General features: G+C 44.4%; 1 protein-coding gene across 1 annotated transcript; it reads left to right on the forward strand.

Moving 5' to 3' along the window:
* Positions 1 to 29,665: 29,665 nt before the first annotated feature.
* Positions 29,666 to 121,600, forward strand: NINJ2 (ninjurin 2). Its single transcript, XM_063447703.1, has 4 exons — positions 29,666 to 29,808; positions 116,901 to 117,135; positions 119,416 to 119,586; positions 121,471 to 121,600. Exons 1-3 carry the CDS (start codon positions 29,776 to 29,778, stop codon positions 119,571 to 119,573), a joined length of 426 nt encoding a protein of 141 aa, XP_063303773.1. The 5' UTR covers positions 29,666 to 29,775; the 3' UTR covers positions 119,574 to 119,586; positions 121,471 to 121,600.
* Positions 121,601 to 121,896: the final 296 nt, after the last annotated feature.

Genomic DNA, 121,896 nt, shown 5'->3' on the forward strand with positions numbered 1-121,896 from the left:
ATATTTATGGTTTACTTGCTTTAGTATGCTTATTCTGTTGACTTATTTAATCCCAGCCCTATTTATCTAATTGTATTGGCGATTATGTGTTCCCTTTACTTGGGCTTGTTTTTGATTATCCTATATCTGGCATTTTGCACTAGACAACTATAAGACCAGGTAATATGTTACTATCCTTATTCGTCTGAGTTACCTAGGTATTAGTGCTGTGAATATGTACATTCTTGACACCCTTCAACCCTATTGTTTTAACATGTTTTAGAATATTAACAACTCAACCATCTCCCTACCATAGCTTGATGCTGTCAGTGTGTTAGATCCTAATATAATTTATCACAGGTATCCTCCATGTTATTTTATTTGCCTCATATTTGCAAGTAATGTCATATTAATAAGATAATTGGATAATTAGCACAGAAATTCCAAAACACAGTGCAGCTATATAGCCAGTCAGGCCCACACATGCTAAAAATTAATGCTGAGCTTTGTAAAAATATTGCTGATCAGCTGTGAAAATTCTGATATTTACCATGATCCTGCTGATACATTGCATCTTAAGGGTGTATTGCAAGGAAGTCAGTTTTCAGTGTTTAGCATAATTCTATTTCAAACACACTTGTTTGAATATCTGCTCATTTCTTTATTTTTCCAGAAATGTTTATTTGTTTATATTTCAGGGACCTAATTTTAACCTTAATGTATTGCTTTTAGGACTATGACTCAGCTGCTTAGCAAATAGCTGACGGATTATGAATATTGATCCTCTGTTTAAACAGCAAAACTTTTCAATACAATTTTGCTATTGTGTTTATGAGACGTTTAACAATCCAAGCACCATAATCAGCGCAGGGCTGTATTTGTGTGCAATGTGTGTGTGTTTGAGTTTAAAATTGTTTTTGTATGGAGTCGATGTATGAATGTAGGTATGAATTTGTGGCGTAGTGTTGGAGTTTGAATACAGTTTGTGTTGGCATGCAGCTTTGGCATTTAAATGCAGGGGTGTATTTATATGTAGTGTTGGTGTTTCAATGAAGGGGTATGCTTGTAAATGGTGTTGCTGTTTGGCCATATTGGTGTATTTGTATGAAGTGTTGACGTATAGCATGCAGGGGTGTGTTTGTGTGTAGTGTTGGTGTTTGAATGCTCAGATGTATGCCCATATAAACATACACAGATACATACACACTGCCACAGAAACACAGATACACTCACAGACACTGCTACATAGACACACACATACACTGCGGCAACCAACACATTTACACACTCATACAGGGCCAGTGCAAAGATTTTTGGTTACAAAGTGTCAGCACCTGTGTGCCTCTCATCTTAACACTGACACCACCAAGACAATTTATAAATGGGATGCCTTGGTCCCCCAGGTAACGTAATAAATAAAAACCCACCAAATACAACTTAGCACAGTATTTAAGCAATTGCAAAACACTAATTAGTCTCTCCAGGTAACGTGATTCTTAACCACACAAAGGCAGAACTTAATAAAGGAATATTTATTATGAGCAAAAAAGTTACAGTGCATACAAAAAAAAGATGATAAATTATTGACACCAACAACAGATAAAACCGAAAGGGATAAAATAACAGAAGTCCTAATCACTTACTCAGGTTTTCAAAGTAAAACTTTTGCCCAGGGGGTCTCTGGCAAGGAAGATGCTGACTCACTCAAAATTTGATTTTGGCCCCAAGCAAGTACAAAACACATTTCAGTATCATTAGATATATACCCTGTGGATTACCAATCCTGGCCCAGAGGTGGAGATAAGGCATACCTATGGAGACAATAAATGACCACCCCCTTGTGTTCCAGACCAACATCATTCCGAATGAAAACATTTGGCTCTATCTCTATCTATCTATGTACTTGCGACAGAAATAATAATTGCATCTATGAATTTGTTACCATTTTGCCATTCCATAGATATGTCATACTTCTTACTTCTGACCCAATATAGTGGACATCACAATCCCTTCTTATATGGTTAGGTTACGCAAATCATGTTTAGGCTTGATTAGAAGATTGTGCTTGTCCGATTCTAAAGATAATAAAAATGAGGCTTAATTCTTAATGTTTCTTTTGGATATGATACAACACGAGTTGTTTTTTTTAAAAGCTAATTACCATTCATATCAAAGGACTCCCCATCTAAGAGGGAATCTAGACATATGGCAAATTGGAGAGTTAGTTTATGTTTAAACCAAACTTCCAGGCCATTTATGTGTGACTTCTCACACCTTACAGAGTAGCTCTGTTGGGGTCCCAGCTTCAAAGAGGAATTTAGGTTGTAAGCTCTGACCACCCAAACAATCAAATTAACACATTTTGGAATTGACAGTACCACCTCTACCAAGCAGCAGTTCATCTATGCACTACACAAATTACATTAAATGACAATATTCAATAGTGCAACAATGAATTATGCACCCTGGCCATTTTGTGTATATCTTTATCTACTCCCCCAGCCCATTTGAATGTCAGTAACTGCCTCCCCAGCCCCGTGCTTGCCTTGCGGACCATGGAAGAGAGTCTTCTTTATCCTCTACCTGGTCTGACAGCATGCTGCTTGTTGCTCCCAACTTCCTATAAGACCGGGTAGAGGATAAGTAAGATCCTCTACCACAGTCCTTGAGCCCCTGCTACATGGAGTGACTGATAGTATGGGGTGCACTGTGTGCTGCCTCCTGCCAGTTACCTGGATATTGCATTCATGTGTCTCTGTGCCCTGCACATATTAGCAAACATATATACACAGAGATACACACTCACACAGACACATACCTCCCAAGTGTACCTCATTTCTATCCTAATGTCACTCTTCTCTATGAGCTCTATAGTGTTGATATGTCTGAGTGTATAACAAAACTCCACTGCAATAATACTCACAGTAATATGTCTTTAAAGCACAATACATGTGTTTAGAACTCTATGTCTATGTAATAAGATACATTGTTCTTATTCTAAATTATATTTTAGTTGCATAAATTGTTATTAGCAAGACACCTAATATTTCTCAGAGCAGCCCGCCCCTTGCTACAACACTAAAATTAAAGTGTCCCTCTTTGTCCATTTGAAATGTATGAAGGAAGGTATGTATAATTTAATAGTTTTAACTACCCTCCTTTTTGCATACATTTTATTGTGTGGGAGGGTAGTTTCCCTGGGTTTTCTGTGATTCTTGCTGCTGGCTATGACTGATTGGAATCTTGGGCTAGTGCATACTCCCCCTCGTGTGCGCTCACTGTGAGGAAGTCACCTGAGCTCAATTACTCCCAGCATTGTTGGTATGACAGAGGCCTGGTTGCACCATTAAATGAATGTGATACACTTTTAGTCCCATAATCAGAGATGCCCATTGGGTGGCCCCAAAGGTGAGGGCCATCCAAAGGGCCCCCTGCAGCTTGCACAGTGTGGTCGCATCCAAGTAACCTGGTGGAACACTATACTACACACCTTTATTCTCACAGTAGATGGCTGTCTTGAGAAGAAGGTGCTTAATATAACAATAGAGAAACACTTATATCCTCCTTTTTAGCCCCCTTAGCTCCAATGGCTACTAGTGTCCAAATGGAGAATTAGAATGGCAGTAACGGCGGGCGGAGCATAGCCAACAAAGAGAGAAGTCGCACGCCACTGCAGCTCCGATCCAAAAGCTGACAAAATCGCAATTTTCAGGGCCATTCCCTGCTATACCGAGACCCTAGACATCAGACCCGTACACCTGACCACCATGGGACGTAAATCAAAAAAGCCCAAACAGGATCAACCTCACCTGGGGATGAACATCGGAGAAATGTGGCGCCAAGCACATGGCGCCGTCGGGCCCAAGATGGCGCTGTCGGGTGGTTGCTCTGATTTCTCGGACGATCTGGCCTTGGAGGAGGAAGAGACACCCTCACTCATGCCGGCTAAACCCCCGCCGACGAAGCCGGACACATCCCTGGTCACACTATCGGCATTAAAGAGTCTCCTTGCTGACCTACAGACCGCCCTGCAGGCCGACATTGCCACGATCAGGGGAGGGACTAACAGGCCGAATCGACACGCTAGAAACTACCACTCACCAGGACTCCCAACGTATACAGGTGCTGGAAAGAGCGGTGCAGGACCTCCAGCGGCAAAACCAGACCCACGAACGCCGCTTTGCAACCCAAGAAGACCTACGGCGGAGGAATAATTTGAAACTCCAGGGGGTGCCAGATGCTGTCCCCGAAGTGGAGCTGCCGCACTTGGTGCGGAGAATGATGGGGGACCTACTACCACACAAGCAGGCAAAAGCAACACCCCTGGACGGGTTTTTTCGTATCCCCAAACCAGCCAGAGCCCCACCGTCGGCATCAAGTGACCTGATAATCCAATTCAGGCACGGAACAGACAAGACAGCGATCCTGAAGGCAATCAGGGGTAAGCCAAACTATCGATTTGAAAATATGGGACTGGAATTTTACAGTGACTTGTCCGGCACCACAATGGCCTGGCGGAGGACACTCAAGCCCCTTAAATCACTGCTCCAACAGCGCAACATAGGGTACCGCTGGCGGCTGCCCCGCATGCTCCAGGTCATACACGGAGAGACCACATACCAAATTCAGGAACTACGAGACTCAGGCACACTCCTGAGGGATTTAGGACTACCGCAGGACATTTTATTAAACCCTCAGCCACAACCCGAGCCCAGGCCCAAGCATACCTGGGACCCAAGCAAAATCGCCCCGTTTACACCACGACGAAACACAGCGACCACATGAAGTCTCGATAGACTCCCTGACCGGGACCGATGGAGACTGAAAAGGCCCCCAAGCTATTTCTCATTGTTAATTTAAGTTTTGTGTTTAACGTTTAGTTAGATTTGACAAGGCACACCACACTAGGAACTACATACCTACCGACAGGTTGGCGGTATCACACATCTCATAGGCTAACCCCGGCCGACACAGCACCATACACTCCCAGGCTGGGTCCACTAAAATGCCGGAATTACGGCAGTTCTTGGCTGGTATCCCTTACACCACACAGGCATACTCTGGATCTGCCCGGCAGTGTATAACTCGCACGTGTCTCATGTACACAATATATTCGCATACCTCACCGAATACATGCTGCCAACCATCGTGGCACGACCTGTAGTACCCACAGGAACCCAGAACATGCCTAAGCGACACACACATCAGCTCACCTTAATAAGCGATAAGCTACTCCGCTGAGACATCCACACGATACCAATCAACAAATGTCTACGAATGTATATATGCATATATAGCTTGAAGCGCGCAGGACACACCATAGGCATCGCTGCACATGTTGTGCCACTAGCTTAAATCAGTTATAACAGACGGGGAATGTACTAAATGTTCTTGTGTCATTTCTATCAGATGTTGCATGCTCTTTGCAATCTAGTTGTTTATTTATCTATTTTTGTTTAGGATGCGAAATAGGCATATGCCTTACATGGTTGCTAGCTGAACATCGTATAATGGTGCCTATTCCAGAATACCAAACCGTCAATCATGATTTTAGGCTCTCGAGGCATTTCAGCTATATCGCTAGCAAGACACGCAACCACAACCTTAAGCGCTTCCAGCATACCTATAAGCGACTTTACCTACGCAGGTTATTCTGCTTAGGCAAACTGGTATGCATATATTAGGCACCTAGGCATTGGCTAAGAGTTGTATCTAGCATTTTAAGCAAAATGCGATTCTCGTATTATTCTTTAGTTATAAACCTAGCTCAGGGACAAACTAATCCTGCTTGCTGGATATTACCAATTATTTTGTTTAATAAATATGATGGTTATGCTACAGTTATTATATTATATTGCATAATAACTTTGCCTCGCTAAGCCTCTAGAGAGATTAACTGTAATCTAAGTTTTTTAGACGTACCCTACTCTTAAAGCTTCAACGACAACTAACTAAGTCTACCTATTTCCTAAAAATACCATTAGTCTAACTAAACAGCAAACATACTTTTCTATAAGCTACCGCAAACCGTACTTCTAGATATAGCAGTATCAGAGCTTAAAATGTATAGCTTCCCTAGCTAGTACCTACTTAACCACACTCTAGCGATAGTTAACCCTTGTTATATTTACTCCTCAAAAATGGGCAGGTCAGACAGGAAAGCTCACATGTTAAATGCTATGTATACCCACGGTCTATGTTCCTCTCAACAAAATGTAAAAATGTGCCATATATTCATATGCCATAGTCGAATTGTTATACTTGTTACCGCTTACGACTGCTATCGTGGCTGAGTAAGCCTACTGTTATATCATGCACAACAGAAAATAAGGAATAAAAAAAAAAAAAAGAATGGCAGTAACATTGCTAATGTTCAAATAACCAGACTCTTGACATGAACTGTATACCATGGTCTATAAGATGCAACAGCATATTAGACTGCCTATAGCCCTGTATGGAACCCAGTCTCTAATATTCCAGCCAGTATAATTTTTATAGGTCTCTTGATCTTTGCTGGAATAGTATGGATTAAGATACCTTTGGTTTGCCATTTGAACTGCCATGTTTTGGAGAAGATGGCTTCCAGCAAGAGACTTTGCTCTGGTGCCCAGTATCTAGTCCAACCTTGTGAAATACATCAGCCCACTAAATCTCACAAACTTGTCTGCCATGAGTGAAGAATTGCAATAAATCTGACTGCATTGTAGGGTTCTAGGATCATACTCTCATAGTACTAGTCCTGTGACAAACCTGTTGTGTATTTGTGAATGTTTTGCATCTTGCACTATTGTTACTTGCATATTACAATTTTTTTTGCGTTATGTTTTTGTCGTGCACCTTTTACCTTAGTTCCTGTCTAACTCTGTCTCTCTCATGCTGGCATCACAAACCTGTTGTGCCAGTATCTTTCTTTCGTCCTGGCATCACACACATGTTGTATGAGTCTGATGTGATGCAAACTCAGGTATCTGCCCTCCTCTTATCATGCAGGCATCACATTCTTGCTGAAATTCACACGTCTATATTTAGGATTCCCATGTTCCTTCTTATATTTAACAGACACAGGACAAATAATAGAAATACAGCAAAATAGTTCAGTGAAAACACTATATATGTCCTTCCTTTCTGGTAACACAGCCCAAAATATAAATTGGGACAGCATTTAAAGATGCCATAGTCAGTGGATTAGAATCAATCATACCGGCATAAAAGTAATGCCATTGTGAGGTGTGTATATATAAAGAACAGGTTGGTCTTTAATTTAAAAAGGCCCTCCCCTGATTGGTTATGATAGTGCTTGATGCTGTGTCCAATTGTAATTGAAATTAAAGTTGTACTCAGTGTGAAACATAAAGAAAGAATTGTAGGACATTTTTTTCAGCACACTATTTTTGCTGTGGTTTGTGCAAATCTTTTGTTAACTTATCGCAGCTCAGTGTTTAGTAAAATAACTGCTGCAATTTTGTACATTTAACATTGATCATGCAATGCCACAATAGCAGGCAACAATAAAGACCCCAAAGAAGAGGCAGCTCTAGGCGTTACAAGGCCTTAGGCGAAAAGTGAAAATGAGGCCCCCACTGACACTCCTAATGGAAATAAATGCAAGCAATAATCACATTAACTGGCCAGGGTCCCTGGTGTCTAGTGATGGTTCCTCGTTCCTGTTTCCCCTTTGCATGTGACACACCAATGCACCTTGAGCCCACACCAAGCCGCACATACTCACACACATGCTTCCAGACACATACAGTTGTAATCTTATTCAGCCCTCTTTGAAAATTAGGTCTATTGTCAAAATGTACAGACTTTCAGCTATTTCAGCTGTTCAATGAATGCATCAAACAAAAGCAATTGAAATAGCTCAACACAACAAATGCTTCAAGTAGTTTCTCCAAATTCAACTGAAAATGCAATTTACAATAACTTCTCCAGTCTCAAAATTTTTCAACCCCCTGAACAGAATCCTTACAACAGCACACATATTCAAAACAGGTGTTGTCTCAAGCACAGCTGATGCAACTAATCAATTACTTCATTAGTTGCACCAGGTGTGCTTGAGCTGGAACACTTTAAATATCTGAACTGGCCAGGGGTTTGTTGAGTGTCATGTTTGACTGCACATCAAAAATATGGCTAATTAAAAAAAATATGGTCCACAAAGTTAAGAAAAGAGATCACCGCCCTTCACAAACAAGGAACAGGATGCAAAAAGATAGGGAAGGCACCTGAATATTCCTCGAGACACACAGTTGGAAGCATAGTTGGCAAGTACAAAGTTGAAGGGACAGTGGTTACACTAACTGAACTGGACTGAAAAAGGAAGCTATCAATGGCTGCAACCAGATTTCTGATTTCTTCTGTAGCAGGACTTTGTGGCAACAGGCACTGAGGTTTCAGTGAGCAAAGTTAGGCACGTAATAAATGTATAAAGCTTCCATGACAGAACTCCAAAACGCTCACCATTACTGACCCAAAAGCACAAGAAACTTTTGCTGTAATATGCTCAAAATCATATAAATAAGCTGCAGAAAGTTTAGGATTCCGTTCTTTGGAACGATGAAACAAAACTGGAACTTTTTGCCCAATGAATCATTGGTATGTCTGGAGGAAGAATAATGAAGCATATACTGAAAAGAACACTCTAACCTACAGTTAAGCATGATGGTGAATCAGTGCTTCTTTGCATCCTCTGGCACTAGAAGGAAGGCTAAATGGATTCATTGAAGTATCTGGAGATTCTAGAAGAAAACATCTGTGAGGAAGCTGGAGCCTTGGTGTCATTGGATCTTCCATCAAGACAATGATCCCAAGCTTACCTCAAATTCCACCAAGCCTTGGTTGCAGAAGAAGTCTTGGAAAAATCTACAGTGGCCATCAGTCACCTGAGTTAAACTCCATAGAAAATCTCTGGTGGGATTTGAAGAAGGCGGTTGCAGCACGCAAAACCAAGGATATTACTGAACTGGAGGCCATTGCTCATGAGTAGTGGGCTAAGATTCCTCAGGAACGCTGCCAGAAACTGGTGTCTGGCTATGCACCTCATTTGAAGCAGGGCGTAACAAAAGGGAGCTTTAATAAGTAATAAAGATGCTTGCCATGAAGAGTTTGAACAATTTTTTTAAATTCTTTATTTTTTGCCAAGACGGTCATCAATTTTCATGTCAGTTACAATCAGATGACCCAATACACAGTTGACATATACAATCAAAAAACATGTCCTAATACAGAAAAGCATAACAAAGTCTCTTCAAACACAAATATTAGACATTAATAGGTATACATGCATAGGCGCTGGACCTAAAGACGATCCGTCAGGTTTTTTTTAATAGAATATACAACAATATTAACAACAGGGAAGAGAGTATAGCTTGGTGCCTAGCTTAAGAACACCGGTGAGTAGTAGAAAAAAATTAAGACGTATGTGATCTCCCTTCCACCAGCCCCGATGCCTTTCGTCCCACTGGTAGACAAACATGGAAACCACAGACCCACCTTTATGGATGGTTGGCACCACGGGAAGAAAGAGAGAGGAGAAAGAAGTAAGGGGAAGAGGAGGGATGCTGCTGGGGTACGCAGAGAGAGGGTAGGAGTGGGGCCATAGAGGCGCACAAAGGTGATCACTCCTCTCCTCCACTCCTCAAAGGTGGTCTAGACTGGGGGATATCCCACAGAGGGATCCTTAAAGTCCCCCCAGTAGGGGATAAAGGACGAATCCACAACCATATCCAAAGGCAGATTAAACTATATATGTAATATGCAATGGTGTCACACAAATTTTTACTTGTATGTTCACTCATTTAGAGATCTGCATATCTCGACCAATTCTTCATTCTTTCTCGAATCTGAAAACTGCATGTTTTTTTTCTTCTCCCTCATACTTACCGCATGTACTCACAATGTAAGTTTATAAATACTTTAATAAAAAGATATAAAAAAAAAAAAAGGAAGTGTGTAGGAACGGATAAAGTGGGGGACTGAACCCACTCTGCTCATCCCCTAGCTGCCCACATTGCTGGCCATCCAAGGGGAGGTTGAATCATTTTGAGACTGGAAAAGTCATTATAAGTTGCATTTTCAGGTAAATTTGAGGAATCCACTTAAAGCCTTTATGTTGAGCTATTTCAATTTAATTTGTTTGAATTGTTCATTGCAAACAGCTGAAATGAGTCTGTGCCATCACTGGATTCCACAATGTGGTCTGTTGCCCAAACAGACCATGTAGCATTACAGGGCCCCTTGGAATCCCAAAGCATGATTATGGGCTGTACCCTCCTGATGGTGGCCCTGGGAGCCTCTGGTTACAGTTAGTAACTACCTCACTTTCCCCAGCTCAATCTTCCAATCTCCCTTCCACTCCCCTCTCACCCCTCAGCTTAATCTCCCTCTCTCACACCCAGCTCCATTTCCCTCTCTCCCCTCCATCCCCCCTCATACCTCAGCTCCATCTCTATCTCTGCCCCCACGTTTACCATCCTCTCCTGTAAGTTAATCAACCTCTCCCCCCTCCCAGCCCAATTTCTCAAACCCAGATCCATTTCTCTTTCTCCCACCCAGATTTATCTTCATCTCTCCCCTCTCTTGTCTCAGCTCCATCACCCTCTCTACCACTCAGCTCCATTTGCTTCTCTCCCCATCTCCATTTCCCTATCTCTCCTATCCTTCTAGCTCCGTCTCCAATCTCCATCAACTTCTCTCCCCATCCAGCTGCACCGCCCACTCTCTTTTCCACCCAGCTCCATATCCCTCTCTGCCCCATCCACCGTCAGCTCCATCTCCCTCTCTCCCACTCAACTTCCTCTCCTTCTCTCCCATCTGCTCCATTAACCTCTCACCCCTCGCAGCCCCCATCTCCCTCTTTCCCACCCAGCTCCATCTCTCTATCTCCCCCAAAGGTTCATTATCTCTGTCCACGCCCAGCTCAATTTCCATTTCCCCCCGCTTCATCTCCCTTTCTCCTCGGATCCCCATTTGTTTCTCTGCCCAAGATCAATAAATTGTAAGGCCAATAACTTAGGGGCCAATAAGGGCCCCTAAGTAATTATGACTCCTTATCTAACATTTATCTGTTCCCAGGTAAGTTCCAGCACCACTGACCTGCCATGGTATTCCCAGATGTATTCTCTGTTGCATTGTGACATTTCTAAGATGGCCACTACGGTAGCTACAAGCAGTTTCTAAGGCAATCTGCTTCTTTAAAGGTCCACTTCATGGATGAGTGATATCACATCCCATTACAATAAATGTAAAAGACTTCACCCATGAAGTTTATTTGTTTGCGGTACTTCAGCTTTACCCTAATGTAAATCATAAACTGACTGTGGTCAAATAATGCAAATATCAAATTAAATCAATTTTTCCTAAATTTTTGGGCAGAACGGGATGCCTATACCAGGTCTCTAATTTTATTTCTTTAGCTATTACTGGATATGACACTATTTTTGTTTACATTCCTTTGCTTCAACAGAAAAGTTTAGCTGATAAATCTTTTACTTTCTTCAATCTCTCTATGTAACTATAGAAATATGTCTCCAAATATTGTCTTTGGCTCCTGGCAACAGCCATGGAAATTGCTACTTTATGTCATTATTCTCCTCCATCACATTCTCTAGTAAACAAAACAGAAACAAATAGTATATATTTACTTGTCCCTCAAATTCCACATAACCTTTAGTTCCTTTATTCACCTGACTTATAAGTCATCGGTGAGCTGAGTTATATGTCCATCTAGCATTACCCCTTAACCCCTTCTTTTATTCAACATAACCTCTACAAATAAGCAGGGCCGGACTGGGGATACAAAGCAGCCCTGGAAAAGAAAATCAATGCCAGCCCCATAAGTCATTGTGCTATGTAGTGTGTGTGTTTTAAAATGAATGTATGTGTATATGTGTACATTTCTTTTTCTAATTCAAAATATTAGTCCTTTCAGGGTAATTAAATTATACAGTAAAGCATACTCACATGCAGTCACAGACAATCTTACAGACACAAGCTCATTGATACACAGATTCACAGACAATCTCATTGATATACATGAGCTCAGTTACATAAAAACACAAGCTCACTGATGCACACAAATAGGCTCACTGACAGACAATCTCAATGACACACACAGGCAAGCTTACTGGTACAAATTTAGTACAGACAAACTCTGATACACACAGAAGCTTACTACAGACAAGCTCACTGTCACACACATGCTCACTACAGACAAACTCACTGATGCATACACTCTCCCTACAGACAAGCCTATTGACACACACATGCTCCCTACAGAAGAGCTCACTAAGACACAGATTCACTACAGACAAGCTCACTGACACACACATGCTAACTAGAGACAAGTTCACTGACACACACATGTTCACTGACACACACGGTCGCTACAGACAAGCTCACTGTCACACACGATTAGTACAGACAAGCTCACTGCATACACATGCTCACCACAGACAAGCTCACTGACACACATACAAGCTCACTCACTAGCAGACTGTCAGGGTACCTGAAGTCTCTACCTCTGAGAGAGGTAGAGACTTAGAAGTTTATCCGTCCAGAAGGGCTGTTTCCTCCGTCCCTCGCGGTCCTCCCGGTCATTTACACGCCGGCCGCGAGGGATCCACTTCCTTTTGTAACACGACGCCCAGCAGTCGACGTCATGACGCCAACCCGGACCGACCTGTCACTCAATTGTCTGGAAACTAATCAGGACTCGTCGGAGGCGTGTCTACTCTCCTGAGCCAGGGTATTTAACAGTGCTTCTTCCATTTGCTCATTGCCCTGTCGTGGTTCTAGTCTGTCTAGTCACTCAGCGCTCTTGTATTGCAGTTATCCTTTTGGTTCCGACCCGGCTTGTTTGTATTACTCTGCTTATCTCTGTTACCCTTTGACTCGGCTTGTTCCTCGCTTACCTGTCTTCTCGTTCCCTCGACCTCGGCTTGTCTTTGACCATTCTCTCTATCTCCGTACGTTAGTCCGGCCATTCTAAGGTCCGGTATACGTACCTTTCTACTGTCTGTACTCTGCGTGTTGGATCCCTGTCCCGATCCTGACACAGACAAATAAAGTTCACTCACTAGCAGGCACCCATACACAGACACTCCCTCACTAGCAGGTGCACACACAGAAGCTCCCTCACTAGCATGCACACACACACACATAAGCTCACTCACTAGCAGACACACATACACACACAGAAGCCCACTCACCTGCAGGCACACACACAAACTCACTCACTAGCAGATGCACACACACACACAAAAGCTCCCTCACTAGCACACACACACACACACACACACACACAGAAGCTCCCTCGCTAGCACGCACACACACAAGCTCACTCACTAGCAGGCACACACACACACAAAAGCTCACTCACTAGCAGGTACACACACACAAGCTCACTCACTAGGAGCCACACACACACACACACACACACAAGCTCACTCACTAGCAGGCATATACACACACAAGCTCACTCACTAGGAGCCACACACACACACACAAGCTCATTCACTAACAGGTACACACACACACAAACTCCCTCACTAGCAGATTGTCACGGATCCCCACGATTCTGCCGGCATGACCGCACTGAAACATAGTTGCCATGCCAACAGAAAAATATTATACTTACCTTGGTTGTGGCATACCACTGCTCGACCTCCTTCTATTCCGGTCCCCAGTGAGTACTGCATTCCTAGAGACATCGGCCGCTGCGGTTCCGGTTTTAATAGGAGACTTACCTCCGCCCACATCAAAGATGGCGCCAACGTGCGTGCGACGTCACGCAATAGACGCGCACGCACGTTTTGAGGTCGGAGGTCAGTGACAGCCAATTACAGCCTCAGGAGGGTTATTTAACCCCTTAAGGACACATGACATGTGTGACATGTCATGATTCCCTTTTATTCCAGAAGTTTGGTCCTTAAGGGGTTAAACCCAAATGACCTTTCTGTCAATATGAAGCTGGAGTAACTAAAACAACCAGTGTGAGGGAGTTGCTAAGCTTGGTCCTGTATCTGATTGTATGGGCAGCAGTTTAAACAAGGCAGGGGTATACGTATCTTACAGGTGAGAAAAGGATCTATCGTTACTTATGCACAATGATAAAATTGACAACGCTGAGTTATGTTATAGTTGCTGTATGGTTGCTGTGTTGTGGCTAAGTCCTGCTTAACCCTTGCCAGTCCTGGGTGTGATGATGCCTTGAGGTGTAGCTAGTGTCCAGGGAGCCCGCGGCTTTGGCATGGAGAGGTGAGAAGGGTGCTCGGGTTGCTCTTTTGGTGGTGATGCCGGGTACTGTTGTTGCAGTCCGAGGTTTCCGGGCATCCGCCCAGGATTTGGCCCCTTTCTCTGGGTACACGGTGGCTGGTTATAAGGCCTCTGGGTGACTGCTGGTGGGGCTTTAGGGTAGGGGGACGTCTTGGTCGTTTGGTGTTTCGGAGATGGGAGGTTGGGCTACGGGAGTGTAGTGCAACCTTCAATGTCCACAGTGTCCCCTGGTACGTCGGACGGTGGGGTAGGCGCGCCATCTTGTTGGGCTCTGGCCTCACGCCGGGTCGGCAGCGGCAGATTTTTGCATCAGCCTGCTTCTCTTGTGCTGTAGGTGAGTTGCTGTGGGGAGGTCTGCACTCCAGGCGTCACCAAAATTCTTGACATATGCGGTCAAAGTTGGCATTGAAGCGCTCCCTCCAGGCTTCAGGGTTCTCCTGGGACCTCGGAGGTAGTGGCTCGGTGGCCATCTTAGATGTAGTGTGTGGCCTACACTTAGGCTGAGTACTCCTCCGTTGCTGGTGTGAGAGTCTCTCCAGCTGGGACCGGGATGACCCCCACCGATCCTTAGGGAGAGGATGCAGGGCGTCAGGATGGTTGCCGCTTGGCGCGGTCCCCACGGCGGGAGAGCGTCCGTCTCTCCCAGCCATTAGGCCGCCTTCCGCGTTAGGCCTCAGTGCGGGTTGCTTTATGCCTCGGCGGAAATACTCGGAGTTGGTCTCCTCTGATTCCCACCCGTTTGTGCCGTGAGCCATCCTTGAATTAGGCTACTGGAACCCCGGTTACAGGTTAAATTTGTCACTTTTAGGCTCGTTTGGGCCAGAGCTCTCAGCCTGTGCATCTGGTTAGCTCGGCTGTCAGGCCCTGCCCCTCCTTTTGTTCATTTTGTTGCCCGTCTCTGCACTTTTTCTAGTGCCATAATATCCTTCTTTAGAACAGGTGCACAAAATTGCACAGCATATTCAAGATGTGGTCTTACCAGCAATTTATAAAGAGGCAAAATGATATTCTCATCCTGAGAATGAATGCCCTTTTTCATGCATGACAATACCTTACTGGCCGTAGCTACTGCTGATTGACATTGCACATTGTTGCATAGTTTGTTGTCTATAACAATTCCCAAGTCCTTCTCATGTGTGGTTCTCTAATTCGCTTCCACTAAGGGTTTAAGTTCTTGATGCAGAAGTGCATAACTTTGCATTTTTCTACATTACATTTCTTCTGCCATTTGAGTGCCCAGTCCCCCAGTCTATCTAAATCCCTCTGCAGTAAAGTAATATTTTGCTCACATTGTATTACTTTACAGAGTTTTGTGTCATCTGCAAACACCGAAACATGACTTTCAATGCTTTTTTCAAGATTATTTATAAACATGTTAAATAGAAGGGGTCCCAAAACTGAACTCAGAGGGACACCACTTGCCACCTCTGTCCAGCTTGGAAATGTACCATTAATGAGAACTCTCTGTACGCTATTTTTAAGCCAATGTTCTACCCAAGAACAAGAATTTTCTTCTAGGCCGATAATCTATTGTGTGCAACTGTATCAAATGCCTTTGCAAAATCCAAATAGATCACATCCATTTCAACACCCTGATCTATACTTCTACTTACTTCTTCGTAGAATGCAATCAGGTTAGTTTGACATGACCTGTGCTTTATAAAACCATGCTGATTTTTCTGATAACCATGTTCTACTCAAGGAATTCTTGAATATTATCCCTTAATATCCTTTCAAATACTTTCCCAGCCACAGAAGTTAAGCTCACAGGTCTATAATTCCCAGGCAAGGATTTCAAACCCTTTTTAAATATAAGAACCGCATCAGCCTACCTCCAATCCTCTGGAACATTTTCTGAAAGAAAAGAATCTTGAAAGATTAAAAACAGAGGTTCCCTTATTTCCACACTTAGTTACTTAAGTGCTTGTGGATGAATACAGTCAGGCCCTGGAGCTTTGCTTATATTAACTTTCTTTAGTTGCTGCAGCACCTTGTCTTGAGTTAGATAATTACAATTTTTGCATTTGTTTTTGCAGCAATTGCCACAGGTTCTTACTTAATGTATACAGATGAGAAATAGTTATTTAGAATTTCTGCCTTTTCCTGGTCTTCATTAACGAACACCCCCATTCCGGTTTTTAGTGTACCTACAGTTGAATCTTTTAGTTTTTTTTAGAATTTATGTTCTTAAAAAAATGATTTGGGCTTGGCATGGCAAGGTGTTGTCAGGCATATTGTAACCGGGCTTTTTTGTGGCATTGGTGCAGTAAATGTTTTTTCTGGCAACTCGACCATGCAGCTCTTTTTTGTTCAAGTATTGTCCTCCTTGAAATTACCATACCGTCTTTTTCCAGAGCATACATTTCTCCTGAAGTTACCTGTGGGGTTTTCTTGCATCCTGAACAATTCTTGCAGTTGTGGCTGAAATCTTTCTTAGTTTGCCTGACCTTGGCTTGGTATCATGAGCTCCCCGAACTTTCCACTTCTTTTTGTAAATATAATTTTTATTATTTTCGGAATAAGTATTGTCAAACGTAGAAATTTAACATGGAGACACGCAGGTCTCTAGCTCACATATGTATACATGGGCTCGCAGGCCCGTTTATCGTCTGTTCTTAATTTTGGCTCGCAGGCCTCAAGTGATCTTCATAAGTAAAATGTTAATAGAGAGACAGACCGATCTCAGTAGGATGCTATTATATTCGACATATCTAGACGTTTCAGGTCTCTGGAACGGCAGCTCATAGGAAAACCTTTACTACCCCTGGTTTGGTTATCACTCTGTTTCATGATGTTTGTGGAACAGCTATTTTCGCGCGGCTTGGCCGTGTCAGTCCCAGTCCCATCTGTGCTCTCTCTGAGTGTCTGGTTAGAGGTGTCGGTTAGCGTCGGCCTGCCTATGGCCACCGTTGCCTGTGCTAGCTTCTAGGTCGGTCCGCTACTCCCGTCAGGCCTGTCTGTTATTTCCAGGTCGTGGACTTGGTCCTTCTTGGTCGGGGTGAGTGGGAGAGGTCAAGGATAGAGGGTTAGGGTCATGAAATTAGGGGGGGGGTGTCGGGTGTGTCTGTAGTCCCTTATGGTTCGTTTCTGTCTATCAGTCTCAAGCGGTCCATAAAGTCTGGTTTCGAGGTCTGTAATATCCAGTGTGTCCATGTGTTAAAGTATGTCTGTTGTGTGTTTGCTGCTGTGTGTTGGAATTCCTCTAGGATTCGGAGGTCTTCCATATGGGCGAACCAGGTGGTCAGTGGTGGGGTTGTGGTTTGTTTCCAATATTTGGGGATAATGGATTTGGCCGTGTTCAGTATTCGTATGGACAGTGATTTTTTGTATGCAGATCTTGGTATCTTAGTGTGGTGCAGGAGCATTTCTGCAGGTTTAAGGGGGGGTGGGTCGTCTGAGAACAGTTGCAGCATTTTGTGGATTCCCTGCCAGAATGGGATGATTCCCTTGCATTCCCACCAAATGTGCATGTGTGTGCCCCTTGCCTCTTCACATCTCCAGCATTGTGGAGAGTGTGTCTGGGAGATCGCGTGTAGAGTCGTTGGCGTGCGGTACCAGTGTGTCATGATTTTGTATGCCGTGTCCTGAGTCTTGCTATAGCTAGCGCAGTGGTGCGTGAGGTAGCAGATTTTTCCCCATGCTACTTCGTCCAGTGTGTGCCCTAGTGCCTCCTCCCATTTTCCCATGAAGCCTGGCGTGGTCGTTGGTGTGTGAGTCAGCAGTAGGTTGTATAGGAAAGAGACGCCATGTGTTAATGGTTGGGGTTCCAGGCATTCTCTTTCGAATGCTGTGGGGGTTCTCGTGAGCGATGTGCCCTGAGGGAGTGTGGCAATGTAATGGCATAGCTGTCGGTATTTGAATTGCGTCAGGAATGTGATTGGTGTCTCTCTTCTAAGCTCCCTTAGGGTTTTAACGCCGTTGTGTCTGAGGATATGTCTGAGCCTGGGTATGTGGTTTGGAATTATGTCCCTGAAAGCTTTCGGGTCTTGGCCTGGGGGGAACTCAGGGTTGTATGTCAGAGGTAGCATGGGTGAGGGGTGCGTTGACAGGTTGTGTTTGCCCTTCGCCCTCTGCCATTCCTGGATGGTGGCTCTCATGTATTGTGATTGTGTGAGCGTCTGACTCCCTGATCCTGGTGGTATCCATGGTATTATCGCTGTCGGTATCCCTGCCTCCCCCTCCTCTGCCTGCTTCCATAGCTTGTGCACCCCCTCCTTGGACCATTCCAGTATCCGCTGGAGATGGCAGGCTCTGTAATATAAGTGGAAATCCGGGAGAGCGAGACCGCCTCTGTTTTTGGGAAGGGTAAGTGTGCTGTGGCTAATCCTGGGTCTTTTCCCGTCCCACACGTATCTGCCCAGAGCGGAGCGTAATGTGGTGAAGAACTTGCGAGGAATTGTTATGGGGATGGTCTGGAACAGGTACAGCAGGCGTGGCAAGAAGTTCATCTTGATCACCTGTATTCTGCCCAGCCAGGATATGTGTGGGTATGCCCATTCCCTCATGTCTGCGTGTAGTTGGGCGTGCATCGGTGTGAAATTCTCCCCGTACATGTCCCCCGCCTTTCTAGTTAGCCAGATGCCCAGATAGCGGATCTTGTGTGCTGCCCACCTGAAGGTGTAGCTTTGTCGCATGTGTGTTGTCCTGTGTTCCGGTATGCTGATGTTAAGTATGGAAGATTTTGTGTTATTGATTTTTAAATTAGATATGGCCCCGAAGTCATGTAGTGCCTTCAAGATGTTGGGAAGAGAGACCTCCGGGTTCGATACATAAAACAGCATGTCGTCTGCGTATGCCGCAGTTTTGTGGTGGGTCTTTCCCACCATCACCCCTGTGATGTCTGGGTTTGTCCTGATGGCCTGTAAGAGTGGTTCCAGTGCAAGGACAAAAAGTAATGGGGATAGGGGGCATCCTTGGCGGGTGCCATTTCGAATATCGAATGCCGTAGTCAGTGCCCCGTTCACCACTACCTGTGCTGATGGTTGCGTGTATAGGGCCTCTATCCAGCCTCTGATTCTGGGGCCCATGCCAGTTCTCGCTAGTGTTTGAAACATGTATGACCATCCGACTCTGTCAAAGGCCTTCTCCGCGTCCGTGGACAGCAGGAGGAGGCCCCCGTGAGCGTGTTTCTGGCTGTGTATCAGAGTGAGGGTGCGCATAGTGTTGTCCCGTGCCTCTCTCCCTGACACGAATCCCACCTGGTCCGGGTGTACCAGGTGGGGCACGTGTGGTAGTAGTCTGTTGGCCAGGATTTTGGCCAGAAATTTAAGGTCACAGTTGATGAGAGAGATGGGTCGGTAGTTTCCGCAGTAGTCCCCATCTCTACCTTCTTTCGGGAGGATGGTGATGTGAGCTGCGAGTGATTGTTTGGGGAAGTGGTGGCCTGTCCTGATAGCGTTGTATGTGTCGACTAGTGGGGTGTAAAGTATGTCCGCGAATGTTTTGTAGTAGCTCCGGGGTAAGCCGTCGGGGCCTGGGCTTTTGCCCGGTTTCGTCTGTTTTATTGCGAGGGCCAGTTCCTCTAGCGTGATCTCCTCCTCTAGAAGGTCTGCGGTGTGTTTGTCTAGTGAGGGTAGGTCTTGTGTAGTGAGATAGTCATTTATTTTGTTCATCAGGCGTTCTTCGGCAGCCTGTGTCGGTGGGTGGGGCAGATCGTATAGGTTGGCATAGTATGTTCTAATTATGTCTTGGATCTTCATGGGTAGTCGGTGTAGTGTGCCTTTATCGTCTCTAATGCGCTCTATGTATGTCTGCTGTCTGCGTTTTGCTAGCATCCTAGCGAGTAGTTTGCCACTCTTGTCGCCATGCAGTGCAAAAAACGCTTTGTGTCGTAGTGCGTCCCTGAGATGTCTCTTCAGTAGGAGTTGGGTCAGTGCCCTGCGGAGTGTAAGAAGTTTGTCTTGTAGTGCGTGTGTTTGGGTGCCCTTGTTTTGTGTGTCTATCTCCTGGATTTCGGTGAGTATTGCGGATATTTCCGCTTCCCTTCGCTTTTTCAGCAAGGCTCCTTTTTGGAGGAAGTGGCCTCTCACTACACTCTTGTGTGCCTCCCATAGTATGGTCGGTGTCGTTTGTTCGGGTGTGTTTAAGGTGAAGTATTCCCTTAGTGTGGTGCCAATGTCTGCCTTAATGTCCGGTTGTGTTAGCAAGTGTTCATTCAGGCGCCATTTGGTTACCCTTGGTCTGTGCATCGGGGATGTTATCGTGATGGAGATAGGTGCATGGTCCGACCACGTCACTGTGCCTAGCTCCGCTCGCTCCACTAAGGGAAGGTGGAAGTGTGTCATAAAGAAGTAGTCAATCCTGGTGTAGGTGTTGTGGGGGTGGGAGAAGAAAGTATAATCTCTTTCATCTGGGTGGTGCGCCCTCCAGCAGTCAATTAGTTTTTGTTTAGATAGGAGAGTTTTAAGTGCTGTTAAGTGTTGGGCCGGGATGTGAGATGTCCCCGATGAGGTGTCCCATTTTGGGTCCATGGCTACGTTAAAATCACCCCCTAGGATGAGTATTCCTTCCGCAAATTTCTGAAGTTTGCGCAACATGTGGGATAGGAACCTATAGTGTCTCTGGTTGGGGGCGTAGATGTTAGCAAAAGTGTAAGTTTGGTCTACAATCTTCCCTTTCACGAATAAGTACCTGCCTTCCCTGTCCGTCAGTATCTCTTCTTCAATGAAGGGGACTCTTTTGTGCATGAGGATCGCGACCCCCCGTGCCTTTCCCCCCTGGAAGTCGCTATAAAACCCCTTCGGGAATCTGTGGTCGTGGAAGCGGGGTCGTGCCCCTTCTCTAAAGTGGGTCTCCTGTATGTATGCTATGGACGCTTTTAGAGTGTGTAGTTCGCGTAGTGTAGTCGACCTCTTTTCAGGTTTATTAAGCCCTTTGGTATTGATGGACACTAATGTGAGGTTTGCTGGTGTGAGTGACATGTTTGGTGTGTGGTAGTGTGTGTGTCTACGTCAGCGGTCGGTCAGTCTCGGGGCGTAGGATGGGAGGGGGGGTGGGAAAGGTGGGGAGGGTGTCGGGAAGTAAGGGGGTAAGTAGGTGTAGGAAATAACCGTCACCTGGGTGACGTTAGGGTTATGGCGTCGAGGTGTATGTGTGGGCCCGGGCCGTTTTGCGCGCCCAGTGCCCCACTCACCTGGATGTGGCGCCTATCCCGTCGGGGTGTGGGAGGAACACCGAGAAATGTCGTGACCACGTGGGAAACTCCTCCCCCAGGTGGTCCGGGTCTCGATCTCTTCCTAGTCTAGGTGGTCTGGGGATGTCTGCCTCCCATGCCTCCCTGTTCATTGGCTCAAGTCGTGATCGTATGTGGCTGTCTCCGCCTTTGGACGTCTCTGTGGTCGGGTCGTCACCCTGGGCATATCTTCAAATAACATAATAACAAGAAACAATAAATCATACATTAAACGATTCTATTTACCCTCAAGCTTGCAATGTCAATACAATAAATAAAACCAATGCCGCGCTATAGAATTATGTCTATACAGAGCGTTGTAGTTTGGTCAGAGAGGTAGCGCGTTCTGAAATGATTGGAGAAATACAAGTAACACAAGTAAACCTTCATAAACATTCAAGTTATTTCTGTGCGGCTTTATGGGCCGGCCGACCCCCCCTCTCACCCTCCCCTTCCACCCTAAGATAGTGGTGCTGTGATGCCATAGTGTTGCCACCGCAAATACCTACAAAGTTGGTTATAAATCACTCCCTGCCCCCAGTTATTCCCAGTGACCCTAGCTCGTGGTGAGAGGTGCCCCTGTGTCCTGTCAGCTCTTCCGTGCTCTGGAGGGGTATCTTGAGTGGTCTGGGCATGTGTTGGAGCCTATGTGTGAGGTGGTCCGCATGGGGTGACATGCGGTCCCCTTTCCTGTGTATCTGCTCTCTAGGCTTCATGGAATGTCCCCCCCTCCTCCCTCCTCTATCCTCCTCCTCTACGGGTCGATAGCGGCCCTGTCAGTTCCCGAGTGAGCCGGGCCCACACCTCTCCTCTCCCGCCCGCTCCTGCTGGGTTCATCACGGGTCGGTGTAGGAGAAGCGTTTGCCCAGCCCAGTCGGCCCCATCTTGTGTCCGTCTCCCTCCCGGCCCTTGCGTAGTCTGTTACTTTCGGGCTTTACCTTCCTACCCTTCAACCCTCGCTCCCTCCCCAAGTGGTTGGGCTAGTCCCTTGCCAAAAGTCCAGCATATACTTGCGAGTCCTTCGGTATGGGCGTCGTCTCGGTTGTGGCCGGGGGCGGCAGTCCTGTGATATATCGAATGGTTTGCAAAGTCCGGGCCGCACCCGGGGTTTCGTAGTTCCGAGGGCGGGTGTCTCCGGGGGAGGGGTGTCAAAGTTCTAGACAGGTCATTAGGTATTATCTTCAGGTGGGTATTCCTCGTGTCCAGGTATGGGGAGTCCATGTGAGTTGTGATAGTCCGTGTCAGGTTAGAGTTCTGCTATTGTGGTAGGGGAGTCTCTACTGGTGGTGGTCGGCCGATGTCGTCCGCCATCTTGGCGCGTGGCGTCGATCCCTTCAAAGTTGGGCCCCCGAGGGCCTCAGAGCCTGTTGCCGCGTAGTTCTCCGGGTCTGCGTATTCTGTGGTTGGGGTGGAACCCCTCGAGTAGGCGTGTATGGTGCTAACGGGTCCGGCCACTGTAAGGGTGCCGGCGTGATTTGGAGTTCTGCTGCTAGGGCATTTAGGTCTTGTCTGTCCTTCATCAGGAAGGGGCCGTTTGGTGTCTGTACTTGTAGCCCCGTGGGGAAGCACCAGCGGTAGCGCAGCTTATTTGCTTGTAATTGTTTGGTGAAGGGGCGTAATGCTCGCCTATAAGCCAGCGTGGCAGGTGCCAAGTCGGGAAAGAGTTGTACTTCGGTATCACCAAGGTGTACCGTTCCTGCGTCCCTGGCCTTTCTGAGTATGTCCTCCTTGAGTTGGTAGCTCATCAGACAGCATATGATGTCGCGCGGTGGGGTCCCTTCCGGACCTTTGGGCCGTAGAGCCCTATGTGCCCGTATAAAGTCAATGGGATCATGTTGTGTGCGGCCTAGTATGGAGTTAAAAAGACCGGTCAGCGTGGTCTGTACTGGGGTGGAGTTGTCCGCTTCCTCGGGGATCCCCCGGACTCTAATATTTTGCCTCCTGCCGCGATTGTCTAGGTCTTCCATGTGGCCCGCCATTTGCTGTAGTTGGAGGGTGTGGAGTCGTAGCGTGTCCGTGTTCGCAGATTGCGCCGCTGACATGTGGTCGCAATCCGCCTCCACTTGGGCGACTCGCTGGTGTAGGCCTCGGATTTCCTCCTTGAGCGTTTGGAGCTCCGTTGAGATGGAGGTGCGGAGTTCCGAGTTGGCCGCTTTTAAGTCGGCCTTTGTGGGCAAGTTGCGTAGCATTTCCATCCAGTCTGGGTGGTGGGCGGCTGGATCGGTAGGCAGGTTGTCCGCCATGGTCCCGTCTCCGCTTGGTGTAGGTGGGAGCGGGTCCTCTGGGGCCGTTTGGCTCGTGTAGGCCTGAGGGTCTGCGTCCGCTTGTGCGGTCAAGAAGTGCCTCATGGAGGGGTTTTGAGACCTCCTGGGGATGTCCGCTTGTTTAGGGGGTTGAGAGGGTTTATTTGTTTTGCCCATTTTCGGGGTGAAAGTGTGCTTTAGGCGGTGATTTAGCGGAGCCTTACAGGGAGCTCTAGGTCTATGCTGCCATCTTCCTCAGCGTCCAGGCCACGCCCCCAACTTTCCACTTCTTAATACTTGATTAAACAGTACTGACTGGCATTTTCAAGGCTTTGGATATCTTTTTATATCCTTTTCCATCTTTATAAAGTTCCATTACCTTGTTACGCGGGTCTTTTGACAATTCTTTTCTGCTCCCCATGGCTCAGTATCTAGCCTAGTCAGTGCATCCATGTGAGAACTAACAAACTCATTGATTATTTATACACAGACACTAATTGCAATTTAAAAAGCCATATATTAACCTTTAATTGCCATTTTAACCTGTGTGTGCCACCTTATGTGTCTGTAACAAGGCCAAACATTCAAGGGTATGTAAACTTTTTATCAGGGCCTTTGGGTGATTTCTGTTATCATTATTTAACAAGGAGCCAAATAACTATATGATAATAAATGGCTTCATATGATCACTGTCCTTCAATAAAATACTTTTCTTTTTTTTGCATGATCAGTCATGTTTTCAAAATCAATGCCAAAATGTCACAATTTCTGCCAGGGTATGCAAACTTTTGAGCACAACTCTAAATCTCCTAAGTGGATCTCTAACATTAAAAATAAATATATTTAAGGTTAAGTTAGAGTCTTCCTTTAATATTCTTCAGTTCTGCTGATACATACATTTGTGAGAAAGTGCTGATGTCACTGATAATGATGTGTGTGCATGGACAAGGTGCCAGATGTGGCAGACATCTCTATACATTTGTAACACCCCCTCTCCCCCCACATCCACAACAATATTGTATAATTTTCTACAGTACCATCTGGCAAGGCTGTTCAAATGTTGGGGTTTAAACACAACTGATTGTTAGGAGATAGAATACTTTGCAGTTATTTCAATAGGGGGTACCAAATTCAAGAAAAATCTGGAAATATAAGTTAATAGATGGTTGAAAATCCTCAAACATCAATTAAAATATATTTTTTAAATTCTTTACATTTAGAAATAAGTATATTGGAAGTGTAGGAGCATGTCACCACAAAATGACCACGTGGTAATTCAATGTGCTGGTCGGATATTAACGTGATGCCAGCATTTTCTTGTGAATGCCAGATCTTTGCATTATTTCCTTAGATGACAGTAGATAAGCTCTTTTAACTTTTTAAAAAACGTTTTCATTGCTGGTTATCAGTGAGAGTATAAGGAAAATAAAAACATTTCCCAGGAGATGTGCATGGCCTTCTTTCTTTTGAAGTATAATGCAAATACAACAGATTTTTTGTTATTGCAGGTTTACACAGAGCAGCAGGAGTGCTAGCTTGAGCAGCAATTGGTCTGATATCAGTACAGTATTTCCCAGCCAAATACACATCACATAAAAATTTATCATTAGCTTTCATTAAATGTAATAAACGTTTAAAAAACGCGAAGAGACAATTTGATGACAATTGTCCTTTAAGGCTGTGCACACAAGAAAAATCATGGCCACAAGTCACAACAGGCTGAGTACTAAGCAAAAAAGGGAAGTTGTTAATAAAAAAAGATTTAATAAAACCACAAACAAGAACAAAGAAATAACTTCTCAAATTAGTTCTTTATTTTAAAATAATTAGGGCGGATAGAGAATTGTCTTCTACACACCACTCAAAACTGGTAAAACCGTCCGAAGATCCACAGAAACATATATAAAAACAGCACAAAGAATATATTTGTAGTCTAGTAGGAGCAAGTATCTAGGGAAAAAAGAGAAAGAATTAAAAAAAACATCAAGCAATGGCTACCTAAATCCCAGTATGTAGTACACCTATAGCTCAGTATTCCAGGATATGTGAAGACATGTTGTACACCACAGTCCATTCAAATGATTCCACAATAGTAAACAGTGTAACTATTTAGCTACAATATATCGACAAAACTGGCAGACTCCTGCTATTTGTAAACTGGAGTCACCAGGGATTGACTGTTTTATGTTTTTATTGACTATCATAGGAATCAAAATATCATATAGTACAGCATTCCTTTATGTTCTAGTGAGAGATCAGACCACTAAAGCAGGTCTTATACTAAACATAGCTGCAGTTCTGCAGTTCTAAAGAAAAAAGCAGATGTGTAGTGCGCTCTGTTTAAAAATGTATTCATATTAACAAGAAATATTAAAAGCACTCACAAGACTCCTTAAGTCAGGGAAATGCAAAAAAAAAAAAAAACAAGAGTATAATGCACACACTAAAAAAGGGGGAATATTTCCTGCAGGGTGCTCCAGAAAGGGAGGGCAAATCCCTGGAGACATCAAATGGAAGAAAATAAATATCCACCTGAAGTTTCTTCTAAAATACACTTTTTGTTTCCTCTCTGAGCCTTTATCAAGAACTCAAGTGAACAACTATAACTATAATAAGACAGAAAAAAAGCATGTTACTGGGCATTAATGCTATATAGAATAATATAATACAGACCAAGATCATGGAGACAGAGAGGAATGTAAAATGAGTAGAAAAGCCAAAGCTCAGGACAATAGAATGGAGAATGGTCAAGATACAAGCCTGGGTCAGATAACGTAAATACAACTAGGAGGCGGGTGATTGACTGGTTGCGGTCATGTGCATCTTTATTTGAGCCCGGGAAGAATGGTGGTGGAGAGCCCCACTGCAGAGAAGGCAGACGCAAGTGGCATTATGGGTTAGGCGATGTCCTAGGAATGTGCCATACAGGAGCAGACCAGGCGGGTGCTACGACAATCTGTGTGAGTGTCTAGGTAAGTCCAGTGGTGTATCCTGGTTTTGTGCTGCCCTAGGCAGGACAAAACTCAGGCGCCCCCGCGCGACACCCCCACCCAACCCTTCTCCCCCCCCCCGTCCCGCCTTCTAAATACACACACACACAAATTCACTGACAGATACGCATACACTAGCTAACAGACACACACACACTCACTAGCAGACACACACACTCACTGTCAGACACACACACTCACTGTCAGACACACACACTCTCTGATATATAATATAATATAATATATATATATAAAATATAATAATATATAATATAATATATATAATATATAATATAATATATATATATAATATATATATATATATATAATATAATAATATATAATATAATATATATAATATATATATAATATAACATATATAATATAAGATATATATATAATATATAATAATATATATATAATATAATATATATAATATATATATATATATAATAATATATATATAATATATATATATAATATAATATATAATATAATAATATATATATATATATAATATATAATAATATATATATATATATATATAATATATATATAATAATATATAATAATAATATATATATATTATATAATATATAATTAATTTAACCTACCCCCCCAGCCTCCTTACCTTTGGGAATGCTGGGGGGGGGGGTTTCTTTACCTCCCTGGGGTCTAGTGGGGCTGCCGTTCGGGCTGCTGGGCGGGCAGCTGGCGAGGGAGCTCTTCATCTGAGCTGTCTGCTCAACTCCCTCGCGCGCCGCAGAGTGAGGCTGGGAGCCGGAAGATGACGTCATCTTCCGGCTCCCAGCCTCACTCTGCGGCGCGCGAGGGAGCTGAGCAGAGAGCTCAGAGGAAGAGCTCCCTCGCCAGCCGCCCGCCCAGCAACCAGCCCAGCAGCCCGACCGGCAGCCCAGTTAGCTGCAAGGCTAACAAGGCATTTGCCTTGGAAATTTGGGGGCGGCGTTTTTTGCCGCCCCCTGGAAAATGCCGCCAAAGGCAAATGCCTTGTTTGCCTCGCGGCTAGTACGCCCCTGGGTAAGTCCGTGTATGCATCTGTGAGTGTAGGTATCTCATTGTATGCGTTGAGTGTGTAAGTATGTCAGTGTATACATCTGTGTGTATGTATGTTCATGCATCTACATAAGTGTTAGTTTATGAGTATATGGAGTAAATGTACTTTTTATGTAGCGTTTTGATTTACACATTTGTGTAAATGTGTGGGAGTATGTATCTAAGTTTTTCAGTGTGTGTGTATTTTTTTAAGAAAATCAAATTAATTTTTTGAAAGGATAAATCAATACATATCAATATATATCAGTGCATATCAGTACATGCTCTCATGTTTAAAGTGTAGAATATACAATGCTTGTTCATAACTTTATATACGTCATTCCATTCATCTTTACTCAAAGTACCATTCCTTATTGTAATCGAAATTGGTGTCACAGGTTTTCATCCAGTGGACATTGCATACTAGTGTGTGTCCTACATAGAGCAAGAACCCTGAATCATAGTGCCTGTACTTTGACGTCTTTTGGTATGTGCTATAGTCCTTGAGTAGGTTTGTTTTATCGCTATGGACTCAGCATTTGGCTTAGTCTATGTGAGCCTGAGAGTCATGTTTAGAATTAGAACCTAAAAAAAAAAAAAAAAAAAAGGAAAGAAAACCAAACCAACTTAACGGTCACATTTATAACATCTATCACATCCATTGTAGTACCTTTGTGTCACCAGCCTCGTCATGAGATATAGTGCCCTATCTGAACCTTGATTTAGGTATATGGTGTCTTGGCCCTGCTGGGTGTTGAGGTTGGGTCATATCTATGGATATCTACTGGGGTGGTGTACCATTGTGAGACAAACTTATAGTTAAAGGGACACTATAGTCACCTGAACAACTTTAGCTTAATGAAGCAGTTTTGGTGTATAGAACATGCCCCTGCAGCCTCACTGCTCAATCCTCTGCCAAATCCCTTTGTTTATTAACCCTAGTCACACCTCCCTGTGCATGTGACTTGCACAGCCTTCCATAAACACTTCCTGTAAAGAGAGCCCTATTTAGGCTTTCTTTATTGCAAGTTCTGTTTAATTAAGATTTTCTTATCCCGTGCTATGTTAATAGCTTGCTAGACCCTGCAGGAGCCTCCTGTATGTGATTAAAGTTCAATTTAGAGATTGAGATACAATTATTTAAGGTAAATTACATCTGTTTGAAAGTGAAACCAGTTTTTTTTTTTCATGCAGGCTCTGTCAATCATAGCCAGGGGAGGTGTGGCTAGGGCTGCATAAACAGAAACAAAGTGATTTAACTCCTAAATGACAGTGAATTGAGCAGTAAAATGATCTATACACTAAAACTGCTTTATTTAGCCAAAGTAATATAGGTGACTATAGAGTTCCTTTAATTTCCTGCAGAGGGATGCTGGAGTGGCAATGAAAGATTGTTTTAAAGATAGTGATCCTGTGTGTGTGTGTGTGTGTGTGTGTGTGTATATTTGTGTGGGATTTATATACCTGTTGGGAAAGCAACAATGCTAAATACACCACATTACATAGTGGCAATTAACAATGGGGAGACATTTTTATTTCACTGGGACTCTGGAAGCATAAACCCTACATAAGTTAATAATAATACAATGTACCACTAGCTAGTGTTTCAATGTAGTTTGCTGCCAAATGCCAATATTCACATTTCAATAACTTCCAAAGTGAATATTCAGCACCCATTTTGCAGTAAAACTGGCACTGGGTAAATGTAAGTAGGCAGAGCAGCAGAGACATATTCCTCATATATAGACAAATATATATTTCGTCTAACTCGCTCCTACATGCTCCCCCAGTACAGAACCATTCCTTTCGGTACTTATTAAAACACTTTTTATCTCATGCAAAATGTAAATGTAGCAGTCTAAAAGAATGAAATGTGTGAGTGCTTTCACATACAAACAATGACGAAACTGTGTGTGCTGCCCCCCTTGCTCCCTAAGCCGTGGATGGCGTCTCACTCCAGCTGGATGAATAGTACGTGTGTGTGTGTGTGTGTGTGCATTCAGTTGTCCAGAAAACCTCTCCCAGCCAGAACCCCAAAACTCAGCCAACAAGCCAGCAAGGCATGAGCTCACAGGGGGAGCAGATCAGTATGGAGGTGAGTGTGGACCTGGGGCCTGGAGGATGATAACCCTCTTTTCACTGCCCTTTCTACTTACGGTGTCTAGAGTCCCTGAGTAGAATATTCCATTTCAGCCTGTAAGTCTCTCATAAGCCTGGTATTTAGAAGATAGTGAGTGTCTGGTTTCCATCGCAGGATAATCCCTGCAGAGATAGACCCTAGGAACTCACCATCTCAGATCAGAAACTTCAGAATCTCTGCTTCTTCATATCACCCACACAGAATAATAATGTGATTTGCACCGTGTTACGTCTGTTTTTTCAATTCACTGTTCGCTGTGAAAAAAAAAAAATCTTCTGGCAATCAGTTTTGTAAGCTGCCTTTTCCTTTATAATGGCTGACGACGGCTCTCTGTTGCTCTATGATTTATTTATTTTTGGACATATAGAGCTAAAGCTTTAAAATATGTGGTTTGATAATAATTTCCTTTTCCCATGAAAAGCAGTAGAACTTTTTTTTGTCGCTGTATTTTCCATGCTTGACCCTGTAGTTTTCCTCTGTTTCTATAAAGTTTCCTCTATGTTTTCACTTACTATTAATTCCAGGCACTCCTCTTCTCAATTCTTTCTCTGTGCTTTTTATTTTTATACAGCTCAGAGCTGGTTGTGTGTCAATACTAAAACAAAATACTGGTTCACAAACCATTCTCTCTCTCCCTCTTTCCCTCATGCTTTCTCTCTCGACGGACTGAGAGCAATCGGGGCAAACTTTGGCTATATAGAAATATACTTGGATTTATTCACTAAAGAGTGCATTACAGTGAATTGAAAGCTAAATTACTGATTTTGAAAAATGTACCACTCAAGATAAATTTTTCTATTTTAGTCTGAATTTTGCCATTCCATTTTCAGTTTATTCTTTAGTGAATAATAATTATAACAAAGTATTTAACCAGGTACATTCAGATTACTCTGGTTTCCAAGTATGTCCTGGGGATGTTACCTTAGCCCAACATCCAGGGGTTGTTACTATCACCCAATTTAATAGTACTCATTTTATCTACCTCGGAAGGATGAAGGGCTGAGTCATCCCTGCCGGGATTTGAACCTGTGACCCAAGGGTTAGAACAGATTCTGCTGATGCATTTGCCCATACATTAAAGCTGTTTAGCAATAAATACTAGAGAATTGGCAACAAACTGAAAATTGAATATCAAAATAGCCAAACTGGGAAATTACCTGAGTCACAGATTTTCCAACTTGGTTAATTTAATCTACAAAGTGTGATCCCCATTTCAGAATGTCACAATTACCTGTTCAGTAAATAAACATATATATATATATATATATATATATATATATATATATATATATGTATTTATATGTGTCCATATATTGTGGCGATATATGTCTTAATGCATGTTTGAATGAGTAACATATTTGTGGATGCATGTTTTTATTTTCATATATTGTCAATGTGAATGTATATGTGAATATGTAGTGCCAGTATGTGTGAAATAATTTGAATGTGTAAATGCAGGGATGTTTTATACATTGGTAAGTCTGTGGATGCAAATGTATAAGTATGTGTAGATATGTGTATATCTGTCACGGCTCTCGGCTCTCCTGTCTGCGTGGCCTCACATAAACCACGCTGAAGAAAGGTTTCAAACTTACCTTGGTCACGGCGGGCAGCTGCCCGGTCTCCCTCCATTCCGGTCCCCAGCGGGTGTGACATTCTTAGTAACGCCAGCCACTGCGGATCAGGATTTTATAATAAACTTACCTTCGCCCACATTAAAGATGGTGCCAACGTGCGTGCGATGTCACGTCATAGACATCCAATTACAGCCTACAGAGGGTTATTTAAACCCAAATTACCTTTTTGCCAGTGTCCTGACATGGTTTCCACTAGCTGGTTTTCATAGAGTCTGTTCCTGAGCGTGTTTTTTCTGGTATTTGACTTTGGCTTTGTTTTGACTTCCCTGATTTCTAGTATCCTTGACTTCTGGCTTTCCTCATCATTGTGTCTCATTCTGTGTCCCTGACCTCGGCAAGTATTTTGACTATTCTATGGTACGTTAAGTCTGGCCATTCTAAGGTCCGGTTAGACGTTATCCTTAGTCTTTAGGTGTTATACAATTTTGCATGCTGGATCAACTATAATCCTGACATTACGACACAGCCATAGATCCTGCAGATTTTCAGCACATAGCAGCTTGCGAGTGAAAGCTAGAGGAAAATGATCATTGTATGGATCAATTTACACAGGCTTTCAATATGCTCCAAATACTTACGGCTCATTTACAGCCTGAAGTTCCTTCGGCAGTTACACCTCTGCCTACTGTACCTACAGCTATAGTGTATAAGGCACCTACTATCTCCCTATCTCCACCCCCGCATTTTGAAGGAAATACTCAAGAATGTCGGGGATTGCTTAATCAGATTGAGTACCATTTTGAAGCCTCACCTGGGTCCTTCCCCATGGATAGAGCTAAAATGGGGTACCCAATGAACCAACTGAAAGGAAGAGCCTTAGCTTGGGCCAATCCATTATGGGAGAGTGATAGGACTATTGCCCGTAATTACCAAGAATTCCTTGTGGAACTCAAATTAACGTTTGAACCATTGGGAAGGGAAAACAATGCTTCCACTGCCCTAATGTGTATCAAACAAGGGAACCGTTCTGTCTTAGATTATGCCATAGAATTCCGCACCTTGGCTGCTGAGGTAGACTGGACTACTAATGGATTAATCACTGCATTCGCAGAGGGATTATCTGAAGCTATGCTTGACGAAATTGCAGCCAAAGAACTACCAGGGAGGTTAAATGAATACATTACTTATGTGATGCGTATCGATAACCGACTTAGGAACAGGGAGATAACTACAATTGAACCAGACGTATGAATATGTCACTAGCATCTCGATTCTCCAATCCTGTTGTCCCTAGCCCTTCTGTACAGTCTGAACCTATGCAGTTAGGAGACTGTCAGAAGCAGAGAAACATTTTAGGAGAAAAGAGGGCCTCTGCTTATACTGTGGCAAGAAAGGACACATAAGAAATTATTTTCCCATACGTCCGGAAAACTTACGCTCCTAAGAACCATTAGGGGACCGGCCTTAGGTGTGATGTATATGTCCTCTGGTACTACCCAACGTAGATTTCTCCTTAGTGTTGCTGTTTAATACTTTTTATGTGTAACACCCTGATTGACTTCAGCACTGCAGAAAACTTTATAGATATACAATTTGCCAGTAAACACTTCCTACCCATCAAGAAGAGAGCATCACCCCTGATCGTCGAGGCCATTGATGGGAGACCACTCTCTCTGCCTTTAATTACCCATGAAACACTACCTCTCACTACCATGATAGGAGTATTACACAAATAACTTATCACATTTCAGATAATTGCTTTCCCTTCTTGTCCCATTATACTTGGATTCCCATGGCTTGTTAAGCATAACCCTGGTGTTGATTGGGCTAAAGGGAAATAAAAATGGGTACAGAATGTAAAGAGATATGTATGTCACCTATTTCTAAAAGAGTGGGTATCGTTAATCTACCGACTTCTACGCCTCAGTCTACCGAAATTCCTGTGCATTATAGGGAGCTTAAAGAAGTGTTTAATAAAAGTCACACTGATACGCTACCCCCTCACAGATCCTATGATTGCTCCATAGATCTGTTACCCAGTACTATACCCCCTAAAGGGGGATATTTCAGGATCTCATTATTAATGTCCTCCGAGACTACATTTATACTTTCGAATTGGTGTATCTGGATGATATACTCATTTATTCCCCCAATATCCAGACTCATCATGGGCATGTTAAACAAGTGTTGCAAACTTTGCTAAAAAACGGGCTTTATTGCAAACTTGACAAATCTCTATTTGACCAGACGGATGTTCAGTTCTTGGGCTATAATATCTCGACCTCTGGTTTTCAGATGGACCCACGTAAACTACAAGCAGTTCTACATTGGCCATTACTCAATGGGTTAAAAGCTATTCAAAGGTTTATTGGGTTTGCAAATTACTATATGAGATTCATCAAAGTTTTCTCTACTGTGAATATCACACGTAAGGGGGTCAACTGTAATATATGGTCTAAAGAAGCTAAAGAAGCTTTTGAGCTACTTAAGAAATTATTAGCTCCTGCTGACATTTTTGTACACCCTGACACTAGCAACCCTTCATACTAGAGGTAGACGTCTCTGAGTCCTTTCTCAGAAGGAGAGTCAGGATACCCCTTTGCATCCTTGTGGGTTCTTTTCTAGAAAGTTGTCACCAGTGGAACGTAACTATGATATTGGTAACAGGGAATTGTTGGCTAGCTCTGAAAGAATGGCGACATTTTTTAGTAGGCTCCAGGGATCCACTCCTGATCATAACGGATCACAAAAACTTGGCATACATTGGTGATGCTAAAAGGCTGTCTTCTAGACAAGCTAGATGGTCGTTGTTCTTGTCACGCTTTAACTTTATTATCATGTACAGACCTGGTCCGAAGAGCATTAAGGCTGATGCCATATCTAGGCATTTTGACCTAGAGGCAGAACAAGAACAAGAGACCTCTCCCATTTATACCACCTGAATGTATCATTGCCTCCACGGCTCTTTTCTGGTCTATTATTCACATTTTAATATGCGGATGAATACGTGATTAATTACATTTACTGTTCTGACAGGAAAAGTTGTGCCGAGCAACATTACTGTCTTGACAGGAAAAGCTGTGCCGAGCAGCAATCAAATCCACAGGAGGGTTTGTGCTGAACAGCAGTTATGCAAATGGGAACCTGGTAACTGCCTTTGGGGTCAAAGGCCAATTACAGCCTATCAGAGCCCTGTTGTGGTTTCCCTTGTGGTTGTCCGAGAGCTCGTTTATTGATTCTTTTAAATCTGGTATTTTGACTTTGGCATTGTTTTTGACTTCCCTATTTTCTGGCATCCCTGACCCCTGGCTTTTCCTTACCATTGTGTCTCTTTCTGTGTCCCTTGACCTCGGCTATTCCTAACTATTCTTTGGTACGTTAGTCCGGCCATTCTAAGGTCCGGTATAAGTTACCTATTAATCCTCTGTGTTACACAATTCTACGTGCTGGATCATACTGTAATCCTGACACTACGACAGGGCCATAGATCCTGTAGAATTGTGTAAGCACATAGCTGCTTGCAAAAGGAACTAGAGGAGAATGATCAATTTACCCAGGACTTCAGTACGCTTCTTACCCGTACAGCGCATCTGCAACCTTGCGGCTGCTCCTACTGTCTCACCTCTGCCTTATGTACCTCCGTCTATAGTATACAAGACACCAACTATCTATCTATCTATCTATCTCCTCCTCTGCATTTTAATAGAAGTCATTAATAGAATGTGACGGCAGATAAGAACCATTCGGCCCATCTTGTCTGCCCAGTTTTCTAAATACTTTCATTAGTCCCTGGCCTTATCTTATAGTTAGGATAGCCTTATGCCTATCCCACGCATGCTTAAACTCCTTTACTGTGTTAACCTCTACCACTTCAGCTGGAAGGCTATTCCATGCATCCACTACCCTCTCAGTAAAGTAATACTTCCTGATATTATTTTTAAACCTTTGTCCCTCTAATTTAAGACTATGTCCTCTTGTTGTGGTAGTTTTTCTTCTTTTAAATATAATCTCCTTCTTTACTGTGTTGATTCCCTTTATGTCTCGTCTTTCCTCCAAGCTATACATGGTAAGATCCTTTAACCTTTCCTGGTAAGTTTTTTCCTGCAATCCATGAACCAGTTTAGTAGCCCTTCTTTGAACTCTCTCTAAGGTCATAGGCGTGCGCACGGGGTGTGCCGGGTGTGCCTGGGCACACCCTAATCACACCTCCGTGCTGCACTACCTTTGGGCAGACTAACATGTCGGGTCCTCGGTCTATGACCGAGGACCCGACACAGGAGGGGGCCGGCGGCGTGCACACAATGCCGCCGGGTGAGAGGCCCCTCCTGTCCGTCTGCCCTGATCCTCAGTCTGCAGCTCCGCCGGGAGTGAGCTGCAGACTGAAGTATCTCGCGATCTCCAGCCTGTCAGAGCGTTGCCACGGCAACGCTCTGCCTGGAGATCGCGAGACTCACCATGTGGTCTGCAGCTCACTCCCGGCGGAGCTGCAGACTGAAGAGAGAGGGCGCCCACTGGACCACCAGGGCAGGTATTTAAACCCCCCTCTGCCCCCTGTCACTCACTGCCCCCCCACCCTGCCTCTGCACCCATACCCCCCCTAACCCCTGTCCCTAGCCCTCTAACCCCCTAACCCCCGTCACTCACTGCCCCCCACCCCCCCTAACCCCTGTCCCTACCCCTCTAACCCCTGTCACTACCCCTCTAACCCCTGCCACTACCCCTCTAACCCCTGTACCTAACCCCTGTCACTACCCCCCAACCCCTGTCCCTAACCCCAGTCACTACCCCTCTAACCCCCTAACCCCTGTCACTACCCCTCTAACCCCTTTCACTACCCCTAACCCCTTTCACTACCCCTCTAACCCCTGTCACTACCCCTCTACCTCCCTAACCCCTGTCACTACCCCCCTAACCCCTGTCACTACCCCTCTAACCCCCTAATCCCTGTCACTACCCCCTAACCCCTGTCACTACCCCCTAACTCCCTAACCCCTGTCACTAACCCTCTAACCCCTGTCACTACCCCCTTAACCCCTGTTACTACCCCTCTAACCCCTTTCACTACCCCTAACCCCTTTCACTACCCCTCTAACCCCTGTCACTACCCCTCTACCTCCCTAACCCTGTCACTACCCCCATAACCCCTGTCACTACCCCTCTAACCCCCTAACCCCTGTCACTTTCCCTCTACCCCCTAACCCATGTCACTGCCTCTCCAACCCCCAACCCCAGTCACTGCCCCTCTACCCCCCTAACTCCTGTCTCTACCCCCCCAACCCCTGTCACTACCCCTCTACCCCAACCCCGTTCACTGCCCCTCTACCCCCTAACCCCTGTCACTACCCCCAACCCCTGTCACTACCCCTCTACCCCCAACCCCTGTCACACCACTCTACCCCCCTAACCCCTGTCACTGCCCCTTTACCCCCCTAACCCATATCAATGCCTCTCCAACCCCCTTAACCCCTGTTACTGCCCATCCACTCCCCCAACCCCTGTCATTACCCCTCTATCCCCAACCCCTGTCATTACCCCTCTATCCCCCTAACCCGTCACTACCCCTCTACCACCCCTAACCCCTGTTACTACCCCCTAACCCCTGTCACTAACCGTCTATCCCCGCTACCTCCTGTCACTGCCCCTCCACCCCCCCACCTCCTGTCCCTCTACCCCCCCAACCCCTGTTGCTGCCCCTCCACCCTCCTAACCCCTGTCGCCCACACAGTGCACCCCTCACAATCATACACACTGTACCCCACACACACTGAATCCCTCACAATTACACAAACTGTACCCCTTACAATTATATACACTGTACCCCTCACAATCACACACACTGCACCCTTCACAATTACACCACACTGTACCCCTCGCAATCACACACACTGCACCCCTTACACGCTGCACCGCTCACAATCACACACACTGCACAGCTCAGCTCACAATCACACATACACTGCACCTACGTATACTTGTATTTGTCTGTGTGTATGTATATATATATATGTGTTTATGCTGAATTGGTCCTGATGAAAGCCACAGGAGTGGCTGAAACGTTGATGATGATGGCAGCAACTATATTTTAATGAATTGAAATAAACAAGAAATTTTATCTATCTACAGACCGTGAGTGCGAGCCTACATTTATTACTTATTATAATTTTGTGGCTATGGCTTTGTAAGCACCCGGCATTTTTTCAAGTTTTTGAGTGTGTGTGCTGGGTAACATTGAATATTATATATGTGTGTGTGTATATAAAAATACATATACACGCGGCGTGTGTGTTTGTGCTTTAGGGTGCACACCCTAATGCAACAGGCTGCGCACGCCTATGTCTAAGGTATCAATATCCTTCTGAAGATATGGTCTCCAGTACTGTGTACAGTACTCCAAGTGAGGTCTCACCAGTGTTCTGTACAAAGGCATGAGCACTTCCCTCTTTCTACTGCTAATACCTCTCCCTATATAACCAAGCATTCTGCTAGCATTTCCTGCTGCTCTATTACATTGTCTGCCTACCTTTAAGTCATCAGAAATAATCACCCCTAAATCCCTTTCCTCAGATGTTGAGGTTAGGACTCTATCAAATATTCTGTACTCTGCCCTTGGATTTTTACGTCCAAGATGCATTATCTTGCACTTATCCATATTAAATGTCAGTTGCCACAACTCTGACCATTTTTCTAGTTTACCTAAATCATTTGCCATTTGGCTTATCCCTCCTGGAACATCAACCCTGTTACATATCTTAGCATCATCCGCAAAAAGACACACCTTACCATCAAGACCTTTTGCAATATCACTAATAAACATATTAAAGAGAATGGGTCCAAGTACAGATCCCTGAGGTACCCCACTGGTGACAAGCCCAAGCTTCGAATATACTCCATTGACTACAACCCTCTGTTGCCTGTCACTCAGCCACTGCCTTACCCATTCAACAATATTGGAATCCAAACTCAAAGATTGCAGTTTATTGATAAGCCTTCTATGTGCAACAGTGTCAAAAGCCTTACTGAAATCTAGGTAAGCAATGTCTACTGCACCACCCTGATCTATAATTTTAGTTACCCAATCAAAAAAATCAATAAGATTAGTTTGGCATGATCTCCCTGAAGTAAACCCATGTTGTCTCTGATCTTGAAATCCATGTGTTTTTAGATGTTCAACAATCCTATCCTTTAACATGGTTTCCATCACTTTCCCCACTACTGAAGTAAGGCTTACTGGCCTATAGTTGCCCGACTCCTCCCTATTACCTTTCTTGTGAATGGGCACAACATTCGCTAACTTCCAATCTTCTGGGACTACTCCTGTTGGTTAAATAAATCTGTTAATGGTTTTGCTAGTACACCACTAAGCTCTTTTAATAGCTTTGGGTGTATTCCATCAGGTCCCATTGACTTATTTGTCTTTACTTTTGCCAGTTGAAATAGAACCTCTTCCTCTGTAAACTCACGTGTAATAAATGACTCATTATCCTTTTTCTTAACTGAGGTCCCTTTCCTTCATTTTCATCTGTAAATACCGAACAAAAATATTAATTGAGACAGTCAGCTAGACCTTTATTCTCATCTACATACCTTCCTTCTTTTGTTTTTAATCTAACTAATCCTTGTTTTACTTTTCTTTTCTCATTTATGTATCTAAAAAAAGTTTTGTCCCCCTTTTTTACTGACTGTGCTATTTTCTCTTCTGTGTGTGATTTGAAAGCTCTTATAACTTGCTTAGCCTCTTTCTGCCTAATCTTATAGGTAATTCTGTCTTCCTCACTCTGTTTTTTTTTTATAATTACTAAATGCTAACTTTTTGTTTTTTACTATTTTGGCCACATCTGCGGAGTACCACAGTGGTTTCTTGAATTTTTTGCTTTTACTGACAAGCCTAATGCAATTTTCTGTTGCCTTCAGTAGTGCAACTTTTAAATAAACCCATTTCTTTCGGACTCCATTTAAATTGCTCCAGTCTGATAATGACTCCTTTACACATATTCTAATTTTAGAAAAGTCTGTTTTTCTAAAGTCTAAAACTTTTGTTTTTGTGTGGTGTGACTCAGTCACTGTTCTTATATTAAACCACACTGACTGATGATCACTGGATCCTAAACTTTCACCTACAGTAATATCTGATACCAAATCTCCATTTGTTAACACTAAATCTAGTATGGCCTCTTTATGAGTTGGCCCCTCAATGACTTGTTTTAGAGACAATCCCAGTAGGGAGTTTTGAATATGTGTGCTCCTGGCACAAGTAGCTATTTTTGTTTTCCAATTCACATCAGGAAGATTAAAGTCACCCATGATGATAACTTCCCCCTTCATTGTCATTTTAGCTATTTCTTCAACTAGTAGATTATTTAACTTTTCAATTTGTACTGGGGGCCTATAACACGAGTTACTGTGTGATTACCAAATTCGAACGTAACCAAAATGGACTCTATGTTCGCATCACTAACCTTTATTAGGCTAGATTTTATGCTATCCTTCACATACAGGGCCACCCCTCCCCCTTTCTTGCCTTCCCTGTCTTTTCTATATAAAGAGTACCCTGGTATTGCTATGTCCCAGTCATTTTTCTCATTATACCATGTCTCAGTAACAGCGACTAAATCTACACTATCAGTTGCCATTATTGCCACAAGTTCATGGATCTTATTCCCTAAACTGCGAGCATTTGTAGACATCACTCTAAGCTTATCATTTTGTAACACACTTGCTACAGGCACCTTCTGTCCTTGTTTTGGGGGACAATTGGATTGATGTTTTATCACCCTTTTGCCCCCCCCTCCTAGTTTAAATACATCCTAGCAAAACCTCTGAACTGCTCACTGAGAACATTTGTTCCCTTTTGAGAAAGATGCAAACCATCTTTTTTGTACAGTTTATTTCCATTACAAACAGAGCTACCATGATCAATAAAGCCAAATCCTTGCTCCCGACACCATTCACCAAGCCACACGTCCTTGTGTCCTTGTGTCCCCAATACGCATCCGCCTGTCATTCTGAGTGTTATGCACAGGCAGAACTTCAGAGAATTACAGTGTGGAAGCAACCTGCCGTATATCATTGGCAAAACCACGAAAAACTTCCTTAACCTCTGAAACCTCATTGCAAGCCAAGTCATTTGTCCCTAAATGGACAAGTCCATCCAATTCCCCTTCCTGCTTTGCTTGCTTAACAATATTACAGATACGTCTCCTGTCTCTGTGAGCAGTAGCTCCGGGAAGACACCTCACAAGACCACCATTGTCCATCTCCACACCTCTTATGATGGAATCCCCCAACAACAACTGCTTTCTATTAGGCGTCACCATAGTCTTCAAGCCTCTCTGCACAACACCACTAGCCTCAGTGCCTCTCTGCACAACACCACTAGCCTCAGTGCCTCTCTGCACAACACCACTAGCCTCAATGCCTCTCCCCACAACACCACTAGCCTCAGTGCCTCTCTCCACAACACCACTAGCCTCAGTGCCTCTCTGCACAACACCACTAGCCTCAATGCCTCTCTGCACAACACCACTAGCCTCAGTGCCTCTCTGCACAACACCACTAGCCTCAGTGCCTCTCTGCACAACGCCACTAGCCTCAGTGCCTCTCTGCACAACACCATTAGCCTCAGTGCCTCTCTGCACAACACCACTAGCCTCAGTGCCTCTCTCCACAACACCACTAGCCTCAGTGCCTCTCTGCACAACACCACTAGCATCAATGCCTCTCTCCACAACGCCACTAGCCTCAGTGCCTCTCTCCACAACACCACTAGCCTCAGTGCCTCTCTCCACAACACCTCTAGCCTCAGTGCCTTTCTGCACAACACCACTAGCCTCAATGCCTCTCTCCACAACACCACTAGCCTCAATGCCTCTCTCAACACCACTAGCCTCAGTGCCGCTCTGCACAACACCACTAGCCTCAGTGCCTCTCTGCACAACACCACTAGCCTCAGTGCCTCTCTGCACAACACCACTACCCTCAGTGCCTGTCTCCATGACACCATTACACTCTGAAAGTGCAGAAAATGAATTATGTAGAGAAACAGACTGTGCAATATACCTTTTATCCACAACTCTAAGTCTACCAGATCCTACAGTAATCCATCTGCCATTCCTAGTATGTATCTGCGACAGTGGCTTTGCAGCAGTTCCAGCCTGAGTTTGTTTACCAGATAATTTACAAATCTCAGATTTCAAAAATACAATCTCCTGCCACAAGATAGAGAACTGTCTACAGATTAGACAACAACCAAACCTCCAAAAACTTTTGATGGTAATTTCCAAGAATAACAGGGATTCCTTAACCAAATAAAGTATCATTTTGAGGCCTCATCGGGTCTTTTCCCACAGACAGAGCTAAAATTGGTTACCTGATGAATCAATTAAAAGGTAAAGCTTTAGCTTGGGCCAATCAATTATGGCTGAGTAATAGAAGTGTGGCACACAATTACCAGGACTTTATTACGGAATTCAAACTTATGTTTGAACCTTTAGGCAGAGAGGAGGACACCTCTACTGCCCTAATTCATATCAGACAAGGGAACCGGTCTATCTCGGAATATGCCATAGAATTTCAAACCCTAGCTTCCGAGGTAGACTGGACTAACAGTGGGTTAATCTCTGTATTTTAAAAGGGATTATCTGAAACTATGCTTGAGATTGCCGCCAAAGATTTACCCTCGTTTATCCTGACTTCTGGCACCCTCTGACCTTTGGCTTACCCACAACGATTCTCCTGCTTATGTCCGTATCTGTACTACGACTTGGAGCATTATCCTGCACAGCCCCCGTTCACAGACTCACAGACCAGGTGAGTTCTTACCTGACCACCTTGGCCTGTGTTTAATTGCAAGGATGAGCACAAATATCTGCATACCGGACTGCCACTAAGGTAAGCCATGACAGATATGTATTCGGGGGGAACATTAATGCATAACTGCGGGTGTGCATTTGTGTGTAGTGCTGGTATACAGCAGTGCTTTTGTATACAGTGTGTGGATGCGGAGTATATTTTTGCAGAGTGTCAATGCATTTGTAATGCAGTAAGGTATTTTCAGATGTTTGTGAATTCAAATACGGTTGCAAGAAAAAGTATGTGAACCCTTTGGAATGATATGGATTTCTGCACAAATTGGTCATAAAATGTGATCTGTTCATCATCTAAGTCACAACAATAGACAATCACAGTCTGCTTAAACTAATAACACACAAAGAATGAAATGTTGCCATTTTTTTATTGAACACACCATGTAAACATTCACAGTGCAGGTGGAAAAAGTATGTGAACCCCTAGACTAATGACATCTCCAAGAGCTAATTGGAGTGAGATGTCAGCCAACTGGAGTCCAATCAATGAAATGAGATTGGAGGTGTTGGTTACAGCTGCCCTGCCCTATAAAAAACACACACCAGTTCTGGGTTTGCTTTTCACAAGAAGCATTGCCTGATGTGAATAATGCCTCGCACAAAAGAGCTCTCAGAAGACCTACGATTAAGAATTGTTGACTTGCATAAAGCTGGAAAGGGTTTTAAAAGTATCTCCAAAAGCCTTGCTGTTCATCAGTCCATGGTAAGACAAATTTCTATAAATGGAGAAAGTTCAGCACTGCTGCTACTCTCCCTAGGAGTGGCCGTCCTGTAAAGATGACTGCAAGAGCACAGCGCAGACTGCTCAATGAGGTGAAGAAGAATCCTAGAGTGTCAGCTAAATACTTACAAAAGTCACTGGCAAATGCTAACATCCCTGTTAGCAAATCTACAATACGTAAAACACTAAACAAGAATGGATTTCATGGGAGGATACCACAGAGGAAGCCACTGCTGTCCAAACAAAACATTGCTGCACGTTTACAGTTTGCACAAGAGCACCTGGATGTTCCACAGCAGTACTGGCAAAATATTCTGTGGACAGATGAAACCAAAGTTGAGTTGTTTGGAAGAAACACACAACACTATGTGTGGCGAAAAAGCATACCAACATCAAAACCTTATTCCAACTGTGAATATGGTGGTGGGGGCATCATGGTTTGGGGCTGCTTTGCCGCGTCAGGGCCTGGACGGATTGCTATCATCGAAGGAAAAATTAATTCCCAAGTTTATCAAGACATTTTGCAGGAGAACTTAAGGCCATCTGTCTACCAGCTGAAGCTCAATATAAGATGGGTGTTGCAACAGGACAATGACCCAAAGCATAGAAGTAAATCAACAACAGAATGGCTTAAACAGAAGAAAATACGCCTTCTGAAGTGGCCCAGTCCTGACCTCAACCCGATTGAGATGCTGTGGCATGACCGCAAGAAAGCGATTCACACCAGACATCCCAAGAATATTGCTGAACTGAAACAGTTCTGTAAAGAGGAATGGTGAAGAATTACTCCTGACCGTTGTGCACGTCCAGGGCCGAATTAACATAGGGGCTGATGGAGCTGCAGCTCCAGGCCCAGGCCCATGGAATAGGCCCATTTAAAAAATTTTTTTTTTTTTACACACTACTCTTAGGTTTGCCACCTGACTGGTATTTTACTGGCACAGCTGGTATTTGAGGCTGCCTGGCTGTGCAGGTATTGCAATAATTCCGGAAATACAAATGCAGGTATGTTTCTCAGTATAAACGGAAATTACTCTGCAATACCAGCACCGGCCAGTAGGGATATACACTGTGTGTGGAGAGAGGCAGGGATATGAAGTTACAGCATATCCCTGCCTCTCTCTACTACTCACTGATCCATGGGGGAGCAGCTACACAGCACAGAGAGTCCAGACAGCAGCTCAGGTAAGTGAGGGATGGGGGAAAGGCAGCAGGGAGACATGGGGACACTGAGACACTAGGGGACACAGACACTAGGGGACACAGGGAGACCTGGGGACACAGATACTTGTGGACACTGGAAAACATGGGGACACTGAGACACTAGGGGACACTGTGAGACATGGGGACGCTGAGACACATGGGGACGCTGTGAGACATAGGGAGACACTGAGACATTGGGACATCAAAACACTAGGGACACAGTGTCCCCATGTCTACCAGTGTCCCCATGTTCCCCAGCTAGTGTCCCTAGTGTCCCAGTGTCCACATGGATCCCAATTTCCGCTAGTCTCCTAGTGTCTGTGTCCCCATGTCTCTCAGTGTCCCTAGTGTCTCAGAGTCCCCACTCTGCAATACCAGCACCGGCCAGTAGGGATATACACTGTGTGTGGAGAGAGGCAGGGATATGAAGTTACAGCATATCCCTGCCTCTCTCTACTACTCACTGATCCATGGGGGAGCAGCTACACAGCACAGAGAGTCCAGACAGCAGCTCAGGTAAGTGAGGGATGGGGGAAAGGCAGCAGGGAGACATGGGGACACTGAGACACTAGGGGACACAGACACTAGGGGACACAGGGAGACCTGGGGACACAGATACTTGTGGACACTGGAAAACATGGGGACACTGAGACACTAGGGGACACTGTGAGACATGGGGACGCTGAGACACATGGGGACGCTGTGAGACATAGGGAGACACTGAGACATTGGGACATCAAGACACTAGGGACACAGTGTCCCCATGTCTACCAGTGTCCCCATGTTCCCCAGCTAGTGTCCCTAGTGTCCCAGTGTCCACATGGATCCCAATTTCCGCTAGTCTCCTAGTGTCTGTGTCCCCATGTCTCTCAGTGTCCCTAGTGTCTCAGAGTCCCCATGTCTCCCAGCGTCCCCATGTCTCCCAGCCAGTGTCATCAGTGTCCCTTTTCCAAAGGTGGCAACTCTAACTACTCTTCACATACTTTTGCTTAAAGGAACACTATAGGGTCAGGAACACAATCATGTATTTCTGATCCTATTATGTAAAAAAAAACACCATCTAGCCCCCCTTGCCTCCCTAAATATAGTAAAATCTTACTTGTATTCAAGTCTGCAGATGCTGGCTCTGCCTCTGAACTGACATCATCAGAAGTGGTGGTCTGAGCAAATTACAATGCTTCCCCCAAAGATTGGCTGAGACTGTCAACTAGGCAGATCAGGGGCAGAGCCAGCACAAGTCAAACATAGCCCTTGCCAATCAGCATCTCTATGAGGAAAGTTCAGTGTCTGCATGCAGAGGGTGGAGACACTGAGTGGCAGTGCTGCACACTAGGCAGTACTGCCCCAAGAAGCACCTCTAGCAGCCATCTAAGGAGGGGCTAGTGGACAGTGTATAATGCAAAAAGCCTGAAGGGAATGATTCTACTTACCAGAACAAATACAATAAGCTGTAGTTGTTCTGGTGACTATAGGGTCCCTTTAAGTTTGGAAGCTTAAGAGGGATGTATGGCAACAAAACTTGTGTGGACTGGCTGACAATAAAATTAGTTTAGGTAATGCAGACTTTGATTTCTTTAACACTGTGGCATGTCCCCTTTATTCTACACTCACTACCTTCACCTTTACTCTGTCCCAGACTATATACCAGGAACTTCTGCCTGTTAGTAAGATGATAAGGAGACAAGTGGACATGTGAGTGCTAGGGGACAGTCCTTAGAAAGCGTGGAGTAGGCGCATCATTTGACGCATTTATGCCAAGCTCAGGGTGCTGCCTGCATAGTATGCCCTTAGTTGGACAGCCTGCCTGATTGGCTGGCAACCTGACATGCATTCATGCCAGGCTGGCCTTCCAATTCTTTGGACAAACATGCCCCCTTTTTGGGCATGTTCACCCCTTTTGGCAGGTGTGGTCACATGATTCGCGACAGTGGCCCACCATTTTACCACGCCCATTGACTTGCTGCTTCACTGAACACTGCTATTAGGGGGTATGGATTTACTTGACAGATGAAAGCATAAATTAGAGAGAGATTAGCATAGAGTATGTGTTTTCGTATAGCTGCATCCTTTCCCTCCAACACCATCTCCATCAGATACATGACGCTTGGGAGGTATGGTTGTTTTAGTGTTTTTGGTCGATAGGATTCTGTAATTAGGCCCATCATAATTGTCAGCTCCAGGCCCACTGGGCTCTTAATCTGGCCCTGTGCACGTCTGATCTGCAACTACAGGAAACGTTTGGTTGAAGTTATTGCTGCCAAAGGAGGTTCAACCAGTTATTAAATCCAAGGGTTCACATACTTTTTCCATCTGCACTGTGAATGTTTTCATGGTGTGTTCAATAAAAACATGGCAACATTTCATTCTTTGTGTGTTATTTGTTTAAGCAGACTGTGATTGTCTATTGTTGTGACTTAGATGATGATCAGATCACATTTTATGACCAATTTGTGCAGAAATCCATATGGTCCCAAAGGGTTCACATACTTTTTCTTGCAACTGTACATACATGTGTGCAATATTAATGTGTGCACATGTAGAGTTTTAGTAAATATATTTGTAGTGTGTGAGTGAATCCATGAAAGTAATTGTAAGACGTGCTATTGTGTGTATGCTGGGTTGCATTTATTTATTTTTTGACAATATTCATTAACATCTTGTGTCATCATTTTACATTGTTTTCTTTTCAGCACAGGATATCAGCATAGTACAAGTATATTCGCAATGACACCGCGTTTAGGCCTCGGATAGCATAGACACATTTCCGTAACCATGTGCTTATTGGTCGAAATAATACAAAACTTATTTTCACCTAAAGGGCGTTTGTGGTCTTTGTTCGCTGTCTCGTCTCTAGGAAATGTTTTGCATGCGTGTTATTCTGTGTTTGTCTACAGGTGTCAATGGTTGCATTGGTTACGCTAGGTCTTGCCTTTGCAGACATGGTGCATATCCCTAACAGGGGGCTGGGTCCTCATCCCTTAGTTTCAGGTACGTTTGTAGCTGCAGGTTTAGTCGTTGACTAGTTAATGTAACGGACCGTTTCCCTTACAAGAGGATAAAACCCAGTTTAGGCGATATCCCCCTTTCCAGATGCACAGGCAGCTACTGCAAACACCGTTCTCCCGACTGGAACCACACGAGCACTGGAACAGCTGAACAAGAAAAGCAGACATCGGCTTACACTCCTGGCAGTCAGCATACAATCCAATTCCCCCAAAGAACGAGACGACACATCGCTTTGAGGGTTAAGCAGGAACTCTGGACTGGGACACCCAGCCTGGCTTTTATTTCCAACTCACACATACAGGCCACACCCAGGGGGAGGCATAAAAGAACCAATGACATAGATGTTACCTCCCACACATCCCCTCCCCTTAGTGTGACACATAATCCCATTATGCATGCAGTTTAAAATATACTTTTACACAACTTTCCTAACTCTAAAACCATACATCACATTCACATAAAAATACATATCCACAATCAATCCATTCAGGGGAACAAAATGGCATGGATCAGACCAGGGGTTCAAAAGTTAGTAAAGTATCTTTTAAAACCCCTGGCTTTCCAGCTCAGACTGTTTTTTACAGAGCCTTCTCTGTGCTGGAGAAGTAATCTAATTATCTCCAGCACAGAGACAGACTCCATTAACCACATGGTTACAGAAAGACATGAAACACTTTAAAATACAGAAAGTTACTTTTTATCCATAACACACAGACATTTCACATATCCCCAGATAGCTGGGATCTGAGCTCATAAAACTACCGAATAGCGCGCAGATCCTATTCACACAGTACAATTGCCATGGAGCTAAAGTCTTTCCCATAGTCTTTCATTATATGAATAGGCTCCATGGTATAGCTATCTGGGGTATTACATTCCCATAAAGTCTGGTCCATAGTCCAAAGGCAAGAGGCGGGCAATCAGCCCCCTCCAAGGACACGTGGCGAGGTCGGTTTCGCCACAGTTAACCTTCCCTATCAGTCTTTGTGCTAAATGTTATACAAGTTGAGAGAGCGATAAAGTGCGAATAACGCAGAAAGGGGTCAGGGTAAGGGGGAGGTCAATGATAGGGGAGAAACAGCTGGAGAGGAGAAAACGGGTGAAGAGAGGGGGGGAAATGGTAGAGAAGAATTGAGGAGAGTTTGTTTGTAGCTGCCTTCCTCCGTCCCCACACCCTGCCGCACCCCGGCCCCTCCCCCCCCATCATTTGAGGATCCCTATTGGGCTTGCCCTCCCGTACGGGCCCCAGAGACAGGGCCGGACTGGGGATACAAAGCAGCCCTGGAAAAAATCTATGCCGGCCCCATAAGTCACTGTGCCATGTATTGTCACATGTAATACGTACGGTTACGTGTTTCCACGCTAGATGATTTAGTAATATATATATATATATATATATATATATATATATAATATGTGTGTATATATTACTCAATCATCTGGGGTGGCAAGACATGCATACATATACAAGATATGCCTTACATATTATTGGTATGTATATATTTCTAATATGGTGGGTAGGAGGGCTGTAAGCTGGATGCGGTACTGTGAGGTGGGTAGGGGTTCTGTATGGTGGGTAGGGGGGACTGTGAATGGGTAGGGGGGCTGTATAGTGGGTAAGGGGGCCGTATAGTGGCTAGGGGGGCCGTATGGTGGGTAGGGGGACTGTATGGTGGGTAAGAGTTCTGTAAGGTGGGTACGGGGGTTGTGAGTGGGTAGGGGGCTGTATGATGGGTAAGGGAACTGTGAGGTGGGTAGCAGGGGCTGTGATGTAAGTAGGGGGGCTGTGAGGTGGGTAGGGGGCTGTATTGGGTGGTAGGGGGACTGTGACATGGGTAGGGGGCTGTAAAATGTGTAGTGGGACTGTATAATGGGTAGTGGGGCTGTATAATCAGTAGATTGTGAGGTGGGTAGGGGGACTGTGAGGTGGGTAGGGGGGCTGTATGGTGTTCTGTAAGGTGGGTACGGGGACTGAGTGGGTAGGGGGCTGTGAGTGGGTAGGGGGACTGTGAGTGGGTAGGGGGGCTGTGTAGTGGTTAGGGGGACTATGTAGTGGTTAGGGGGACTTTGAGGTGGGTAGGGGGACTGTGAGGTGGGTAAGGGGGCTGTGATGTGGGTAGGGGGTATGTGGGCTGTATAGTGGGTAGGGGGACTGTCTGTGAGGGGGGGCTGTATGGTGGGTGTAGGGGGTCTGAATGGTGGGTAGGGGGCTGTATAAAGGTAAATACCTTTTAGTTTCCTGTTGGTCCGGTGGACAGCTTTCCAGCAACGTGCGTGGGGGCGGAGCTTGTGTGCAGGAGTCGGAGCTTCCCTGTGGGGCTGGGGCATGCGGGCAAAATAGTTTTAGACTGTGCGGGTGTAGCGATACTTACCCTCTCCAGGGGCCGGGCAAGGTCCTCCTTCTCCACCGCACGCCGTCCTGCAACTGAAGGGGAGGCGTGCACTGACAACGAGAAGCGGCCACATGATGCGCCTGGTACTGGGAGCGCGCCGCGCATTGCGGGCGCGCATTTAAAGGGACAGTGGGAGCAAAAAATGAAAAGGTCTCTCATTGGCCCATGTCATTCCACATTCCCCATACTCTCACGTTTTGGGGGCGTGGATATGACAAGGGCCAATCAAATTCAACTAATAGGTATTTATACTCACCTTTCCCTTAGCTCCCTGCCCTATCGTGGTTTCTGATTCAGTTCCCTTTAGTGCTTCTATCGTTCATTTGGGGTTTTTTCGTGCTTGACCTTGGCTTTGTTCCTGACTCCGTTTTCTCTTTATCCCTGCTTTGTCTTGTTCGCCGGTTTCCTCTCCTGTGTACCAGTCCTTGGCTAGTTCTAGTTTACGCTGTCTCTCTGTTCCCTTGACCTCGGCTCGTTCTTGACTCTGTCTTCTCCTGTCCTCGTCAAGTCCGGCCATTCTAAGGCCCGGTAAGACGTATCTTGTTTTCTTGCCTATAGTTGGACTATTCTTGGGTGTTGGGGTAGATTACCGTGACAGCAGGGAGACTAACAGGTCTCCCTGCGGCCACTGGCAGCCACACCAGCCCCCAGTTCCTCCCTCCTCACTCGGACTGACAGGCTGGCACAGTCCGAGGGGAGGATTTATGATAATGATCATTAGGGCTGTCAGCCCAGCCCCAGCCTGCTGCGGCCCACCAGGAAATTTCCCGGTATCCCGGTGTCCCAGTCCGGCCCTGCCCAGAGATGTATAAGAGCCAGGGGATCGAGGTTTGCACACACTTCTACGTGCGTCCCCATAGGGCTGCTGTCAAAGACTTCTTATTGTGTATTTCATTGACCTTGGTTACCCATTGATGGAGGGTGGGGACATCCATCCTTTTCCAATGTACTGGGATCAGGGATTTAGCTGCGGTTAGCAGTGGGAGGGTCAGTGATTGTTTGTAGGGTTTCAATCTTGTTGTGGTGTGGTGCAACAGCATGGTCAGAGGTTGAAATGCTAGGGTAGTGCTTGTGATTTCTTGTATTTTAGTATGTATCATCTTCCAGTAGGGGGCAATAGCAGGGCCGGACCACCATATGTGGAGGCTGGTACCCCCGACCCGTCTACATCACCAGCATTCGCGTAAGTTATCTGCGTTCATTCGGTTAGGACGGCTGGCGTCCGGTACCAGAATGTTAGCAACTTGTAGTTCATTTCCTGGAGCGAATGGAGCATTTGTGGGTGATCGTTAAATTTTTTTCCCAATCCTGATCTCAGAGGGTGACTCCTGTTTCCCTCTCCCATCTACTTGTGTACCCGAGTGTTATTTCACCTCTGTTGGACATAAGCAGTGTGTACATGGTAGAGATGCCCTTTGAGACTTATTCCCTCCTGGCACAAAGCATCTCGAACTGTGTATCTGTCCTCGGCCAGTTAGGGACCCATAGTATGTTTTCACTTGGTGGTATTGGAACTGTTCCAATGGGGTCGGTGCTCTGTTCTGTATCAACGCAGTGATGGGTTGAAGCTGGTTGGGTGTGGCAGGGTTGTATTTTACTCTGTGTCATTGTGTGTGTATACATTGTTGTATTTGAGCAGGATGTGTAATGTGGAGTATTTTTCTGATTGTCACTATGTGACTTTTATCTTCCCAGACCCAGTCTTTACACGCAACCTCTCCCCACGTCTCTATCCCAGGTCCCCCACTTTTTTCTTCCCTCCATACAAACCCATTGTCATACTGATTGCCTTATGAGTCTCCTCATATATTCAATTTCCACCTGGCTCTTCTTAAAGCGGCACTGTCATGCCGAATTCCGTTTTTTTTTTAACCCCCCTCCCGCCTCAACTACATCCAATCGACCCCCTAGTCATCCCCAAATGCCCCTATGCCCCCCACATTACCTATTTTTTATTCTTTATTTTCTGCCCCGATCTATATTCAGGGCGCCGCCATCTTTGTGTGGGTAGGTGAAGTCCCTGTGGGACACGTCATCTACCCACACTACACAGACTGTGAGATTCCCGCACATGCCCAGTGAAACATCTGGACATGCGAACGGGAATTTCACCTATTCATTCATTCATCAGACAGACGAATGAATGAATAGAAAAAATCAGACGAACAAACTAACACTGTGAATCAGTGTTCGTTTGTTTGTTCGGTTTATTACAAGGAGGGAGTTACCGGCGTGCAGCTCCCTCCATGCATTATGTAAAGACAGAAGCAGCAGGGAGCAGTGCTCCCCACCACTTCATTAGCCCCCCAGGTCCTCCCCTCACTCTATGGGGGTCAATATGACCCCCATAATAGCATAAGGGAGATTCAAATCTCCCCAATGCCCCTACTCGCTATACCGCGAGTAGGGGCATGTCCACTAAACAGTGAGCAGCCTGTGGCTGCTCACTGTAAAAAAAAAAAAAAAAAAAAAGGGTAATAAGGGGGGGACGGGGGACCTACTGTCCTCCCCCGCCGGCCCCCACCCCTGGACGGCGGGTGGGGGCCATAATAGTAATAAGGGGGGGGGGGGGACCTACTGTCCTCCACCCCCCGGCCCCCACCCCTGGGCGGCGGGTGGGGGCCATAATAGTAATAGGGGGGGGGGAACTACTGTCCTCCCCCCCCCAGGCCCCCACCCCTGGGCGGCGGGTGGGGGCCATAATAGTAGTAGGGGGGGGGGGACCTACTGTCCTCCCCCGCCGGCCCCCACCCCTGGACGGCGGGTGGGGGCCATAATAGTAATAAGGGGGGGGGGACACCTACTGTCCTCCACCCCCCGGCCCCCACCCCTGGGCGGCGGGTGGGGGCCATAACAGTAACAAGGGGGGGGGGGATCTACTGTCCTCCCCCCCCCCGGCCCCCACCCCTGGGCGGCGGGTGGGGGCCATAACGATAATGGGGGGGGACCTACTGTCCTCCCCCCGCCCCCACCCCTGGGCGGCGGGTGGGGGCACTAAGTAAATCCCCCCCCCCCCATCAAGGTGACTAGGGGTGCCCAAGCCCCTAGTCACCCACCCCCCACCCAAATAAAAAATGCCCCTACCTACCCCCCTCACCCTAAAAAATAGTGAGGGGGGAATAAAATTGCTAACCTGTAAAGTAAAATTAAACTTACCATTCGACGTCTTCTTTTTTCTAAAATCTTCATTTTTCAGCCCCAAAAAAGGCCAAATAAAAAACCATCATAGCCGTCGAACTAAAAATAAAATAAAAAACCCGAGCGCAAAAAAAAAAACCCGACGAAAAAGAAAAAACCCGAGCGCACAAAAAAAATAATCCATCTTCACCCATGGAGGGCTCCGCGCAGACTGAGCTCCGCAGGGCGGGGCAAGGCTTATAAAGCCTTGCCCCGCCCTGCAATTAGCCTAAGAACACTCTGATTGGTGGGTTTAAGCCAATCAGAGTGCTCTTTGTCATTTTACAAGCGTGGGAAAGTTCTTTGGAATTTTCCCACGCTTGTAAAATGACACAGAGCACTGTGATTGGATGGCTTGAAATCCATCCAATCACAGTGCTCTGTGTCATTTTACAAGCGTGGGAAAGTAAGAACTTTCCCACGCTTGTAAAATGACACAGAGCACTGTGATTGGATGGCTTGAAATCCATCCAATCACAGTGCTCTGTGTCATTTTACAAGCGTGGGAAAATTCTTTGGAACTTTCCCACGCTTGTAAAATGACACAGAGCACTGTGATTGGATGGATTTCAAGCCATCCAATCACAGTGCTCTGTGTCATTTTACAAGCGTGGGAAAATTCTTTGGAACTTTCCCACGCTTGTAAAATGACACAGAGCACTGTGATTGGATGGCTTGAAATCCATCCAATCACAGTGCTCTGTGTCATTTTACAAGCGTGGGAAAATTCTTTGGAACTTTCCCACGCTTGTAAAATGACACAGAGCACTGTGATTGGATGGCTTGAAATCCATCCAATCACAGTGCTCTGTGTCATTTTACAAGCGTGGGAAAGTTCCAAAGAATTTTCCCACGCTTGTAAAATGACACAGAGCACTGTGATTGGATGGATTTCAAGCCATCCAATCACAGTGCTCTGTGTCATTTTACAAGCGTGGGAAAATTCCAAAGAACTTTCCCACACTTGTAAAATGACACAGAGCACTGTGATTGGATGGATTTCAAGCCATCCAATCACAGTGCTCTGTGTCATTTTACAAGCGTGGGAAAGTTCCAAAGAATTTTCCCACGCTTGTAAAATGACACAGAGCACTGTGATTGGATGGATTTCAAGCCATCCAATCACAGTGCTCTGTGTCATTTTACAAGCGTGGGAAAATTCCAAAGAACTTTCCCACGCTTGTAAAATGACAAAGAGCACTCTGATTGGCTTAAACCCACCAATCAGAGTGTTCTTAGGCTAATTGCAGGGCGGGGCAAGGCTTATAAAGCTCAGTCTGCGCGGAGCCCTCCATGGGTGAAGATGGATTATTTTTTTGTGCGCTCGGGTTTTTTCTTTTTCGTCAGGTTTTTTTTTTTTGCGCTCGGGTTTTTTATTTTATTTTTAGTTCGACGGCTATGATGGTTTTTTATTTGGCCTTTTTTGGGGCTGAAAAATGAAGATTTTAGAAAAAAGAAGACGTCGAATGGTAAGTTTAATTTTACTTTACAGGTTAGCAATTTTATTCCCCCCTCACTATTTTTTAGGGTGAGGGGGGTAGGTAGGGGCATTTTTTATTTGGGTGGGGGGTGGGTGACTAGGGGCTTGGGCACCCCTAGTCACCTTGATGGGGGGGGGGATTTACTTAGTGCCCCCACCCGCCGCCCAGGGGTGGGGGCCGGGGGGGGGGGGGAGTAGGCCCCCCCCCCCTTATTACTATGATGGCCCCCACCCGCCGCCCAGGGGTGGGGGCCGGGGGTGGGAGGACAGTAGGTCCCCCCCCCCTATTACTATTATGGCCCCCACCCGCCGGCCAGGGGTGTGGGCCGGGGGGGAGGACAGTAGGTCCCCCCCCCCCCTACTACTATTATGGCCCCCACCCGCCGCCCAGGGGTGGGGGCCTGGGGGGGGGAGGACAGTAGGTCCCCCCCCCCCTATTACTATTATGGCCCCCACCCGCTGCCCAGGGGTGGGGGCCGGGGGTGGGAGGACAGTAGGTCCCCCCCCCCCTATTACTATTATGGCCCCCACCCGCCGGCCAGGGGTGGGGGCCGGGGGGGAGGACAGTAGGTCCCCCCCCCTACTACTATTATGGCCCCCACCCGCCGCCCAGGGGTGGGGGCCTGGGGGGGGAGGACAGTAGGCCCCCCCTATTACTATTATGGCCCCCACCCGCCGCCCAGGGGTGGGGGCCAGGGGGGAGGACAGTAGGTCCCCCCCCCCACTACTATTATGGCCCCCACCCGCCGCCCAGGGGTGGGGGCCGGGGGGGGGAGGACAGTAGGTCCCCCCCCTCTTATTACCATTATGGCCCCCACCCGCCGGCCAGGGGTGGGGGCCGGGGGGGAGGACAGTAGGTCCCCCCCCCCTACTACTATTATGGCCCCCACCCGCCGCCCAGGGGTGGGGGCCGGGGGGGAGGACAGTAGGTCCCCCCCCCCTTTATTAACATTATGGCCCCCACCCGCCGCCCAGGGGTGGGGGCCGGGGGGGGAGGACAGTAGGTCCCCCCCCTCATTATCTTTATGGCCCCCACCCACCGCTCAGGGGTGGGGGCCGGGGGGGGGGGACAATAGGTCTCCCTCCCTTATTTTACTTAACGGCCCCCACCCGTCATTTAGGGGTGGGGGGCAATATTTTTTATTTATTTTTTCTACAGTGAGCAGCCACAGGCTGCTCACTGCTTACTAGACATGCCCCTACTCGCGGTATAGCGAGTAGGGGCATATTATTTACTAATACTAAGTAATCTTTACTTAGTATTAGTACATTTGGCTTCAAGACCAATTCAGGTCTTTCAGCCTTTTAGTAGATAGCTCCCTGATACCGTGGGAATTAGGGAGTTATCTACTAAGCGGCTGCAAGATGCAGCCACAGCAATGAATAGGATCGGAGTTTCATTCATTTGAATGAAATTCCGATCCGAACAAAGTACCGAATTGCATCCTAACACCAATGGAGAAACTCTTCTCATTCTGTTAGGATGCAATTCGGCAGTTTTGCCGGCGTTCTGTCTAAGTGACAGGACTTTCGGCAATACTGACAGGAAGCATTGTGGGAACTGGGAGGAAAGCTAGGGATCATGGGAAAATTGCTCTGACCAGCGGAAATCAAGCACACTTTGCTCCTCCGCTGGTCAGAGCTGGTCAAGCGGAGGAATCCTCCATAAGACAGAGTCCCTACTTTGTCTTATGATTTTAAAGAAAACTAAAGAAGAATGGAAGAAATGAATAACAGATCCCGAGAGAGGGGGAGAAGAGGAAGAGATTGAGGAAAGGTAAGTTCGGCATGACAGTGCCGCTTTAAGTTAAAGTTCTGGTTGTTTACCCTTCATACCAGCCTGCTTCTTTTATATCCCCGCCTCTGTCCACATATGTAATTTTTCGGCCCCTATCAAAAGAGAACAGCAGCATGAGTAATGCATGACTTAATTCCTGCAGATGGAGCATTAAAAAAGATAAATAAAAAGATGTGGGAACCATGGACGAGTAGTGAACTTTTCCGCGAATGACATAGCCTTCGCCCTATCATATTACGACCCTTTGGGCATGATCTGCACTTAAAAAAGACACCTTCAATAGATGAGCATAAAAGGTGAGCCATCGGACATACCCGGTCCTCACCGAACTGACGCACTCCTCCCCATCGTCTCCTCTATTTCTATATAACTCTTCCTCCCCCTTTTGTTTTATTCTCTCTTTTCTTCTCTTTCACTACTTAACTTCTTCTCTTTCCAAACTCGGAAAAGGGTTAGACACCAAATTCCTAAGCAACACAGGCATCATACAACCTGGCTGGACCAGGACAGCACCTAGAGGGAACGGTGACACAACCCACAACCGAAGTTCAGGATTAAATATGGTTAAAAGGACCACAATAGCGTAGATAGTTTATAGTTCCAGGAACACCGATGGTTTGATACCCAAGTTTTGTGCATAATATAAATTGTGAAATGACCTTGTTATGTGACATGCATGGTACTGTGAGCAGACAAAGGACTACCGATGTTACATCTGGAATACTGTAAATTAATATGTCATATACCTAATGTACACCAACCATTGTATGCTGTTGATGTAACAAGACTTTCACACAAAAATAAAGTACCGGTATATAATAAAATAAAAAAATGGCAAAAAAAAGATAAATACAACTACAATCTTACTTTGGAGTGCAGATGTGCTAATCTCTTCAACTGACCCATAACTTCTTCAGCAAATGGGCCCCTGATTGACACTGTTCCTCTGTCCTGTGGTCAGTGCGTCCCTTATCAATATATAATGCCAAAATACAAGAGTATTGCAGTATGCAATGATAACTTTTTATTGGACTAACATGATATCTCAAACACAAGCTTTCTAATGTTTTCCCCTCTTCCTCAAGTCTGGAAAAGAAAACTTAAAACAAGTGATGTTAGAGAAGGGGTGGGAGGGGGATGTCATAAATAGCAGATGTGCCTAAAAGTAAAAGGTGCAGATTGGCTAAGAATAGACAGAAAATGTAAATAAAAAGAGGAGAGTCAACATACAAGAAAAAAAAGACAGCAGAGCATGCAAATATATAGCTGCATATATTATTTTATTTATATAGCGCCATCATATTTTGTAGCGCTGTACAATGGGTGTATGTATATAAATTAATCAAATAAAGGTGAAGCAGAAGTATTGAAAAAGAACTATATAAGACATTAAGATGTGTGTTTATAACGTTTTGGTAGTGTGTGAGAAAGCCAGAGTCTACATTAAGTCCTTCATTTCTGGTGTTGAAATGTGTGATCATTTTCATCTTAAATGTCTTTTTGTTCATAAGTCTTTGAAATTCCCTTTAAGAACGTTAATCCTAAGGTTTTGGATGGAGTGACCAGTCTGGCTGAAGTAATGACCAACAGGGGTACAATATCCATTTTCCTTGTGGTTCTTTTTTTTTTTTTTTTTTTTTCTCTTGTCAATCTTTCTTTTATTAAGGCATGTGCAATGGGGTACAGAACAAAGAGAGGGGAAATGCAATAGTGGTATACAGGTTAGGGTTCGTACAGCGTTTATTACATTTCCTGCTAAACAATGCCTAATTTTTATTTTTATGTGTTGGTTAACGATAACATCTCGTTCAGTCGAGTATTATAGATTAACTGTCGGTCATATTAGCTGACTATGTAGGTAAGGTTAAGAAAAATGGTTGATTGCTATCGCCTTACTGTCTAGTAATACCATGACACGCAGGGTGCAGATGGGAGTGTAAACTTGCAAATATGTGTCTCTATGTTTCATGACAGTATAGGCATACAAATCAGGTTTGCATTAAACATTTGTGTCGATAGCGTGAAATAAATTAAAATAAAATACTATGCAGCAGATACATCATCACCCTTTGAAAGTATAAGAAAAAAGGAAAGTTTAAACTAGGGCGCTGAGAAAGATGAACTGTGAGACATGCGTTTTAAGGGCTGTATATGCCCAGATCAGTCTAACTAGGGTAAACAGTTATTGACTGGCATTTGAGTTAAACATAGTCATATGTATATATTCAAACCATTAACCATAATGCTCATTGTGGGTACTAACATAAGGGAGGGGGGAAAACTGTTAGGGTATTATGTCCGCAGATATCGTGTGGAGATAGAAGGTAAGTGGTCGGTAGCCTGTAATAAGTCCCTGTTCGTGAGAGCAGTTCACCCGATGCCTACTGGTATCAGGGTATCTTCCCCGGAAAGCGGGTGTCCAGAGTCGTGCTTTGACCGCCGGGCAAGTCCCTTGGGTCTTGGTGCGGTGTTCTTCTGCTTGCGGTGGGTGTCGTAGGGGTCCGGGTTGGGATCGGAGTTGGCGGCTCGGTGTTGGCAGGGTAAGTCCTCACCTCCGCCCCAGGCTATCAGAAGAGCCGACATCTTATAACCACAGATCCGGCTTTCACATGGGGCCGAACCTCTCTCCCTTTTGGAGTGGCAGGGGGTCCTGGTAGTCGGCCGCTGGATGCGGCGGCGAACCCTCCTCCAGCGTGGGCGATGTCTCGGGGTAGCACCCCGGTTGGCCTTCGGCCTGGGTGGGCCAATAATAGGTGGCACAGATTTATGTAGTGTAGTTGGGCCCGAGGGGGTTCCCCTCGCTTTACGGTTCTCACCACTCCGTTCTGTGTCCCGAGGCCATGCCGGCTTGGTCATGCAGGGATACCGCAGTGCTTGCAAGCGCTGTGGTGGTGTGGGTGGCCACAATTTGCTCCGCAGTTTCCGCCAGAAGTCTTGAAAGTGTCTGTCCAGTCGGGTGAGTATGTCGCTGGAATGCGGGAGCCACGTTTCCTCCTCCATTATGGTGGGACTGCGATTTTGCAGATCTGTTTCAGCTTTTACTACCCATGGTTGCTCATGGGGCAATTCTCCCGACGCGGGCAGCGTGGCGGAGTCTGACCTGGTAGGTCTCTGTCTGGTTCTCCGGGCTGAGTGACAAGCTTCCGCCATTTTGGAGGCCCCTTCCCACGTTTTGCCTGGAGATGTCGCGGGCTCATGCTGAAGGTGCCGGGCGCGGGGCTCTCCGGCTGGCGGGGACCGGGATGACCCCCACCGGTCCATAGGGGAGGGGGGGAGGTATTGCACCAAGCTCACTGTTTGCTGCATGCGTCTGGCGGGAAAGCGGCCGCCTTTCTCCACCATCTCCCTCAGTAGGCCTTAGTCTGCCGATGCGGTGCCCGGTCACCCTGGACATTGAGTTTGGTGTCTCCGGGTTCGGGACGGTTTCCCCAGTCTAGTAGGCCCTCTTGTAGGAGGATGAACGCCGGTTAGCAAGAATTATTCCCCGTTTTCGTGCTCGGTACCTAGGAGCTAGTTCAGAGCACGTCTGCTCTGGTTGCTAGTCAGGCCCCCCCCCCCCCCCCCCCCCCCTTGTGGTTCTTGATTGAGTGTCTGTGTAGGTTCATTCTGAGATGCAGCTTATGGCCGGTTTCTCCAATGTAGCAACTTTTGTCCCACACTGTACACTGTATCATGTACACCACATTCGCAGATGTGCACGAATATGATCCTTTAATGTTGTATGATTTGTTATTGTGTCTGGCTGTGTTATCTCCACATATGTTGACACAGTTTGTAGAGTGATTTGTTGCATCGTACAGTGCCATTCTATGTGTTCTGTGGTCAATACACTGCGGACCAATCTCTGTCTCAGGTGAGGCGGTTGATTGAATGCTAGTATGGGGGGGCTCAGGAAATATTTCTTTGAGTGTGAGGTCCTCTGAAATTAACGGCTGTAGCTCTTTAATAATTGTACGTACTCTTTCTAGAGTTGGGTTGTATGTAACTACTAGAGGGAATTCTTGTCTTCTTTTCTTTGTATCGTAGAAGCCTTACCTGTGGTGTTTTTAGGGCAGATTTAATCTTTTTAGATATTGTCCTTTCCTTACAGCCCTTTCGTTATAAATGACTCGGACAGTGTACTCAGGTGCTGATCTCTGTCTTCTTTGTGTCAGAGCACATGCAGTGATATCTGGCTTTAAATTAAACCTTGTTTGGAGTGATTGGGATGGAAGCTGGAATTGTGGAGGTAGCTGTAACTGTCTGTGTTTTCTGTACACAGATGAATAAAGAATGCCATTGGTGATAGTTATTGTGCAGTCCAGGAAACTCACAATATGATTTGAAAAATTCATTTTAAGGTTTATTGACAGGTGGAATGAAGCGGATGATTTATGGAAGTCTATAAGGCTTCAACCCCTCCAAAATAATGTTGTACGCAAACTTAAATATGTTGCAATATTTGCATAAATGAAGACTTCTGTGAGCCCTGGTTGGTTGCTTCCTGCTTGTAGTACTGAGTACTGGGCCTGGAAAATCACACTGTCCTCAAAGGATAATTAACCCCTTTTACTAAATTATCCATATACTTCTATAGAGGCTACATGGTCCAGTCTAGGTTTTTTTACGGTCAATGGTGGAAGGGAGGCTGATCTCTATGTTTGTTTTGATTCAATGATTTGTAAACATTGTTCTTGTTGCTGTGGGAGTTAAAAGACAACTGTCTTCACATTTTCACGTCTTGTCTTCTTTTAAGTTTATTACTCTCTTTGAACCTCAAGCAGCAAGCAAGTTAGGATGAGGAAAAGTTGGTCAAATAACAATAGACTTGGACTCAACATTGCTGATCAGCCAGATAATAAATCTATTAACAAACAAAAACAGAAAATAATAAATGTCATTAAATGTAATAAACTTTTAAATAACAAGAAGGGAAGATTTGACGGCAGTTGTTGTTTAAATCTATATATGAACTTCAAATCCAATAGTGCCAATCTAATTGTCACATCCTTGCAAAAACATCTCCCCTGTCTTTTTAGTGTTTTTATTCAAACATTGTTGAGTTGGTGTCAAGGATCTTCCTCTGTTCTTCACTGAAATAGGCAGAAAGAGTGCTGACCTGCATCCCTTGGGGTAGTATCACAGGAAAATTGTGAGACTTGGGTTTTAAAGGAACACTCCAAGTACCATAACCACTACAGCACACTCTAGTGGTCATGTTGCCTGGTGTGTCCTGGTGCCAGCCATTTATTAGTAATCAAACAGTTTTACAACAGTTTGACCTCTTTCCTGTCCGCTCCCGGCTCTACTACTGCAGTAGAAGAGCTGAAGCTTCCATTAGCTCTCGTGAGCTAAACCCTGCAGTAATGGCATACCTCATTGGCTGAGAGCATAAGTTGACCACTCTCAGCCAATAAGCTAATTCGTGCACCACCAGGTTTTGCTCAGACAGAGCTTGTGGCTCTCCTGTAGCCATAGTGGAGGCAGGAAGCGGCACTCTCCGTTCTAAAACATTTAGGACACGCCTGATTGGAGTGTTCCTTTCAATGGGAATGGACAGTGCTAAAGAGCTGGACGTAGGGATGTGTGAGCCAAGCTACCTGGCACTTTTCCACACCTGAAGGTTCAACACTTTACTGGAGATCTAGTGATGAGCCGTCTTTACTGGAGTGATTGCCAATCTAAATAGTTTAAATGCAACTCATAGGAATTGTTAATTATGTTTAAAATCTTTTTTAAAAAAATCTCCTTCCTCTTGTCTTCACTGTGGTGTCTATATTAAATGGAAACTAACACCTAGGTACAACAATTTGACATATAGATGTAAATAAAATGCAATTTCAGAGACTGCCTGTTAAAATAAACATTTCTTTTGTACTGACACTCTTAATTAACAGCCTTAAAAGGCCTGGTATCTTATTAAAAATGTCCTTCATATGAAACTTTTGACATTTGAATTGTCTATTATGCAATTACTACCATATTGCCTTTGTGACACATAGAGAGACACATTGGCACTGTGTCCTACATCTATGGATGAGGCTGTGTGTAGACATAAACAAGGCATATAACTGTTAGCGCACAGGCAGCACTAATGTAGAGAGGTCATGTTTTTGCCCCCTCCAGCTCATGTGTGGCCAAAATGTAAATCACTATCTCTCATACAACTCCTATGATGCTATTGCAGCTGAAGGTCTACCATTTACCCAACACCTGCAGGGTTTGTGAGCAGTGTTTGTGTGTTTGATTGCAAGCCTGTTTTTGTATGGAGTTTGTGTGTGTGCGTGCACATGTAGGGGTGTATTTGTATGTAGCATTGCTATCGGAATTCAGTGGTGTACTTCTATATAACATTTTCACTTGAATGCAGGTGTACTTTTGTGTGTAGTGTTGGAATTTGAATGTAGTGGTGTTTGTATATATTTTTGCCATTTTAATACAGGGGAGTGTTTGTATGTAGTGTTGACTTTTAAATGTGAGTCTACATTGACACACTCAGATACACTGACAGCCCTAAAAACATACTAGTAAGTATAAGGCATACTTTGGTCAACTTAAGGCAAACTGCAGTCATAGGATACCTCTGGAGTCTTCCTAGAAATCATAAGGAGGCAACACCGGGGAGTAGTGTTGGTACTGGTTATCCCTGTTTCTAGGAATCTAGCATCCTCTGGGATGTGGATCAGGCTTTGGCACAGCGGTCTTCCTAGAGGTCTTGCACTGTGAGTCCATAGCAGTCATGAAGGAATCCCAACTGTCAAGGACAGGACTCTTAGCCTGCAACATCTATTGTGCCCATGTTCTGATCCGTCCAGACAGGAGGTTTATAGCCGCTCTGACCATTATGAAGACGGTAGTATAAGTCCGAGGCTTCAAGGCAAACAACAATTCGCAGTCCACCTTAAAGTGCTGGAAGGATGTACGGCTACCATCAAATTTCTCAAGCATAATGACTTACGGCTCAGGATAAGCAGGTTCCGGGGTAAGCAGCTTACACATCTCTGTGGACTCCATGATGGTTAGTTCATTAATGTCAGGGCTTTCCTTAGATGGGAGTCCGATACGCTCACCCTTGCAAATAAACACAGACCAAGGTTAACAGATAAGGAACCACCTGGCCTGTGAATCTGTGCACGGGGCCTATGCAGGATATTGCTCCAAGTCACAGCACAGGCAAGGACACAAGCAGGAGAATCGTCGTTGAGGATAAGCCAAAAGTCAGAGGGTGCCAGAAGTCAGGATAAACAAGGGTAAGCCAAAGTCAGAGGATGCCAGAAGTCAGGACACACAATAAGAATAAGCCAAGGTCAGGAGTCGACTGGAGAACACTGGATCACGAACACAAACACAGGAACCAGAGTCAATGAATTGACACTGACCTCAGGGAGAGGCAGTGTTTTATACCTGTCTAATTGGGCATCAGCTTCAGGTGGGCTGAGATTGATAGGAGGAGCCCCAACATGATACAGAAATAAGAACTGATTTGTGTGGCCCAGAGGCAAGAGAGCAGGACTACAGCACAAAAGGACCAGACAGGGGGTCTGGCACTTGAGAAATGGCCACGCTTGGCCATCTGGATGGCACAGTGCGAATCATGAAAGTAAGGTTGACAATAATAGTATATCACTGTCAGTTTGCTTAGTAATTGTAAGCCAGGTGCTTGTTCATAAACAGCATAGTCAGTTTACCCGTTAATAAGTAACACAGTAATTTGCCAATTAATTAAATATCATAGTCATGGTGCAAATTAAAAAATACCATAGTAAGTTTGCCAATTAATAAATAGCACAGTGTGTGTGCCAATTAAAAAAAGTTCCACATCAGTGTCTTTTCAAAACTTATTTCACAGCTATGTGCTAACACAACAAGATAAGACGGGGTTACTGTGTGAACAGGGTGAAAGTGGGACAGGGTGAAAGGGATTGACTGTGTGTGAGCAGGGGGTGACAATGTGACTGTCTTTTTTTAATGCAGTGATCTATTAATTATTATTAATTTAAACCTACCAGACTAAATGAGTGAACACACGAGGTGCACACAAACTCCGCCAGGTGGGCAAGTTAAAAGTGACTTTTCCAAGATGTCTGCCTATTTATCTAGCTTAGCCACTTCCCCACCAACAACCAATCCAAACTAGCTTCCTCCTATGCCCGCCTGCTAACCCCTATCAAGGCCCCTTTCCACTAAGCTGTTCTTTTGCTACATGGGGCTACATTTCCTTACTATGCTCATTTATTATGTAAAACAATGGATACACAAGCAGTATTTGTCAATAAACATGTAAAAATATAGAATCCCTATATCAAAACATATGAAGAAAAAAAAAAAAAATCACAACTAAATCTAAGAAGAACCTGGGTGCGCTTCGCATCTAATAAACAATGCTTCTTCAGCGAAATATCAAAACTGGCAACATTCCTCAGTGCATCTATTACTTCAGTTCAGTAATTGTGTAGAAAAATTGCAATTCACTGGTCAATTATCCTTAATTCTAATTTTGAAAAACTGTTAGATTCTGCAAACCGTTACCTGCAGTGACTTAACCACAGTCATACAGGCAGAGGTCAGGAGAAACAGACACTAAGAAACAGCATAGGGAAGTGGATATTTTACTTGAAAATATATTGTTGTACTGTGTGTTCTATACTTCTATACTATGCTTTTATAACCTCTGCAGTCCTCCTTTTCTACTTTTCCTGATTTTCATGTATACCTTTCTATAATTTTTCTTCCCTCATAATGTTTTATTATTTCAGTGTATTTTTATAGTATTCCATTTAAATATAATCTTGTTCCTCTTGTTTTATTATGATTTTCTGTTTCCATGAACTCTTCTGTATTAGTACTTTAAAAATATTCTCTGGTTCCTTTGTGTTGCTATATTTTAATATAGTTTCTGCAAGCCTTGTTTTTTTACTCTGCTTTGTTCTGTTTTCTTTGTTCTATGTACACCTGATTTATTCACTATATATATGCCATTCTGTTTGTTGTCTGTTTTATCTATTCCTGTTTTATAGAGTTTTGTCTATGTTCCTGTGTCATTATTTTTTTTGTACTGCAATTTTGATCTATCTTTTGAACAGTATGTATTTCTTTTCTTTTTCCTTTTTTTGTCTCTTAGTTATCCAGTTTTAATCTATATTCACCTGATTACTCTGCATCTGTTTTCTTTTGTTTTCCCTTCAAACTCTTTTAATCCTTATTTCTTTCTACACTCTTCTGTTTTATGTAGTGTTTTCATTTCTGCTTTCTTAATTTTTTTCTCTGTATTGCTCTTTTATGTTTGTTTTTCTGCTATCCTGTTTAATGTTGTTTGTTTTTCTGCTTTCCTGTTTTCTGCTGTTTGTTTCACTGCTCTCTTGTCTCTGCTTTCTTTGTGCCATTTGTGTTTGTTTCATGTTGCATTTTCTCTGCTCACTTGTATTATGTTTTATCGTGTTCTTGTTTTTCCCCCTGATATCAACTTTATATCTACTCTTGCTTATTCTGTTTTATTCGTGTTTATTCCTTTTTATCATATTTCTTGTTTTTTTCCCTGTATACACTTTATTCTGCACTTCTGTTAGTTCTGTTTTCTCTGCAATACAGTATTAGGATGTGTTTATATTTTGTTTGCTGTGCTGTTTTTATGTTTTCTTTATTGGCCTTTTTCTCTCTGTTTTTTTTTTTTTTATTTCTCTGCAATTCTGTGTTAATCAAAGCTGATCTGTTTTCTCTGCACTCCATTATCGTTGGTTTCCGTGGACTCCTGTACTACGCTATGTTTAGTTTATCTGTTTTCCATGCTCTCCTATCTTCCTTTTCTCTCTATTGCCAGTTTAATATTTTTAAAGCACATCTCTTCCTCTCTGGTTCCTTTCACTCCCGACTGGAATTTCCGCCCTCCACTATAGACCAACAAATCCTTAATTTACCCCAGATGTCAGTTTCAGGAGATCAGTCTCTCATATTAGAAATAACAAATACACATTGTGTATTGTTTTGACCTTGGTTGACTTTATGTTGATATTATAGGGAATACAATGAATTGGGGAGAGTATGCCAATGCATAATAAATAAGAGAAAGTTAAATACATTTAGATAATATGCTACATGAACAAAGGTATGAAGCTCCAGATCTTGAAAATTAAGGAAGCATTAGATTTAAAGGAGAAATCATAGCATTGTTTTGTATACTGTATATAATGGGAAGATCAATCATTCTATATTTTATTTCATATTGATGAAATAGGTTATAGGTTCCCCAATTAATAGACTGCAGCTCCTATTTGCATACTACACCTATATTTCCTTTTTTTTCTTCCCTCCTTCCCCCCACTCGCTATAGTTTCTCAAAACATATATATATATATATATATATATATTTTTTTAATGACAAATCATAGCATATTGCTTGAAATATAACTTTGATTGTAAATACTCTGACTGTAATACCATCTCAAAACCTTGTAGTCACAAGTTTGATTTCTACTGGTGTCCTCAAAGCCCTCTGTGTCTAAAGTCAGTAACACATGTAAGTACCAAAAATTTAGTAATTCTAAAAAGTATAACTTATCTAATTATGGCCTGTAACTGCTTTCATCTTATCATGAACATGTGTATTGCAAACTCTGATACATCATATCTCCTTGTATCACAACTCCCTGTTTAGGAGTAATGGTCCCTATTTTAGGCCCAAATCCCTCTGTCCCACTTTTCTGTCCTATTGCCCCTCTTTTCTAGGAGCTCTGTATTGGTGGAGTGTCTGAGTGTATAACAGAGCTCCGCAGCAATAATGTATTTTTAAACTCCAATAATAAATCAGTGTGTAAATAAGATACAGTGTATTTGTTCTAAATTACATTATAGTTGCAAATTGGTATATTAATTGGTATATTGAATTCCACATAACAGACCTCTGTCCCACCGGCCGAATTCACCCGTTTACCTCTAAAATTATAAAGTGTCCCTCTTTGTACATTTGAACTGTTGGAAGGTATGTAGAATATTGCCCGAAAAACAGTGTACCTTACAGAGTTAATAATTATTTCTCAGAGGTGACTAATACAAATTGATCATGCGTTAATTACACCAGCCCTTTTTACTACATATCTTTTTTAATGAATAATGTCCTACTGGGCATGATTTTTATGCTTTCCTCACTATAACTATAGAAAAAGAAAACAAATTACTTACCTCAATGTGGCTTTCCAACCGCCCCTCTTCCCCCCATGCACCCATGGCAGCCATGTGAGGTCCAATTGAAGACTTCTCATAGAGACGCCTTGGACTGGACCATTTATCCGACTCCGAGTGAGAGTGAGAAAAGGGAAGCAGAGTGAAAGGGAGGTGGGTGGAAAAAAAAAAGTGAATTGGTGGGGAGGGATGCCCAAAAGAAAAGAGGGAGGGGACATCAAGGCTCAATTCATCCAATGTCAATGGGCTGTCAGTGCTGATGATGGATGTATTATATGCACCGAGTTGACATTTGGCCGTCTTGAGGGAGTTTTCAAATTACATTGCAACGGTGCCATAAACATTACATTGGGTTGTTTTGGTGCTTAGAGTGTTCCTTTAAGGCCTATACGCTGTAAGCTTATAGAAAACGACTCGCAAATGCTGAAATCCTAGCCCCTTTCGCAATTTTTAGTGGATTGTTAGAGAAGCATATTTAGTGTGATATACTTTAGCAACAAGTGCAATTTGCAGTGTGGTCAAATGAGGGAATAGAATGAGAGGGACATGCATAATTTGTTACAATGGTGCCATCTTCAGCTAGTTTACGGAGTGATTTGTATCATGCATTATTTGTAACAAAAATTCAATTTTTTCCAAGTTTTCTCTAGTGCGTGGCTGGACATTACACGCACCTCTGTGTACCTGTGTAGCTTCCTTCTCTTGTGAGCTCAAGCATTATTATACTAATTAGCTAGTGATTAATGATTTATGCCATAGCTAACCCCAGATTTCTCCATCTCCACCCTCCCCACGCTATAGGAACTTACTGCCATTCTGGCATGAGCCCAATGGGTGAGGGAAGACGCAGCCTGTTCCAGGTTCTTTCCTTGGGTGGATCAGAATGTCTTCCCCAGCAGAAAACTAGACCGGAAACACCCACTTATGGAAAGAATGGCAGCAGTAACCCTTTATTAGCACAGAAATCATAGCTTCTTGTACTAGAATAATGGGATTAATCACTACTGACGTTGGTTGGTTAAAAAATAAATGTGTGAATGTATAAACCTGGAAACTGAACGAACACTTTAAAACATTCATTTTTTTTAAACAGCCTATCCCGAATATTCTATAAAGTAACTTGCAATTTATTAACATAATGCATTTACAGATCCTACTGATAGAAGTACCGTACTCATGGAAACTGATCTTTTATTTCTGAAAATAAAATATAAGAAACAATAATGTCCCTTTAACCATAATAGGTATTCTACATATTTTTTTATTATAACGTTGCTTTAGTGACAAGCATATTTTTAAGTTTGTTGTGAAAAGGAAATAAGATAAAAATACATAGAAGAGATAAAGACGAAGAACTGAATGGGACACAGGGATAAAGGAACATAGATATAGGTAAAGAAAATAAATAAGCGCATTGTTGTTTCACTAAAACTCATGCAAGCTTAGAAAGAAAGGTGTGAATTTTATATATTTTTTTTATTATTTTTTTTAAAGGGAATGTGGTCTATTTTAGGGTCATAGAAGCCAGTATTTCAACCATCAATCAGCTGCTAGTGTAGGGCATTGTGTGGGCGATCTATATCTGCTTAGAATCAGGTCGGACATAAAAAAGCTTTTCATGTTATGAAGACTTAGCTACACAATTATTTTTGATTCTATTTAGTAGACATACACCAAATTCAACAGAAAGTACAATGTACAGTATAACTATAACTATATAAGACATTATCTAAAATCTCAGTATATGTGGTAAATAAAGTTGGTAATTAGAGTTTTAAACCTTGTGGTGTTTTAGCCCATATCCTTTAACCTCTGTAGTCCTTTATCTCTCACCCCCAATGCTGCCATTTTATTCCCTCTCTAAACCCCTTTTGTTTTTCTCCATACTTCCCAGACCTATTTCTCAGTATGCCAGTAGTGTGGTCAGCAGGGTTGTGCTGCTTTGGCAATCCGCCACCTGGTGCAAAGCAGATTTTGTGATTTTTTTTTTTTAGTTTTATGTATTTTTTTTTAAAGGAAACTGATATATCCCATGATTTTTAACATCATGTTTATTTATCTCCTATCTTTAGCAAATACATATTTGTGAGGTACAAAAAAAATGTATGAAATATAGAAATCCCCAACTTTTTACTCTGCAACAGGGTGCCTCCATTTTAGCTCCCTGTCAATCATTATTAGAAGTGCCTGGTAGTCTGCACAGAAAAAATGTGCAGAGAAAAGAGAACTGAAACGGTATCTATTTGTCTTTCAGTTTACAATGTTTGCCTTGGTATTGCCTTTTCTAAACTGGATTATGAAGCAATTTGCCAAATCTTTACACTGACTTATAGATGGACTTGTTTTGAGGAAAAATGACTCCTTCACAGTTTCTGCTGTCAAAATTCAATATGTGGTTAATTTGAGAAAAACTATAGAGTTTAATATCTAAACTCACACACTTCATTAGACCCATTAACTCAGCAAAGTTCAGGGATACTTTTTTCACATGCCATAATGGTCAGTTGGATAGCCTGCAGCAGACCCAACTGTAAGTACCACTTTTCTTTTGGACTCTTCTCCTATCTACTGGAATAGATTCATGTTTGTGTGTGAATGAATTTACTTGCAGCCAAGTCTGCCAAACACTGTCACATGTCATATAACGCAACGAGAGAACATGTACAGGCCACTTAGTAGAAGCGTTTCATGCTCATTACTTTAAACATCTTTAATGGGTAAGGGAAAGGAAGGAATCAATGATTTACCTATGATGTAATTGAGTGGGAGGGAGGAGATATAACTGCTCAAAATTTGGTTTTTAATTCTTTTTTTTTTTTTGCAGAGAGCAGATTAACATTCAAAAGTAGAGACATCCCAGCAAAATCAATTTATGAAAAAATGATCAGCTTAGTGTGTCTGAATTATCGCACTTTTAAATAAAATGATAACAAAACAAACGATTACTCAAACCGTGAGTGGTAAAGTGTGGGTTAGAGCTTTACTTAACAATAGGTGCACAGTAAACAGCATGACTTATAATATGAGCCAGTTAGTGATATAAAGTGCAAGCAGTGTAGTGAGGTAACATTGAATGCTAGGTGAGAAAGCTCCCTGTATGGGTATGAGAACAATTGGAGCTGGGAGTGGGAGGGGGGGCAGATGGTGTAAATAGGGGAACTGCTCAGATTTTAACAAATAGATGTAACGCTACTGCATATATTGAATGAAGACAAAAATAGAGATCCTTTTATTATGACATAAACTGGTTAGTGCTTGAAGTATCCCTTTATCACATCGATTAACTATAATTCATTGCATTCAGGCTATAAGACAAAGCAGTATGCTGGGTGTTATTTGATGTGGGCAGGAGTTATTCACATTGTGTAGACTCTAGAGTATTATTTGTAGGGCACGTTTTCATTGAATAGAACATTATTTACGGTGTTCTGTGAATTATTTGTATTAGCCTGAGAACAATATTCACAGAGGTGTGTCAGTCAGTGTGGCTGTGAATGGGAGGTTAAGAATTCTGACTCACTGCCAAAGGAAGGACATGAGCCAAAATGGATATGTCACATTATTAGATTGTCTTTTTGAAATGACAACTTATTGCTCATCTCTTTACAACATATGGTGATATGTGACAATAATACAGCTACATGTCATGAATGCCTCAGGGGTAGTTTCAGTGAAAAAAGATTTTTAGCTAAGTCAGCAAATATAGTTTACCAAAAAAAGCTCAAAAAACAAGTAAACGCAAAGACTAAACATGTTCTCTCACAAGATGGGAGTGTTTGGAATATTGAAGGTATTGTGGTCTCAACAATCACAGAGAAATTGGCCACTGACCATCTCTGCATGAGCAGCACCTTACTCATCTGGATTGTAGGACCCTAATGTGCCCTGTCGTTAAAGAGATTGTCAGTTTCTGTAGTTCAGTAGTTCCTAACCCTGCAATGTAAAACTACAGAAATCCAAATGAGCTATTTGCAAATTGCACGAAATGCTCGAAAAACATAGTGATTGTGGACAAAAATGCATCCATGCTCTTTGTTATTTTAGCATTCTTCTAATTACAAGGACATAGAAACAGCTCTCTCATTGTAATTATATCGTGTAAAAACAGAAGTTCAGGGAGCTCTGATGGATTAAATTTACTATTCATGCTTAGTTCAGCATTAGAGATATCTCCTGAACTAAGAGTGAAATAAAAGCCTACGGGTGTCAATATGACCTCCATATTAGTATAATAATATAGTATATTATATTATTATTCCAACCCAAACTTGGGTGGCCCCACAAGTTAATATTTTTTTAATAGCCCACACCCTGGCCCATGATAAGAAAAGTTTTAGGTACCCCCATATTATTTTAATTAGAGCAGCCACCAAATGCTCACGGGTTAGAGCAACACGAGGCCTTCCCCATATTATTATAATTAGAGCCCTGACCTGCTGCTCATGGGTGTGGACTGGGGGGTACACCAGGTCCCAGCATTTATTTTATTTAATAGTCATATCCACTGGCCATGGGTGAGGTTACAGGGGGTACACTATGTCCAGCCCACTTTAATCTTTATTTTTTGCACCCTTTATTGCATTAGAGATTGGGCAGCAATAGCTGAACTTCTCTAGTCTTTATGGCAAGGAGCAGTCCCTGTCTGTTTCCTGTTTAGTACACATGCCCCAGCCTGCGGCATAGCAGCTAAGAATTTGTGGGAGGTTTAAAACCTTATATTTATTCTCCCTCATACTAATATGGGGATCACTTTGGCCCTCATATGTTGTTATTTGTTAATTTAGCCTTTGTGGAATCATGTCCCAAAACATGGACGTAATTCAGCTTGGCCAAATATATTTTCTGATGAAACTATTCAGACAAACCAAAATTTTAGTCAAAGTATTATAGTTTGTATCTGTGATCATGTTCTGCCCGGTTCAAGTTGACAAACCTGTTACCATCATGTGTGCCTTCTGGCCAGGTGCCATGTTTGACCGGATGACTGAGGCTCTACCTTATGACTCATTGTGTGATACAATGTCTGGAGAGTAGGGTGTGAGTGTGACACTGCTTGTGGCAGAGTTTGTCAGGCTCAGAGTCACAACTGACAATGATAACTCAAGTTGAATTCAAAGTGAATTTAAAATTTAAGGTCAAAGTTGCCGAACTGGAAAAAAATTCTCTAAGTCAGCTATGCTTTCATTTTGGCTACCCTGGCCTTACATTTTGACATTCACTTTGAATTCACCTTGAATTCTCACTTAATAAATAACCCTGTTAGTCTGGTATTGTATAATTCAGTCTCGAGTCTCCAAGTTTTTGGGTATGACATGCATATGAATGCAAGAAAAAGCTGCCACCCTCCAGCTGTTTGACTGATACAAATTGCTAGAATATTTTTTGCCTTTACTTAGATAAGTATGTGGACGATTAAGCATACAGGGTCACTCAAAACTATATACACTCCACAGATGACAGCAGTGGCTAGATTCCCCAGGCTGCCTTGGCATGGTCCCATGGATTAATATTACACTGTTTACAAACGTTTTGATACAGACTGTAGAGGGACAGCCTCCATTTTGGTCACATTGATAATGCTTAATGAAAACTTCCACATTGTCATTGTCAATTTGATCCAACCTAAATGACATTGATTAGCTGTGATTGATATGAGTTAACCAGTGCTTCCAGGTGGTCAACATGGTTCAATGAAATTGACATTGATAACATAGAACTGTTAATTCTGCATTATCAATGCAGACAAGATGGATGCAGTCCCTCTGCACTGTGAAAAGCCTTATTTTTTATACTGTTTGCTAGCCAAGGGATAAAGGCCACACTCCTGCACCAAAAAGGCAGAAAATAAGAGTGGGTATGACTAAGGGGACCTAGACAAGGGTTTTGTGAATTTCCCCAAAATTTCTGATTGCAATCCGAGGTATCCGAGGTTCATGTTGAACAACCATAACTTGCTTGTTGGTGCTTTGATCTTGAACATCTGCAACTCTCGCATCCTGCCTCTCTGCAACTCTCGCATCCTGCCTCTCTGCAACTCTCTCATCCTGCCTTTGTTGGTATATGCCTTACATTTTATCAATCTAGAAAACTCAAGGATTGTGGTTTTTCTGCATTGCAGAAAGTGCAACTGTGATTTATTTTGTGCATTTTTCTTCACTAATTTGTTTGCCAAATAACCCACTGTTACTAGAAAGTGTGACATGGATTCAATCTCACTCAGGGCCTAATTTACATGTCAGGTGCGTATAGGCACAACATTCTAAGATGACCCCGCTCTCCAACCCATATTCATATCTGACAACTGCATACGTATAAATATATCATACTTCTACTCTGCTTGTAATGTATTGTGCTTTAATCTGTGAGTACAGTGAGTATATTCAGTTGTGTTAAAGGGACACTCTGGTTACTATACCAAATTCATATAAATTAAGTTGTTATAGTGCCAGGACACCCCTATGCAAACTCTTACCTCAAGGATTTAAACCTCTCGTCTGTCGGTCTCTCTATTCAGGTGCCACTATTGGCTTATTTCACCAGGGGGTGGGTTACAGTGCCCACAGGAGAGAGAAGCGAGAAGCCATCTTGTCAGTAGCAGAGAGAGAGAGGACTGCAGCAGCATTTCCTGGCCTGCTAAATGTAAATGTATAATAAAAACGTTTTCTCCCCCCTGATAGCCTCACTGTCTAGGTGAAAAGCTGTGGAACTACCGAGGGTGCAGCCTGTGGCACCCGTTGGGTGGTCCATGCATTTAGGGCCACCTGATGGGTATTTGTGAAGAGACAGCGATGTAATATCAGCGATGCTGGGAGGAAGTGAGTACAGGTAACACTGCGCCAACTACTGGGAGAGCCCACTTGAGAAGGCAGAGAGGAGGCACAGACATGGGAGGTGCAATGATAGTCTATTCCAGCCCCATACTCACATCAGCCTTAACAAAGTGAGAGGACGTCCTGTGTATTGAACTTACCTATCGGAAAGCATAGATTCAGTGCTTTCCTATAGGGAAAATCTCATTCACTTGCATTTCTTGACATGAATGTGAATTAGGTTCGCCCATCAGCATCATAGAGCGATTCAGCCCAGAGATCGGTGCTGGACAGCAGTACGTTTTTTTAAAAAAAAGTTTTTTTAACCCTTTAATCAATGGGTGTGATGGGGTGGGCCTCAGTGGCAGAGGGACACACTAGCGTTAGGAATACAGTTCTATTTTCCTACTGCTATACTGTTTATATAATGCATATGCTCATCGAGTATACAGTATAACTCTATTGTGCTGGATATTTTAGTTGCGCAGTACAGTTAAAATGACTTGGCTATACTGACACCCAGTGGCTCAAAGTGGTGTTAAAAAGGTTAATATTTTTAATTTATTTATAAACTATTTTAGAAACACAATGTTACACATACAGTAGAAGACATATAATAATAATACATCCAAGAAGTATTTCTTTATGTTTATACAAGCAGTGTCACAATCTACATCATAAAGATACGCAAAGAAAGGAGGCTAAAAATAATGTGTCTAGTCTGTTGTTGTCATCATAGTCCCTTCTAGCATCCGTTGGTAATCCCTCACCAGTACTAAAAGTGATGCGACAATCACCATGGAAACATGTGGGATTAACAGGCACATTCCATTGGCGTACCTTCCCTTTACACATTTTTGCAAAAGTTTTTTAGAACAGAACACGTTGGTAGATCCTCAAGTGTTTTGAAACTACAGCTTCCATGATGGTTTGTCATTCTAAAGGCATGCAAAGCATCTTGGGAGTTGTGGTCCTACAACATCTGGGGATCACCCCTGATTTAAAGGAAGTGATTGTGACCAGGTTATAGTTAAATGTTGTCTTAATGCTTAATTGGGGATTAGTAAGGTTATTCACTAAAGTGAGAATGCAAAGTGAATTTTAGAATTCAAGGCCAGGGTATGAATGGAAAGCTTAGCTGATTTAGAATTTGTTTCCAGTTTAGCTATTTAAAAAAAAAATTTTTTTTTACAGGCTTAACTATGATTTATTAATATTGTCAAGTAACAAAGTAGCCTTAGAAAAGGACTAAAATATAAACTATATAAATGACTATAAATCTTCAAGTAGGATTATTTAGACTTAGATCCAGGTCTCTATTTAATATATATATATATATATATATATATATATATATATACAGGGCCAGATTAAGAGCCCAGTGGGCCTGGTGCTGACAATTATGACGGGCCTAATTACAGAATCATATCGACCAAAAACAGTAAAACACTCCCAAGCGTCATGTATCTGATGGAGATGGTGCTGGAGAGAAAGAAAACAGCAGCTATAAGAAAACACATACCCTAGGCTAATCTCTCACTGATTTATGTTTTCATCTTTCAAGTAAATCCATAACCCCTAACAGCAGTGTCCAGTCAAGCAGGAAGTCAATGGGCATGGTAAAAGGGTGTGCCACTGACACAAATCACGTAACCTGCCAAAACGGGCGAACATGCCCAAAAAGAGGACATGTCTGCCCAAAGAATTAGAAGGCCAGCCTGGCATGAATGCATGTCAGGCTGCCTGCCAATCATGCAGCTGGCCAACTAAGGGCAAACTATGCAGACCGCACCCTGAGCTTGGCATAAATGCATCTAATTATGCGCTCGCTCAACGCTTTCTAAGGCATGTCCCCTAGCACTCGCTGGTCCACTTGTCTCCTTACCTTCTTACTAGCAGGCAGAAGCTCCTGGTATATAGTCTGGGACAGAGAAAAGCTGTATGTAGTGAGTGTAGAAGAAAGGGAACATGCCACAGTGTTAGAGAGACCAAAGTCAGCATTACCTTAAAGGATCACTATAGGGTCAGGAACACAAACGTGAATTCATGACCCTATAATGTTAACACCACCATCTAGCCCCCCTGGGCCCATCATGCCTCCATAGATATAGCAAAATCTTACTGTATTCAAGCCTGAAGCTGTAACTCTGCATGCTGTTAGACTCAGAAAAACAAGCAGTCTGCTGACATCATTAGAAGTGGTGGCCTGATCCAATCACAGTGCTTCCCCATAGGATTGGCTGAGACTGACAAAGAGCATGATTCAAACAAAGCCCTGGCCAATCAGCATCTCCTCATAGAGATGAATTGAATCAATGAATCTCTATGAGGAAAGTTCAGTGTCTACATGCAGAGGGAGGAGACACTGAATGTTTGGATGTATTTTAGGCAGCCATGACCCAGGAAGGATCTCTAACAGCCATCTAAGGAGTGGCCAGTGAAGTTATCACTAGGCTGTAATGTAAAGACTGCATTTTCTCTGAAAAGACAGTGTTTACAGCAAAAAGCCTGACAGTAATGATTCTATTCACCAGAAAAAATTTAATAAGCTGTAGTTGTTCTGGTGACTATAGTGTCCCTTTAACTATATTCATTGTCAGCCAGTCCACACAAGTTTTTTTTTTTGTAAATCTCTTTTTTATTGAGGCATAAAGTTATGTGGGTACAGAATGTAGAAAGGGAGACCATAAGGTTTCAAACAATACGGGGGTAATACCATGCAATACATATCATCTCTGTACGGTGTTAGCCTCATTTTTGTTGATATTATGTTCAATGTTTCTTTTCTTTTTGTTTTTTGTTTTTTCAATCAAGACATTTGAAGCTGTGAGACTCGCAGGTCTCCATAATGAATTATATGCAATTTAAATCAACATTAACTGTTCGGGCACGCAGGCCCACATTGCTGTTGGGTTCGCAAATCACTAATGTCAGTTCAGTCACGTTTCTGGTTGGATAAATAGTCAAGTGTGTGTTAGCTGGTGTCTCCCCCAGTGTCTGTGTGGTTTGGGTGTGTTTGGGAGTCAGGTGGAGTGAGCGCCACCATAGCTGTTGGAGCGTAGTTTGTGGGTTACTTTCTTCAGTAGGGGTGTGAGTGAGCTCCTTCCCCTCCTTGTTTTCCTTATTCCCTTACTGTGGTTGGACCCTCCTTTTCTATGTCTGTCCCCCCGAGGGGTTGAGTGAGTTGGTAAGTCCGAAACTTGTTTGGTTCCTTAGATTTCAGGGTTGTATGTAGTGTTGGCTGGGGGTCTACGGTGGCTGGGTAAGCTCTTGTTTAGGGTCTGTCGTTCTCCCTTGTGTTGGTGCGTTCCTGGGGGCTGAGGCAGGAGTGTAGCTAGGTCAACAGGGGGGGGGGGAGGTGGGAGGGGGGTGGGTTGAAGGTATGTCGGGTAGAAGAGGGGGATCGGGTGCGTCCTTTGTCCGTCGTCCTCAGTCGTGTTTGTTGTGGGTTGGTCTAGTCTGGCTGTGTCTCAGTGGGCGTTAGTTCTGATGGTCTGTTGGAATCCTTCTTTTGCTGTCTCAAGGATCCAGTGTGTCCAAATGTCTAGGTAGGTCTTATGGGTCTGGTTGGCCGTCATCGTCAGTTCCTCAATTTTCCTAAGGTCTTCCATTTGGCTAAACCATGTCAGTAGCGGGGGTGTTGTAGTTTGCTTCCAGAATTGGGGGAGCACCTGTTTGGCTGTGTTAAGTATTCTAACGGTTATAGATTTTTTGTATTTGGAGTGTGGGACAGTTGTATGGTGTAGGAGCATTGCAGCCGGTTCCAGGGGGGGGGGGGCGCATCCGAGAACTTCTCCAGGATCTTGTGTATTCCCTCCCAGTATGTTTTGATTTTCTCACAGTCCGTCCATATGTGTTTTATGGTTCCCACCTCTTTTTCGCATCTCCAGCATTGGTCAGAGTGGGTTGGATCAATTTGGTGTAGGAGGTGTGGTGTTTTGTACCATTGTGTTAATAATTTGTATGCTGTCTCTTGAGTTTTACTGTATGTTGAGCAGTGGTGTGTTAGGTAACAGATGGACTCCCATTCCTTATCCGTGAGTGTGGTGCGTAGGGCCGTCTCCCATTTACCCATGTAAAGTGGTGTGTCGGATGGGGTTTCTAGTTGCAGCATGGAGTATAGATAGGATATTCCATGTGGGAGTGGATCTGGGCTTGCGCTGACCGCTTCTATTGTGGTCAGGCCCCTAGTGAGCGCCGGGCCTTGCGGTAGCGTTCGGATAAAGTTAGTTAGCTGGTTGTGTCTGAACCTGTGCATGAATGTCATAGGTGTCTCCCCTAGTAGGGCTGTCAGTGGTTTACATTCACCTGCTTGGAGGATGTGGTGTAGGCGAGGAGTCTCGCCCGGGAGAATGTTGCGAAGTGCTCTCGGGTCTAGTCCCGGGGGGAAGTCGGGATTATATGTAAGGGGCAGAAGGGGGGAGGGGAATGGCGCCATGTTGCCGGTCTTGGAGGCTCTCCTCCATACTTTCAAGGTGTGCCATGTGTATATGGACATATCCTTCCCATCCGCTGCCTCCCGGCCCCAGGGTAGTCCGGAGAGCGGTCTACCCACCTCTGCTTCCTCTACTGTTTTCCAGAGCTTCCCGACGGTATCTTTTGACCACTCCACGATCCGCAGTAGGTGCGCCGCGACGTAGTATCGGTAGAAGTCTGGGAGGGCTATTCCCCCCCTGTCTTTGTGGCGAGTTAGTGTGGTGAATTTCAATCTAGGTCTACCCCCGTTCCATACGTATTTGGTCATCTCCGATCTAAGGGACCCGAAGAATGTCTTTTGGATCGCTATGGGGATGGCCTGGAGGAGGTAGAGGAGACGTGGGAGGAAGTTCATTTTCAGGACCTGGACCCTTCCCAGCCAGGAGATGTGTGGGAAGGACCACTCTCGCATGTCTCTTTGGAATGATTGTAGTGTGGTCGTGAAATTTTCTTTGTACAAGTCCTCACTATGTCTTGTCAGCCATATCCCTAAGTACCTAATTTTGTGTTCGGCCCATTGGTATGGGAAGCTGTGCCGTAGGGGCTCTGCTTGTGCAGTATTTACACTGACGTTGAGAATGAATGATTTCCCGTGGTTGATTTTTAGGTTTGATATGGTCCCGAATTCCCTTAGTTCTTTCTGCAGGTTTGGAAGGGAGATCTCGGGTTTGGTCACCACAAAGAGCATGTCGTCCGCGTACGCGGCGACCTTGTGGTGCACTTGCCCTGTTTCCATTCCGGTGATGTCTGTGTTGTGTCTAATGTGTGAGAGGAACGGTTCTAGTGCGAGAACAAATAAGAGTGGGGAGAGGGGGCAACCCTGTCTCGTGCCGTTGTGTATGGTGAAGGTCTCCGTGGGCGCTCCATTAACTATTACCTGGGCTGTCGGTTCCCGATAAAGTTCCTCTATCCACCTTCTCAGGTGGGGTCCTAGTCCTGCTTGGGCCAGCACTTCGAAGAGGTACACCCAGCAGACCCTATCGAAGGCCTTCTCTGCGTCAGTTGACAGGAGAAGAAGGCCTTCCCTCTTACGTTTACTACCGTGCATGAGGGTAAGCGCTCTGATGGTATTGTCGCGGGCCTCACGTCCCGCCACAAACCCCACCTGGTCCGGGTGGACCAGCGATGGGACATGTTTTGTGAGCCGTGTGGCCAGGATCTTGGCCATTAGCTTGATGTCGCAATTGATGAGCGATATGGGCCTGTAGTTACTACATTGTTCCCTGTCTTTACCGTCTTTGGGGATTATGGAGATATGCGCCGCTAGGGCTTGTTTAGGGATATTGTGTCCCTCCCTGACTGCGTTAAAGGCTTCTACCATTGGTTGGTATAAGTCTTCAGCATAGGTCTTGTAGTATTTGGTCGGTAGGCCATCCGGCCCTGGGCTTTTACCTGTCTTAGTTTGCTTAATTGCCATCGCTAATTCCTCTATCGTGATAGGCACATCTATCATATCTGCTATGTCTGGGTCTAGGGTCGGCAGTGGGTGTTCAGCTAGGTATTTCCTGATCGCTTCGCGTAGGTGGGCTTTCGCCTTTTGAGTTTGTGGTTGTGGCAGCGTGTACAGGTCCGAGTAATATGTGCGGATGGTGTTTTGTATGTCTTTCGGGAGATGGTGTAATTTCCCTTGTTTGTCTCGAATCTTGTCAATGTAAGTGTGTTGTCTCTGTTTTTTCAGCATCGCGGCTAGGAGCTTGCCGCTTTTGTTTCCTTGTTGTGCAAAGAGGGCCTTGTGTCTTATCGCTTCTCTGTGGTGTTTGGTGTGCAGTAGGGTGGCGAGCTCTCTCCTTAGTTGAAGAAGTCGTGATTGGTGTGTGCTGTCAGGTGTTAGTTTGTTTTGTTCGTCTACCTTGTGGATGTCGGACATTAGGTCGTTTAACCGTGCCTCGGTCCGTTTCTTCAGTAGTGCCCCCTGTTGTATGTAGTGTCCCCTTATCACGCTCTTGTGCGCTTCCCAACGGATTGTCGGGGAGGTCTGTTCGGCCGTGTTGAGTGTGAGGTATTCTTTTATTTTCTCGCCTATGAAGCCCGAGATCTCTTGATTGGCTAGGAGGTACTCGTTGAGTCTCCATTTCGGGTTTGTGGGACGGTAAAGTGGTGATGTCAGGGTCAGTAATACTGGGGTGTGGTCCGACCAGGTGGCCCCACCGATTGTGACTGTAGTCACCAGGGGGAGGTCGTGGTGCGTGGTATAGACATGGTCTATCCGAGAGTAGGAGTTGTGTGGTTGGGAGTAGAAAGTGAAGTTCCTTTCATCTGGGTGGTGGGCTCTCCAGCAGTCAACTAGGCGCTGGCTACGGAGAAGGGATTTGATGTGTTGTAGGTGTTGTGTGGGGACATGGGAGACGCCCGATGAAGTGTCCCATGCCGGGTCTAGCGCAATATTAAAGTCCCCCCCTAGAATGAGAGTCCCTGCCGTGAAGTGTTGGAGCTTGTGTAGTGTCTGTTTGAGAAAGCGCGCTTGTTGTTTGTTTGGTGCATAGATGCTTGCGAACGTGTATTGGTGTCCCGCAATTGTCCCTTTGAGGAATAGGTATCGACCTTCGTCGTCGGTCATGCATCCCCCCTCCTGGAACGGCAGCCTTTTGTGAAGGAGTATCGCTGTCCCCCTGGCCTTACCACCATGGTAGTCGCTGTAATACCCTTGGCTATAGTGATGGTTTGTTAGTTTGGGTCTTGCCCCTTTTTTGAAGTGGGTTTCCTGTATCATGACTATTGAGGCCCTGTGTCTGTGGAAGTCTCGTAGGGCCCCCGTCCTCTTTTCCGGTTTGTTCAGTCCTTTAGCATTTATTGTGAGGACACGTAATTGGTCGGGAGTCAACGTCATGTCGTGTGGTCGGATCGTGTATGGACGGGTTTAAGGGGGTGTCTCCGTCTGGGGTCTCTGCCTGTCGAGTAGGCACGTCGAGTCTCAGGTGTGTCAGGGAGGGTACGGTCAGAGGAGTAGGCGTTAGGGTGGGGATGGAGGTGGTATGGGGGTCTGGGTGGAAGGGTGAGTGGTGGAGGTGTGGAAATGCCTCCGGGAGTCTCGTCACTACCTAATGACGATGAGGTATAGGCGTCGGTGAGCCTCACTCCACCGCACCTCCAGAGGTGTCGGTGAGCGGCTCGTTACCTGGTTGGCGCCTCCCTGTAGGGCGTCGGTTGGGCGTCCGGTGTGGCGAGTCGGTGTCCCTGTGGCGCGTTGGGTCACGTGGCTTCCCTATGTGGCTCGTCTTTGTTCGTTTGATATGTGCGTTTCTGTCGTCCCCGCCTCGGGGTGTACTGGCCCTAAGGCCTGTATGGGTGCGTGTCGATGAGTGCCTTAAGTCAGCGTGTGGCTGGTCTGTCATTTGTAATAAGGTCGCATTAATATAGCAGCGGTATAACTGGTTACATATCACAACAGGTGAAAACAAGTCTAAACAGTTTGACAACTTCACTAGATCGTGTACATTTCGCCCCCCCCCCCCCCCCCAAAACCCACACAATTCCCACACATGGTGATTGAACAGAACTGGGACGTCTGGGTCAGGTAGTGCTCGAGTTTCTGGGCCTCTCTATCCCGTATCATGAGTGGCACCCCCTACTGGGCCTCTGCGTGTGGAAGGTTGGGTCCAAATTGTGGGTGCCTGAGACCCAGGGCGGGTTTAGTAGTAAAGCAGTACGGGTGGTTTGGCTATGCTAAGAGGATAATCACCAGGGTGTATGCCCTTTGTTGACCCCGTCCCCCTCCCACATTCATAAAGCAGATATTCGTGCAATCCCCCCTTCTGGGTCTTCCGTATCACCCGTCTACTCATCATCTGTTCTACAGTGTTTGGGCGTTTGTTCCTCCCCTCCCAGGTGTGCCCCACCAGCGGAGCCCCCCGCCTGCTCCCCGAGGTTCGTCACAGGTCGGGCGGGCTCCGGCGGTAGGGCCCAGCCGGGACACGGGTCTGCCCTATGTTATTCCAGCTAAGGTTGGATAAGTTTGCGAGCGTGTTCTCTTCCCTATAGTGACCCTTCCCCAGTTGGACCCTGTTGCCCCTGTATGATGTCCGCGGCTGTGTTTTGCGCCGCCACCACTTGGTCACATTCTGCCTCCAGTTTGTTTAGCTTGTGATGGATTCCCTGTATGTCCTCTCTTAGGGCCTGAAGTTCTCCCTTTAAGGAGTTATGTAGTGCCGTGTTGGCCTCTTTTAAGTCGGCTTTAGTGGGTAAGCTGCTAATTAGTGCTACCCAGTCCGGCTGGAACTGGGCCTGGGGTGGATTAATTCCGGGCTGTACCTGTTGTGGGTGTTCGCCATGCGGTGAGGACGGGCGTGGTAGGCCCGAGGCTTCTGCGCCGTTGGAGGCTTGTGCGGTGTGGTCGGCCGGGGTAGTAAGGTATTGGCGCATACCTGCCGGTTGAGAGTTCCTCGGTGTGCCGGTGGTTGAGGCAGCCTGCTGTTGCTTGGTGTTTTTCCCCATTTTTCCGTCGATTAGTGCGTGTTTAGCGGGTTTTAGCTGTGAGCCTGAAGGGAGCCCTCGTTTCACGCCGCCATCTCGTCCGGCGTCCAGGCCACGCCCCAGTCCACACAAGTTTTGTTCCCATACATCCATCTTAAGTTTCCATACTTAAGTAAGAGTATGTGAAAAGTAGTTAGGGTTGCCACCTTTCTTGGAAAAACATACCGGCCTTGCTAATTTGCATAATTAAATATGTATGGGTGACATCACATGATGTAAATCACAAGGAGTGACATCAGAGAAAATGCTGTAAAATCACCAAAAAAACTACTTAGTTTGATTCTGCTGTATAGATGGATTCCTACCAGTGCCCTCATATCTCCCAGTGCCCCCATGTGTCGATTACTCCAGGTCTCAGTGTTCCTATGCATCAGTGTCCCAGTGCCCCATGTCTCCCAGTGTCCCCTTGTGTCGTGTCCCCAGGTCTCCCGATGATCCTATGTATCACAGTGTCTCAATGCCCCATGTCTCCCTGTGTCCCTATGTATCCCAGGGTCCCCATGTCACTAGGACACTAGGAAGACGGGGATACCTAGAACCACGGAGACACCAGTGACACTGGGAGACTAGGGGACTCTGGCTGGGACACATGGGGACAGTGGGAAAATAGGGGACACTTGAAGACATGGGGACACAGACACTAGAGACACTGGCTGGGGGACATGGGGACATTGAGACATGGGGGCACTGGGAGACATGGGGACACTGAGACACCAGGGCCACAGACACTAGGGACACTAGTGTGGAGACATGGGGACATTGAGACACATGAGGCACTGGGAGACATGGAGTTACTAGGATACATGGGGACAGTGAGACACTGGCAGACTGGGGGCACTGGGAGACTAGGGGGCACTGAGACACCAGGGACACTGGTTGGGAGACATGGGGACACTGAGAGACATGGGGACACTGTGTCCCCATGTGTCTGTGTCATAATGTCTCCCAATGTCCCTTAGTGTCTCAGTGTATGTCTGCTTGTAGCCTTTCCCCCCATCCCTTACTTCCCTGAGCTGTGTAGGCTGTCTCTGCAGGGTGGAAGTTGCTATCTGGACTCTCTGTAGCTGCACCCCTGCAGATCAGTGAGTATAGAAAGGCAGGGAGGGATATGCTGGAACTTCCTATCCCTGCCTGTCTCCACACACAGCGACCCCTACTGGCCAGTGCTGGTATTGCATAGTAATCTCTTGTTTATACTGAGAAAAATACCAGCATTTGTATTGCCAGTATCACTGCAATATTGACACCAGCCAGGCAGCCTCAAATACTGGCTGCACCAATAAAATAAAAGCCAGGTGGAATCCCTAAGAGTAGTGTGTGAAAAAAAAAAAATGTAAAAAAAAAAAAAAATTATTATTTTTTTTTTTTAAATCAATGGGCCTATTCCATGGGCCTGGGCCTGGAGCTGCAGCTCCATCAGCCCCTATGTTAATCCGGCCCTGTATATATATATATTATTCTTTATTTTTGCAGGTGGTACAAGAAATAGTAAGCATTGCGACCCAAAATGCCATCAAGACTGTTGCATGCATACAGTATAAAAACAAAAAACAACTTGAAACACCCCACGAAACGAAATGAAACACCCCATTTACAGATTATCAAACAGCTAGAATTATGCTAGTATTTAAGAAGCACTAGATATGTAGGCTAGTTGGCATTGTGGCAGAATATAAACCTAGGTATTCTGGCTAATCCTGTATTGCCCACTAAGGACTAGGCGATGGCTTCAAGGCGAGGTACATGACAGGACAAGCATTACGACAGAAAATGCCTTTAAAACTGTTGCATACAAATAGGGAAAGGAAAACAATGGATAGATTAAACACCCAGCTTTTTTTGGTTATAATATAGCTAGGATTAGAATTAAGCTAGTAGTCAAGGAGCACTAGATATATAGGTTAGTTTGCAATATAACATGGTTAGTGTAACAAATCCTGTATTGTCTGCTAGGGCCTAAGCGATGGCTCCAAGGGGAGGTAACAGGCCTCTAGTCTATGGGGCTACTGTGGTGGAATCTCGGTAAAAATAAATGTAGTAAGCCGAGATTACCACGTGGCATGTGTACGTGCATATGCTGACGTATCGGTCGGTCGGTTGCACGTGGCAAAATACGATCAGTAGTGTACGGAGCATGTGCGAGAATACAGGATGTAGTATTCCCCTCCTCCATTATGCTGGACAAGCCATGCGGTCGAACAGGAAGTTAATTCTTATTTGTTTTGATTGGTTAAGAGAATGTGCGGGTGGAGCTTAATATGGGAGGAGTTATATGCCTATATAAGGAGCCTGCACTATTGTCCGGGGCTCAGAACTTTATGTATTTTGGTGACATTAGTCCCTCTGAGTCCCGATCGGTGAACCGAATAAAGAATCTCTTCCTTCCTGAAGAAACCTGTGTCCATCTCTCTGTGCTTGGCTTCCGTCAGTTTCTCCGGTATCATTTGGTGCATTGGCCGGGAAGCTCATCGTTCAACGGTAGCTGAGAAGCAGAGGCGTGAGACGGTCTATCTTTGCCCACGTTCTCTACGGCTGCACCCCTGAACTTCTGCGTGGACCTCCCTTCGTCTCGGCGCCACTGGTCTGTTGTCCAGGAGATCATCGGCCTCTACGTAGTAAGTGCTGGGGTGTCCCCGTCGATGAGTGTGAACTCAGGTTCAGGAACGAGGAGGTAAGACGACCGCTGTTTTAGACGGCGGACCCACTAGGGGTATACCGATTGTGCGGTAGGCCCATAAGGGGTTAATCTGTGTATGGAATCTGCCCCCTCTGTCGGAGGGAAGGAGCGAAGGCGCACCGCTCAATCGAACGTTTGATTTGGTTTGGAGTCAGGCGGGGTTCTGTGTAAATAGCCCTAGCCGGACACCGGTGTCTTGTCTAGACTAGCGTTCTAGGGTGTACAATTTGTTCGCTAGGTCGGAGGGACCGGGAGACTAAGCGGCGTCTGTGTAAATTCGGTCCGCTAGCTCTCAACCTATCTTGGCTAAGTGGGAAGGCGTGTAAATTTGGAACCCACTAGACTATTGATAGAGTAGAAAGACTAAAAGGGTTCTGTTGTAAATTCCGCCCTCTAGTTCGCTATATGTGGTGCTTGGGCAGTGTGGCTAACCAAAACGGATGTAGATAGTTTTAGGTAGTCCATCAAGGTACTGGCCAATAGAGTACTTGGGATTGTAAATGTGTTAAAGATTGTTTAGTAACGTGTATATCTGGTTAGATAGCGTGAGCTCTGCCGTCTAGCGAGAGTGTTAATAGTGTGTTGCTATATTATAGTGCACGGTACCATAACCCTGTATATTTACTAATACTGTATATAAGTACTAATAATTGTCGTCTATTGCATGTCTAACACCATAACCACTAATAATTGTATTGTGACCTTAAATTGTACTTTGACCTATGCTAACCGTACTGTAACTGCTGTTTGTAAAAGACGATGTTACTGGGGTGTGTTATAGACGGGTAATTCATATATAGAGAATTATAGCGTGGGTGACGGTATAGTTTCGCCAAAGGGCATAATTTCGATTACTTAGTGACTGGTGTAACAGCTGTGTGTGTACGGGAATTCCCTGAGTGTTTTTATTGTGTTACTGTGTACGTTTCACTTGGTAACTGTACCACGTGGTGCTGTTGCCGAAGGAACGGGTGTGACTGTTGCATAGAGTGTGTGTATAGCATTCGTTGTCAACGACGCTCCATTGATAAGTATGGGCGCGTCGGAGTCGACGATTTTGGATCCCTTAGGATGTATGGTAAAGAATTTTAAAAAGGGATTCACAGTATGTGATTTTGGGGTTAAAATGTCTCCTGCCCGTTTGATCACTTTATGCACTAGGGAATGGCCTACTTTGGTTACGGCATGGCCGCCACGTGGCAGTTTAGATCCAAGTCTGGTACAGCGTGTACACGTGGCTGTATCAGGTAGGCCTGAACTTTACGGACAGTTTCCATACATTGATTGTTGGAGGCAGGCCGTAAACGACTTGCCAAGATGGGTCCGAATATGCCACGAGGAGCAATGTCGCCTCATGGTGGCAAGGACTTGTTTGTCCACTAGGACCACGGTTAAGCCCATTTTGGACACGCCCCCTGAGTCCGAGATCCCTATGCCGCCCCCTTATTTCCCTGTAGGGGGAGGTGATACAAGTACAGGAAGTTTTACACCCCCTCACCCGCTGTCCCCATCCACTTCCACTTCCACTTCCTCCTCTAGTTCAGAATCCACCCCACGCCATAATAAACCTCCCCTTCCGACACCAGCCCCCGTTAAGTCCATCTATTCCGATTTGGCGCCATTTCAAGCTTCTGGTCAGGCTTCTTCTAGCCCGGCCTGGAATATTTTATTCACTGGCCTTCCCCATGATGAAGCTTCCCTATCCGCACGTCTTATTACCCCCCGACCGGAACCTCTAACCGACGCCCCTCCACGAAGCCCTATACTAACCCGACAACTGACTGGAACCCAAAAACCTAAACATTACCAGATGCCTCTTCGTTTGAATCCTGGGTCAGCCTATCTTAATGATTTAGGTCAAATGGTGTATGCTGACCCAGTCTTCGTATATGTCCCATTCACGACTACCGATCTCTTGAATTGCAAGACCCACAATTCCTCGTATACTGAAAAGCCACAAGCCATGACCGACCTGTTTACCTCGATAGTCCAGACGCATAATACCACTTGGGCTGATTGCCAGCAATTATTAATGACATTGTTTAACAACGAGGAGAGGACTAGGATAAATCAAGCGGCAATTAAAGCACTGGAGGAAGAAGCCCGTACTTTTAACCAAGCAAATCCAGGAGCATGGGCCGCAACTCATTATCCTAATGCTGATCCCGAATGGGATGTTAATGGCGCAGATATGGTTCAACTAAAAGCCTATAGAGACGCTATAATTGCTGGCATGAAAGCCGGAGGGAAGAAAGCCATAAATATGTCGAAGACGGTTGAGGTGATTCAGAAAAGTGATGAAGCGCCTAGTGTCTTTTATGACCGATTATTGGAGGCATACCGTTTGTACACCCCCTTTAATCCGGAAGACACTGAGAATTCCCGAATGGTAAACTCTGCCTTTGTCAGCAAAGCTTACGGAGATATTAAGCGCAAGCTACAGAAGTTAGAAGGGTTTGCAGGAATGTCCATCACCCAACTAATGGAGGTAGCAAATAAGGTGTACATGAATAGGGAATCAGAAAGTAATAAAGAGGAAGAGCGCAAGATGCGTAAAAAGGCGGATATGCTAGCGGTAGCAATCGCAGGCGTAGATAGACGGGGCCCAGATAGAGGCGATAGTAGGTGGAATAGGGAACCCCTGAGTAGGAATCAGTGCGCGTATTGTAGAGAAGAAGGGCATTGGAGAAGCGAGTGTCCAAAAAGAGAGCAATACGAGAGAGACCCACCCAGGGCAGGTTATGGAAACTTTAGAGGCAGAGCGAGAGGTAGAGGAGGTCCCGGAGGGAGTAATAGTAATAACAGAGGAAGTGTAAGAGAAGACAGATACTATCCCGCAGCGCAAAGGTCCCGCGATAGAGAAGATAGGGACTTTGTAGGATTGGCTGACACGGTCATGGAGAGCTATTGATATCGACCGGGCTCCATCCCCCTTGGTCGAGCGGAGCCTATGGTCGATGTATCAATAGGGGGAAAAAGGAGTGCATTCATGATCGACACTGGTGCTGAACATTCGGTGGTGACTGATCTAGTTGCTCCTCCATCTGGAAGAACTATCACCGTAATAGGAGCAACTGGAAGGAGTGCTGCAAAACCGGTTCTTAAAAGTCGACTCTGTACATTCGGTGGCCACGTAGTAAAACATCAATTCCTTTACATGCCTGAATGTCCAGTCCAATTGCTGGGACGTGATATGCTATCCAAATTACAAGCGCAGATTACGTTCCTACCGAACGGAACAACATCCTTAAAGTTTAATGGACCTTCAGGTATTATGACATTATCCGTACCAAAGGAAGAAGAGTGGCGACTTTATACAGCGTTGACTAGCCAAAACCCTAAGAGTGATGAATCCTTATTCAACATACCAGGAGTTTGGGCAGAGAACAACCCACCAGGACTGGCCCGCAATATTCCACCCATTCGAATCGAACTAAAGCTTGGGGTTTATCCAGTGAGCCTACGGCAATATCACATCCCGCAGAAGGCTAAGAAAAATATTCAATCTTATCTGGATAAGTTCATACGGTATGGTATCCTAAAATTCTGTACTTCCCCCTGGAACACCCCATTGCTGCCTGTTCAAAAGCCCGGTACAGATGAGTATCGTCCTGTGCAGGACTTGAGAGCAGTCAATGATGCGGTTGTCAGTATACACCCAGTTGTGCCCAATCCGTATAACCTGCTTGCTTTAATTCCGGGCGGGGCTACCTATTTTACAGTCTTAGACCTCAAAGATGCCTTCTTTTGCCTTCGAATTGCCGCAGAAAGCCAATGTATCTTCGCTTTCCAATGGGAAAATGCTGTAACGGTCTCGAAACGCCAGATGACTTGGACAAGACTACCCCAAGGGTTTAAAAACTCACCGACCCTATTTGGTTCAGCTCTGAGTCAAGATCTACTGGATTTCAAGTCCATCCCAGGAGAGTGTGTATTATTACAATATGTAGACGACTTGTTGATAGCAGCAGTTACAAGAGAAGTATGTCAGCAAGCAACACACGATCTACTACACATTCTCTGGAAGGCAGGATACAAGGTGTCTAGGAAGAAGGCTCAGTTGTGTCTGCCAACTGTCAAATATCTGGGATTCCATATCTCTGAAGGTCAAAGAATAATGGGGCCAGAGAGAAAAGAAGCTGTGTGCCAAATACCAACACCCAAGAATAGAAGACAAGTGCGAGAGTTCTTGGGGGCAGCAGGCTTCTGTAGGATATGGATTCCCAGTTATGCGATATTGGCAAAACCTCTGTATACAGCTATCAAGGGTACAGAACACGACCCCTTCCTATGGACTCAAGAACAGCAAACGGCATTTGAAGATGTGAAGAGGGCTTTGATGAGTGCCCCAGCATTAGGTCTACCTGATCACACACGACCATTCTACCTGTATGTACACGAGCAAAGAAGAATGGCTGTGGGAGTATTGACACAGTACTTGGGATCATGGCAAAGACCTGTTGCCTACATGTCTAAGCAACTGGACGCAGTGGCCAGCGGTCTTCCACCTTGTCTAAGAGCCGTAGCTGCAGCCGCCCTGCTGGTAGCTGAAGCCGATAAACTCACTCTGGGTCAAGAACTTTATGTACGAGTTCCACATGCAGTACAGACGTTGTTGGATTACAAAGGAAATCATTGGTTTAGTAACAGCCGTATGACCAAGTATCAAGCAATGTTGTGTGAAAACCCAAGAGTGCATTTAGAGACTGTAAATACCTTAAATCCAGCTACCCTTCTGCCGCAACCTACTGAAAGTCAACACGATTGTTTGGAAGTGATGGATGAAGTATTTTCAAGTAGACCAGATCTTCGTGATTTTCCCATCCAGAACCCCGATGTCCAATATTATACAGACGGCAGTAGTTATGTGAAAGAAGGGATTCGCTATGCAGGATATGCAGTAACGACGATAGATAAGGTGATAGAAGCTCGGCCACTGTCAAAAGGAACATCAGCACAAAAGGCAGAATTGATAGCACTGACACGAGCGTTACAATTGTCTGAAGGTTTAAGAGTGAACATCTACACGGACTCCAAGTATGCGTTTTTAACCACTCATGCCCACGGAGCTTTGTATAAAGAAAGAGGACTTTTGAATTCAGAGGGCAAAGAAATCAAGTACGCAGCTGAAATACTACAACTATTGGAAGCAGTATGGGAACCGAAAGAAGTCGGTATTATACATTGTCGAGCGCATCTGAGAGGAGATGGTGATGTAATCAAAGGAAATCGGATGGCAGATAGTGCAGCTAAGCGTGCCGCTGAATCAGGAAGACAGGAATATGTGGAACATATAGCTGCTCTTATTCCAACTCCATTGTCTCAATGGACTCCAGTTTATACAGCTCAAGAAGAGGAGTGGTTAAAGACTGAACCTGGAAAGTATTTGGAGAACAAATGGTATCAGTTAGAAGATGGGAGAATAGTCATTCCAGCATCACTAGCGGTAGAAATCGTCCAAAACTATCATAACGGGACGCATTCTGGAAGAGATAGTACAGAAGAATCTCTCAGAAAACATTTCTACATACCAAGATTGTCCAACTTAACTCAAGCCATTGTACGAAGATGTGTAACGTGTGCTAGAAATAATGCAAGGCAAGGACCAGTAAAGCCACCAGGAGTTCAGTATATGGGGGGACTCCCTATGTCCGATATACAAATTGACTATACAGTAATGCCTAAATCTGGTGGACATCGCTACCTACTAGTAGTTGTGTGCACCTATTCAGGCTGGGTAGAAGCATGTCCTACTCGTACTGAGAAAGCAGGAGAAGTCGTGAGATTCCTGCTACGAGAAATAATACCTCGATATGGACTACCCTGCTCTATAGGATGGTCCAGCTTTTGTTCATCAGTGCCTACAACAACTGACTCATATGCTTGGTATAAAGTGGAGACTTCATACGGCATATAGACCTCAGAGTTCTGGTAAAGTAGAGAGAATGAATAGAACTATTAAGAACCAGTTGGCAAAAATGTGTCAGGAAACCCAACTTAAGTGGAACGTTCTTTTGCCTATAGCTCTGTTGCGAATTCGCAGTACACCTACCAGAAGGATGGGTCTCTCTCCTTTTGAGATCATGTATGGGCGTCCATCTCCCGTACTTGGTAACTTAAGGGGGGATTTGAGTCAGTTGGGAGAAGGAATTACCCGGCAGCAGGTTGTAGAGTTGGGTAAGACTATGGAGGAGGTACAGAAATGGGTACAAGATAGATTACCTGTGAATATTTATCCCCCTGTTCATAGTTACCACCCAGGAGACCAAGTGTGGATTAAAGAGTGGAATAATGTACCGTTAGGGCCCAAGTGGAGAGGTCCTTATGTTGTTCTTTTGTCTACCCCTACAGCAATAAAAGTGGCTGAAGTGACTCCGTGGATTCATCACTCCAGGGTTAAACCAGCAGCGGTAGATTCTTGGCAAGCTACATCAAATCCAGAGAATCCCTGTAAGATCCGGTTAAAGCGCACGACTCAGTCGGAGTGACGAGGAAACTTGTGGATTACAAATTTTATTGTTTCAGAGATTGGTAAGTGAGTATTTAGACGGCCATAATAAAGCCTGTCTGCTCACCAACGTGTAATTTAAAAGCCAGGAAAGTCTCGAAGGGACCCCTGTGAAGACGAGCAGAACTCCATTCCCTGCAGCCCTTACATCCTGGAAGCTGAGGTGCCATCGCACGGACGAAGACTGAGGATGCAGCCGACGAAAGATGTATTTGTGATAATGTTTATTTATATTTATTTTTATATTCAGGAAGGTAGAGGTACCGACACTCCTAGCTGTGAGGTATGCATTAAGACTACAAGAACAGGTAATCATATTTCCCAGACCCTAATTTGGCATTCGCAATATGAGTGTAAAGGTGATGTGTCTAGGTGTAGATACTTAAATGTAGAGTATAGTGTATGCCATTTAGGGATAGGAGAACCTAAGTGCTTCAATCCAGAGTATCAACCCCGTACAATTTGGTTGACTCTCAGGAATGGAGATCCTCAGGGGACCCTAATAAATAAAACAGTGTTAGAATCCGTACATTCTTCGGGTGTTCTGCTATTTGATGCATGTAAAGCAATATCAAGTGGTAGAAAGCCGTGGAATGTATGTGGGGATCTTAGATGGGAGAGAACGTATGGGTCTAATGATAAATATATATGTCCCAGTAGTAAAAATAAGTATGTGAGTCCTAGATGCCCAAATAGGGATTATAATTTTTGCCCATATTGGTCTTGTGTAGGGTGGGCAACTTGGGGACAGACAGCAGACAAGGACATGATTCTGACTAAGTTGCCTACCAATCCATACTGTAAGTCTATGGAATGCAATCCAGTCCATATTCTTATAAATAATCCTGACCAATTCTTAGATAGATATGGTAACTTATTTGGGTTTCAAATATACGGGACGGGTTTAGACCCTGGGACAGTATTGTTTATAGGGATAGAGACCGATACAGTAACCTCCCAAACTCATCAGGTATTCCACTCGTTTTATGAAGAGATGAGTATAGATAATAAGATCCCCCATAACGCTAAAAACCTGTTCATAGATTTAGCTGAGAGTATTGCCGGTAGTCTTAATGTAACCAACTGCTATGTGTGTGGAGGTACTAACATGGGAGACCAATGGCCTTGGGAAGCAAAGGAGGTAATGTCCGGTTCTGAGGCAGTTGAACAATTAATATCCTCACAAGCCGATTATCAGATGAGTGTTAGAGGTAAATCTGAGTGGAGATTAAAGACCTCCATCATAGGTTATGTTTGCATAGCAAGGAAAGGAATGATGTTTAATACTTCTGTAGGAGAGTTAACTTGTCTAGGGCAAAAAGCTTATGATGATGATACAAAGAATACAACTTGGTGGTCGGCTTCAAATGTCTCAGAACCATCTAACCCGTTTGCAAGATATGCCAATTTAAAGGACGTATGGTTTGATTTATCTATCACATCTAGTTGGAAAGTCCCAGCAAATTTGTACTGGATCTGTGGTAAGAAGGCCTATTCGGAGTTGCCACAGGACTGGGAAGGGGCATGTGTGTTAGGTATGCTCAAACCATCCTTCTTCTTGTTACCTATTGAAACAGGTGAGACTTTGGGTGTTAAAGTGTATGATGTGAATCATAGGAAGAAAAGGGGACCCATAGAGATAGGCGCCTGGGAAGATGATGAATGGCCTCCCCAGCGTATTATAGATTACTATGGGCCAGCCACATGGGCAGAGGATGGTACTTTTGGGTATAGGACCCCAATTTATATGCTCAACCGCATTATAAGGTTACAGGCGGTGGTTGAGATAATTACTAATGAGCCCTCACAAGCGCTCAATCTTCTAGCGAAGCATAATACCAGGATGAGGACAGCAGTGTACCAAAATAGATTAGCCTTGGATTACCTATTGGCAGTAGAGGGAGGTGTATGTGGGAAGTTTAACCTGAGCAATTGCTGTCTTCAAATAGATGACGAAGGGCAAGCAATAGCTGAGCTTACTAGCCATATGGTTAAACTAGCGCATGTGCCTACTCAGGTATGGAAAGGGTACAATCCAAGTAGTTGGTTTGGTAACTGGTATGAGCAGTTTGGAGGGCTTAAAGCGGCACTGTCATGCCGAATTCCGTTTTTTTTTTAACCCCCCTCCCGCCTCAACTACATCCAATCGACCCCCTAGTCATCCCCAAATGCCCCTATGCCCCCCACATTACCTATTTTTTATTCTTTATTTTCTGCCCCGATCTATATTCAGGGCGCCGCCATCTTTGTGTGGGTAGGTGAAGTCCCTGTGGGACACGTCATCTACCCACACTACACAGACTGTGAGATTCCCGCACATGCCCAGTGAAACACCTGGACATGCGAACGGGAATTTCACCTATTCATTCATTCATCAGACAGACGAATGAATGAATAGAAAAAATCAGACGAACAAACTAACACTGTGTATCAGTGTTAGTTTGTTCGTTCGGTTTATTACAAGGAGGGAGCTACCGGCGTGCAGCTCCCTCCTTGCATTATGTAAAGACAGAAGCGGCAGGGAGCAGTGCTCCCCACCACTTCATTAGCCCCCCAGGTCCTCCCCTCACTCTATGGGGGTCAATATGACCCCCATAATAGCACAAGGGAGATTCAAATCTCCCCAATGCCCCTACTCGCTATATCGCGAGTAGGGGCATGTCCACTAAACAGTGAGCAGCCTGTGGCTGCTCACTGTAAAAAAAAAAAAAAAAAAAAAAAGGGTAATAAGGGGGGGACGGGGGACCTACTGTCCTCCCCCGCCGGCCCCCACCCCTGGACGGCGGGTGGGGGCCATAATGGGAATGAGGGGGGACCTACTGTCCTCCCCTCAGGCCCCCACCCCTGGGCGGCGGGTGGGGGCCATAATAGTAATAAGGGGGGGGGGACCTACTGTCCTCCCCTCAGGCCCCCACCCCTGGGCGGCGGGTGGGGGCCATAATAGTAATAAGGGGGGGGGGGACCTACTGTCCTCCACCCCCCGGCCCCCACCCCTGGGCGGCGGGTGGGGGCCATAATAGTAATAAGGGGGACGGGACCTACTGTCCTCCACCCCCCGGCCCCCACCCCTGGGCGGCGGGTGGGGGCCATAATAGTAATAGGGGGGGGACCTACTGTCCCCCCCCCGGCCCCCACCCCTGGGCGGCGGGTGGGGGCCATAACAGTAACAAGGGGGGGGGGACCTACTGTCCTCCCCCCCGGCCCCCACCCCTGGCCGGCGGGTGGGGGCCATAATAGTAATAAGGGGGGGGGGATCTACTGTCCTCCCCCCCCCCCGGCCCCCACCCCTGGGCGGCGGGTGGGGGCCATAACGATAATGGGGGGGGACCTACTGTCCTCCCCCCGCCCCCACCCCTGGGCGGCGGGTGGGGGCACTAAGTAAATTCCCCCCCCCCCCCCATCAAGGTGACTAGGGGTGCCCAAGCCCCTAGTCACCCACCCCCCAACCAAATAAAAAATGCCCCTACCTACCCCCCTCACCCTAAAAAATAGTGAGGGGGGAATAAAATTGCTAACCTGTAAAGTAAAATTAAACTTACCATTCGACGTCTTCTTTTTTCTAAAATCTTCATTTTTCAGCCCCAAAAAAGGCCAAATAAAAAACCATCATAGCCGTCGAACTAAAAATAAAATAAAAAACCCGAGCGCAAAAAAAAAAAACCCGACGAAAAAGAAAAAACCCGAGCGCACAAAAAAAATAATCCATCTTCACCCATGGAGGGCTCCGCGCAGACTGAGCTCCGCAGGGCTGGGCAAGGCTTATAAAGCCTTGCCCCGCCCTGCAATTAGCCTAAGAACACTCTGATTGGTGGGTTTAAGCCAATCAGAGTGCTCTTTGTCATTTTACAAGCGTGGGAAAGTTCTTTGGAACTTTCCCACGCTTGTAAAATGACACAGAGCACTGTGATTGGATGGCTTGAAATCCATCCAATCACAGTGCTCTGTGTCATTTTACAAGCGTGGGAAAGTTCTTTGGAACTTTCCCACGCTTGTAAAATGACACAGAGCACTGTGATTGGATGGATTTCAAGCCATCCAATCACAGTGCTCTGTGTCATTTTACAAGCGTGGGAAAATTCTTTGGAACTTTCCCACGCTTGTAAAATGACACAGAGCACTGTGATTGGATGGATTTCAAGCCATCCAATCACAGTGCTCTGTGTCATTTTACAAGCGTGGGAAAATTCTTTGGAACTTTCCCACGCTTGTAAAATGACACAGAGCACTGTGATTGGATGGATTTCAAGCCATCCAATCACAGTGCTCTGTGTCATTTTACAAGCGTGGGAAAATTCCAAAGAACTTTCCCACGCTTGTAAAATGACACAGAGCACTGTGATTGGATGGATTTCAAGCCATCCAATCACAGTGCTCTGTGTCATTTTACAAGCGTGGGAAAATTCCAAAGAACTTTCCCACGCTTGTAAAATGACACAGAGCACTGTGATTGGATGGATTTCAAGCCATCCAATCACAGTGCTCTGTGTCATTTTACAAGCGTGGGAAAGTTCCAAAGAATTTTCCCACGCTTGTAAAATGACACAGAGCACTGTGATTGGATGGATTTCAAGCCATCCAATCACAGTGCTCTGTGTCATTTTACAAGCGTGGGAAAATTCCAAAGAACTTTCCCACGCTTGTAAAATGACAAAGAGCACTCTGATTGGCTTAAACCCACCAATCAGAGTGTTCTTAGGCTAATTGCAGGGCGGGGCAAGGCTTTATAAGCCTTGCCCCGCCCTGCGGAGCTCAGTCTGCGCGGAGCCCTCCATGGGTGAAGATGGATTATTTTTTTGTGCGCTCGGGTTTTTTCTTTTTCGTCGGGTTTTTTTTTTTGCGCTCGGGTTTTTTATTTTATTTTTAGTTCGACGGCTATGATGGTTTTTTATTTGGCCTTTTTTGGGGCTGAAAAATGAAGATTTTAGAAAAAAGAAGACGTCGAATGGTAAGTTTAATTTTACTTTACAGGTTAGCAATTTTATTCCCCCCTCACTATTTTTTAGGGTGAGGGGGGTAGGTAGGGGCATTTTTTATTTGGGTGGGGGGTGGGTGACTAGGGGCTTGGGCACCCCTAGTCACCTTGATGGGGGGGGGGGGGGATTTACTTAGTGCCCCCACCCGCCGCCCAGGGGTGGGGGCCGGGGGGGGGGCAGTAGGTCCCCCCCCCCCTTATTACTATGATGGCCCCCACCCGCCGCCCAGGGGTGGGGGCCGGGGGGGGGAGGACAGTAGGTCCCCCCCCCCTATTACTATTATGGCCCCCACCCGCCGGCCAGGGGTGGGGGCCGGGGGGGAGGACAGTAGGTCCCCCCCCTTGTTACTGTTATGGCCCCCACCCGCCGCCCAGGGGTGGGGGCCTGGGGGGGGGAGGACAGTAGGTCCCCCCCCCCCCTATTACTATTATGGCCCCCACCCGCCGGCCAGGGGTGGGGGCCGGGGGGGAGGACAGTAGGTCCCCCCCCCCTACTACTATTATGGCCCCCACCCGCCGCCCAGGGGTGGGGGCCGGGGGGGGAGGACAGTAGGTCCCCCCCCTCTTATTACCATTATGGCCCCCACCCGCCGGCCAGGGGTGGGGGCCGGGGGGGAGGACAGTAGGTCCCCCCCCTACTACGATTATGGCCCCCACCCGCCGCCCAGGGGTGGGGGCCGGGGGGGAGGACAGTAGGTCCCCCCCCCCTTTATTAACATTATGGCCCCCACCCGCCGCCCAGGGGTGGGGGCCGGGGGGGGAAGACAGTAGGTCCCCCCCCCTCATTATCTTTATGGCCCCCACCCACCGCTCAGGGGTGGGGGCCGGGGGGGGGGGACAATAGGTCTCCCTCCCTTATTTTACTTAACGGCCCCCACCCGTCATTTAGGGGTGGGGGGCAATATTTTTTTATTTTTTTTTCTACAGTGAGCAGCCAGAGGCTGCTCACTGCTTACTAGACATGCCCCTACTCGCGGTATAGCGAGTAGGGGCATATTATTTACTAATACCAAGTCATTTTTACTTGGTGTTAGTAAATTTGGCTGAAAGACCAGTTTAGGTCTTTCAGCCTCTTAGTAGATAGCTCCCTGATACCGTGGGAATTAGGGAGTTATCTACTAAGCGGCTGCAAGATGCAGCCACAGCAATGAATAGGATCGGAGTTTCATTCATTTGAATGAAATTCCGATACGAACAAAGTACCGAATTGCATCCTAACACCAATGGAGAAACAGTGCTCATTCTGTTAGGATGCAATTCGGCAGTTTTGCCGGCGTTCTGTCTAAGTGACAGGACTTTCGGCAATACTGACAGGAAGCATTGTGGGAACAGGGAGGAAAGCTAGGGATCATGGGAAAATTGCTCTGACCAGCGGAAATGAAGCACACTTTGCTCCTCCGCTGGTCAGAGCTGGTCAAGCGGAGGAATCCCATAAGACAAAGAGTCCCTACTTTGTCTTATGGTTTTAAAGAAAACTAAAGAAGAATGGAAGAAATGAATAACAGATCCCGAGAGAGGGTGAGAAGAGGAAGAGATTGAGGAAAGGTAAGTTCGGCATGACAGTGCCGCTTTAAGGCATTGGTAGGCGGAGTCATACTGATTTTAATGTTGTGTCTGCTCCTGCCCTGTCTTATTCCCTTAGTAGTTAGGTCTGTGCAAAGCCTGATAGAAAATATAGCAGAAAGGAAGGCTGCAGCACAGATAATGGCCATATATAAATATGAGGCTCTAAATCAGGGAGAACCAATGCAGGAAGAGGAGTGTTGAGGGATTCACATCATAGGAAAAGTCTGGTCTGGTTCATGGTAACCTGAGGCGTATGCAAACCAAGGTTAAGTGATGCCTCAAGTAATTGTGAAATATCAAGAGGCATCAAAGGGGGGAATGTGGTGGAATCTCGGTAAAAATAAATTTAGTAAGCCGAGATTACCACGTGGCATGTGTACGTGCATATGCTGACGTATCGGTCGGTCGGTTGCACGTGGCAAAATACGATCAGTAGTGTACGGAGCATGTGCGAGAATACAGGATGTAGTATTCCCCTCCTCCATTATGCTGGACAAGCCATGCGGTCGAACAGGAAGTTAATTCTTATTTGTTTTGATTGGTTAAGAGAATGTGCGGGTGGAGCTTAATATGGGAGGAGTTATATGCCTATATAAGGAGCCTGCACTATTGTCCGGGGCTCAGAACTTGTTGTATTTTGGTGACATTAGTCCCTCTGAGTCCCGATCGGTGAACCGAATAAAGAATCTCTTCCTTCCTGAAGAAACCTGTGTCCATCTCTCTGTGCTTGGCTTCCGTCACTTTCTCCGGTATCACTACGAGGTGGGTGGTGATTATTTAATATACTTAACGCAAGCATACACATCCAGAAAAGCCTAAAATAAGCTGCAATTAAATCATCCGTGTGGCCTCAAGAGTTGTTGGGGTAAAAAAAGTATATTACATGTTAGAGCTTAAAATAAAACTGTGAAAACCTTAAACAGCAAATAAAGAAATTATTTACAGCTAGGTCACAGAGTCCCACTCCTCCCCAAGTTTAAAAGGAGGGATGACCTTGTAACATCCCAAGTATGTGTGGCAGTTTAGGTCATTGGTGCAGTTTGGCTATTTTAAATTTAAATTTGAAATTCACTTTGAATTATTACTTAAAGAACCACTTCACAACCCAAAAGCACTTCAGTTTGCAGAAGTGCTTTATAGGTGAGGAGTATCCTCATTTAACTCCAGTTTATAAAAGTGCTGATTTCTATGAGAAATCAGCACTTTTATAAATTAACCAGGGAACTCCCCCCTTTGCTGTCAATCAAACAACCAGGGAGGATTCCTTCCTACTTCCGTTAGCTCCCTTGAGCTCTCCTTCAGTGTGCCTGCCTCCCCCTCCCTCCTCTCAAGGAGAAGCCTCTGAATGGTTATTTCGTTGTGAAGAGACTGAAGGTCTCTTCCGGGGAAAAAAGGGGAAGGGTTTACAGAGCTTTTGTAAGCTATTTTAAACTATATTTCCAATAAATACATACATGAAAATATGCACATATGTATTCATTGGGGGTATATCTACCAAACTGTGTTTTTTTTGTTGTTGGGGGTTTGGAAGTGTGGAGTGGTGCTATAACCCCTTAAGGACACATGACATGTGTGACATGTCATGATTCCCTTTTATTCCAGAAGTTTGGTCCTTAAGGCGTTAAGTAACCCTGTTGATAATTGAAGGAATTGGGGGAAAAAATGGTCAGCAAGTCAGCAGTGCTTCCAGTGTGGCAAAAATTTGTTTAAAATTTGAATTTCAATTTGGATTTATGACAATTCTCAATTTTATAAATAACCTTGTCTTTTTCGAGAGGGAGTGTGCTATTATTATTATTTTATTATTTATATAGCGCCAGCAAATTCCGTAACGCTGTACAATGGGTAGCTATGATGTTGATGATGATGATGATGATGATGAGGTGATGTGTTTCAGGAAGGGATGAAGTTGCTAATATGAAGGACGAGATGCTGCGAGGGGTTACCATGGGATTCTAAGAAAGACTATGATGAAATATACACTAGACACATTGTTTTTAGCCTCCTTCATAAGTAGTCTTCCCTGGGATCTAGTAGCACAGGCTGTAGCAGCTTGATGGCTCCAGATGAACTTCCTTACTTTACTCACCTTAAATCCTGCTCCGGATGAAGCTCTCGGTGCTGACTTCCACGCCCCCTCTGAACTTTTATAGAAGTTTGTGATTGGACTATTACACCGGCTCAGAGCACATGTGCATGCTCTGGGCTGGTGAGAGGATGGAGGGAAGTGAATGGGTTTTAGGAGGAAGGGAATTGTTTTTCTTTCTTTAAACTGTGTGCAACAGAAGGATGCTGTAGGGAGCACAAAGCGGGAGATTGAGGGTAGCAATCTTCCTTTTTCAGGTACTCTGTCTGCAAAGGGAAGATTTTTAAGTTAATTTACAAAATTGACTTTACGGAACAGAATTTTGGGTTGCCAATGTCATGTGTGCTGGGGGTGCAACTAGCAGAAACACTGCACAAAAATACTCTTACCATCCTACCACCGCGACCATTTCAAATCACTGAAGTGGTCATGGTGGTGGAAGCAACCCTTTAATGGAGTTAAATGAACAAATGACATTAACTCCATTTGTGACTGGGGGTGTATGCTTTACATTGTTGTCACCAATGCAACTAGTTGAGGCCAAATAAGATATTACAGTGGCTGTTTAAAGTGAGGAGTCTGACAATAGTTATATTTGGACGCTGTTTAGACAGTGTAATCTGTTCTTTGGCTCCACCACACTGTCCACAGCATTTGATCGCTGTGGCATCATGCCAATGGTGACAGTTGTTACAGTAATCTGATGCCTGTCTGCTTCTTCAGCCAGGCTGCAAGCACAATCTGTGCCTTTTGGTGCCAATTGGTGTGTGCTGAGCTAATCTGGACTGCTTCACAATGAAACAGTCTAGCAAAGCTCTCCAGACTGACTGACTGGTCAGACTGACTGATCGTTCTGGGAGCTGTCACCAGGCAAATAATTAATGTGATTAACTACCAGGTTAATACCCTAGGATGCCTGCTTTCTACAAATATATACTTTTGAGTAGTGAGTTTGTATAATTTGACTTATGTTAAAGGTACATTCCACTGCCCAAATACAAAATAAATAAAAATCAATGTTTGGTAGATATGCCCTAAATGAAAACTTGCATGCATTTAATTATGCATTTTTCATTGGGTAAATATCTAAAAACAGTTAGCAAAACCTGCTGACTTTGCAAGCCCTCCCCTTCTAACCCCGCCCAGACTTTCTGTGACTGTCCAATTACAGACTTCCCAAAGCAGATCAATAAGAAGTATTTGCAAGGTAGGTGCTCTGGGAAATTGCTACCTATTTTGTTTAGCTTCACTGAGTTAACCAAACTAGGAAGTAACAGGACCTGTTGTCTGCTTGAAAGCCAAGGGCATGTAACCAGGTTAATGTTCATTTTATTTTTTGCAAAAAGTGCAGATTTCAAAAGACATAGGACACACTCTTCACACATAAAGCTTTTCAGGAGTGTCTGGAGTGTCTCTTTAACATAGATTATGAACTCATTTGAGCAGGACGCTCTTTATCTCTTGTCTCTGTCAACAGTATTTGTATGTTAAAGGAACACTATTGGCACCCAGATGACTTCATCTCAATGAAGTGGTGTGGGTACCATGTGCTCCCTCCTGATACCGGAGAAACTGACGGAAGCCAAGCACAGAGAGATGGACACAGGTTTCTTCAGGAAGGAAGAGATTCTTTATTGGATCACCGATCGGGACTCAGAGGGACTAGCGTCACCAAAATACAGCAAGTTCTGAGCCCCGGACAATAGTGCAGGCTCCTTATATAGGCACATAACTCCTCCCATATTAAGCTCCACCCGCACATTCTCTTAACCAATCAACACAAATGAGAATTAACTTCCTGTTTGACCGCATGGCTTGTCCAGCACAATGGAGGAGGGGGAATACTACATCCTGTATTCTTGCACATGCTCCGTACACTACTGATCGTATCTTGCCTCGTGCAACCAACTGATCGATACGTCAGCATATGCACGTACACATGCCACGTGGTAATCTCGGCCTACTAAATTTATTTTTACCGAGATTCCACCACATTCCCCCCTTTGATGCCTCTTGATATTTCACAATTACTTGAGGCATCACTTAACCTTGGTTTACATACACCGCAAGTTACCTTGAACCAGACCAGACTTATCTTATGATGTGAATCTTTTAACACTCATCTTCCTGCATTGGTTCTCCCTGATCTAGAGCCTTATACTTATAAACCGCCATTATCTGTGCAGCAGCCTTCCTCTCTGCTATATTTTCTATCAGGCTTTGCACAGACCTAACTACTAAGGGTATAAGACACGGCAGGAGTAGACACAACATTAAAATCAGTAGGACTCCACCTACCACTGCCTTAAGCCCTCCAAACCACTCATACCAGCTACCAAACCAACTACTTGGATTATACCCTTTCCATACCTGAGTAGGCACATGCGCTAGTTTAACCATATGGCTAGTAAGCTCAGCTATTGCTTGCCCTTCGTCATCTATTTGAAGACAGCAATTGCTCAGGTTAAACTTCCCACATACACCTCCCTCTACTGCCAAAAGGTAATCCAAGGCTAATCTATTTTGGTAGACTGCTGTCCTCATCCTGGTGTTATGCTTCGCTAGAAGATTGAGCGCTTGTGATGTCTCGTTGGTGATAATCTCAACCACCGCCTGTAATCTTATAATTCGGTTGAGCATATAAATAGGGGTTCTGTAACCAAAGGTACCATCCTCAGCCCACGTGGCTGGCCCATAATAATCTATGATACGCTGGGGAGGCCATTCATCATCTTCCCAGGCGCCTATCTCTATGGGTCCCCTTTTCTTCCTATGATTCACATCATACACTTTAACACCTAAAGTCTCACCTGTTTCAATCGGTAACAAGAAGAAGGATGGTTTGAGCATACCCAACACACATGCCCCTTCCCAGTCCTGTGGCAACTCCGAATAGGCTTTCTTACCACAGATCCAGTACAAATTTGCTGGGGCTCTCCAGGTAGATGTGATGGATAAATCAAACCACACATCCTTTAAATTGGCGTATCTAGCAAACGGGTTAGATGGTTCTGAGACATTTGAAGCCGACCACCAAGTTGTATTCTTTGTATCATCATCATAAGCTTTTTGCCCTAGACAAGTTAATTCTCCTACAGAAGTGTTATACATTATTCCTTTCCTTGCTATGCAAACATAACCTATGATGGAGGTCTTTAATCTCCACTCAGATTTACCTCTAACACTCATATGATAATCGGCTTGTGTAGATATTAGTTGGTCAACTGCCTCAGAACCGGACATTACCTCCTTTGCTTCCCAAGGCCATTGGTCTCCCATGTTAGTACCTCCACACACATAGCAGTTGGTAACATTAAGACTACCGGCAATACTTTCAGCTAAGTCAATGAACAGGTTTTTAGCATTATGGGGGATCTTATTATCTATACTCATCTCTTCATAAAAGGAATGGTATACTTGATGAGTTTGGGAGGATACCGTATCAGTCTCTATCCCTATAAACAATACTGTCCCAGGATCTAAACCCGTCCCGTATATTTGAAACCCAAATAAATTGCCATATTTGTCTAAGAACTTATCGGGGTTATTTATAAGTATATGGATGGGATTACATTCCATAGACTTACAATATGGGCTAGTCGGCAACTTAGTCACTATCATGTCTTTGTCTACTGTCTGTCCCCAAGTCGCCCACCCCACACAAGACCAATATGGGCAAAAGTTATAGTCTTTATTTGGGCATCTAGGACTCACATATTTATTTTTACTACTGGGACAAATATATTTATCATTAGACCCATACGTCCTCTCCCATCTAAGATCCCCACATACATTCCACGGCTTTCTACCACTCGATATCGCTTTACACGCATCAAATAGCAGAACACCCGAAGAATGTACGGATTCTAACACCGTTTTATTAATTAGGGTCCCCTGAGGATCTCCATTCCTGAGAGTCAACCAAATTGTACGAGGTTGATACTCCGGACTGAAGCACTTAGGTTCTCCTACTCCTAAATGGCACACACTATAGTCTATATTTAGGTATCTACATCTCGATACATCTCCTTTACACTTGTATTGTGAATGCCAAATTAGGGTTTGGGAAATATGGTTACCTGTTCTCGTAGTCTTAATGCATACCTCACAGCTAGGAGTGTCGGTACCTCTACCTTCCTGAATACAAAAACACACATAAATAAACACTATCAAAAACACATCTTTCGCCGTCATCCTCAGTCTTCGTCCGTGCGAAGGCACCTCAGCTTCCAGGATGTAAGGGCTGCAGGGAATGGAGTTCTGCTCGTCTTCACAGGAGTCCCTTCGAGACTTTTCCTGGCTTATAAACTATACGTCGGTGGGCGGACAGGCTTTATTATGGCCTTCTCACTCATGCACCAAATCCCAAAAATAATAAAATTTGTAATCCACAATAGTTCCTCGTTACTCCGACTGAGTAGTGCGTTTTAACCGGATCTTGCAGGGATTCTCTGGATCTGCTGTAACTTGCCAAGAATCGACTGCTGCTGGTTTAACCCTGGAGTGATGTATCCACGGAGTCACTTCGGCTACTTTTATTGCTGTAGGGGTAGACAAAAGAACAACATAAGGACCTCTCCACTTGGGCCCTAACGGTACATTATTCCACTCTTTAATCCACACTTGATCTCCTGGATGATAACTATGAACAGGGGGATAAATATTCACAGGTAATCTATCTTGTACCCATTTCTGTACCTCCTCCATAGTCTTACCCAACTCTACAACCTGCTGCCGGGTAATTCCTTCTCCCAACTGACTCAAATCCCCCCTTAAGTTACCAAGTACGGGAGGTGGTCGCCCATACATGATTTCAAAAGGAGAGAGGCCCATCCTTCTGGTAGGGGTACTGCGGATTCGCAATAGAGCTATGGGTAAGAGAACGTTCCACTTAAGTTGGGTTTCCTGACACATTTTAGCCAACTGGTTCTTAATAGTTCTATTCATTCTCTCTACCTTGCCAGAGCTCTGGGGTCTATATGCAGTATGAAGCCTCCACTTTATACCAAGCATATGGGTCAGTTGTTGTAGGCACTGATGAACAAAAGCTGGACCATTGTCCGATCCTATAGAACAAGGTAGTCCATATCGGGGTATTATTTCTCGTAGCAGGAATCTCACACCTTCTCCTGCTTTCTCTGTACGAGTAGGACATGCTTCTACCCAGCCTGAATAGGTGCACACAATTACCAGCAGGTAACGATGTCCACCCGATTTAGGCATCACTGTAAAGTCAATTTGTAAATCGGACATGGGGAGTCCCCCCATAAACTGGACTCCTGGTGGCTTTACTGGTCCTTGTCTTGCATTATTTTTAGCACACGTTACACATCTTTGTACAATGGCCTGAGTCAAGTTGGACAATCTTGGTATGTAGAAATGTTTTCTGAGAGATTCTTCTGTGCTGTCTCTCCCAGAATGTGTCCCGTTATGATAATTTTGGACAATTTCTACCGCTAGTGATGCTGGTATGACTATTCTTCCATCTTCTAGCTGATACCACTTGTTCTCCAAATACTTTCCTGGTTCAGTCTTTAACCACTCCTCTTCTTGAGCTGTATAAACTGGAGTCCATTGGGACAGTGGAGTTGGTATAAGAGCAGCTATATGCCCCACATACTCCTGTCTTCCTGATTCAGCAGCACGCTTGGCTGCACTATCTGCCATCCGATTTCCCTTGGTTACATCACCATCTCCTCTCAGATGCGCTCGACAATGTATGATACCGACTTCTTTCGGCTCCCACACTGCTTCCAATAGTTGTAGGATTTCAGCTGCGTATTTGATTTCTTTGCCTTCTGAATTCAGTAGTCCTCTTTCTTTATACAAAGCTCCGTGGGCATGGGTGGTTAAAAACGCATATTTGGAGTCCGTGTAGATGTTCACTCTTAAACCTTCAGCCAATTGTAACGCTCGTGTCAGTGCTATCAATTCTGCCTTTTGTGCTGATGTTCCTTTCGCCAGTGGCCGAGCTTCTATCACCTTGTCTATTGTTGTTACTGCATATCCTGCATAGCGGATCCCTTCTTTCACATAACTACTGCCGTCGGTATAATATTGAACATCGGGGTTCTGGATGGGAAAATCACGAAGATCTGGTCTACTTGAGAATACTTCATCCATTACTTCCAAACAATCATGTTGACTTTCAGTAGGTTGTGGCAAAAGGGTAGCTGGATTTAAGGAGTTTACAGTCTCTAAATGCACTCTGGGGTTTTCACACAACATTGCTTGATACTTGGTCATACGGCTGTTACTAAACCAATGATTTCCTTTGTAATCCAACAACGTCTGTACTGCATGTGGGACTCGTACATAAAGTTCTTGACCCAGAGTGAGTTTATCGGCTTCAGCTACTAGCAGGGCGGCTGCAGCTACGGCTCTTAGACAAGGTGGAAGTCCGCTGGCCACTGCATCCAATTGCTTAGACATGTAGGCAACAGGTCTTTGCCATGATCCCAAGTACTGTGTCAATACTCCCACAGCCATTCTTCTTTGCTCGTGTACATATAAGTAGAATGGTCGTGTGTGATCAGGTAGACCTAATGCTGGGGCACTCATCAAAGCCTTCTTCACATCTTCAAATGCCGTTTGCTGTTCTTGGGTCCATAAGAAGGGGTCGTGCTCTGTACCTTTGATAGCTGCGTACAGAGGTTTTGCCAGTATCGCGTAGCTGGGAATCCATATCCTACAGAAGCCTGCTGCCCCCAAGAATTCTCGCACTTGTCTTCTATTCTTGGGTATTGGTATTTGGCACACAGCTTCTTTTCTCTCTGGCCCCATAATTCTTTGACCTTCAGAGATATGGAATCTCAGATATTTGACAGTTGGCAAACACAACTGAGCCTTCTTTCTAGACACCTTGTATCCTGCCTTCCAGAGAATGTGTAGTAGATCGTGCGTTGCTTGCTGACAGATTTCTTTTGTAACTGCTGCTATCAACAAGTCATCTACATACTGTAACAATACACACTCTCCTGGGATGGACTCGAAATCCAGTAGATCTTGACTTAGGGCTGAACCAAATAGGGTAGGTGAATTTTTAAACCCTTGGGGCAGTCTTGTCCAAGTCATTTGGCGTTTTGAGCCCGTTACAGCATTCTCCCATTGGAAAGCGAAAATACATTGACTTTCTGCGGCAATTCGGAGGCAAAAGAAGGCATCTTTGAGGTCCAAGACTGTAAAGTAGGTAGCCCCGCCCGGAATTAAAGCAAGCAGGTTATATGGATTGGGTACAACTGGATGTATACTAACAACCGCATCATTGACTGCTCTCAAGTCCTGCACAGGTCGATACTCATCTGTACCGGGCTTTTGAACAGGCAGCAATGGGGTGTTCCAGGGGGAAGTACAGAATTTTAGGATACCATACCGTATGAACTTATCCAGATAGGATTGGATGTTCTTCTTAGCCTTCTGCGGGATGTGGTATTGTCTTAGGCTCACTGGATAAACCCCAAGTTTTAGTTCAATTTTTATAGGTGGAATATTGCGGGCCAGTCCTGGTGGGTTGTTCTCTGCCCAAACTCCTGGTATGTTAAATAATGTCTCATCACTCCTAGGGTTTTGGCTAGTCAACGCTGTATAAAGTCGCCACTCTTCTTCCTTTGGTACGGATAATGTCATGATACCTGAAGGTCCATTAAACTTTAAAGATGTTGTTCCATTTGGTAGGAACGTAATCTGCGCTTGTAACTTAGATAGCATATCACGTCCCAGCAATTGGACTGGACATTCAGGCATATAAAGGAATTGATGTTTTACTACGTGGCCTCCCAATGTACAGAGTCGACTTTTAAGAACCGGTTTTTCAACACTTCTTCCAGTCGCTCCTATCACAGTAATAGTCCTTCCAGATGGAGGAGCAACTAGATTAGTCACCACTGAATGTTCAGCACCAGTGTCGATCATGAACGCACTCCTTTTTCCCCCTATTGATACATCGACCATAGGCTCCGCTCGACCAAGGGGGATGGAGCCCGGTCGGTATCAATAGTCCTCCATGACCGTGTCAGCCAATCCTACAAAGTCCCTACCTTCTCTATCGCGGGACCTTTGCGCTGCTGGAATATACCTGTCTTCCCTAACACTTCCTCTGTTCCCATTATTCCCTCTATTACCATTACTCCCTCCGGGGCCTCCTCTACCTCTCGCTCTGCCTCTAAAGTTTCCGTAGCCTGCCCTGGGTAGGTCTCTCTCGTACTGCTCTCTTTGCGGACATTCGTTCCTCCAATGCCCTTCTTCCTTGCAATACGCGCATTGATTCCTACTCAAAGGCTCCCTATTCCATCTACTATCGCCTCTATCTGGGCCCCGTCTATCTACGCCTGCGATCGCTACCGCTAGCATATCAGCCTTTTTACGCATCTTGCGCTCTTCCTCTTTCTTACTTTCTGTTTCCCTATTCATATAAACCTTATTCGCTACCTCCATTAGTTGGGTGATTGACATACCTGCAAACCCTTCTAACTTTTGTAGCTTGCGCTTAATATCTCCGTAAGCTTGGCTGACAAAGGCGGAGTTCACCATTCGGGAATTATCTGCGTCTTCCGGATTAAAGGGGGTATACAAGCGGTATGCCTCCAATAATCGGTCATAAAAGACACTGGGTGCTTCATCGCTTTTCTGAATCACCTCAACTGTCTTCGACATGTTAATGGCTTTCTTTCCTCCGGCTTTCATGCCAGCAATTATAGCGTCTCTATAGGCTCTGAGTTGAACCATATCAGCACCATTTACATTCCAATCGGGATCGGTGTTGGGATAATGTGTTGCGGCCCATGCTGATGGATTGGCTTGGTTTAAAGTACGGGCTTTATCCTCTAGTGCTTTAATGGCCGCTTGATTAATTCTTGTCCTTTCCTCATTGTTGAATAAAGTCATTAATAACTGCTGGCAATCAGCCCATGTCGGGTTATGTGTCTGTACTATTGAGGTGAACAGATCAGTCATAGCTTGTGGTTTCTCAGTATACGAGGAATTGTGGGTCTTCCAATTTAAGAGATCGGTTGTCGTGAATGGGACATATACAAAGACTGGGTCAGCATGTGCCATTTGGCCTGCGGCATCGATATAGGCTGGCCCAGGATTCAGACGAAGAGGCATCTGATAGTGTTTTCATTGTTGGGCACCGGTCAACTGTCGGGTCTGTATGGGGCTACGTGGAGGGGCGTCAGTCATAGGTTCCAGTCGGGGAGAAATAGGGTATGGGGATGTGGGAGCTTGGTTTTGGGAAAAGGTTGTAAATAAAACACTTCGAGCCGAGCTAGATGAAGCTTGACCGGAAGTCTGAAGTGGCGCCAAATCAGGATATTCGTTTTTAATGGGGGTTGGTTCTGATTCCGGAAGGGGAGATTTAGTACGAGGGGGGGTGGATCCTGTACTGGAGGAGGAAGCGGAAGTGGATGAGGGTAATGAGGGGAGGGTTGCAGGACTTCCTGCATTTGCGTCACTTCCTCTTAACGGAAAGTAAGGGGGCGGCAAAGGGATCTCGGACTCAGGGGGCGTGTCCAAAATGGGCCTAACACCAGTCCTAGTGGACAAACAAGTCCTAGCTACCATGAGGCGACACTGCTCCTCGTGGCATGTCTGGAGCCATTTTGGCGAGTCATTTACGGCCTGTCTCCAACAATCAATATAAGGAAACTGGCCGTAAAGTTCAGGCCTACCCGATACAGCCACGTGTACGCGCTGTACCAGAGTTGGATCCAAACTGCCACGTGGTGGCCATGCCGCAACCAAAGTAGGCCACTCCCTAGTACACAAAGTGACCAAACGTACAGGAGACATTTTAACCCCAAAATCACAAGTTTTGAATCCCTTTTTAAAATTCTTCACCATACAACCTAAGGGATCCGGAATCGTTGACTGCGACGCACCCATACTTAACAATGGAACGTCGTCGACAACGAATACTATACACGCGTACTATTCAACAGTCACACCCGTTTCCTCTGGCAGCAGCACCACGTGGTACGGTTACCTAGTGAAACGTACACAATAACACAATAAACACTCAGGGAATTCCCGTACACACACAGCTGTTACACCAGTCACTAAATAATCAATATTATGCCCTTTGGCGTAACTATACAGTCACCCACGCTATAATTCTCTATATACGAATTACCCGTCTATAACACACCCCAGTAACATCGTCTTTTACAAATAGCGGTTACAGTACGGTTAGCATAGGTCAAAGCACAAGTTAAGGTCACAATACAATTATTAGTGGTTATGGTGTTAAACATGCAATGGACGACAATGATTAGTACTTATATACAGTGTCAGTAAATATACAGGGTTATGGTACCGTGCACTATAATACAGCAACACACTATTAACACTCTCGCTAGACGGCTGAGCTCGCGCTATCTAACAAGATATACACTTTACTAAACAATCTTTAACACATTTACAATTCCCAACTAAACTATTGGCCAGTACCTTGAATGGACTACCTAAAACTATATACACCCGTTTTGGTTAGCCACACTGCCCAATCACCACATATAGCGAGCTAGAGAACCGAATTTACACAGGCGCCTCTTAGTCGCACTATCAAAAGTCTAGTGGGTTCCAAATTTACACGCCTTCCCACTTAGCCCAGATAGGTTGAGAGCTAGCGAACCGAATTTACACAGGCGCCGCTTAGTCTCCCGGTCCCTCCGACCTAGCGAACGTAATATACACCCTAGAACGCTAGTCTAGACAAGACACCGGTGTCCGGCTAGGGCTATTTACACCAGGACCCCGCCTGACTAACAAAATCAAACGGTCTGACTAAAGAGCGTTCGATCGAGCGGTGCGCCTTCGCTCCTTCCCTCCGACAGAGGGGGCAGATACACAGATTCAAACCCCTTTGGGCCTACCGCACAATCGGTATACCCCTAGTGGGTCCTGCCGTCTAAAACAGCAGTTGTCTTACCTCCTCGTTCCTGAACCTGAGTTCACACTCATCGACGGGGACACCCCAGCACTTCTCACGTAGAGGCCGATGATCTCCTGGACAACAGACCAGTGGCGCCGAGACGAAGGGAGGTCCACGCAGAAGTTCAGGGGTGCAGCCGTAGAGAACGTGGGCAAAGATAGACCGTCTCACGCCTCTGCCTCTCAGCTACCGTTGAACGATGAGTTTCCCGGCCAATGCACCAAATGATACCGGAGAAACTGACGGAAGCCAAGCACAGAGAGATGGACACAGGTTTCTTCAGGAAGGAAGAGATTCTTTATTGGATCACCGATCGGGACTCAGAGGGACTAGCGTCACCAAAATACAGCAAGTTCTGAGCCCCGGACAATAGTGCAGGCTCCTTATATAGGCACATAACTCCTCCCATATTAAGCTCCACCCGCACATTCTCTTAACCAATCAACACAAATGAGAATTAACTTCCTGTTTGACCGCATGGCTTGTCCAGCACAATGGAGGAGGGGGAATACTACATCCTGTATTCTTGCACATGCTCCGTACACTACTGATCGTATCTTGCCTCGTGCAACCAACTGATCGATACGTCAGCATATGCACGTACACATGCCACGTGGTAATCTCGGCCTACTAAATTTATTTTTACCGAGATTCCACCACACTCCTTTAATCCTGCAGTTGAAAACTTTGCTATCTTTATAGGATTAACCTTCCTCTAGTGGCGCTCAGTGTGACAGTCACCAGAGGTGTTTTCATAAAATAGCAGAGTAATAATCTGATTGATGGTGAGTGGCTTTTGTCAACAGGGGTGGGCTGGGAATCACAGCGGCCCAATGAGAGGGGGTGGAACCAGAAATGGGGTGCTTTGTCATCATCAATGACAAGCACGTCCCCTCTCAAAGTGAGCATGTTCGTTCAATGCACTTGCAGGGCAGACCATGCGCAAAGCCCTGATCAGTGTAAGCCGTGTGGCCACCCACCCCACAATGTGGTGTCACCCCCACAGATACTGTCAACCCCCACAATTTAGTGTCACCCCCAACACACACAATCACCCCCCACAATGTAGTGTCTCCCCCACACATACTGTCAACCCCCACACTGTAGTGTCACCCTCCTCTCACACACTGTCACCCACACACACTGTCATTCCCCCAAACACATTCTGTAATCGCCCCACACAATGCTATCCCCCACACACTGTCACCACCTACACATTGTCACCCTCCCCATACACATCCCCCTTACATAGACTTATTCCATATTCACCCCAGCATTATGATACTCAGCCTCCCAACCATGTGACACTCACCCTGTCACACCCATCCCCCAACCATGCCGCACTCACCCTGTCACATTAACACTCCCTAATCCTGTCACTTAACTCCACTCGCCCCGTCACACTTCCTACTCCAACCATGCCACACTCACACTGTCACATTAACCCCTTCAATCCTGTCACAACTATCCCCAACCATGCCGCACTCACCCTGTCAAATTAACACCCCCACACTTAACTCCACTCGCCCCCCCCAACCTTGTCTCATTCACCCCCTTTGCCTTACTCACCCTGCCAGTTATTCATTTACTCACCCTGTAACAGTCACCAGCTGAAGACATTTATAATACATACACAGTCATGAACCATATAAATGCAATTCACAAAGGCCACAGGCAGCCCCTCATACAAACAACACACAGGAAGCAGCTATCCAATACCTATACGGTCCCTGACACAAACAGACATACTCACAGATATACATTTACACACGGATACTCTTCATCAGACACACACTCTCAGGCACATACACAGGCAAAAAAATGCTAAACACTCATAAAGATACACAGCAAGATGCACAATGTGACTTTGTCTGTATTTGTCAATGTGTGTCTCTGTGCATCAGTGTGTGATTTGTGTGTGTGTGTATGCATGTGTTTGCATATGTGTGCATGTATTAGTGTGTTTGTGTCTATGGCTGCAATTTGAGACTGGTATGGCATGGGCAATTAAAGATAAAGTGACAACATATACATTTGGATCCAATGAGCTGCAACATAACATGACCGAGTTTTACTTGTTTTTTTTTTTTTGCAGTTGAAGCACCTCTAGTGAAGCGCCGACAGTAACTAAAGGCATGTTTATCAGTTCAAGGTAAACATTGCTGTTTCAGAAAAATGGCAATGTTCTACTTGGTAGTGTTAAACCTACAGAACCACAGCACCCAGGCCACTTCATGGAGATGAAGTATACTGGATGACTTTAGTTGTTATAGACATACTACACTATATTAGTATTCCTGTCCCATTGTGTTTTCTCCCTTATATTGGCTCCATTGGATTCCACACAAAGACTTTATTTGTTAAGCGCTGCTTCCCTTCATCCCCCGCTATATTATGCATGTATATTAATATATGTAATGTGTGTGTTTGTATATATGTATATATGTATGTATATATGTATATATGTATATATGTATATATGTATATATATATATATACATATATACATATATACATATATATATATACATATATACATACATATATACATATATACAAACACACACATTACATATATTACATATATACATATATACATACATATATATATGTATGTATATATGTATATATATATGTATATATATATATATATATATACATATATATATATACATATATATACATATATATACATATATATATATATACATATATACATACATATATACATATATACATACATATATACATATATACTACGGTATATACTATATACTATATACTATATACTATTTCATTCAACTAGCGGCCAGTTATATTCGGAGAATGTCAGGTTATGCTCCCAGCCTATCACTGACTGCCTGGCTAAACCATCTACAAATTGTTGTTGTTATTGTTCTTGGAGTGTTCTTTGAATGAAACATGCAATGTGAACTATGCTTTACCAGGGTAATTTACATAAGTGAGTTTTGATGGGAATTCAAAATGGATTCATAGTGAATTTCAAATTTAAGGCCAAAATGGCCAAATTGGAAAAATTCTTCAGCTAAACTCCACCTATATTGTATGGCTTGAGGACGGCGATGAAGGAGCAAAGTGATCTCTGACAAGCAAGGGTGCCACTAGAAAGTTCAACGAAAAAGGTAAGTGTCATAGAGTTAAAGAGAATGGTTGTGACCACTGCAGCCCTGAACCAGCCATTCTCAAATTAAAACACCAGGTCCCTTGTAGCTAGAGTGGGGGCTTTTGAAGGTTTAGGGAGATGGAAGTAGTCATCCAGATGGATGTTCTTAGCTTGCCAAGTGAGAAGGATGCCTCAGAAAATGTGCTAACTCTGCAGCCATGACTTCCCCCACAATGCCCCTAATGTACTGTCGGCATTATGTATACTCAAAAGCGACAAAGCATCCTCATGCAGGTTCAGAGTGTGTTATAACTTCTGGACTGACTGCTCAAGTAAAGCAAGCCTTTGAGTACGGCCTCTCACTGTGTCCTTCACTGCACTAAGCCATGCTGTCAGGCCTGTGATATCCAATCAGAGCTCAGCAACATCTGCCAGTATTTTTTTTGCAAATCTTGCAGTAGCCCTATTAACAGTGTAGTCGTGCTTCAACTATGGAAGACTGTTTGGTGGTGGCTGGGCAACGGGCATGTTTTCATCAGCATCCAAAAATAGTTCTCCATGTAGGAGGTCTATATGGGCCTAATGGCACCATGGTTTTGTCGGAAAAGGTTTTGTTTTGGATTTCTTCGTATTTTGACCCGAAGTGATAAAGATAAGGTGTGCATGCGATAAAAGCCCAGTGAAGGGTACAATAAAGCAGAGAAAAAGCTTTACGAAAATAAAGTCCGTGACGAAAGAGTCAGGCGAAATTGCTCAAAATTTACCCATATATACAATAGACCACGTTTTCTTTTTTTGCAAAGAATATGCCCACTAAATCAAAGATGAAAACTAGAAATCTGAAAATTGCTAAATTTTTGAGACATTATAGAGTCACATTAGAGATGTGTACATGGGGGGAATCTTGCTGTACTAGGGACAGGAGCAGAACACAAAGCATGGGTCTATACTGGAGCAGGTCACACATGGTCTGTTAATTTCCCCCAGGACATAATATATGTGTGAAAGTCACCTAACAGTTAAACATAACTTTCAGATTTGACAGAGTTTGGCAATTAATGCAAAAATGCATTTTTATACCATGGGCGTCTGTTTTCTACAAATATATACTTTTGTTTAGTGGTGTTAGATTCTGTGACTTTAAAAAAAAAAAATTTAAAACTTACGTTTAATAGTATAAGCAAAACTGTGAAATAACATTTTTAATTTTTTTTCCAATGTTTTAAAAATGTTGTTAATACTTAATATTGGACTATGTATACATATTGGTCATCAGAAGAAAGCCCTATCTATTCTTTAATATTGTGCTATGTATACATATTGGTCATCAGAATATGTATACATAGCACAATATTAGCATAATATGTATTGGATTCAAATAAAGCATTGAACTGTAGTGGAATGAACAGATAGCAAAAATATTAATTTTGTCGACTAACAGTTTTAGTAAAATTTTAGTTGACTAACATTTTTGAGATTTAGTCGACTAAAACTAGACTAAAACAATTCAGACGACTAAAATACGACTAAAACTAAAATGGCTTTTTAGTCAAAAGACTATGACTAAAACTAACTTGAAATTTGCCGCCAAAATTAACACATGGGCACAGAGGGGCTGTGGAAGGGGCAAAAGAGAGAGACATGGACTTGGAAGAAAGACCCCTGGTAGGCTTGGAGGACACAAAGAGACACAGAGGGGCTGGGGAAGAGGCAAAAGAGACAGAGGTTTTAACTAAATCCATTACATTTTAATTGTGTTGACTAAAATCTACTGGAGGTTTAGTCACTAAAACAAAATAAATTCAGATGACTAAAATACTACTAAAACTAAAATGGCTATGACAAAAATAAATAGAAATCTGTCGCCAAAATTAACACTGGTTAAAAAGCCCTCCGGCACAATCTCATGGAATCGTAGAACAGATTTGTTTATGAAGGACCAAGACTTGGAGTTGGCTAATAATCTAATATGGCACCATTCACTGCTTAAATTAGCTTAAAAGGCCACCTCTGAAATTGATCCTAACTATTTAATGATTATCTCGCCTTTTGATACAGCCTATCAGTAACCTTGGACGGAGCAGGAGATCCACTTTAAACATAAACCACTATGCCACCAAAAAAACCCTGGCAGAAAGCATGTTGGACGTGGCTCTGTTCATGGCGAATGCAACACAACTAAAAGCGGTGCTGGAACAGGGACCAGGCTTCACTTACTACATCACACTCATCACGCTCATCAGCTTATCACTGGCTCTGCAGTTAATAATTGGTGTTCTATTAATTATCATTGGTAAGAGCTGCCTCTCAGAGTACTCATCATACTTTCTAAATTACATGTTAATGAGAACCTTTAAAATAGTAATAATTTAATATCACATTGATGAGATTTCATTTAATAATTTGTCAGGACTAACATGTATGCTGTGTCACCTGTATTCAAGCAGGAATTTTAGCTCTGATGCATTTGTAACCAAAATGACAATTGGCAGGTTCTAGGATAATCAGATTTGTGTGTAATGTGTAGGCATATAATCCGAATCCTAAAAATCTGTTTTTTCACCTTAAAGGGGCACCATAGTCACCAGAACAACAATAGCTTACTGTAGCTGTTCTGGTGAGTATAATAGTTCCCTTCAGGCATTTTAATGTAAACTCTGCCTTTTCAGCGAAACAGGGTGTCAACTTTGTATTCCTGACACTTTAGTGTTCCTTTAAGGTCTAATAACATGTCTAGAGTGTCTAGAGTTTTGACACTTTGGTCATTCACCTGATCATATAGGTTTTTACAATGGGAATCTGTCTGTTAAGGCTGAAAATCTGCCTATTCATCAAAAATATGTGCATCATGAGAATCAGGCCATTTATCCAGATTACTAGTTATTAGTCATTTACCCTTATCCTAATGTGCTCACTCACACTGAGATCGCATAAAGTGTTCCCTAAGCATTAATCACTCTAAGAATCTGCCAAATCACATGCAGCCACAATAATCTGTCCTTTCTCTCTAAGAATCTAGCTTAATATTTACCTTTGTAAAAATTGTAAAAATCTGCCACTTTTCTTTGAAAGCATGGGTGTTACCCAACTAATCTGTAAATTCACCATATAAATAAGGAGAGGATACAGTGATACAGTGAAAGCCACTTAGATTAAAATAGGTAGACTGTTTTGGTGGCAATGATCCCTTTACACTAACCTAGACTAGGAGCAAGTATAGAGAAAAGAGTGCATTACTTGTCCTTTATTTGAGTGGATGATTGTAAGCTCACAGGCTATCTAGCTAAGCACTTTGTATAAAAGAGCATAAACGGCTAGACATCAGCTTATGGGCAGGGCTCTCTACCTCTTGTATTTGTCTGTGTACATTGTACGTCCTCCACTAATTGTACAGCGCTGCGGAATCTGTTGGCGCTTTATAAATACCAGTAATAAATTAATAAATGTAATGCTATACAGTAAAGCAGTATACCTATAGAAGGCAAGACTAGATCGGTTGAGGTCAAGGGACAACAGAAAGGCAACAAGGCAACAGTAGGAAAAGCCAAAGTCAGAGGTACGGTAGAGGACAGCATAACGAAGAATAGAAAAATTTAAAAACCAGAAAATCACACACAAACATGTGACTCACTTACACGGACAAGAAGATTTAGTTGCCACTGTACCAACTGCACCATTTATTTGTGTGGGTCTTGTAGAAGGGAAGTGGTTGGTTTGTGTCTTTACACCTAATACAGGACAGTAGTTGTGCTTTGCCATAGCTGCCTTATTCTAAATCCGTTCAGAGTATCATGATGCTACAAGTTATTTGCTTGACATTCACAAAGGGACATCCCACTTGGTTAGTAAAGGGACACTATAGTCTCCAGAAGAACTACAGATGAATGTAGTGGTTCTGGTGCCTAAAGCCTTTTTAATGTAAACATTGCCTTTGCAAAGATGCATTGATTGAGCTGCACTATGCTGCATGAGGACATCCATCGTCACCGAAAACCCCATACTAAAGCATTAAACGATGCTTTCCTATGGGGGAACCACTAATGCGAGCATGGTGCTCGCTGCACATGCACATTAGCTTCCCCCCGCTGGCTGATGTTGGCAGGGGAGGAGCTGAGGTGGAGCCTGAACCAACTCCAAGTGACATTGATGCTGGTAAGTGACAAAAAGGATTTTTTACTTTAACTTTGTTTTCCTGGCACTATTGTTTCCATTTAAGGGTGGCCACTATAGTGTCAGAGCATTTACCACTGACTTTGAATAATGAATACAGGAGGTAGATGCATGCTATAAAGGGATCTGGAAGAACTCTATATTCACAATGTCCTCCTTGGCCAACAATCTGTTTTTCCAAATTTCTTGGCCATACAATCAATGTTTCAGCTAATTTGTTTATATAGAATTGCTCATTTTTTGGAATGCTCTCAAAAAAGCTTTTGAAAATATCGTTTCTGTGGGGTTATTGTATCTCAGTCAACCAGATTCTTTAGAAGTGCCAAGTTCCAGAAGATCATAATTAGCTAATGGTGTTCTGCTTAAAGAAAATGATTGGAATTCTCTCTGTTGACCTTTCCAGCTCGTAGAAACATAAATGACACCGAGAAACACGAACGGCTTGACCTGCTGAACAATGTGGCCACTGGCTTAGTCTTCTTGACTGTGCTTATTAACATATTCATCACAGCGTTTGGTGTTCAAAAAAGCGGACTTTACCCATCCAGAGGGCCACGTTAAGTCCACTGAACAGGTATATGACACCATAAAGCCAAGGAGAATAAACTAGGGAAAGAGATTTATTGAGAATTTGAAAAGTTGGAGAAGGATTCTACTGTGAAATGTATATGAGTGTATAACTGGATCCTAGTACAATGCAGAGCCCCTATTTTTCTGAGGTGTGCATATCACATACCCCTCAGAAATGTTCATAATGTGTAAATTCATACATAATGCACATGTTGCATTGTATATGAAATTATTAGAGAACCTTCAGCATGTTTAAATAAACACTATAGTGTTGGGAAACATTTATTGCTAACACTACAGTTCTGGACTATGTGTTTAGATGGCCTTCCCTTCTCAGAATGGAATTAAAAGGTATTTCATGTAACTTTTCTCCGTCTATGCATTGGTCTTGCTGCAGCTGGCTCTGCCTCCATGACTGAGATCATCAATATTGGACCGATTATTGGTTCTGGACTGATTATTGGTTCTGTTGATTATTAGAGCCGTTATTCAGCATTTTATCAATAATCGTCATCGGCCTTGTAATTTACAGATATTACTTATAACTTACTCACCTCTCCCAGTCACTGCATGCCGTCTTCTGCATCTGGAAACTCCAGCCACCAATCGACGAGGCACCACGTTGCGATTCTTATGTCACTCCTCCCTGTCATTCCTGAGACGGCAGTGACATGCTATAGACACCAGAACCTCTACATTGAGTGTAGCAGTTCTGGTCACTTTAGTGTTCCTTTGATTTATATGAGTGCCCTTAGAGCACTCACCTATACCTATTATTTAGGAGTTTATTACAGAGCCCCTGTAAATTATAGTGAACATTGGGTTATTACGGTACATCCAGTATTGTGCTGTTTAAATCAATATGTTACAAAGCTACAATAATGTGCACATATCACAGAACACCGAGCAATGTGCACAATCCAAGCTCCACCACAATGTGTAGTATGTGCAAAGATGTGATAGAGCCAATTGCAATGCACAATGTGTTTCATTGTATTACTTCCTTGATATAGCACCTCTAAACCAGATCTCCACAATAATGTGTAGGGAGGAATAATTACTATTCTGAGTCTTAAAATATATGCCTATCTAACAAAATCTCATGGTATTGTTTTGAATAAATTAGTAAAAAACAGACTCTACACCAATACGCTATCTCAGAAGAGCATGTCAGCAGATGGGGAGAGATGGAAAGAAAGGTTAAAGGGTAATATGTAGACTTGTGCATTTTCGTGATTTTAAATGAACATATTTTTGACAGGTCAAACAAATTCCCTAACTACAAAACACTATAAGACTAAATGACTAAACAAGCAAAATGAACAATGTACAAACTGTTTTGTTTGATTTGTGATGTGGATTTTCATCCATGATGTTATTGGTTACTTCTTCCCACTTGATCTGTGAGCCAAATGGCGTCAAAATGCACCCATCAGCGTAAAGCAACATATATGCATAATATTTATAATATGCATACATTTACCAACGCACTGATTGACCAATTGTAATGCCCTTTTGCTTTGACAGAATCGTTTATTCCAAATAGTTTGCATGGATGAAGTTCACCCAAGCAAAACACCCTATAAAGGAAGTTCGGCCCACCTGACCTCATTTGTTTGACAAATCAATTCTGCTGAATTATAATCCGCTGATTATATTTTATTAAATGTCATAAACTTTTAGAAAAATTTACATTTGTGAAGATTTGATGACAGTTGTCTATTAATGATTCTGAATGCATGGAAATAGCTTGCTCTCTATGTACATCTCTGGTCCCCTGCCACAAAACATTATCACTCATCTTTGTCTTTTTGTAATAATGTAAGTTGTGGAATTCTCTCCACACACAAACACATAACTGTTCAATGCTTTCTCTTTTGTTTTAAAGGTCCTGCGAACATATGCCAAGGTTCGAAACCCCAGTATTCAGCTGTTCTTCATCCCCAATTCATGTTTTGAGTATCTAACAGCTTGAACCCCACTGTGTATTTTATTAATAAATATTTTAATGTAAAGGATTTTCATCAATTATATTTGTCCACTTGCCAGCCCCAGCTACCACATCTCAGATTTGCTATCAAATAGAGTATCATTGGACAACATGGGATGTTCATCTGAAATTATGTACACAACAGAAGTAAGGATATACAGGGCCGCCATCAGGGGGTGACAACCATGACGGTTGTCACGGGCCCGGCGGTCCTGGGGGGCCCGGACTGCACTGGTAATCCTCTGCATGCCCGGGCCCCCAGCCCTTCAATCTGCATATATACATAGCGAGTACCGCTATGTATATATGCCTCTGCGGGCCCTG

Source organism: Pelobates fuscus, chromosome 3, assembly GCF_036172605.1.
Source record: "Pelobates fuscus isolate aPelFus1 chromosome 3, aPelFus1.pri, whole genome shotgun sequence".
NCBI lineage: Eukaryota > Metazoa > Chordata > Amphibia > Anura > Pelobatidae > Pelobates > Pelobates fuscus.

Excerpts from the sequence above, each read along its gene's own strand:
- NINJ2 (XM_063447703.1), top strand. The coding sequence starts at position 29,776 with ATGAGCTCACAGGGGGAGCAGATCAGTATGGAG. Across the intron at positions 29,809-116,900 it reads GGGAGCAGATCAGTATGGAG|CCTATCAGTAACCTTGGACG; the intron begins GTGAGTGTGGAC and ends CTTTTGATACAG. Across the intron at positions 117,136-119,415 it reads TGTTCTATTAATTATCATTG|CTCGTAGAAACATAAATGAC; the intron begins GTAAGAGCTGCC and ends TGACCTTTCCAG.